This window comes from Agelaius tricolor, unplaced genomic scaffold, assembly GCF_023055355.1.
Source record: "Agelaius tricolor isolate 1412-34295 unplaced genomic scaffold, bAgeTri1.0.p SCAF_68, whole genome shotgun sequence".
NCBI classification, from domain to species: domain Eukaryota; kingdom Metazoa; phylum Chordata; class Aves; order Passeriformes; family Icteridae; genus Agelaius; species Agelaius tricolor.
Genome location: NW_027269328.1, coordinates 1,063,679 through 1,190,622, shown reverse-complemented (window position 1 = coordinate 1,190,622; position 126,944 = coordinate 1,063,679). Strand labels below are relative to the sequence as shown.

Sequence of the window (126,944 nt, the reverse complement as noted above, 5' to 3'; positions counted from 1 at the left end):
GAATATTCGGATTTGTGCTCCTCACGACTTCTCTGGTCCCGATCGATGGCGTTTATCCAGCGATGATCGCCCTCGGCTGTTCCCTGATGGCTCCGAGCCCGTCCTTTTGTTATTAAATGAGGAATTGTTCTCCTGCCGCCCCCGGGAATTCGGGAATTCCACTGCGGCAGTCTGTCCCTGGGCTGTCCGCGCTCAGAGGCCCGGTGGGTGTTAAATTTATTTTATAATTTTTATTTTATACATTTCCCGCCTTAGCATCGGTTACTTTACATCACGTATTACACTGGGATCCCCCAAATTCCTGGGGTTGCACATTCCTGGGGGAAACTGAGGCACACAATCCCCGCCCCCCTCATTATCCTGGGATCCCCCAAATTCCTCCTGGTTCCTGCGGGATTCCAGGGGGAAACTGAGGCACAGCCACGCCAACATCCCGGGACCTCTCCCCAAATTCCCGCTCCTTCCTGGAGGAGCCGCACATTGCCGGGGAAACTGAGGCACAACTCCACAATTACCACCCCCCCCCCCCATCCTTGGACCCCCCAAATTCCCGCTTCTTCCTGCGGTATTCCAGGGGAAACTGAGGCACAACTCCACAATTTTCCCCCCCCATCCTTGGACCCCCCAAATTCCCGCTTCTTCCTGCGGTATTCCTGGGGAAACTGAGGCACGGCTCCCCCAGCCCCCGGGTCCCGCCCGATCCGTCCGTCATTCCCGGAGAACGATGGGAACCGGGAACGCGGGACGGGGGCGGGGCCGGGGCGGCTCCGGGACCGCCCCCGGCCCGCGGGGACTCGGACCCGGCTCGGGGCCGGGATCGGGACCGGGATCAGGACCGGGATCGGGATCGGGGAGCCCCGGCCCGGCTGCGGACCCCGGAGCGGGTACGGGACACTCGGGGGGCTGCGGGATCCGGGAATGGGAACGGGAGTTCCGGGAATGTGGGGGGGATCCCGGGAATGGGAGCGGGACCCTCGGGGAGCTGCGGGACCCCGGGGATGCGGGAGGGACCCCGGGATAGGGGCGGGATCCTGGGAATGCGGAGGGGGGACCCCGGGAATGGGAGCGGGACCCCGGGAATGGGAGCGGGATCCGGGAATGGGAGCGGGATCCCGGGAATTTGGGAGGATGCCGGGAATGCGTGCGGGACACTCGGGAATGGGAACGGGACCCCGAGAGTGCGGGGGGATCCCGGGAATGCGTGCGGGACCCTCGGGGGCCTGCGGGATCCGGGAATAGGAGGGGGAATTCCGGGAATGGGAGCGGGATCCTGGGAATGGGAACGGGACCCCGGGAATGGGAACGGGATCCGGGAATGGGAGCGGGATCTGGGAATGGGAACGGGATCCGGGAATAGGAACGGGACCCCGGGAATGGGAACGGGATCCGGGAATGGGAACGGGATCCGGGAATGGGAACGGGACCCCAGGAATGGGAACGGGACCCGAGAATGGGAACAGGATCCGGGAATGGGAACGGGACCCCGGGAATGGGAACGGGACCCCGGGAATGGGAACGGGATCTGGGAATGGGAACGGGACCCCTGGAATGGGAACGGGATCCGGGAATGGGAACGGGATCCGGGAATGCGGGGGGGGGGGGGGGATCCCGGGTCGCGCTCCGCGGGGGCCATGTCGCGACACGTGTGTGGGGCCATGTCGGGACATGTCGGAACACGTCGGGCCGGGTTTCCCCGGCGTTTCGCGCCTTCTCCCGGGGGTTCCTTTTCCCTCCCCGCATCCCGGGGGTCGCTGCCCCCATTTTGGGGGGTCCCAGCCCCACAGGAAGGGGGGGGGGGGGGGGGGGGAAATTTGGGGTGCAGCGCGGGGATGGGGGAGGGGCGGCCGGGGGGGGGGGGGGGGTTTCACTGCCGGCTCTGCTGATTTATTAAAAATATAAAAAATATAAAAATATGGATATGGATATGGATCGAGTACCGATATCCAGCGGGGAGGGACTAAAACTGACAGTGTGGAGTTAGAAAATAATTTTATCCATATTTGGGTCTCGAATACCCAAAATACAAACATTCATAGCTTTGGTAATTAGTTCGAAAGCCATTAAGCACGGTAATTAGTTCAGAAGCCGTTAATTCCTTAAAATGGGTCTGCGATCCCTTCCATGGGGAGGGGTCCCAAAATGAGGAAGTGAGTGAGGTTTTCTTCGTTGTGGCCTTTTCAATGCAAATGGGACAAACGAACCCTTGGCAGGACTTGCCTTGTGTTCCTACAATTGTCTTACACTTATCAATTTACATTTATCAATATTTCTATTTATCAATTTCTATTTATCGATTTCTACTTATCAATTTCTACTTATCAATTCCTACTTATCAATCAAAAGCTATTTATCAATTTCTAAATCCTTCATTATGAACCCAGCCGACCAAACATCGTGCTGACAAACCATCAATCAATTATTAGTTAACTACCAACCCTTAACTTCATCAAGGCCTACCCATTTATTTATTTATTTATTTATTTTAATTAACTCCAGCAAAGCTTATCTGCGACTAAAAGCTCCTCTAAAACCTCGGAATTCATTGAAGTTTGTGTCTCGCTGCTCCCGCAGCTCCGGACGTTCCCTGGGATCGGGAATCCCGGCCGGGAATCAGCGGGGTGGGCGCGGTGACCTCGGTGGCCCCAGAAAGGGCGCGCACCTTCCTCCTCCTCCTCCTCCTCCTCCTCCTCCTCCTCCTCGTGCCCAACTTCCTCTTCCTGCCCCAGGCACGGAACCGTCGGGCCCACGCTGCGGCGACACCGCGGGGACATCCCGGCACCGACACAGAATTCCTGGGACATCCCGGCGCTCACGGAATTCCCGGGACACTCCTGGGACTGAGAAAATCCCCTGGACACCTTTGGGACTGAGAAGGTTCCCAGGACACCCCCGGGACGCTTTTGGGACCTCCCCGGGACTACCGGAATTCCTGGGACGCTCTTGGGACTGAGAAAATTCCTGGGACACTCTTGGGACATCCCTGGGACATCCCGGGACACTCTTGGGACTCAGAAAATTCCTGGGACACCCTTGGGACATCCCTGGGACATCCCGGGACGCTCTTGGGACTCAGAAAATTCCTGGGACACCCTTGGGACACTCTTGGCACTGAGAAAATTCCCTGGACACCCCCGGCACTGCCGGAATTCCCGGGCCGCATTTGGAATTTCCGGGGCAGTTTTGGCACCACCGGCAGCCCCAGCGAGGTGAGGAGGCCCCGTTCCTGTCCCGCTTTCCGGGGCCATGTTCCGCTGCCTGTCCCGCAGGAGGAGGCGCCCTGAGGATGCCCCTGGAGCCGGGGATCGTGGAGCTCTCCCGGAGGGTCCCCCCGGAGCCGGGAATCGCGGAGCTCTCCCGGAGGGTCCCCCCGGAGCCGGGAATCGCGGAGCTCTCCCGGAGGGTCCCCGCAGAGCCGCGGATCGCGGAGCTCTCCCGGAGGGTCCCTGCAGAGCCGCGGATCGCGGAGCTCTCCCAGAGGGTCCCCCCGGAGCTGGGGATCGTGGAGCTCTCCCGGAGGGTCCCCGCGGAGCCGGGGATCGCGGAGCTCTCCTGGAGGGTCCCCCCGGAGCCGGGGATCGTGGAGCTCTCCCGGAGGGTCCCCCCGGAGCTGGGGATCGTGGAGCTCTCCCGGAGGGTCCCCGCGGAGCCGGGGATCGCGGAGCTCTGGCGGAGGGTCCCCCCGGAGCCGGGGATCGTGGAGCTCTCCCGGAGGGTCCCCGCGGAGCCGGGGATCGCGGAGCTCTGCCGGAGGGTCCCCCCGGAGTCGGGGATCGCGGAGCTCTGCCGGAGGGTCCCCCCGGAGCTGGGGATCGTGGAGCTCCGCCGGAGGGTCCCCCCGGAGCCGGGGATCGCGGAGCTCTCCCGGAGGGTCCCCGCGGAGCCGGGGATCGTGGAGCTCCTCCAGAGGAGTTTTCCACCCAGTCCTGGCACCGGCAGCCCGGGCAGGGCCGGGCCTGGCTGTGGGGTCAGGATGGGACGTGGCATTCCCCAGGAGCCGGGCACACCGGGAGAAACGCCGGGATACCGGGAGAGGTGGGAGACGGGCCCGGGTGTGCGCAGGTGAATGGGAAAGAGCCGGGGGGCCACCAGAACGGTGGAGCCCAGCGGGAGCAAACGGAGGTGGGGAACAGCCCCAGAGGGATCCAAGCCCTCGGGAAGGAGTTTGGGGACAAGGCTGGTGTCCCACGGCAAGCCAGGAATGGGAATGTGCCCAGGGAAGGGACGGATCGGCCTCGGCGTCGGGCCCCGCTCCCACCCCGGGCTGGGAACAGGGAGGATGAGGAAGGAAAGGCCAGTGGCAATTCCCAGAGCAGGGACACTGCCACTGCCACCCGGAATGGGAATGTGCCCAGGGAAGGGACGGATCGGCCTCGGCGTCGGGCTCTGCTCCCACCCCCGCTCCCACCCCGGGCTGGCTGCAGGGAGGATGAGGAAGGAGAGCCCAGCAGCAATTCCCAGAGCCGGTGGAGGGACATGGACAAGGACACGGACAGTGCCACCTGGAATGGGAATGTGCCCAGGGAAGGGATGGATCAGCCCGTGCGCATTCCCACAGTCTGGGTTTGCAGTGGGGAGGATGAGGAGGGAAAGCCCAGCAGCAATTCCCAGAGGCAGGAGAGGGACACGGACAAGGACAAGGATAGTGCCACCTGGAATGGGAATGTGCCCAGGGAAGTGATGGATCGGCAGGTGCGGCTGCCCACGGTCAGGGTTGTCAGCGGGAAGGATGAGGAGGGAGAGGCCAGAGGCTATTCCCGGAGCCAGGACAAGGACAGTGCCACCCGGAATGGGAATGTGCCCAGGGACGGGATGGATCGGCCTCGGTGTCGGGTCCCACCCCCACTCCCGCCCTGGGCTGGGAGCAGGGAGGATGAGGAGGGAAAGCCCAGCAGCAATTCCCGGAGCCGGGGGAGGGACACGGCCGCTGCCGCCACCACCGCTCCCAGAAGGGACAGACGGACGGAGCCTCCGTCGGGAGCGGAGTGCAGGGAGTGGCTCTGGCAGAGGCTGCTCCAGCTGGGAGAGGACATGCAGAGCTGGCAGGGGAGGCCCACGGCGGAGCTGGCGGCCGGGCTGGCGCGGCGCATCGCGGGGACCCGGCCCCTCTGCAGCGCCCGGCAGCGGGAGCGGGGCTCCGGAGCCAGCCCGGACCGCGGCATTCCCAGCGGGAATTACCGGAACCTGCTCGGAATGCTGAGGGCCAGCGGGAGCACTGAGAACGTGGAGGACGACTCAGGCTCCAACTCCAGCTCAGGCTCAAGCTCGGAGCAGGAGCAGGGCTCTGGGGCCATCCCGGATGGCGACATTCCCAGTGGGAATTATGGGAGCCTCAGAATGCTGAGGGCCAGCAGGAGCACTGAGAACGTGGAGGAGGACTCGGGCTCAAGCTCAAGCTCCAGCTCAGGCTCAGGCTCGGACCAGGAGCAGGGCTCTGGGGCCAGCCCGAACCGCGGCATTCCCAGTGGGAATTACCGGAACCTGCTCGGAATGCTGAGGGCCAGCGGGAGCACTGAGAACGTGGAGGAGGACTCAGGCTCCAGCTCAGGCTCAAGCTCAGACCAGGAGCAGGGCTCTGGGGCCAGCCCAGATGGCGACATTCCCAGTGGGAATTATGGGAGCCTCCTCAGAATGCTGAGGGCCAGAGGGAGCACTGAGAACGTGGAGGAGGACTCGGGCTCAAGCTCAAGCTCCAGCTCAGGCTCAGGCTCAGACCAGGAGCAGGGCTCTGGGGCCAGCCCAGATGGCGACATTCCCAGCAGGATTTACGGGAGCCTCCTCAGAATGCTGAGGGCCAGTCAGAGCACTGAGAACGTGGAGGAGGACTCAGGCTCGGAGCAGGGCTCTGAGGCCAGCCCAGATGGCGACATTCCCAGCGGGAATTACGGGAGCTTCGTCGGAATGCTGAGGGCCAGCGGGAACGCCGAGAGCGCGGAGGAGGACTCGGGCTCGGAGCAGGAGCAGGAGCAGGAGCAGCCTCCCAGCCGCCTGGAGCTGCGGTTCCCGGAGGTGTGGGCGCGCTCCCGCATGGACTGCGGGCGGGTGGCCCAGGAGGAGGATCTGGACGGGGACCCGGTGCCCTTCCAGCGGCAGCGCCGGCTGCGCCCGCACGAGGAGAGGCAGATGGCGGAGCTGCTGCAGGAGTACCTGGAGCAGGGGATCGTGGTGGAGGGCACCTCCCAATCCAACAATCCCTTGATTCTCCACCCGAAACCGCACGGGCGCGGCGTCTACCTGAGCCTGGACTGCGCCGCCCTCAACGACGCCACCCCCGCGGTGCCCCGGGAGTCGCTGGACCGGGACGGGCTCCTGACCTCCATCAACCCCCGGAGCCGCTTCTTCTCCGTGCTGGATCTGTGCAGCGCCTGCTTCGCCATCCCGCTGGCCCCCAGCTGCCGGCACCGCTTCGCCTTCACCTTCCGGGGCCGGCAGTTCCTGTTCACGCGGCTGCCGCCGACGTTCCGCGGCGCCAGCTCCATCCTGCACCGCCGCGTGGCCGCCATGCTGGCCCAGCTGGACCCCGGCGTCGCCCGCGGCGTCTTCCACTACTACGACGACATCCTGGTCACCGGGAAGCGCCGGCGGCAGCTGCGGTTCCGGACCCGCCGCGTGCTGCGGCTGATCCAAAGCACCGGCTTCAAAGTGAACCGGCACAAGGCGCAGCTGGTGCAGCCCAAGGTGAATTACCTGGGCATGACCCTGAGCGCCGCGGGGCGCCGCGTGCCCCACGAGAAGCTGCTGCAGATCTGCCAGGAGTGCGACCCTGCCGGGCCCTGGGGTCCCGCCCGGCTCCGCTCCGTCCTCGGCAAGTTCAACCATTTGAGGGAATTCATCGCCGACTACTTGGAGCTGGCGCTGCCGCTGCAGAGCCTGGCGGTGCCGGAGAAGTGGGAAGGGCGGCGGGGACGGGAGTGGCAGCAGGAATGGGATCGGGAAGGCCGGGAGCGACTGCAGCGGCTGAAGGAGGCTCTGAGGACGGCACCCACCCTGCTCCTCCCATTTAAAACCCGGCCCTTCGTGATCCAGCTGTCGGTGCACGAGCGCTCGGTGGGAGCCGTGCTGCTGCAGGAGAAGGCGGGCGCGCTGCTCCCGGTGCGGCACGGCTCCTTCAGGCTCAGCGGCCAGAGCCAGACCCTGCAGGATGCCTCGTGCCTGGCGGCCGTCCGGGCTGTGCAGGCCTTCAGGAAACTCACGGGGCCGGCTCCCATCTTCATCCAGGGCCCCGCCGGGCGTTACCTGCTCCGGGGCGAGCAGGGGCTCGATGGCTACACCGGCAACACCGAGCTCCCGGAGCAATGGTGACCACCAAGGGCCCAGAGCTGCAGGAATTCCAAACCATGTCCATCCCAATGGCTGCAGGAATCCCAAACCGTGTCCATCCCACTGGTCCCCGCTGGCTGCAGGAATCCCAAACCGTGTCCATCCCAATGGCTGCAGGAATCCCAAACCGTGTCCATCCCGCTGGTCCCAGCGCTGCAGGAATCCCAAACCGTGTCCATCCCATTGGCCCCAGCGCTGCAGGAATCCCAAACTGTGTCCATCCCATTGGCCCTGGGGCTGCAGGAATCCCAAACCGTGTCCATCCCATTGGCCCTGGGGCTGCAGGAATCCCAAACCGTGTCCATCCCATTGGCTCCGGGGCAGCAGGAATCCCAAACCGTGTCGATCCCATTGGCTCCAGGGCTGCAGGAATCCCAAACCGTGTCCATCCCAATGGCCCTGGCGCTGCAGGAATCCCAAACCGTGTCCATCCCGCTGGCTGCAGGAATCCCAAACCATGTCCATCCCAATGGCTGCAGGAATCCCAAACCGTGTCCATCCCAATGGCTGCAGGAATCCCAAACCGTGGCCATCCCAATGGCTGCAGGAATCCCAAACCGTGGCCATCCCAATGGCTGCAGGAATCCCAAACCGTGTCCATCCCAATGGCCCCGGGGCTGCAGGAATCCCAAACTGTGTCCATCCCATTGGCCCCAGGGCTGCAGGAATCCCAAACTGTGTCCATCCCGCTGGCTGCAGGAATCCCAAACCGTGTCCATCCCGCTGGTCCCGGCGCTGCAGGAATCCCAAACCGTGTCCATCCCGCTGGCTCCAGGGCTGCAGGAATCCCAAACCGTGTCCATCCCAATGGCCCTGGCACTGCAGGAATCCCAAACCGTGTCGATCCCATTGGCTCCAGGGCTGCAGGAATCCCAAACCGTGTCCATCCCAATGGCTCCAGGGCTGCAGGAATCCCAAACCGTGTCCATCCCACTGGCCCTGGTGCTGCAGGAATCCCAAACCGTGTCCATCCCACTGGTCCCAGCGCTGCAGGAATCCCAAACCGTGTCCATCCCAATGGCCCTGGCACTGCAGGAATCCCAAACCGTGTCCATCCCAATGGCCCTGGCACTGCAGGAATCCCAAACCGTGTCCATCCCATTGGCTCCGGGGCAGCAGGAATCCCAAACCGTGTCCATCCCATTGGCTCCGGGGCAGCAGGAATCCCAAACCGTGTCGATCCCATTGGCTCCAGGGCTGCAGGAATCCCAAACCGTGTCCATCCCGCTGGCTGCAGGAATCCCAAACCGTGTCCATCCCACTGGTCCCAGCGCTGCAGGAATCCCAAACCGTGTCCATCCCACTGGCCCTGGCGCTGCAGGAATCCCAAACCGTGTCCATCCCACTGGCCCTGGCGCTGCAGGAATCCCAAACCGTGTCCATCCCGCTGGCCCCGGGGCTCCGGCAGCTGCCTGCCGACATTCCCAAAGCCAAGGTTTGGCCGTGGAGATGGGATCCTCTGGAAAACAGTCAGGCTGGAGGAGCGGTGGCGGCTGCAGGGGTTGCGGCGGGGCCCTGAGGAAGAGGAGGAGGAGGCGGCACCGGAGGCACTGCAGGAGCAGCCCCGGAGCTGCCGCCCGCTGCTCCTCTGCTCCAGCTGGAACGGGTGCAGAACGCGCTCCGGCAGGAGCTGGGATCGGGAACCAAGATCTGGGAGCTGGAATCGGGATCAGGATCTGGGGGCTAAGGATCGGGATCTGGGATTGGGATCAGGAACCAAGATCAGGGAGCTGGGATCGGGATCTGGGAGCTGGGATTGGGATCTGGGATTGGGATCAGGAACCAAGATCAGGGAGCTGGGATCTGTGATCAGGATCTGAGAGCTGGGACTAGGGAGCTTGGATTGGGATCCAAAGCCAGAACTGGGAGCTGGGATCTGGGATGAGGATCTGAGGTCAGGAGCCAGGACTGGGAGCTGGGATCAGGATCTGGAAGCCAGGACTGGGAGCTGGGAGCTGGGATTGGGAGCAGGGATCGGGATCTGATCTTGGGATCCAGGAGCCAGGATTGGGATCCAAAGCCAGGATCGGGAGCTGGGATCTGGGATTAGGAGCTGGGATCACAATCTGGGATTGAGATTCTGGATTCTGGATTGGGATATGGGAGCCAGGATTGGGATCAGGAACCAAGATCTGGGAGCTGGGATCAGGAGTGGGATCTGGGACTGATATTGGGATCTGGGATCCAGGATTGGGATCTGGTGTCCAGAGACGGGATTGGGATCTGGGATCCAGGATTGGGATTTGGGATCCGGGATTGGGATCTGGGATCCGGGATTGGGATGCGCCAGATCGGGGCCCCACTGTGAGGAGCTGGGGGAGGTTGGGCTGTGCCGGGGGATTAAGGTGGGACGGGGGCTGGGTTTAAGCAGGGCTAGGAGAGGTTTTAGGGCTGGTGAAGCTTTTAGGCGGGACCGAGAGGCTTTTGCGTGGGGCTGGGGCCTTTAGGGCAGGGCTGAGCAGAGCTTTGGGCCTGGGAGAGGTTTTAGGCAGGACCGGGGCTCTTTTAAACCAGACTGGGTGGGGTTTTTAGGTGGGGTTTGGGACCTTTTAGAACTGGTGAAGATTTAAGTCAGGACTGAGGGACTTTTAGGCCAGGGAGAGATTTTAGGTGGGACTGAGCAAGGTTTTGGGCCTGGGAGAGGCTTTAGGCTGGACTGAGGAGCTTTTAGGACTGCTGAAGCTTTTAGGCTGGACTGGGACAGGTTTTAGGCTGGATTTGGGACCTTTTAGGACTGATGAAGCTTTAAGCCAGGACTGGGGCACATTTAGGCCCGGGAGAGATTTCAGGCTGGACTAAGCCTGGCTCAGCCTCCTGCTCCGCTGGCAGGGAAATGTTTTTCCCCCAGGAATGTTTTTTATGGAATGTTTTCACTGGAATTTTTCCCATGGAATTTTTTTTTTTTTTTTTTTTTTTTTTTATGGAATGTATTTCCCCATGGAATGTTTTTACTGGAATTTTTCCCACAGAATGTGTTTTTTATGGAATGTTTTTTTATGGAATGTTTTCCCTCCTTTTTCTACCTCTCGTTGCTTTCATTAAAACCGAGTTTAAACTTCAGCCTTGACTTTTCCTGCATCTCCCGTCCTGTTCCCGTTGGCTCCGGGCAGGATGGGGTTAAATCCTTGGAGATGAGCGGGAATTCTTCGGGAATTCTTTGGGATATCTCCACAGCCCCAAGGTCCTTCCTCCCCTTCCTCCTCCTCACATTCCAGGGGGAGTTTTTAGTGAATCCATCCCCAGATCCAGGGAATTTTGGGGCCCAAATCCCAATCTGAATTCCAGTTAAAATCCCAATCTTAATTCCAGTTAAAATCCCAATTAAAAGTCCCAATTAAAACCCCAATCTTAATTCCAATTAAAATCCCAATTAAAGTCCCAATTAAAATCCCAATCTTAATTCCAATTAAAATCCCAATTAAAATCCCAATCTTAATTCCAGTTAAAATCCCAATTAAAGTCCCAATTAAAAACCCAATCTTAATTCCAATTAAAATCCCAATTAAAGTCCCAATACGAATCCCAATCTGAATTCCAATTAAAATTCCAATCTGATTTCAAATTAAAATCCCAATCTTAATTCCAATTAAAATCCCAATTAAAATCCCGATTTGAATTCCAATTAAAATCCCAGTTAAAATCCTGATTTGAGTTCCAATTAAAATCCCAGTTAAAGTCCCAGACTGAATCCCAATTAAAATCCCAGTTTGAATCCCAATTAAGATCCCGATTTGAATTTTTCCAGGGGCTTTTCCCGAGGCTCCTTCCGAAGGTTCCGGATCCTCCTTTCCCATTTTCCCCACCTCAGGCTCCTGAGCCCCTCTGACCCCTGAGACCCCGGAATTCTGGGAAAAAACTGGGGCGGGAAAAGAGCCCTGAGGGGTCAAAATCCCAGGAATCCCAAACCGGGATCCGCCAGCTGGGAAATCCCGGAGCGGGGATTTGGGATCAGCTCCAGGGAATTCCCAGGGATGGGGATGATGAGGAGGAAGATCCCGGGATCCCCAAAATGCGGGAATGAGCTGGGGACACAGCCCGAGGGGGGCTCTGCTCCTTCAGATTCCCGGGAATTTTAAATTCCCTGGGTGGGATGGGGGGGCTGAGGGACCCCGGGATGGCCCCGATCCCGTGGGAATCCCATCCCTGCCCTGGGATCACCGGAACCGCCCTGGGATCCGGGAGGGACCCGGCCCCAGCTCCAGGGAATGTTCCCAGGATCCCTGATCCAAGGCCCAGATCCCTGTCCCAGATCCAGGAATCCCAATCCCAAACCCAGGAATCCCATCCCAGATTCCTGTCCCAGATCCAGGAATCCCAATCCCAGTTCAGGGATCCAATCCCAAACCCAGGAATCCCATCCCAGATCCAGGAATCCCATCCCAGATCCCTGTTCCAGATCCAGGAATCTCATCCCAAACCCAGGAATCCCATCCCAGATCCAGGAATCCCATCCCAAACCCAGGAATCCCATCCCAGATCCAGGAATCCCATCCCAGGTCCAGGAATCCCAATCCCAGATCCAGGAATCCCAATCCCAAACCCAGGAATCCCATCCCAGTTTAGGAACCCCTCCCAAACCCAGGAATCCAATCCCAAACCCAGGAATCCCATCCCAGATCCAGGAATCCCATCCCAGATCCAGGAATCCCAATCCCAAACCCAGGAATCCCATCCCAGGTCCAGGAATCCCAATCCCAAACCCAGGAATCCCATCCCAGGTCCAGGAATCCCAATCCCAAACCCAGGAATCCCATCCCAGGTCCAGGAATCCCATCCCAGATCCAGGAATCCCATCCCAAACCCAGGAATCCCACCCCAGATCTGTTTCCCACATGGGATCCCAGGATCCACATTCCCAAATCCAGGGGTTCATTCTCAGCGTCCCCATTTTCCAACGCCTGCCCCAAACCCAGAGATCAGAGCGCGAATCCAGGGATCAGACCCCAAACCCATTCCCCATTCCCACCCCAAATCCAGGGATCAGATCCCGAACCCATCCCCTATTCCCACCCCAAATCCAGGGATCGGACCCCAAACCCATTCCCCATTCCCGCCCCAAATCCAGGGATCAGACCCCGAACCCTTCTTGGCCCCAAATCCAGGGATCATCCCCATTTTCCATGGCCCAAATCCAGGGATCAGACCCCAGTCCCATTCCCATTCCCGTTCCCAATCCCATTCCCGTTCCCAATCCCAATCCCATTCCCGTTCCCAATCCCATTCCCGATCCCGCCCCCAATCCCAGGCCCGTTCCCAATCCCATTCCCGGCCCCGTTCCCAATCCCATTCCCGGTCCCGCCCATTTCCCCTCCTTGGGGGCGGGCTCGGGCTCGGCCGCTCCTTTTCCAGCCCCGATCCCAAATCCCGGTTTTTGGTGGCCGCTGTCCAGCCCGGCCGGGCCGCGCTCCTCCTGCTTTTCCCACTTTCTCCTTTTTTCCTTCTTTTCCCTCTTTTCCAGCTTTCCCCGTTTTCCCCCTATTCCCACTTTCCCCCCTTTTTCCACTTTTCCCGTTATTCCCGCTATTCCCGTTTTTCTTTCCCGCTATTCCCGTTTTTTTTCCCCGTTTTTCCCCCTGTTCCTTTTTTTCCCGGATTTTCTCGCTATTCCCAGTTTTTCCCGGTTTTTCCCGCTCGATCCCGCCGGGAATTCCGCGGGTTTCGGGGCCGCGGGGCTGGAGCTGCTCCGGGCAGGGAATTCCGGGAATTGGGGGCGCTGAGCCCGGCCCGGGGGCCATGAGAGGTGAGCACCCGAAATCCCAGCCGGAGCGGATCCCAAAAATCCCACTCGGGAATCCCAAAACCGAGCCGGGAGAATCCCAAAAACCCGTCGGGAGGGGATCCCAAATACTCACTCGGGAATCCCAAAATCCCACCCGGGGAGAATCCCAAAATCCCAGTGGGAGGGGATCCCAAAATCCCACTGGGAAGGGATCCCAAAATCCCACTCGGGAATCCAAAAATCCCACTGCGGGACAATCCCAAAATCCCAGTGGGAGGGGATCCCAAAAATTCCACTTGGAAATCCCAAAACCCAGCGAGGAGAATCCCAAAATCCCACTCGGGAATCCCAAAATCCCACTCGGAAATCCCAAAACCTAGCGAGGAGAATCCCAAAATCCCACTCGGGAATCCCAAAATCCCACTGCGGGAGAATCCCAAAATCCCATTTGGAGGAGATCCCAAAATCCCCCAGGCGGAATGGGGGGAAGAATCCCAAAATCCCACAGGGAAGGGAATCCCAAAATCCCACCGGGGGAGAATCCCAAAATGCCAAGGAAGGGGAACCCAAACCCCAAAAACTTCCAGGAGGGAATCCCAAAATCCCACTCGGGAATCCCAAAATCCCACTTGGGAAATCCCAAAATCTCACTCGGGAATCCCAAAACCTAGCTGGGAGTATCCCAAAATTCCGCTGGGAGGGGATCCCAAAATCCCACTGGGGGGGGGAGAATCCCAAAATCCCACCAGGGAGAGTCCCAAAATCCCATCAGAGGGGATCCCAAAAACCCACCGGGGGAGAATCCTAAAATCCCACCCGAGAATCCCAAAACCTAGCCGGGAGAATCCCAAAATTCTGCTGGGAGGGGATCCCAAAAAGGCAATTGGGGGGGAGAATCCCAAAATCCCTTCAAAGGGGATCCCAAAAACTTCCAGGAGGGAATCCCAAAATCCCGCTCGGGAATCCCAAAAACCACACCTGGGGAGAATCCCAAAATCCCACCCGGGAGAATCCCAAAATCCACACCCGGGAGAGTCCCAAAATCCCACCGGGAAGGGATCCCAAAGTCCCGCTGGGGTGGGGTGGGAATCCTGAGCACGCGGGGAGCCCGGGGGACAGCGGGGACACAGCAGGGACAGTGGGGACAGTGGGGACAGCCGGGGGACAGAGGGGACAGTGGGGACACAGCAGGGACAGTGGGGACAGAGGGGACAGAGGGGACAGTGGGGACAGTGGGGACAGTGGGGACAGTGGGGACACAGTGGGGACAGCCGGGGACAATGGGGACCCAGCGGGGACAGCCAGGGGACAGCGGGGACATTGGGGACAGCCGGGACAGAGGGGACACAGCGGGACAGCCAGGGGACAGCCGGGGGGACAGAGGGGACAGCGGGGACATTGGGGACAGCGGGGACAGATGGGGGGACAGAGGGGACAGCGGGGACAGCGGGGACAGTGGGGGACACCGGGACAGTAGGGACAGAGGGGGGACAGACGGGGGGGGACAGAGGGGACAGCGGGGACAGAGGGGACACAGCGGGGACACAGTGGGGACATTGGGGACAGCGGGGACAGCCGGGGGACAGCGGGGACAGACGGGGGGACAGTGGGGACACTGGGGGACAGTGGGGGACACCAGGACAGCGGGGACAGAGGGGGGACAGACGGGGGGGGACAGAGGGGACAGCGGGGGGACAGAGGGGACAGTGGGGACAGTGAGGGGACAGCCGGGACAGACGGGGGGGGACAGAGGGGACAGCCGGGGGACAGCGGGGACACAGCGGGGACACAGCGGGGACAGACGGGGGGACAGAGGGGACACAGCGGGGACAGTGGGGACAGCGGGGACAGAGGGGACACAGCGGGGACACTGGGGACAGCCGGGACAGCGTGGGGACAGCGGGGACAGTGGGGACACAGCCGGGGACAGAGGGGACAGACGGGGGACAGCGGGGACACCGGGACCGCCCGGGCCACCGGGAACGCCGGGACTCTGACCGGGAAAGGGACAGGGGGACAGGGACAGGGGGGACAGCGGGGACAGGGACAGGGGGGACAGGGACAGGGGACAGCGGGGGAGCCCGGAGAGACGGGAGCGCCCAGGCCGCCGGGACTCTGACCGGGGACAGGGGACAGTGACAGGGACAGCGGGACTGCCCGGGCCACCGGGACCATCCGGGCCACCGGGACTCTGACTGGGGACAGGGGGACAGGGACAGGGACAGCCCGGAGAGAGAGAGGGGACACCGGGGACACCCGGGACAGCGATGGGGACAGGGGGACAGCAGCGCCACCCCGGGGACCCTGAGCGGGACAGGGACACGGAGAGGGGGACACGGACAGAGGGACAGCGACACGGACACGGACGGGGGGGACAGGAACGGGGACAGCAGCGCCACCCCCGGGACAGGGACAGAGGGACAGAGGGACACGGCCGTGTGTCACACAGGGTGGCAGGGACAGAGGGACAGGGACAGCAGGGTCCCAGTGCCACCCCCGCCGTGTCCCCGTCCCCTCCCAGCCGCTCCCCGCCCCCGGGAATTCCTTGGGAATTTTTTTGGGGAATTTTTCGGGAATCCGAGGGGGTCCCCGCAGGCCGGGGGGTCCCGGGTGGGCCTTGGGGTGTCCCCAAGGTGTCCCCAGGGTGTCCCAGGGTGTCCCCGGGGTGTTGCAGCTCAATAAAGGCCCCTGTGCCTCCTGAACTGGGAATCCTGGGAATTCCGGGAATTCCGGGAATACCGGGACAGCCCAGCGGGAACTGGGAACGCTGAGAGCCCCGGATCCCAAATCCCGGCTTGGGGGATCCCAAATCCCGGTTTTAGGGGATCCCAAATCCCGGCTTGGGGGATCCCAAATCCCAGTTTTGGGGATCCCAAATCCCGGCTTTAGGGGATCCCAAATCCCGGCTTTAGGGGATCCCAAATCCCGGCTTTGGGGGATCCCATCCCCTTTCCCGAATCCCAGTTTTAGGGAATCCGAAATCCCAGCTTTGGGAAATCCCATCCTGAATCCCAAATCCCACACCTTGGTTTTAGGGGATCCCGAATCCCAGCTTTAAGGGACCCCCCAATCCCGGTTTTGGGGGCTCCCAAATCCCGGTTTTAGGGGATCCCAAATCATCCTGGATCCCAAATCCCGGTTTTAGGGGATCCCAAATCCCAGCTTTGGATTCCCACTCCCCTTCGCTCATGCAGGATCCCAAATCCCAAATTTAGGGGCTCCCAAATCCCAAATTTAGGGGCTCCCAAATCCCGGCTTTGGGGGAATCCCATCCCCCCCCGTTCCCTTATCCCAAACCTGGGCAGGGATTCCCAAATCCCAAAATTCCAATGGAAGGAGCACAACAAGGCCCCAAATCCCGGCTTTAGGGGATCCCCAAATCCCGAATTTCGGGATTCCCGTTCCCCTTTCCCTCATCCCAACCCTGGATCCCAAATCCAGATTTTAGGGGATCCCCAATCCCAGCCACTGGGAAAACATCGGGAGGAGGAAATTTGGGAATTCTGGGGGAAAAATTTGGGGGATTTTTGAGGATTTGGGGGCCGGGATTTTCGGGGGTTTTGGGGGGGAGAATTTTGGAATCTTGGGGAGATTTTTTTGGGGTTTTTTGGGAACCTGGGGAGCGGTTTGGGAATTTTCAGGAATTTGGGGACATTTTTGGGAATTTGGGGGATTTTTGGGCATTGAAGGGGATGGGGGCATTTTCTGGGGGGGGATTTTTGGGAATTTGGGGTGGGATTTGAGGGGGGCTGAGACCGGGAACTCATTGCAGGGACGGGACCGGGTTGGGATCATCCCAGTGGGATTTGGGGGAATTTCGGGGGAATTTTGGGGAGCTGAGCCCCTGGGAAGGGTTGGGATCATCCCGATGGGATTTGGGGAGGATTTGGGGGAATTTTGGGGGGGCTGAGCCCTGGGAAGGGTTGGGATCATCCCGATGGGATTTGGGGGAATTTTGGGGGGGCTGAGCCCCGGGAAGGGTTGGGATCATCCCAATGGGATTTGGGGGAATTTTGGGTGAATTTGGGGGAGATTTTGGGTGAATTTTGGGGGAGCTGAGCCCTGGGAAGGGTTGGGATCATCCCGATGGGATTTTTGGGAATTTGGGGAGGATTTGGGGGAGCTGAGCCCCGGGAAGGGTTGGGATCATCCCAGTGGGATTTTTGGGAATTTGGGGAGGATTTGGGGGAATTTCAGGGGAATTTTGGGGGGACTGAGCCCCCGGGAAGGGTTGGGATCATCCCAATGGGATTTGGGGGGGAATTTTGGGGGAATTTTTGGGGGGGCTGAGCCCTGGGAAGTGCCGGGATCATCCTGATGGGATTTGGGGGAATTTGGGGAGGATTTGGGGGAGATTTTGGGGAACTGGGGGTGGGAGCTGAGCCCTGGGAAAGGTTGGGATCATCCCAATGGGATTTGGGGGAATTTTGGGTGAATTTTGGGGGGGCTGAGCCCCAGGAAGGGTTGGGATCATCCCAATGGGATTTTTGGGAATTTGGGGAGGATTTGGGGGAATTTCAGGGGAATTTTGGGGGGGCTGAGCCCCTGGGAAGGGTTGGGATCATCCCAGTGGGATTTGGGGGAATTTTGGGGGAATTTTGGGGGGGCTGAGCCCTTGGGAAGGGTTGGGATCATCCCAGTGGGATTTGGGGGAATTTCAGGTAAATTTTGGAGGGGCTGAGCCCTGGAAAGTGCCGGGATCATCCCAATGGGATTTGAGGTGATCCCAAAAGGGGACGTGGGGAGGGGAACCCCCCAAAATCCCCCCTGGGCTGGGCTGGGGACCCCAAAACCTTCCTGAGTTTGGGAATGGGGGAAAAGGAGACCCCGAATCTCCCGGATCTTTGGGAATGGGGGGAGCTTGGGACACCCCAAGGATCCCAGGAAAGGCCGGGAAAAATTCCGGGAATGCTCCCGGTCGGAGCCATGGACGGAGCGCTGGGAGGGCTCTTGCCCACATTCCCAGATATTCCCAAATATTCCCAGATATTCCCACATTCCCAAATCGCCTCCCATTCCCATGGGGAAGCAGCCCCGGTTTTCCCGCCCTTCCCAAATCCCAAAAATCCGGAGCCATCCCAGGCTCCGGAGCCGCTGCTGCTTCCCAGGGATCCAGGGCAGCTCCTGAACCCCATTCCCGATCCCATTCCCGGCCCCATTCCCGATCCCTGGGATCTCTGGGAATCCTCTTTTCCCAGGAATATTCCTGGATTTCTGCCAAGCCCACCAGGATCCCAGCCCTGGAGAGAACTCTTCCCTTTCCCAGGGTTTTTCCCTCTTTTTTTCCCAGTTTTCCCATTTTTCCCAGTTTTTCCTGGTTTTTTTTTTTTCCCAGTTTTTTTTTCCCACTTTTCCCAGGTTTGCTCCCAGTTTTCCCGGTTTTTCTTGGTTTTCCCCCGTTTTTCCCAGCTTTTTCCCCGTTCTTCCCATTTCCCCCATTTTCTCCTGGTTTTTCCCAGTTCTTCTGACTTTTTCCGTTTTCCCCATTTCTCCCCCATTTCCCCAGGTTTTTCCCTGTTTTCCCCCCTTTTTTCCCCATTTCTCCCCTCTTTTCCCAGGTTTTTCCCATTTTTTCCCAGTTTTTCCCTGTTCTTCCCATCCCCCCCATTTTCCCACATTTTTCCCATTTTTTCCCAGTTTTTCTCCGTTCTTCCCACCCCCCCTCCCCATTTTTCCAGGTTTTTCCCAGTTTCCCCATTTTTTCCCCCAATCCCCTCCCGCTCCGGGGATTCCCCCCCCCCTCGCCTTCGGGAATTCCGCGCGATCCCGAAGGAAAATTCCCAGAAATCCCAAAGCCCGGCCGGCTCCATTCCCGAATTTTCCCATTGGAAGAATTCCAGAGGCGGCCCCGGCCAATCCCAGCCTTTGTTGGCTCCGACATTCCCGGGAATTCCCCCCCCAAAGTCCGGGAGCGTTCCCGAGGTTCCCGCGGGGCCGGAGCCCGAGTTCCTTTTCCCGGGAATTCCGGTTTTCCTGGGAATTCCGGGAGGATCTTCCGGAGGGATCCTCACATGAAATCGTCGGAGTCGTTGCCGTCCTGCAGGGAACAGCGGGAATTCGGGAATGGGGGAATGCCGGGAATGCTGGGAATGGGGGAATTGGGGGATTTGGGATTTGGGGAATGTGGGATTTGGGGGAATTTGGGAACAGGAATGTGGGATCTGGGAATTGGGATTTGGGAACAGGAACTGGGAATGGAATGTGGGAATTCGGGAATGGGGGAATGCCGGGAATGGGGGAATTGGGAACTGGGAATGGGAATGTGGGAATTTGGGAACAGGAATTGGGAATGTGGGAATTGGGGGATTTGGGATTTGGGGAATGTGGGAATTGGGGGGAATTTGGGGAATTTGGGAATGGGAATGTGGGATCTGGGAATTGGGATTTGGGAATGCGGGAATTGGGGGATTTGGGATTTGGGGAATGTGGGAATTGGGAATTTGGGATTTTGGGAATTGGGGGGAATTTGGGGAATTTGGGAATGTGGGATCTGGGAATTGGGATTTGGGAACAGGAACTGGGAATGGGAATGTGGGAATTTGGGAATTGGGGGATTTGGGAATGTGGGATTTGGGGGAATTTGGGAACAGGAATGTGGGATCTGGGATTTTGGGATTGGGGAACAGGAACTGGGAATGGAATGTGGGAATTCGGGAATGGGGGAATGCCGGGAATGGGGGAATTGGGAACTGGGAATGGGGATGTGGGAATTTGGGAACAGGAATTGGGAATGTGGGAATTGGGGGATTTGGGATTTGGGGAATGTGGGAATTGGGGGGAATTTGGGGAATTTGGGAATGGGAATGTGGGATTTGGGAATTGGGATTTGGGAATGCGGGAATTGGGGGATTTGGGATTTGGGGAATGTGGGAATTGGGAATTTGGGATTTTGGGAATTGGGGGGAATTTGGGGAATTTGGGAATGTGGGATCTGGGAATTGGGATTTGGGAACAGGAACTGGGAATGGGAATGTGGGAATTTGGGAATGTGGGAATTGGGGGATTTGGGATTTGGGAATTTGGGATTTTGGGAATTGGGGGGAATTTGGGGAATTTGGGAATGGGAATGTGGGATCTGGGAATGTGGGAATTGGGAATGTGGGGATTGGGGGATTTGGAATGTGGGATTTGGGAACAGGAACTGGGAATGGAATGTGGGAATTCGGGAATGGGGGAATGCCGGGAATGGGGGAATTGAGAATTTGGGAATGGGGGATTTGGGAACTGGGAACGGGAATGTGGGAATTGGGGGATTTGGGATTTGGGGAATGTAGGACTTGGGAATTGGGGATTTTGGGAATTTGGGGGAATTTGGGAACGGGAATGTGGGATCTGGGAATGTGGGATTTGGGAACAGGAACTGGGAATGTGGGAATTTGGGAATGGAGGATGGGAATTGGGAATGTGGGAATTGGGGGATTTGGGGAATGTGGGACTTGGGAATGTGGGAATGTAGGAATTTGGGATTTTGGGAATGTGGGATTTGGGGGAATTGGGGATTTGGGGAATTTGGGAATGGAACGGGCATTGCTGGGAATTCCCGCGGGCCGGGGTTTCCTGGGAATTGCGGCGATTCCCGGGAAATCGGAGCCGCGGGAACGGGGGATGTGGGGGCGGTTTAGGGGGGGGGAGGGGATTTCGGGACGTTCCCGTTCCAATCCCAAAATTTCCCGGGATCCCGGGGGGCTCCGGCCCGGCCTTTCCCTCCTGGGCACCTCGGGGTCTGCAGCTCCGGGAATTCCCATCACTCCCATCATTCCCAATCCCATCATTCCCATCATTCCCATCGTTCCCAATCCCATCGTTCCCAATCCCATCATTCCCAATCCCATCATTCCCATCACTCCCATCATTCCCATCATTCCCATCGTTCCCAATCCCATCATTCCCAATCCCATCATTCCCATCACTCCCAATCCCATCATTCCCAATCCCATCACTCCCATCATTCCCATCATTCCCATCACTCCCAATCCCATCATTCCCATCATTCCCATCATTCCCATCATTCCCATCACTCCCAATCCCATCATTCCCATCATTCCCATCATTCCCATCACTCCCAATCCCATCATTCCCATCATTCCCATCATTCCCATCATTCCCATCACTCCCAATCCCATCATTCCCATCATTCCCATCATTCCCAATCCCATCATTCCCATCATTCCCATCATTCCCATCACTCCCAATCCTATTCCCATTATTCCAACTCTCATCATTCCCGTTCCCATTCCGTCCCCATTCCCAATCCCATCATCCCCATCTTTCCCATGATTCCCATTCCCATCATCCCCAATCTCATTATTCCCATTCCCATTAATGGCAGAATTCTCATAATTCCCATTCCAATTATTCCCAATCCCATTTATCCCATTATTCCCAATCCGATTCCCATGAATCTCGTTATTCCCCTTATTCCCATTCTTCCCAATCCCATCATTCCCATCATTTTCAATCCCATCATTCCCATTGATCCCATCATTTCCATCCCATTCCTGTTATTCCCATTATTCCAATCGCATTCCCATCATTCCCAATCCCGTTATTCCCATCCCCATTATTCCAAATCTCATAATTCCCATTATTCCCAATCCCATCATTCCCAATCCCATCATTCCCATTAATCTCATTATTCCCAGTTTTACCATTCCAATTATTCCCAATCCCATCATTCCCATCATTCCCAATATTCCCAATCCCATATTTACCATTATCCCCATTATCCCCATTCCTGTTAGTCCCAATCCCATCGTTCCCATTCCAATCATTCCCATCATTTTCAATCCCATCATTCCCATTAATCCCATCGTTCCCATCCCATTCCTATCATTCCCATTCCCGTTATTCCCATCCCCATTATTCCCATTCCAGTCCCAGTCCCATTCCCATCATTCCCAATCCCATCATTCCCAATCCCATTCCCATCATTCCCATTATTCCAAATCTCATTATTCCCATTTTTACCATTCCAATTATTCCCAATCCCGTCATTCCCATCATTCCCAATATTCCCAATCCCATATTTACCATTATCCCCATTATCCCCATTCCTGTTAGTCCCAATCCCATCATTCCCAATCCATTCCCATGTTCCCATTCCCATTATTCCAATCCCATTCCCATCGTTCCCATCATTTTCAATCCCATCATTCCCATGCCCATCATTCCCATCCCATTCCTGTCATTCCCATCTCTGTTATTCCCATCCCCATTATTCCCATTCCATTCCCAGTCCCATTCCCATCATTCCCATTCCCATCATTCCCAATCCCATCATTCCCAATCCCATTTTTACCATTCTAATTATTCCCAATCCCGTCATTCCCATCATTCCCAATATTCCCAATCCCATATTTACCATTATCCCCATTATCCCCATTATTCCCATTCCTGTTAGTCCCAATCCCATCATTCCCATGCCCATCATTCCCATCCCATTCCTGTCATTCCCAATTCCGTTATTCCCATCCCCATTATTCCCAGTCCCAGTCCCATTCCCATCATTCCCAATCCCATTTTTACCATTCCAATTATTCCCAATCCCATCATTCCCATCATTCCCAATATTCCCAATCCCATATTTACCATTATCCCCATTATCCCCATTCCTGTTAGTCCCAATCCCATCGTTCCCATTATTCCAATCCCATTCCCATTTATCCCAATTATTCCCGTTTTCCCGAGGAATTCCCGGAATTCCGCGTTCCCGCTCACCTGGTTGGAGGACATGTTCTCGGCCTTCATCAGGGACGAGTAGCTCCTGCAGGGACAATTCCCAGAATCATCCCGGAATTCCCAGGGAATTCCCACGGAAAACCGGGAGCGGATCCCAGAATTCCCGAGGATTTTCCCCCTCTGGAATTCCGCCCCTCCTGGATTATCCCGGAATTCCCTTTCCCCCCCCCCCCCCCCCCCCCCCTCCGAGGTTTTTCTCTGGGTTCTCCCAGCTGGAAAATCCCAGGATTTGGGATCCTGATCCCAGATTTCCCAGCCTGGATGCCAGGAAATTCCCAGATTTCCTTCGATCCCAGATTTTGTGATTTTGTGGAGCTCAGAGAGGCTCCCGAGGGAATCCTGGGAATCCCGAATTCCTTGGGCAATTCCAGAGGGAATTCCAGGGGTGATTCCAGAGGCAACTGGGGCAACTCCAAAGGGAATTCCAGAGGGAATTCCAGGGAAATTCCAAAGGGAATTCCAGGGATAATTGGGGCAATTCCAGAGGTAATTCCAGGATCAATTCCAGAGGCAATTCCAGAGGGAATTCCAAAACGAATTAGGGCAATTCCAGAGGGAATTCCAGAGGGAATTAGGGCAATTCCAAAGGGAATTCCAGAGGGAACTGGGGCAATTCCAGGGGCAGTTCCAGGCTCTCTCCCCCAGCATTCCCAGCCCCCATTCCCTGCCCGAGGCCGGGATTCTCCTTGGAAAACCCTCAGGAGTTCAGATCCCGGAAATCCCAAACATTCCAGGAATTCCCACCAAACATTCCAGGAATTCCCACCAAACATTCCCAACATTCCCACCAAACATTCCCACCCAACATTCCTGGCACTCCCAGCAAACATTCCCAACGTTGCCACCAAATATTCCAGGAATTCCCAATATTCCCAGAAATCTCGCCAAACATTCCCACCAAGCATTCCCACCAAACATTCCCAACATTCCAGCCAAACATTCCCAGAACTCTCACCGAACGTCCCCAATTAAACATTCCCGGCATTCCCAACAAACATTCCCAACGTTGCCACCAAACATTCCTGGGATTCCCAATATTCCCAGAAATCTCACCAAACATTCCCACCAACCATTCCCAACATTCCCACCAAATGTTCCCACCAAACATTCCCAACATTCCCACCGGACGCTCTCAGCGTTGTCGCCAAACATTCCTGGAATTCTCACCAAATGTTCCCAGAATTGCCAACAAATGTTCCGGGAATTCCCACCAAACATTCCCAACATTCCCACCAAACATTCCCAACATTGTCACCAAACATTCCCACCAAGCATTCCTGGCATTCCCAGCAAACATTCCCAGCAAACATTCCCAGCATTCCCACCAAACATTCCCAACATTCCCACCGGACACTCTCAGCGTTGTCGCCAAACATTCCTGGAATTCTCACCAGATGTTCCCAGAATTGCCAACAAATATTCTTGGAATTCCCACCAAACATTCCCAACCTTGCCACCAGACATTCCTGGCATTCCCAGGAAATATTCCCAACGTTGCCACCAAACGTTCCTCCCACCAAACATTCCTGGAATTCCCAATATTCCCAGAAATCTTGCCAACCATTCCCACCAACCGTTCCCACCATTCCCACCAACCATTCCCAACATTCCAGCCAAACATTCCCAGCATTCCCACCAAGCATTCCCAACATTCCAGCCAAACATTCCCAACGTTGCCACCAAGCATTCCCCCCACCAAACATTCCTGGAATTCCCAGTATTCCCAGAAATCTCGCCAAACATTCCCACCAACCGTTCCCACCATTCCCACCAAACGTTCCCACCAACCATTCCCTGCGTTCCAACCGAACGTTCCCAACGTCGTCACCGAACATTCCCAGAACTTTCACCAAATGTTCCCACCAACCATTCCCGCCATTCCCAATTGAACATTCCCGGCATTCCCAAATGAACATTCCCGGCATTCCCGCCATTCCCAATTGAACATTCCCAGCATTCCCAAATGAACATTCCCGGCATTCCCAATTGAACATTCCCAATTGAACATTCCCGGCATTCCCAATTGAACATTCCCGCCATTCCCAATTGAACATTCCCGGCATTCCCGGCATTCCCGCTCCCACCTGAGCTCCTCCATCTCCTTTTTCCGGCGCTGCTCCTCGCGCTGCTCCCGGCGCTGCTCCTGCAGCTCCATCCGGCGCCGCCCCCGCTCCTCCCGGTCCCGGCATTCCCGCTCGGCCGCCAGGTCCGGGAACCGCTCCACGCGCGTCCGCTCCAGCCGCCGCAGCTGCTCCGCCCCGCGCCGCTCCACCGTCACCGAGCGCACCTGGAACATGGGGTTAAACCGGGCTTAGACTGGGGTTAAACCGGGCTTGAACTGGGGATTGAACTGGGATTGAACCGGGGTTAAACTGGGGTTAAACTGGGATTGAACTGAGAGTGCGCTGCTCCGCCCCGCGCCGCTCCACCGTCACCGAGCGCACCTGGAACATGGGGTTAAACCGGGCTTAGACTGGGGTTAAACCAGGCTTGAACTGGGATTGAACCGGGGTTGAACCGGGGTTAAACAGGGATTGAACCGGGATTGAACTCAGAGTGCGCTGCTCCACCCCACGCCGCTCCACCGTCACCGAGTGCACCTAATGGAGGGTTAGGCTGGGCTTAGACTGGGGTTAAACTGGGGACTGAACCGGGGTTAAACTGGGGATGGAACTGGGGATTGAACCAGGATTGAACTGGGATGGAACTGGGGATTGAACCGGGATTGAACTGGGATAACGGGATTGCGCTGCTCCGCCCCGCGCCGCTCCACCGTCACCGAGCGCACCTGGAACATGAGGATAGGCTGGGCTTAAACTGGGGTTAAACCGGGCTTGAACTGGGATGGAACTGGAGATTGAACCGGGATTGAACCGGGATTGAACCGGGATTGAACCAGGGGTTAACAGGAGTTAAACTGGGATAATGGAGGAGTTAAACTGGGATAATGGAGGAGTTAAACTGGGATAATGGAGGAGTTAAACCGGGATAATGGGAGTGCGCTGCTCTGCCCCGTGCTGCTCCACCGTCACAAGAATGCACCTGGAATATGGGGTTAGGCTGCGCTTAAACTGGGGCTAAATCGGGGTTAAACTGGGATTGAACCGGGGTTAAACTGGGGATTAGTCTGGTGTTAAACTGGGAATGACACAGGGAATAACCGGGATTAAACTGGGATTAACGGGAGCGCGCTGCTCCACCCCCCCATGACCGGGAGCACCTGGAAACCAGGGAATGAACCGGGAGTGAAACCGGGAATTAAACTGGGAATTAAAGCAGGGATTGAATCGGGAATTAAAGCGGGGATTGAACCGGGAATTGAACCGGGAATTAAAGCGGGGATTGAACTGGGAATTAAACTGGGAATTAAAGCGGGGATTAAAGCGGGAATTGAACCGGGAATTGAACCGGGAATTAAAGCGGGAATGGGGCTGCTCCCAGCGGGAGACGCGTCCCGGTGCTGCTCTCTGCTGGCGGTGGCGGGAATTGCGGGAAAAGCGGGAATTGCGGGAAAAGCGGGAATGGGGGCTGCTCCCAACGGGAAAAACGTCCCAGTCCTGGTTTGTGTTGGGAATTGTGGGGAAACCGGGAATGCGGAATGTTCCTGCTGTTCCCATTCCCGGATTCCCGAGGTTCCCATTCCCAGATTTCCACTGTTCCCACTGTTCCCACATTCCCGCTGATCCCATTCCCACATTCCCACATTCCCATTGTTCCCACATTCCCGTTGTTCCCATTGTTCCCACATTCCCATTGTTCCCATTCCCACATTCCCGCTGTTCCCATTCCCACATTCCTGCTGTTCCCATTCCCACATTCCTGCTGTTCCCATTCCCACATTCCCGCTGTTCCCATTCCCAGCTCCCGCTGTTCCCATTGTTTCCACTGCCAGATTCCCAATGACCATTCCCAAATTCCTGAGGTTCCTATTCCCAAACTGATTCCCGACGTTCCCCCTTCCCAGTTCCCGCTGTTCCCATTCCCACATTCCCATTCCCATTCCCACTCCCACATTCCTCTGTTCCCAAATTCCCAGATTTATTCCCATTCCCACATCCCTCACATCTTTGTGCCGGTGGAAGCCGATCTGTTCCCAATCCCACATTCCCAGATTCATTCCCAAATTCCCAGATTTTATTCCCATTCCCTTATGTCCTTGCTGCAGTGGAAGCCGATCTGTTCCCATTCCCAAATTCCCAGATTTGATCCCACATTCCCAGATTCATTCCCAAATTCCCAGATTTATTCCCATTCCCATGTCCCTCACCTCCTTGCTGCGGTGGGAGCCGATCTGTTCCCATTCCCAAATTCCCAGATTTTATTCCCAAATTCCCATTCCCATCCCTTTACATCCTTGCTGCGGTGGGAGCCGATCTGCCCCCATTCCCAAATTCCCAGATTGATTCCCAAATTCCCATTCCCAGATTCCCAGATTTTATTCCCACATTCCCATTCCCACATTCCCACTCACGTCCTTGCTGCAGTGGAAGCTGATCTGCCCCAATTCCCAAATTCACAGATTTTATTCCCACATTCCCAGATTTTATTCCCAAATTCCCACTCACGTCCTTGCTGCGGTGGAAGCCGATCTGTTCCCATTCCCAAATTCCCAGATTCATTCCCAAATTCCCAGATTCATTCCCACATTCCCAAATTCCCAGATTCATTCCCATTCCCACTCACGTCCTTGCTGCGGTGGGAGCCGATCTGTTCCCATTCCCAAATTCCCAGATTCATTCCCAAATTCCCAGATTTCCCATTCCCTCCTCTCTCACTCACATCCTTGCTGCAGTGGAAGCTGATCTGTTCCCAATCCCATTCCCAAATTCCCATCCCCACATTCCCAGATTTATTCCCATCCCCACACTCCCATATCCATTCCCCATCTGTTCCCATCCCCATTCCTGCATTCCCATTCCCAGATTCATTCCCAAATTCCCAGATTCATTCCCAGATTTTCCATTCCCATCCCCTCATTCATGTCCTTTGCTGTGGTGGAAGCCGATCTGTTCCCATTCCCAAATTCCCTGATTTGATCCCAAATTCCCAAATTCCCAGATTTATTCCCATTCCCATGTCCCTCATGTCCTTGCTGCGGTGGAAGCCCATCTGTTCCCATTCCCACATTCCCAGATTTTATTCCCAAATTCCCACTCACGTCCTTACTGTGGTGGAAGCCGATTTGATTCCATTCCCAAATTCCCAGATTCATTCCCACATTCCCAGATTTTATTCCCACATTCCCTCACGTCCTTGCTGCGGTGGAAGCCGATCTGCCCCCATTCCCACATTCCCAGATTTCATTCCCACATTCCCAGATTCATTCCCACATTCCCAGATTTCATTCCCACATTCCCATATTATCCATTCCCACATTCCCAGATTTTATTCCCACATTCCCACTCACGTCCTTGCTGCGGTGGGAGCTGATCTGTTCCCATTCCCAGATTCATTCCCAGATTTCATTCCCAAATTCCCAGATTTCATTCCCACATTCCCAGATTCATTCCCACATTCCCATATTATCCATTCCCACATTCCCAGATTTCAGTCCCACATTCCCAGATTCCCATTCCCACATTCCCAGATTTTATTCCCACATTCCCAGATGTTATTCCTACATTCCCACTCACGTCCTTGCTGCGGTGGAAGCCGATCTGTTCCCATTCCCACATTCCCAGATTATCCATTCCCACATTCCCAGATTCATTCCCACATTCCCTCACATCCTTGCTGCGGTGGGAGCCGATCTGTTCCCATTCCTACATTCCCAGATTCATTCCCACATTCCCAGATTTTATTCCCACATTCCCAGATTCACTCCCACATTCCCAGATTTCATTCCCAAATCCCCTCACTCACGTCCTTGCTGCGGTGGGAGCCGATCTGTTCCCATTCCCACATTCCCAGATTTCATTCCCACATTCCCATATTATCCATTCCCAAATTCCCAGATGTTATTCCCACATTCCCAGATTCATTCCCAGATTCATTCCCAGATTTCATTCCCAAATCCCCTCACTCACATCCTTGCTGCGGTGGAAGCCGATCTGCCCCACGTCCATGTCGGGCGTTTTGCGCAGGTTGCTCCAGGGCGTGTAAACCACAGTGACCGAGCTCAGCTTGCAGCCTGCAGGGAACGGGGGAAATGGGGTGAAAATGGGGTAAAAACAGCCAAAAATGGGAAAAAATGGGGGGGAAACCACAGTGACCGAGCTCAGCTTGCAGCCTGCAGGGAACGGGGGAAAAACGGGGAAAAAATGGGGTGAAAACGGCAAAAAATGGGAAAAAATGGGGGGGAAACCATGGTGACCGAGCTCAGCTTGCAGCCTGCAGGGAGCGGGGGAAAACGGGGAGAAAATGGGTTAAAAACGGCCAAAAATGGGAAAAAATGGGAAAAAATGGGGTAAACCAAGGTCACTGAGCTCAGCTTGCAGCCTGCAGGGAATGGGGTGAAAATGGGGTAAAAACAGCAAAAAATGGGAAAAAATGGGGGGGAAACCATGGTCACTGAGCTCAGCTCGCAGCCTGCAGGGAATGGGGAAAAACGGGGAAAAATGGGGTAAAAACGGCCAAAAATGGGAAAAAATGGGGAGGAAACCACAGTGACCGAGCTCAGCTTGCAGCCTGCAGGGAATGGGGGAAAATGGGGTAAAAACAGCCAAAAATGGGAAAAATGGGGGGTAAACCACAGTCACTGAGCTCAGCTTGCAGCCTGCAGGGAATGGGGAAAAATGGGGAAAAAACAGCCAAAAATGGGAAAAAATGGGAAAAAATGGGATAAACCACGGTCACTGAGCTCAGCTTGCAGCCTGCAGGGAATGGGGGAAAATGGGGTAAAAACAGCCAAAAAAGGGAAAAAATGGGATAAAATGGGGTAAACCACAGTCACTGAGCTCAGCTTGCAGCCTGCAGGAAATGGAGTGAAAATGGGGTGAAAACAGCCAAAAATGGGAAAAAATGGGGTAAAATGGGGTAAAATCAGGTAAAGCATGGTAACCGAGCTCAGCTTGCAGCCTGCAGGAAATGGGGCAGAAACGGGGTAAAAACAGCAAAAAACGGGAAAAAATGGGGGGGAAACCATGGTCACTGAGCTCAGCTCGCAGCCTGCAGGAAATGGGGTGAAAATGGGGAAAAAATGGGTTAAAAACAGCTAAAAATGGGAAAAAATGGGATAAACCAAGGTCACCGAGCTCAGCTTGCAGCCTGCAGGAAATGGGGTGAAAATGGGAAAAAATGGGAAAAAATGGACAAAATGGAGTAAAATCAGGTAAAGCACGGTCATGGTCACTGAGCTCAGCTTGCAGCCTGCAGGGAACGAGGAAAAATGGGGTGAAAACAGGGAAAATGGGATAAAACCAGCTAAAAATGGGAAAAAATGGGGTAAAGTGTGGTCACTGAGCTCAGCTTGCAGCATAAGAATGGGGTGAAAACAGGGGAAAATGGGAAAAATGGGAAAAAATGGGGTAAAATGGGGTAAAATGGGGTAAAGCAGGGTCACCGAGCTCAGCTTGCAGCCTGCAGGAAACGGGGTGAAAATGGGGTAAAAACAGGGGAAAATGGCAAAAAATGGGGAAAAAATGGAGTAAAGTGTGGTCCCCAAGCTCAGCTTGCAGTGTAAGAATGGGGTGAAAACAGGGGAAAATGGGAAAAAATGGGAAAAAATGGGAAAAATGGGAACAAATGGGGTAAAATGGGGTAAAGCAGGGTCACCGAGCTCAGCTTGCAGCCTGCAGGAAATGGGGTGAAAATGGGGAAAAATGGTAAAAAAACAGCCAAAAATGGGATAAAATGGGGTAAAATGGGGTAAACCACGGTCACTGAGCTCAGCTCACAGCCTGCAGGAAATGGGGTGAAAATGGGGTAAAAACAGCCAAAAAAGGGAAAAAATGGGATAAAATGGGGTAAACCACAGTCACTGAGCTCAGCTTGCAGCCTGCAGGAAATGGAGTGAAAATGGGGTGAAAACAGCCAAAAATGGGAAAAAATGGGGTAAAATGGGGTAAAATCAGGTAAACCATGGTAACCGAGCTCAGCTTGCAGCCTGCAGGAAATGGGGCAGAAACGGGGTAAAAACAGCAAAAAACGGGAAAAAATGGGGGGGAAACCATGGTCACTGAGCTCAGCTCGCAGCCTGCAGGAAATGGGGTGAAAATGGGGAAAAAATGGGGTAAAAACAGCTAAAAATGGGAAAAAATGGGATAAACCAAGGTCACCGAGCTCAGCTTGCAGCCTGCAGGAAACGGGGTGAAAATGGGAAAAAATGGGAAAAAATGGACAAAATGGAGTAAAATCAGGTAAAGCACGGTCATGGTCACTGAGCTCAGCTTGCAGCCTGCAGGAAACGGGGAAAAATGGGGTGAAAACAGGGAAAATGGGATAAAACCAGCTAAAAATGGGATAAAATGGGGTAAAATGTGGTCACTGAGCTCAGCTTGCAGCCTAAGAATGGGGTGAAAACAGGGGAAAATGGGAAAAATGGGAAAAAATGGGGTAAAATGGGGTAAAGCAGGGTCACTGAGCTCAGCTTGCAGCCTGCAGGAAACGGGGTGAAAATGGGGTAAAAACAGGGGAAAATGGGAAAAAATGGGAAAAAAATGGAGTAAAGTGTGGTCCCCAAGCTCAGCTTGCAGTGTAAGAATGGGGTGAAAACAGGGGAAAATGGGAAAAAATGGGAAAAAATGGGAAAAATGGGAACAAATGGGGTAAAATGGGGTAAAGCAGGGTCACCGAGCTCAGCTTGCAGCCTGCAGGAAATGGGGTGAAAATGGGGAAAAATGGTAAAAAACCAGCCAAAAATGGGATAAAATGGGGTAAAATGGGGTAAACCACGGTCACTGAGCTCAGCTCACAGCCTGCAGGAAATGGGGTGAAAATGGGGTAAAAACAGCCAAAAAAGGGAAAAAATGGGATAAAATGGGGTAAACCACAGTCACTGAGCTCAGCTCGCAGCCTGCAGGAAATGGAGTGAAAATGGGGTGAAAACAGCTAAAAATGGGAAAAAATGGGGTAAAATGGGGTAAAATCAGGTAAACCATGGTAACCGAGCTCAGCTTGCAGCCTGCAGGAAATGGGGCAGAAACGGGGTAAAACCAGCAAAAAACGGGAAAAAATGGGGGGGAAACCATGGTCACTGAGCTCAGCTTGCAGCCTGCAGGGAACGGGGAAAAAACGGGGAAAAAATGGGGTAAAAACAGCCAAAAATGGGAAAAAATGGGATAAAATGGGGGGTAAACCACAGTGACTGAGCTCAGCTTGCAGCCTGCAGGGAACGGGGAAAATGGGGTGAAAACAGGGGAAAACGGGAAAAATGGGGGATAAACCACAGTGACCGAGCTCAGCTTGCAGCCTGCAGGGAATGGGGAAAAATGGGGAAAAAACGGGGTAAAAACAGCCAAAAATGGGAAAAAATGGGATAAAACGGGGTAAAGCATGGTCATGGTCACTGAGCTCAGCTTGCAGCCTGCAGGAAACTGGGAAAAATGGGGTAAAAACAGGGAAAAATGGACAAAATGGGGTAAAATGGGGTAAAATCAGGTAAACCACGGTCACCAAGCTGAGCCTGCAGCCTGCAAGAAACGGGGAAAAATGGGGTAAAAACAGCTAAAAATGGGAAAAAATGGGATAAACCACGGTGACCGAGCTCAGCTTGCAGCCTGCAGGGAACAGGGCGAAAAATGGGGTAAAAACAGCCAAAAATGGGAAAAAATGGGATAAAAACAGCTAAAAATGGGGTAAAATCAGGTAAAGCAGGGTCACCAAGCTCAGCTTGCAGCCTGCAGGAAATGGGGTGAAAACGGGGGAAAATGGGAAAAAATGGGAAAAAATGGGGTAAAATCAGGTAAAGCACAGTGACTGAGCTCAGCTTGCAGCCTGCAGGGAACGGGGAAAAATGGGGAAAAAACAGCCAAAAATGGGAAAAAATGGGAAAAAATGGGAAAAAATGGGGTAAAGCACAGTCACGGTCACTGAGCTCAGCTTGCAGCCTGCAGGGAACGGGGAAAAAACAGGAAAAAATGGGAAAAAATGGACAAAATGGGGTAAAATCAGGTAAAAATGGGGTAAAATGGGGTAAACCACAGTCACTGAGCTCAGCTTGCAGCCTGCAGGAAATGGAGTGAAAATGGGGTGAAAACAGCTAAAAATGGGAAAAAATGGGGTAAAATGGGGTAAAATCAGGTAAACCATGGTAACCGAGCTCAGCTTGCAGCCTGCAGGAAATGGGGCAGAAACGGGGTAAAAACAGCAAAAAACGGGAAAAAATGGGGGGGAAACCATGGTCACTGAGCTCAGCTCGCAGCCTGCAGGGAATGGGGTGAAAATGGGGAAAAAATGGGGTAAAAACAGCTAAAAATGGGAAAAAATGGGATAAACCAAGGTCACCGAGCTCAGCTTGCAGCCTGCAGGAAACGGGGTGAAAATGGGAAAAAATGGGAAAAAATGGACAAAATGGAGTAAAATCAGGTAAAGCACGGTCATGGTCACTGAGCTCAGCTTGCAGCCTGCAGGAAATGGGGAAAAATGGGGTGAAAACAGGGAAAATGGGATAAAACCAGCTAAAAATGGGAAAAAATGGGGTAAAGTGTGGTCACCGAGCTCAGCTTGCAGCCTAAGAATGGGGTGAAAACAGGGGAAAATGGGAAAAATGGGATAAAATGGGAAAAATGGGGTAAAGCAGGGTCACTGAGCTCAGCTTGCAGCCTGCAGGAAACGGGGTGAAAATGGGGTAAAAACAGGGGAAAATGGGAAAAAATGGGAAAAAAATGGAGTAAAGTGTGGTCCCCAAGCTCAGCTTGCAGTGTAAGAATGGGGTGAAAAGAGGGGAAAATGGGAAAAAATGGGAAAAAATGGGAAAAATGGGAACAAATGGGGTAAAATGGGGTAAAGCAGGGTCACCGAGCTCAGCTTGCAGCCTGCAGGAAATGGGGTGAAAATGGGGAAAAATGGTAAAAAAACAGCCAAAAATGGGATAAAATGGGGTAAAATGGGGTAAACCACGGTCACTGAGCTCAGCTCACAGCCTGCAGGAAATGGGGTGAAAATGGGGTAAAAACAGCCAAAAAAGGGAAAAAATGGGATAAAATGGGGTAAACCACAGTCACTGAGCTCAGCTTGCAGCCTGCAGGAAATGGAGTGAAAATGGGGTGAAAACAGCTAAAAATGGGAAAAAATGGGGTAAAATGGGGTAAAATCAGGTAAACCATGGTAACCGAGCTCAGCTTGCAGCCTGCAGGAAATGGGGCAGAAACGGGGTAAAAACAGCAAAAAACGGGAAAAAATGGGGGGGAAACCATGGTCACTGAGCTCAGCTCGCAGCCTGCAGGAAATGGGGTGAAAATGGGGAAAAAATGGGGTAAAAACAGCTAAAAATGGGAAAAAATGGGATAAACCAAGGTCACCGAGCTCAGCTTGCAGCCTGCAGGAAACGGGGTGAAAATGGGAAAAAATGGGAAAAAATGGACAAAATGGAGTAAAATCAGGTAAAGCACGGTCATGGTCACTGAGCTCAGCTTGCAGCCTGCAGGAAACGGGGAAAAATGGGGTAAAAACAGGGAAAATGGGATAAAACCAGCTAAAAATGGGATAAAATGGGGTAAAGTGTGGTCACTGAGCTCAGCTTGCAGCCTAAGAATGGGGTGAAAACAGGGGAAAATGGGAAAAATGGGAAAAAATGGGGTAAAATGGGGTAAAATGGGGTAAAGCAGGGTCACCGAGCTCAGCTTGCAGCCTGCAGGAAACGGGGTGAAAACAGGGGAAAATGGGAAAAAATGGGGAAAATAAATGGAAAAAACAGGGAAAATAAATGGAGGAAAGCGGTAAAATGAGGAGAAAATAAGGGAAAAGTAGGGAAAAACAGGAAAAACCTGGGTTTTTCTGGGGTTTTCCCAGGATTTTCTGGCATTTCCAGGGGATTTCCCAGAAAATTCCCAACATTTTCCGGGATTTTCTGGGGCAGATCCCAACCCTTTTCCTGGGCATTTCCTGTGGTTTTTCCTGCTTTATTTTTTTTCCCCTCAGAATTTCCTGTTTTTTTCCAGAATTTCCCATTTGACTTCTTGGATTTCCCATTTTTTTTCCTGGAATTTCCCTTTTTTTTTTTTTTTTTTTTTCCTTTTTCCATGATTTCCTCCCTTTTTTTTTTTTCCCTGAGATTTCCCAGAATTTCCCTTTTTTCCCCCCAGAATTCCTCAGGCTTTTCCCCAAGAATTCCCAGTTTTTTTCCGGGATTTCCCAGGAAATTCCCCAGGTTTTTTTCTGGGATTTCCCAGAATCTCCCATTTTTCTTCTTCTAGAATTTCCCATTTTCTTCCTGGGATTTCTCCTTTTTTCCCCCAGGATTTCCCAGAATTTTCCATGGGTTTTTTGGGGTTTTTTTTTGTATTTCCCATTTTTCCCATTTTTTCCCATTTTTTCCCATTTTTTCCCATTTTCCCCATTTTCCCCATTTTCTCCCATTTTTTCCCATTTTTCCCCATTTTTTCCTATTTTCCCCCATTTTTCCCCATTTTTTCCCATTTTCCCCCCATTTTTTCCCATTTTCCCCCCATTTTCTCCCATTTTTCCCCATTTTCTCCCATTTTTCCCCCATTTTTCCCCACTTTTCCCCATTTTTTCCCATTTTCCCCCATTTTTTCCCATTTTCCCCATTTTCCCCATTTTCTCCCATTTTTCCCCATTTTCTCCCATTTTTCCCCATTTTTCCCCATTTTTCCCCATTTTTTCCTATTTTCCCCCATTTTTCCCCATTTTTTCCCATTTTCCCCCCATTTTTTCCCATTTCCCCCCCATTTTCTCCCATTTTTCCCCATTTTCTCCCATTTTTCCCCCATTTTCTCCATTTTCCCCCATTTTCTCCCATTTTCCCCATTTTTTCCCCATTTTTTCCCATTTTCCCCCATTTTTTCCCATTTTCCCCATTTTCTCCCATTTTTCCCCATTTTTCCCCATTTTTTCCCATTTTTCCCCATTTTTTCCTATTTTCCCCCATTTTTCCCCATTTTTTCCCATTTTCCCCCCATTTTTTCCCATTTCCCCCCCATTTTCTCCCATTTTTCCCCATTTTCTCCCATTTTTCCCCCATTTTTCCCCACTTTTCCCCATTTTTCCCCATTTTTTCCCATTTTTCCCCATTTTCCCCATTTTTTCCCATTTTTCCCCATTTTTTCCCATTTTTCCCCATTTTTTCCCCATTTCCCCCCATTTTCTCCCATTTTTTCCCCATTTTTCCCCCATTTTTCCCCCATTTTCTCCCATTTTTCCCCATTTTCTCCATTTTCCCCCATTTTCTCCCATTTTTCCCCATTTTTTCCCCATTTTTTCCCATTTTCCCCCATTTTTTCCCATTTTCCCCATTTTCTCCCATTTTTCCCCATTTTTTCCCATTTTTCCCCATTTTTTCCTATTTTCCCCCATTTTTCCCCATTTTTTCCCATTTTCCCCCCATTTTTTCCCATTTTCCCCCCATTTTCTCCCATTTTTCCCCATTTTCTCCCATTTTCCCCCATTTTTCCCCATTTTCCCCCATTTTTTCCCATTTTTCCCCATTTTTCCCCATTTTCTCCCATTTTCCCCCATTTTCTCCCATTTTTCCCCATTTTTTCCCCATTTTCTCCCATTTTTCCCCATTTTTTCCCTTTTCTCCCATTTTTCCCCATTTTTTCCCTTTTCTCCCATTTTTTCCCATTTTTTCCCCATTTTTTCCCATTTTTCCCCATTTTCTCCCATTTTTCCCCATTTTTTCCCATTTTTCCCCCATTTTTCCCCATTTTCCCCCATTTTTATCCCATTTTTTCCCCATTTTTTCCCATTTTCCCGGGTACCTTGGATGCTGTTGGCCTTCACCAGGTGGGCGCAGTCGCTCAGCACCTCCTTGGGGATGTCATCCATGCTCTGGCCCTGCAGGGAATTCCCAAATTCCCACCTCAGCCCACATTCACACCCCCTTTTCCCAACCTGCCCGAGCGTTTTCCTCATTTTCCTAATTTTTCCTCATGAAAATCCCAATTTTACCTCATGAAAATGCCAATTTTCCCAACTTTTCCTCATGAATATCCCAACTTTTCCTCATGAAAATCCCAATTTTTCCCGATTTTCCCAACTTTTCCTCATGATAAATCCCAAATTTTCCTCATGAATATCCCGATTTTTCCTGATTTTCCCAACTTTTCCTCGTGAATATTCCGATTTTCCCTCATGAAAGTCCTAATTCTTTCCTGATTTTAACAATTGTTCCTCATGAAAATCCCAATTGTTCCTCATGAAAATCCCAATTTTTCCTGATTTTCCCAATTTTCCCTCATGAAAATCCCAATTTTTCCAGATTTTCCCAACTTTTCCTCATGAATATCCCAATTTTTCCTCATGAATATCCCTATTTTTCCTCATGAATATCCCTATTTTTCCTCATCAAAATCCCAATTTTACCTCATGAAAGTCCCAAATTTCCTGATTTTCCCAACTTTTCCTCATGAATATCCCGATTTTTCCTCATCAAAATCCCAATTATTCCTGATTTTCCCAACTTTCCCTCATGATAAATCCCAATTTTCCTCATGAAAATGCCAATTTTGCCTGATTTTCCCAATTTTTCCTCATGAAAATCCCAATTTTCCCTCATGAAAATCCCAATTTTTCCAGATTTTCCCAACTCTTCCTCATGAAAATCCCAATTTTTCCTGATTTTCCAAACTTTCCCTCATGATAAATCCCAAATTTTACCTCATGAAAGTCCCAATTTTTCCTCATGAAAATCCCAATTTTTCCTCATGAAAATCCCAATTTTCCCTCATGAAAGTCCCAATTATTCCTGATTTTCCCAATTTTTCCTCATGAAAATCCCAATTTTTCCTCATGAAAATCCCAATTTTTCCTCATGAATATCCCAATTTTTCCTCATGAAAATCCCAACTCCTCCTCATGAAAATCCCAATTTTTCCAGATTTTCCCAATTTTCCCTTATGAAAATCCCAACTTTTCCCCATGAAAATCCCAATTTCCCCTGGTTTTCCCAAGGTTTTTCCCGAGGTTATCCCCATTTTCCTGCTGGTTTTCCTGAGATTTTTCCCAAAGTTTTTCCTGAGTTTTTCCCAAGGTTTTTCCTGATTTTCTTGAGTTTTTTCCCTGCGTTTTTCCCAAGGTTTTCCCCACAGTTTCCCAGGGCATATCCACATTTCCCTGGGGTTTTTCCTGAGGTTTTTCCTGAGGTTTTTCCCAAATTTTCCTGGATTTTTTTTCCTGAGATTTTTCCCAAATTTTCCTGGGGTTTTTCCAGAGGTTTTTCCCTGAGATTTTTCCCAAATTTTCCTGGGGTTTTTCCTGAGGTTTTTCCTGAGATTTTTCCCCAATTTTCCTGAGGTTTTTCCCTGAGATTTTCCCCAAATTTTCCTGGGGTTTTTCCCAAATTTTCCTGGGGTTTTTCCTGGGGTTTTTCCCAAATTTTCCTGGGGTTTTTTTCCTGAGATTTTTCCCAAATTTTCCTGGGGTTTTTTTCCTGAGATTTTTCCCAAATTTTCCTGGGTTTTTTCCTGAGGTTTTTCCTGATGTTTTTCCCAAATTTTCCTGGGGTTTTTCCTGAGATTTTTCCCAAATTTTCCTGGGGTTTTTTTCCTGAGATTTTTCCTGAGGTTTTTCCTGATATTTTTCCCAAATTTTCCTGGCGTTTTTCCTGAGATTTTTCCCAAATTTTCTTGGGGTTTTTTTTCCTGAGATTTTTCCCAAATTTTCCTGGGGTTTTTCCTGAGGTTTTTCCTGACATTTTTCCTGATATTTTTCCCAAATTTTCCTGGGTTTTTTTCCGGAGATTTTCCCCAAATTTTCCTGAGGTTTTTCCCGAGATTTTCCCCAAGCTTTCCCCAAGGTTTTTCCTGTGGTTTTCCCAGGGCATATCCCGAATTTTTCCTGCTGTTTTTCCCGAGATTTTCCCGAGGTTTTCCCCGAGGTTTTCCCAAGATTTCCCTGAATTTTTTCCCAGGATTTTCCCGAATTTTCCCCCATGTTTTTCCCTTGGAATCACCTGGTGCAGCCGCAGGTAGACGTGGGCCGAGGAGAGTTTATCCACATGGAACCTGCGGGGACGGCGGGAATGGCGCTGGGAATCCCGGGAATCCCGGGAATTCCGGGAATTCCAACCCAGAGCCCAGCCCTGGGAATTCCCGATCCCGAATCCATGGGAATGGCGCTGGGAATCCCGGGAATCCCGGGAATTCCGGGAATTCCAACCCAGAGCCCAGCCCTGGGAATTCCCGATCCCGAATCCGTGGGAATCCGGGATAATCCCAGACCCTTTCCCACAGGGGAGGAGAATTCCTGGGAATCCTGAGGGGAGATGGGGGGGATTGGGGAAAATGGGAAAAAAGTTGGGAATAAAGCGGGAAACAGGGAAAGGAATGGAGGAGTCGGGGGGGAAATGGGATCCAGAGGGATCCAGGGGAAGAAATGGGATCCAAAGGGGATCCAGGGAAAAACGGGATCAGGGAAAACAAAAAAACCCCAAAATGGGATCGGGGAACAAAGGGGATCCAGGGAAATCCAATGGGATCCAAATGGGATCAGGGAAACCAATGGGATCCAAATGGGATCCAGGGGAATCCAATGGGATCCAGGGAACAAAGAGGATCAGGGGGAAATGGGATCAAGGGGAACAAAGGGGATCAGGGAAAACAAACGGGATCCAGGGAATCCAATGGGATCCAGGGGAACAAAGGGGATCAGGGGAAAAGGGGATCCATGGGAATCCAATGGGATCCAGGGGGAAATGGGATCCAAATGGGATCCAGAGGAACAAATGGGATCAGGGGAAATGGGATCCAGATGGGATCAAGGGAATCCAATGGGATCCAGGGAAACCCAATGGGATCCAGGGGGACAAACACGATCCAGGGAAAAATGGGATCCAGATGGGATCAGGGAAACCAACGGGATCCAGGGGGAAATGGGATCAGGGAAAGAAAAACCAAATGGGATCAGGGGAACAAAGGGGATCCAAGGAAATATGGGGTCCAAACAGGAGCAGGGAAACAAAATGGGATCTGAATGGGATCCGGGGGGAAATGGGATCAAGGGGAACAAATGGGATCAGGGAAAACAAATGGGATCCAGAGGAACCCAATGGGATCCAGGGGGACCAACAGGATCCAAATGGGATCAGAGGACAAAGGGAATCCAGGGGAATCCAATGGGATCCAAATGGGACCCATGGGAACAAATGGGATGTGGGGAAACAAACGGGATCCAGGGGAATCTGGGATCCAGGGGAATCCAATGGGATGCAGGGGGACCAACAGGATCCAAATGGGATCAGGGGAAAAAAGGGGATCCATGGGAATCCAATGGGATCCAGGGGGAAATGGGATCCAAATGGGATCCAGGGGAACAAAGAGGATCAGAGGGAAATGGGATCCAGATGGGATCAAGGGAATCCAATGGGATCCAGGGGGACAAACACGATCCAGGGAAAAATGGGATCCAGATGGGATCAGGGAAACAAACGGGATCCAGGGAAAGGAATGGAGTCAAGGGGGAAATGGGATCCAGAGGGATCCAGGGGAAGAAATGGGATCCAAAGGGGACCCAGGGAAAAACGGGATCAGGGAAAGAAAAACCCAAAATGGGATCAGGGGAACAAAGGGGATCCAGGGGAATCCAATGGGATGAGGGAAAAATGGGATCCAGGGAAACAAACGGGATCCAGGGGGACCCAATGGGATCAGGGAAAACAAATGGGATCCAGGGGAACAAAGGGGATCAGGGGAAGCCAATGGGATCCCAATGGGATCCAGGGGGATCCAGGATCCCTGCCCCCACCCCACTGCAGCCCCCCCGGGTCCCCATTCCCGTTTCCCGTTGGAATTCCGGGATCCCGGCGCTCACCACACGTCCTCGGGCCACCCGTACTTGATCAGGTCCTCGTCTGCGGGAACGGGCGCGGGGTCAGACCCAAATCCCGGGAATCCATCCCAAATCCAGCCCAAATCCCATGATTCCCACCCCAAATCCCAGAATTCCCACCCCAAATCCAACCCTAAATCCCACAATTCCCACCCCAAATCCAGCCCCACACCCCAGAATTCCCACCCCAAGTCCAAGCCTAAATCCCAGAATTCCCACCCCAAATTCAACCCAAATCCCACAATTCCCGCCCTAAATCCCAGAATACCCGCCCCAAATCCAACCCCAAATCCCAGAATTCCCACCCCAAATCCAACCCCAAATCCCAGAATTCCTGCCCTAAATCCCAGAATACCCGCCCCAAATCCAACCCCAAATCCCACAATTCCCACCCCAAATCAAGCCCCAAATCCTGCCCCAAAGCCCAGATTCCAGCCTCAAATCCAGCCCCAAAATCCTGGAATTCCCACCCCAAATCCAACCCAATTCCCACCCCAAATCCAACCCCAAATCCCACAATTCCCACCCCAAATCCAACCCCAAATCCCAGAATTCCCACCCCAAATCCAGCCCTAAATCCCACAATTCCCACCCCAAATCCAACCCCAAATCCCAGAATTCCCACCCCAAATCCAACCCCAAATCCCACAATTCCCACCCCAAATCCAGCCCCAAATCCCACAATTCCCGCCCCAAATCCAGCCCTAAATCCAGCCCCAAAGCCCAGATTCCAGCCCCAAATCCAGCCCCAAAATCCTGGAATTCCCACCCCAAAATCCTGGAATTCCAACACCAAATCCCTAAATTCCCACCCCAAATCCAACCCATTTCCCACCCCAAATCCAGCCCCACACCCCAGAATTCCCACCCCAAATCCAGCCCCAAATCCCACAATTCCCACCCCAAATCCAGCCCCAAATCCCAGAATTCCCACCCCAAATCCAGCCCTAAATCCAGCCCTAAAGCCCAGATTCCAGCCCCAAATCCATCCCTAAATCCCAGAATTCCCACCCCAAATCCAACCCCAAATCCCAGAATTCCTGCCCTAAACCCCACAATTCCCATCCCAAATCCAGCCCTAAATCCCAGAAATCCCACCCCAAATCCAACCCCAAATCCCACAATTCCCACCCCAAAGCCCAGGATTCAAGCCTCAAATCCATCCTCTAAATCCTGGATTCCAGCCCCAAATCCAGCCCTAAAATCCCAGATCCCAGCCCAGAATTCCTACCCCAAATCCAGCCCTAAATCCAGCCCCAAAGCCCAGATTCCAGCCCCAAATCCAGCCCCAAAATCCTGGGATTCCAACACCAAATCCCACAATTCCCACCCCAAATTCAACCCAAATCCCACAATTCCCACCCCAAATTCAACCCAAATCCCAGAATTCCCACCCCAAATCCAACCCCAAATCCCAGAATTCCTGCCCTAAATCCCAGAATACCCGCCCCAAATCCGGCCCGAAAATCCCACCCTAAATCCCAGAATTCCCACCTCAAACCCAGCCACAAAATTCCCCCCAAAAATCCCTGAAATTCTGAAAAGAGTCCTTGAAATTCCCATAACAATTCCCGCAATTCCCCAAAAAACCCAGAAATTCCAAAAAACCCCTCCCAAACAATTCCCAAAATAAATCCCAAAATTCTCAAAACATCTCCATAGTTCCCAAAAAAAATTTCCCCTAAAATCCCCAAAATTAAGAAAATTAAGAAATTTCCCCAAATTCCTGCAATTACCAAAATAATTTCCAAACATTCCAAAATATTCCCAGAATTCCCAGAATTCCCAGCGGTCACTCACTCTCGTACTTGTCCTTGCCCATGTAGATGGTGTAGACAGCGGCAGCGGCTGCAGGGAAAACCAGGAATGGATCCATGAAAAACCGGGGGAAAAACCCGGGAATGGATCCATGGAAAACCCAGGAATGGATCCATGGAAACCCAGGAGTGGATCCATGGAAACCCAGGGAAAACCCAGGAATGGATCCATGAAAAACCGGGGGAAAAACCCGGGAATGGATCCATGGAAAACCCGGGGAAAACCCGGGAATGGATCCATGGAAAACTGAGAGTGGATCCATGGAAAACCCGGGGAAAATCCGGGAATGAATCCATGGGAAACCCGGGGAAAACCCAGGAATGGATCCATGAAAAACCGGGGAAAACCCGGGAATGGGTCCATGGAAAACCTGGGGAAAACCCAGGAATGGATCCATGAAAACCCAAGAATGGATCCATGGAAAACCTGGGGAAAACCCGGGAATGGATCCATGGAAAACCGGGAATGGATCCATGGAAAACCGGGAATGGATCCATGGAAAACCTGGGGAAAACTTGGGAATGGATCCATGGAAAACCCAGGGAAAACCCAGGGAAAACTTGGGAAATGGATCCATGAAAAACTCAGGACTGGATCCATGCAAAACCCGGAATAGAGCCAGGAGAACTGGGAATGGATCCATGGAAAACCCGGGAAAAACCTGGAAATGGATCCATGGAAAACCCGGGATTGGATCCATGGAAAAGCCAGGACTGGATCCATGGGAAACCCAGGGAAAACCCAGGAATGGATGCATGGAAACACCCCAGGAATGGATGCATGGAAACCCAGGAATGGATCCATGGCAAAACCAGAAATGGATCCACAGAAAACCCGGGAATGGATCCACGGAAAACCCAGGGAAAACCCAGGAATAGGTCCATGGAAAACTGGGAGTGGATCCATGGAAAACCCGGGGGAAAAAACAGGAATGGATCCATGGAAAACCCAGGGAAAACCTGGGAACGGATCCATGGAAACCCAGGAATGGATCCATGGAAAACCCGGGGAAAACCCAGGAACGGATCCATGGAAAACTGGGAGTGGATCCATGGAAAATCTGGGGAAAACTTGGGAATGGATCCATGGGAAACTGGGATTGGATCCATGGAAAACCCAGAGTGGATCTGTAGAAAACCCGGGAATGGATCCATGGAAAAACTGGAAATGGATTCACAGAAAACCCGGGAATGGATCCATGGAAAACCCGGGAAAATCCGGGAATGGATCTATGCAAAACCTGGGATTAGATCCATGGAAAACCCGGAATGGATCCATGCAAACACCTTGGGAATGCATCCATGGAAATCCTGGGAAAAACCCAGGAATGGATCCATGGAAAACCCGGGAAAAAGCCCAAAATCCCCCAGAATTTCAGGAATTCTCAGCCCCAAATTCCCAGAAATTCTCTCCTGGAAACTTTTTCCCAGGTTTTTTGGAGAGCCCAAATTCCCTCCCTGGGCTTTTCAAGGGAAATCCGGGAATTCCCATGGGCTTGAATTCCCGGGAATTCTGGCACATTCCAGCTGGAATTCCCCAAATTCCCAAATTCCTCCCAAAATTCCCAAAATCCACCTTGCTCCTGCCTTTTAATTTGGAATGTTTGCATCATAAAATGCCCAAAATCCCGAAAAAAAGTCCTCATGGGAAAGTGGGAATTGCAAATAGTCCCGGACTGGGTGAGAAAATGCAGGAAAAATCCAGGAAAAATGAAGGAAAAGTCCTGGAAAATTCCAGGAAAAGTCGGAAGAATTCAAGGAGAATTCCCGGATTTTGTGGAGCCATTCCCGCTTTTTGCCGGGAACATTCTCTGGATTTGTTTTCCCGCGGGAATTCCGAAGACTCGCGGGAAAAATCCCGAAGGAAAACCTCGGGAAAAGGAGAAATCCCGGGAATTCGTAGATTCCAGGGGGGGATGCGGGAAAAGGGCGGGAACTTGGGAGAAGGGCGGGAATTGCAGCGGGAATTCGCGGGAAAAGGGGATTTGGGCGGGAATTCCCCGAGAATTCCCGGGAATTCCCTCTCTCACCGTTGGAGGTGAAGTAGAACACCATGGCTGCGGCGGCGCGGGCGCTGCGCTGATCCCGCTGCTCCCGGCGCTCCCGGTTAGCCCGGGTTTATCCCGGGTTTATCCCGTTTTCCCCTTTTTTTCCCGTTTTTATCCCGCGTTTTCCCGGGACCGTCCCAGGGCTCCGCCGCCTCTTCCGCAGGGAAGGCCCGGCCGCGAAGGGGCCGTGCGTGATGACGTCAGGGCTGCGTGCGGAGAAGGCGCATGCGCAGAGCAGCTATGGAGCGGTGGGTAACGGCAGCGGCGCGTGTGCGGGCGGCCATGACATTGTACGGAAATCTCAGTGCGCATGCGCGATGGCCGTCATGCTGCGCATAAACGTCACTGCGCATGCTCAGAGCCGCCATGACAGCGTACGGATCACAGGACTGCGTTCGTGAGGGCGGCCATGATAGCGTACGGAAAATAGAACTGCGCGTGCGCGGAGCGGCCATGATGGCGTACGGAAAATAGAACTGCGGATGAGAGGGCGGCCATGATATCGTACGGAAAATAGAACTGCGTATGAGAGGGCGGCCATGATAGCGTACGGAAATCGTGTTGCGCATGCGCAGTCTTGTCATGACACTACGGCAAAGTGTATTGCGCATGCGCGGTGCGGTGGTGATGTATAATTTTGGTTTTTCCGTTTCTTTCTTTTTTTTCTCCCCTTGGCTTTTCCCCTCTTTCATTCACTGTCTCCCCTTTTTTTCCTTACCTTTTCCTCTTCCCCTTTTTCCCCCTATTCCTTTTGCTTTGTTTCCCTTTCCCCTTTTCTTTCTCCTTCCCTCTTTTTTCGCCTCCTTCCCTTTCCCTCTTTTCCCTCTCATCTCTTTCCCTTTTTCCTTTTCCTTTTTCACCCCTTCCCTTTCCACCTCCCCCTCCCCTTTTTTCCCTCTTTTTAGCCCCAAAACTGTAGGAAAACCAGAGGAACGATTAGAACCGAATGAACATCCCAGGCAAGGGATCGATCACCAACAGGGAACCAAACCGTCCCAGCTGGGCCATTTCAGAGCAATAAAGGAGAATTTGCTTTGGTTTTTTGGTGGATAAAATGTGAAAGATCCTCTCAAGAGACGCCTTTTCTCCTTTTACCCGTTTTTTTTCCTTTTCCCAGGCTGGCCATTGGTGCTTGGAGCACCCCGGGGCAGTGGAAGGGATCTCCGCCCACAGCAGCTCCCCGGTGCCCTAATTAACACAAGAATCCTTAATTAGCACCTCGTTACCCGCCCATTAACTCCAACCCCTCTGCATTCTTTCCCTTCCCTCAGAATCTCCCGCGCCCGCCCGGGACGCGCGGAGGCGAGACTACAACTCCCATCAGCCCCCGCGCGCCGCAGAGCTCATAACTGGCTCTGTGTTCTCGCACAGCACGCTGGGAGTTGTAGTTTAATGGCGGACCCGCGCGGAAAGGCGCGCTCTCTGATTGGCTGCAAAGCAGCGGAGGCGGGTACAACCCGGAGCCGCGCGCTGTTCAACCAATGGCAAGGGAGCACAGCTGGATGACGCGGAGCTCAGCCAATGGGAGCGCAGGGCGGGCGGTTCGAAGGCGCGAGGCTGAAGGCGGGAAGCAGCCATGGCGGAGGCGGCGCTGAGGTGAGGAAGCGGCTCTGAGGGGGCTCTGAGGGGGCTGTGAGAGGCTCTGAGGAGGCTGTGAGGGGGGCTCTGCTGGAGTTCTGAGGGGGCTGTGAGGAGGCTCTGAGGGGAGCTCTGCTGGAGTTCTGAGGGGGCTCAGAGGAGGCTCTGAGTGGATTCTGGTGGAGCTCTGAGGGGGCTCCGAGGGACCTCCAAGGGGACTCTCTGCGGGAGCTCTAAGGAGGCTGCGAAGGAGCTCTGAGGCGGGAGCTATGTGGAGGCTCTGAAGGAGATCTGGAGGAGCTCTGCGGGGGCTCAGAGGGGGCTCTGATGGAGCTCTGCGGAGGCTCTGAGGGGGGCTCCGAGGAGACATTGAGGGGATTCTGAGGGAGCTCTGAGGGGGCTCAGAGGAGGCTCTGAGTGGATTCTGGTGGAGCTCTGAGGAGGCTCCGAGGGACCTCCAAGGGGGCTTTCTGAGGGAGCTCTGAGGAGGCTGCGAAGGAGCTCTGAGGCGGGAGCTATGTGGAGGCTCTGAAGGAGATCTGGAGGAGCTCTGCGGGGACTCTGAGGGAGCTCCAAGGGGGCTCTGATGGAGCTCTGAGCGGGCTCAGAGGGAGCTCTGATGGAGCTCTGCGGAGGCTCCGATGGAGCTCTGAGGGGGGCTCCGAGGAGGCTTTGAGGGGATTCTGAGGGAGCTCTGAGGGGGCTCAGAGGAGGCTCTGAGTGGATTCTGGTGGAGCTCTGAGGAGGCTCCGAGGGACCTCCAAGGGGGCTTTCTGAGGGAGCTCTGAGGAGGCTGCGAAGGAGCTCTGAGGCGGGAGCTATGTGGAGGCTCTGAAGGAGATCTGGAGGAGCTCTGCGGGGACTCTGAGGGAGCTCCAAGGGGGCTCTGATGGAGCTCTGAGCGGGCTCAGAGGGAGCTCTGATGGAGCTCTGCGGAGGCTCCGATGGAGCTCTGAGGGGGGCTCCGAGGAGGCTTTGAGGGGATTCTGAGGGAGCTCTGAGGGGGCTCAGAGGAGGCTCTGAGTGGATTCTGGTGGAGCTCTGAGGAGGCTTCGAGGGACCTCCAAGGGGGCTTTCTGAAGGAGCTCTGAGGAGGCTGCGAAGGAGCTCTGAGGCGGGAGCTATGTGGAGGCTCTGAAGGAGATCTGGATGAGCTCTGCGGGGACTCTGAGGGAGCTCCAAGGGGGCTCTGATGGAGCTCTGAGGAGGCTCCGATGGAGCTCTGAGGGGGGCTCCGAGGAGGCTTTGAGGGGACTCTGAGGGAGCTCCAAGGGACTTTGAGGGGCTCTGAGGGAACTCCGAGAGGGTTTTGCGGGAACTCCGAGCAGCTCTGATGGGGACTTTGAGGAGGATCCGAGGCAGCTCAGAGAGAGAGCCCCGAGTGAGCTCCAAGGGGCTCTGCTGGAGCACTGAGGAGCTCCGAGGGGGCTCTGACGGAGCTGTTGTTTTGCGGGGACAAACAAAATTCCACAACTTTTGTGAAAGTTGCAAAGCCGGGGTGTTTATTATGATTTGTAAAGCCGGGATGTTTATTATTACAGCGCTGGGCGCATGCGGAGATTACTCTCCTTAAAAGACACGCGTACCTCTGGGAACTCCAGATCCTTTTTTATCCCCCTCTTAAATACATATGCACGCAATTTCACAATAGGTTCATGCATATTCATTTTTGCAAATTTCGCGTGACATTTGCCGCGCTCGCTCTTCTTTATCAGAAACAATTCCTAGCTCAGGCTGGCCTGCTCTCACTGCACTTTCTCTGTCTCTCTCTGATTCCCCCCCTTATCTCTGGCCTTCGGCTGAGGCAGTTTCTCCGAGCCTGGGCTTTTGACGAGAACAGGCGGTCAGACTAAAGACAGACTGAAAACAGACTCAGGCTGTGTTCAAACTGCAGCCTTAGCTCAAAGATTTCACCTGAGTTCACCTGCATTTCACCTGAATCCAAAGGGATTTCTACTCTGGAGAATTTCTGCTCTGTCTCACTGGGAGGGAACTCCGAGGAGGCTCTGAGTGAGCTCTGTGTGGCTCCGAGGGGGCTCAGAGAGGGCTCCGAGGGAGCTTTGAGGAAGCTCTGAGGGGATCTGACTGGGCTCCAAGGGGCTCTGAGAGAGCTCTGATGGAGCTCCGAGGGGGGCTCTGATGGAGCTCTGAGGGCTCTGAGCTGGGATTTGGGGCTCTGGTGGAGCCCTGAGGGGGGCTCTGGTGGAGCTCTGAGGGCTCTGGGCTGGGATTTGGGGCTTTGATGGAGCTCCGAGGGCTCTGAGCTGGGATTTGGGGCTCTGATGGAGCTCCGAGGGGGGCTCTGGTGGAGCTCTGAGGCGGGCTCTGATGGAGCTCCGAGGGCTCTGGGCTGGGATCTGGGGCTCTGATGGAGCTCCGAGGGTGCTCTGGGGGAGCTCCGAGGGGGGCTCTGATGGAGGAGCTCCGAGGGGGGCTCTGATGGATGGAGCTCCGAGGGGGGCTCTGATGGATGGAGCTCCGAGGGGGGCTCTGATGGATGGAGCTCCGAGGGGGCTCTGATGGAGGAGCTCCGAGGGGGGCTCTGATGGAGCTCCAAGGGCTCTGAGCTGGGATTTGGGGCTCTGATGGAGCTCCGAGTGGGGCTCTGGTGGAGCTCCGAGTGGAGCTCTGGTGGAGCTCCGAGGGCTCTGAGCTGCGATTTGGGGCTCTAATGGAGCTCTGAGGGCTCTGAACTTGGATTTGGGTCTGTGATGGAGCTCCGAGGGGGGCTCTGATGGCGCTCCGAGGGGGCTCTGGTGGAGCTCCGAGTGGGGCTCTGGTGGAGCTCCGAGGGCTCCATGCTGGGATTTGGGGCTCTGAGGATGGAGCTCCGAGGGGGGCTCTGATGGAGGAGCTCCGAGGGGGGCTCTGAGCTGGGATTTGGGGCTCTGGTGGAGCTCCGAGGGGGCTCTGATGGAGGAGCTCCGAGTGGGGCTCTGATGGAGCTCCGAGGCCTCCGGGCTGGGGTTTGGGGCTCTGTGGGGAACCGGAACCCCCAGCTGGGGATTTGGGATTTTGGGGGGTTTTTGGGGGTTTTTGGGGTTCGGGTTTTTTTGGGGGTGTTTGGGGATTTTTGGGGGTTTGGGGTTTTTTGGGGGGATTTTTGGGGGTTTGGGGTTTGGGTTCCCTGGAATTCCCTCCCAAGCCCTGAACTCCCTCCTGGATTTGCAGCAGCCCCGGAACGCCCCGGAAACGGAGCCGGGAGCCCGACAGGTGAGAGCCCAAAAAATCCCCTAAAAATCCACCCAGAAGCCCAAATATCCCAAAATCTCAATGACCTGAAACCCAAAAACCCCAAAATTCCCAAATCCCCGACAAATCCCCCCAAATCCCAAAAATCCCCCCCAAAATCCAAAAACTCCCAAAATCTTCCCCGAAACCTCAAAAACCTCCAAAAATCCCCCCCCAAAAATCCAAAATTCCAACAAAAAAAACCCCAAAAAATCACAAAAATCCCCCCTAAATTCCATAAAGTCCCCAAAGAAATCCTTAAAAAAACCCCCCAAAATCCCAAAAAAACCCCCACAAATTCCAATAGGATCAAAATCCCAAAAACTCAGGAAAATGCCCCAAAAAAATCCTTGGAATTCCCAAAAATCCCCAAAAATCTCCAAAGCCCCGAGTCCGGAATTCCCGGAATTCCACCCCCCCCTCATTCCCGGTTTTATTTTTCCAGCTCCTGCTCGGAATTCCGGACCCCGCTGCGCAAACGGCCCCGAGCTGCTCCGGGATCTGCATCCCAGAATTCCCAACATTCCCAAAATTCCCGGAATTCTCACAGTCCCGAGCTGGAAATCCGGGAGAAAGCGGCGCCATCCCGGAAACTGCGGCTCCCAGAGGGAAATTCGGGAATTCCAGCAGGAAATTCGGGAATTCCCAGGAATTCCCACTTTTCCGTGGGGGTTTTCTATGGGCAGAGGAATTACCTGGATCCCCTGGAGAGGAAACGGCTGCGGGAGCTGCTGGGGGGGGAGGGGAAAATCCCGGAAAAATCCGGGAATTCCGGGAATTCTGGATCTGGGAATTCCAGGAATTCGGGATCTGGGAGGTTTGGTGGGAAATCCAGCAAAAAATCCGGGAATTCTGGGGGGAAATCCGGGAATTCCAAGAAGAATTCCAAAGGCAATGCCAAGGGGAAAAGCAGCGGGAATTCCTGGAATTCCAAGGTTGGGAATTCCCAGAAATCCGGGAATTCCCGGAAATCTGAGCTCAGGAATTCCCAGATTTTCAATGGTGGGAATTCCCAGGATTCCAAGCTCAGGAATTCCCTGATTTCTGAAGTTGGGAATTCTGAGCTCAAGAATTCCCAGATTTCCAACATTGGGAATTCCCAGAATTCTGGGCTGGAGAATTCCCAGAATTCCAGGGACTCCGAGCTTGGGATTTCCCAGAATTCTGGGATTTCCGGGAATGGGAATTCCCAAATTTCTGAGCATGGAAATTCCCAAATTTCCAATGTTGAGAATTCCCAGAATTCCAGGGACTCCAAGCTTGGGATTTCCCAGAATTCTGGGGTTTCTGGGAATGGGAATTCCCAGATTTCCAAGGCTGAGAATTCCCAGAATGCCAAGATTGGCGTCAATTCCCAGATTTCCGGGATTGTTGGGAATTGCGGGAATTCCCGGCCGGGCCCGTTCCGGGTGCTCCTGGCCGGGGTTCGGCCGCGCCTGCGCCTCCCCCGGGGCTGCGCCTTCTTCAGCAGAGCCCGGAAAAAAACGGGAAAATCCCAAAAAATCCCCGGGGAGGAGCCCCAGGAAACGGCGGGAACGGAGAGGAAACTTCCGGGAATGGAGAAGGAACTTCCGGAAATGGGGAGGGAACTTCCGGAAATGGAGAGGAAACTTCCGGGAATGGGCAGGAAACTTCTGGAAATGGAGAGGGAACTTCCGGAAATGGAGAGGAGACTTCCGGAAATGGAGAGGGAACTTCCGGAAATGGAGAGGAGACTTCCGGAAATGGAGAGGAAACGTCCGGAAATGAAGAGGAAACTTCCGGAAATGGAGAGGAAACGTCCGGAAATGGAGAGGGAACTTCCGGAAATGGAGAGGAGACTTCCGGAAATGGAGAGGGAACTTCCGGAAATGGAGAGGAAACTTCCGGAAATGGAGAGGGAACTTCCGGAAATGAAGCAGGAACTTCCGGAAATGGAGCGGAAACTTCCGGAAATGGAGAGGAAACTTCCGGAAATGGAGAGGAAACTTCCGGAAACGGCGGGAAATGAAGAGGGGAAGGAAAACCGGGAATGCTTCAAGGGATGGGAGCAGGGAAAAAACGGGAAAAAAACCCAGGAATGCAACGGGAATGAGGTGAGGAAATGGGGGATTTCTTTGGGAATTTTGGGAAATTTTCTTGGGAATTTTGGGGTTTTTTTTGGAATTTTTTGGGAAATTTCCCCAGGAATTTCCTGGGGATTTTCTGGGAATTTCCTCAGAATTTTAGGGAAATTCCAGGGGATTTTGGGGAATTTCTTTGGAATTTCCTTGGAATTTCGGGGAATTTCTGGGAATTTTTCTTGGGAATTTTTGGGGAATTTCTTTGGGAATTTCAGGGAATTTCCAGGGGATTTTGAGGAATTGCTGGGAACTTCTTTGGGAATTTTGGGGGATTTCTGGGAATTTCTTTTGGAATTTTAGGGAATTTCTTAGGGAATTTCCTTGGGAATTTTTCTTGGGAATTTCCTGGGGAATTTCAGAGAATTTCCTGGGGAATTTCTGGGAACTTCAGGGAATTTTCTTGGGAATTTCCCTGGGGATTTCAGGAAATTGTGGAGAATTTCAATGGATTTCTGGGAATTTCATGGACTTTTGGGAAAATATCAGGGGGAATTTGGGAATTTCTGGGAATTTCTGGGAATTCCCAGGACACCCCGCAATGGTTCCCATTTTCCCCCAGGCCCCCTCTGCTCCGTGCCCGCATTCCCCGGATGCCCCGGCCCAGCAGGACTTGGGTGAGTTGGGAAAACCTCGGGAATTCCCTGGGAATTCCTGGAATTTTCCTGCTGGGAATCCCTGAGCTCCCAATTCCGGGATTTTTCTGGGATTTTCCAGGATTTTTCCGGAATTTTTCCGGGATTTTCCGCCATTTTCCCGTTGTTTTCCAGGCTCTCCGTGCCCGGCCGGGCTCTTCCCCATTTTCCTGCCCAGCAGGAGGAGGTGAGGTCCCAGTGCTGCTCCTCCCCCTTTTCCCACTTTTTCCCCATTTTCCCCCTTTTTTCCCCCATTTTTTCCCTTTGTCCCCATTTTCCCATGTTCCCCCCATTTTTCCCTATTTTTCCTGATTTTTTTTCTACTTTTGCCTTATTTTTTCCCATTTTTTTCCCCCTTTTCCACCCTTTTTTCCCCTTGTTTTCCCCATTTTTTCCCAATCTTTTCCCCCATTTTTTCCCTTTTCCCCCTTTTTTCCTTTTATCTTTCCATCTTTCCCCACTTTTTCCCATTTTCCCCCTTTTCTATTTTCCCCCTTTTCCCCCCATTTTTTCCCATATTTTCCCCACTTGTTCAATTTTTCCCCTTTTTCCCCATTTTTCCCACTTTTCCTCTATTTTTTCCCATTTTTCCCCCATTTCCTCCCCCTTTTCCCCCACTTTTCCCCAATTTTTTCCCGCACTTTTTTCTCTTTTTCTCGCACTTTTTTTCCATTTTCCCTTTGTCCCCATTTTTCCCATGGTTCCCCCATTTTTTCCTGATTTTTTCCCTACTTTTTCCCCTTTTTTTTCCCATTTTTTCCCCATTTTTCCCCCTTTTCCACCTTTTTTTCCCCCTTGTTTTCCCCATTTTTTTCCCAATCTTTTCCCCCATTTTTTCCCTTTTCCCCTTTTTTCTATCCATCTTTCCCCACTTTTTCCTATTTTCCCCCTTTTTGCCCCCCATTTGTTCAATTTTTCCATTTTTTTCCCTTTCCCCCCTATTTTTTCCCATTTTTCCCTTTTTTCCCCCCACGTTTTCCCCATTTTCCCCCAATTTTTCCCCTTTCCCCCATTTTTTCCATTTTTCTCCATTTTTCCCATTTCCCCCAATTTTTTTCCCATTTTTTTCCATTTTTCCTTCCACTTTTTCCCCATGTTTTCCCCATTTTCCCAATTCTTTCCCCAATTTTTCCCATTTTTCCCATATTTTTCCCCCATTTTTCCCAATTTTTTCCCTTTCTGCCCCATTTTTCCCTTTTTTCCATTTTCCCCCTTTTTCTCCCTATTTTTTGCCATTTTTCCCATTTTCCCCACTTTTTCACTTTTTTCCCATTTTGCCCCATTTTCCCCCTTTGTCCCCCATTTTTCACCAATTTTTCCCAATTTTTCCCTTTTCCCCCATTTTTTCAATTTCCCTTTTTGTTTCCCATTTTCCCTGATATTTCCCATTTTTCCCTGATTTTTCCCCCGTTTTTCCCCTGATTTTCCCTTATTTTTCCAATTTTTTCCAATTTTTCCCCTGATTTTTCCCAGTTTTTTCTCCATTTTTTTCCCACCTTTTCCTCAATTTTTCCCCATGTTTTTCCCAGTTTTTACCCCTGATTTTCCCAGTTTTTCTCCTGATTTTTTCCATTTTTTCCCTGCTTTTTCTCAATTTTCCCCTGTTTTTTCCCTGATTTTTCCCAGTTTTTTCCCTATTTTTTCCCAGTTTTTACCCCTGATTTTCCCAGTTTTTCTCCTGATTTTTTCCATTTTTTCCCTGCTTTTTCTCGATTTTCCCCTGTTTTTTCCCTGATTTTTCCCAGTTTTTTCCCTATTTTTTCCCAGTTTTTCCCCTGATTTTTTCCATTTTCCATGATTTTTCCCAGTTTTTTCTCCATTTCTTTTCCAGTTTTTCCCCAGTTTTTTCTCTGATTTTCCCTATTTTTTCCCAGTGTTTTCCCAGGTTTTTCCCCTGATTTTTCCCAGTTTTTTCCCCATTTTTCCATTGATTTTTCCCATGTTTTCCCCTGATTTTTCCCAGTTTTTTTCTCTTATTTTTATTTTTCCCCTGATTTTTCCCAGTTTTTCCCCATTTTTTGCCCAGTTTTCCCCCTGATTTTTCCCTTATTTTTCCCCAGTTTTTTTTCCCTGTTTTTTCGCAATTTTTCCCCTGATTTTTCCCACTTTTTCTTAATTTTTTTCCCCATGGTTTTCCCATTTTCCCCCTGATTCTTCCCAGTTTTCCCCCTGATTTTTCCCTTATTTTTCCCCAGTTTTTTCGCAATTTTTTCCCCTGATTTTTCCCACTTTTTCTTCATTGTTTTCCCCATGGTTTTCCCATTTTCCCCCTGATTCTTCCCAGTTTTCCCCCTGATTTTTCCCTTATTTTTCCCCCTTATTTTTCCCCCTGATTTTTCTCCCCCATTATTTTCCCCCCATTCCAGGCCCCTGGAGCAGCTCCCAGGTCCCTTTGGCCCCTCTGGAAAAGCCCCCAGGGGCTGCCGGGAGCAACAACAACAACAACAACAACAACAGCAGCAGGAGCAGCTGATCATTGTGAGCGGGAACAGCGGGAACAGCGGGATTCCGGAACGTTCCGTGGGGAACGGGAATGGGAAACGGGGGAATGGGATACGGGGGGGTTCTCCGGAACGTTCCATGGGAAACAGGGAATGGGAAATGGGGGAGTTCCAGATCGTTCCATGGGAAATGGGGAATGGGAAATGGGGGAATGGGATACGGGGGGGTTCCGGATCGTTCCATGGGAAATGGGGGAGTTCCGGAACATTCCATGGGAAATGGGGAATGGGGGAGCTTCAGATCGTTCAATGGGAAACGGGAATGGGAAATGGGGCAGGTCCAGAACATTCCATGGGATACGGGGGAGTTCTCCAGAACATTCCACAGGGAACGGGAAACAGGGCAGTTCTGGAACATTCCATGGGAAACGGGGAATGGGGGAGGTCCGGAATGTTCCGTGGGAAATGGGAAATGGGGGAATTCCAGAACATTCCATGGGGAACGGGGGAGCTCCAGAACGTTCCATGAGGAACAGGGAACGGGGGAGCTCCGGAATGTTCCATGGGAAACAGGGAATGGGAAATGGGGGAGTTCCAGATCGTTCCATGGGGAACGGGGAATGGGGGAGCTCCGGAACGTTCCATGGGAAACGGGGGAATGGGAAATGGGGGAGTTCTCCGGAATGTTCCATGGGGAACAGGGAACGGGGGAGCTCCGGAACGTTCCATGGGAAATGGGAAATGGGGGAGCTCCGGAACATTCAATGGGAAACAGGGAATGGGGGAGCTCCGGAACGTTCCATGGGAAACGGGGAACGGGGAACTCCAGAACATTGAATGGGGAATGGGGGAGCTCCGGAACGTTCCATGGGAAATGGGGGAAATCCAGAACATTCCATGGGAAATGTGAACGGGGGCATTCCGGAACATTCCATGGGAAATAGGGAATGGGAAATGGGGGAGTTCTGGAACATTCCATGGGATATGGGGGAGCTCCAGAGATCGTTCCATGGGGAATGGGGATGGGAAATGGGGCAGATCTGGAACATTCCATGGGAAATGGGGAATGGGGGAGCTCCAGAACATTCCATGGGAAATGGGGGAATTCTGGAACATTCCATGGGAAATGGGAAATGGGGAGTTCCAGAACATTCCATGGGGAACGGGGGAATGCAGGAATTCTGGAACATTCCATGGGAAACAGGGGACTTCTGGAACATTCCATGGGAAATGGGGGAATGGGGCAATTCCAGAACATTCCATGGGAAACGGGGGAGTTCCAGAGCATTCCATGGGGAACAGGAATGGGAAACAGGGGAACTCTGGAACATTCCATGGGAAATGGAGGAATTCTGGAACATTCCATGGGGAATGGGAAATGGGGGAATTCCGGAACATTCCATGGGAAATGGGAATGGAACCTGGGATGGGAACCCTGGGATGGGAAATGGGGGAATTCTGGAACATTCCATGGGAAACGGGGAATGCGGGAATTCCAGAACATTCCATGGGAAATGGGGGAATTCTGGAACATTCCATGGGAAACGGGGACGGGGGAATTCCAGAACATTCCATGGGAAATGGGGGAATTCCAGAACATTCCATGGGAAACGGGGACGGGGGAATTCCAGAACATTCCATGGGAAATGGGGGAATTCTGGAACATTCCATGGGAAACGGGGACGGGGGAATTCCAGAACATTCCATGGGCTGGGAGTGGGAGATGGGATGGGAAATGGGGGAATTCTGGAACATTCCATGGGAAATGGGGAATGCGGGAATTCCAGAACATTCCATGGGGAATGGGGAATGGGAAATGGGAAATGGGGGAATTCTGGAACATTCCATGGGCTAGGGGACGGGAAATGGGGAACGGGAAACGGGGGCGTTCCAGAACATTCCACGGGCTCTTGGCTTCTCCCATTCCCGGCATTCCCTGTGTTCGTTCCCAGCATTCCCATTTTTCCCGTTTTTCCCCCCTGATCAGGACGCGGGGCAGCATTCCCTGTTTCCCCGGCAGTGCGGATCCTGCGGGATGCTCTTCCCAGAATTCCCATTTTTCCCATTTTTCCGATCAGGACGCGGGGCAGCATTCCCTGTTTCCCCGGCAGTGCGGATCCTGCGGGATGCTCTTCCCAGCATTCCCAGAATTCCCATTTTTCCCCCATAGGACGCGGGGCAGCATTCCCTGTTTCCGCGGCAGTGCGGATCCTGCGGGATGCTCTTCGCTCCCGGCGTTCCCGAGGATCGGCTCCAGCACCTGCGGCACCACCGGAGAATGCGGCAGAGCCTGAGACACGCGGTGAGCGGGAAAACGGGAATGGGAATAGGAACAGTGGGAATGGGAACGGTGGGAATGGGAATGGTGGGAATGGGAGCGGGAATTCCAGGGGAATGGGAATGGTGGGAACGGGAGCAGGAGTTCCATGGGAAATTCCATGGGAATGGTGGGAATGGGAGCGGGGATTCCAGGGAATATTCCAAGGGAATGGTGGGAATGGAAGCTGGAATTCCATGGGAAAATTCCGTGGGAATGGTGGGAATGATGGGAGTGGGGATTCCATGGGAAATGGGAATGGGAATGATGGGAATGGGAGCAGGAATTCCAAGGGAATGGGAATGATGGGAATGATGGGAATGGGAGCGGGGATTCCGTGGGAGTATTCCATGGGAATGGTGGGAATGGAAGCTGGAATTCCATGGGGAATATTCCATGGGAATGGAAGCAATGGGAGCGGGGATTCAATGGGAATATTCCATGGGAATGGTGGGAATGGGAGCAGGGATTCCAGGGGAATATTCCATGGGAATGATGGGAGTGGGGATTCCATGGGAGTGGGAATGGGAATGGTGGGAATGGGAGCTGGAATTCCAGGGGAAATAGGAATGGTGGGAATGGGAATGGAAGCTGGAATTTCATGGGAAAATTCCATGGGAATGGTGGGAATGGGAGCAGGGATTCCAGGAGAATGGGAATTCTGGGAATGGTGGGAATGGGAGCGGGAATTCCAGGGGAAAATTGCGTGGGAATGGTGGGAATGGAAGTGGGAATTCTATGGGAAATTCCATGGGAATGGTGGGAATGGGAGCAGGGATTCCAGAGAAGTGGGAATGGGAATGATGGGAATGGGAATGGGAAGGATGGGAATGGAAGTGGGAATTCCAGGGGAAAGTTCCATGGCAATAGTGGGAATGGAAGTGGGGATTCCATGGGAATGGTGGGAGTGGGAATTCCATGGGAAATGGGAATGGGAATGGTGGGAATGGGAGCTGGAATTCCATGGGAATGATGGGAGTGGGAATTCCAGGGGAATGGGAATGGTGGGAATGGAGGCTGGAATTCCATGGGAATATTCCAGGGGAATGGTGGGAACGGGAATTCCAGGGGAGTGGAAATGGGAATGATGGGAATGGGATCAGGAATTCCATGGGGAATATTCCATGGGAATGGTGGCAATGGGAGCAGGGATTCCATGGGAAATTCCATGGGAATGGTGGGAATGGGAATGATGGGAATGGGAATGGGAATTCCATGGGAATATTCCATGGGAATGGTGGGAATGGAAGCTGGAATTCCATGGAAAAATTCCGTGGGAATGGTGGGAATGGGATCGGGAATTCCAGGGGAATGGGAATTCTGGGAATGGTGGGAATGGGACTGCGGCACCCAGGGAAGGGAGAGAGGGAATTCCAGAGGAATTATGGGAATGTGGGAATGGGGGAATTGCAGGAGTTCTGGGAATGGGGGAATCTGGGAATAAGGGAATGGAGGGTGTGGGAATTCTGGGAATGGGGAAATGGGGGAATGATGGGAAGAGCGGGAATGGGAATATGGGAATGGGAACGGGAAATTGGGATGGAAAACTGGAAATGGGGAATGCAGGAATGCAGATGGGGAATGGGAATGTGGGAATTGGGAATGTGGGAATGCTGGGAATTGCCGGATAAATTCCTGCCCTGGACTCGTTTCTGGGATTCCCACCTGCAATTCCTGCCCGGGATTCCCTCTTGGGATTCTTCCCTGGGATTCCCCCCTGGAATTCCAGCCCTGGCCGGGCTCTCTGGGAAGAGCTGGGATTGATCCCAGTCCCCAGACCCGGAGCCCTGAGATTCCCCAAATCCTGGGATCCCCAATCCCCCAATCCTGGGATCTCCCAATCCCAGAATCCCTGAGATTCCCCAAATCCCCCAATCCTGGGATCCCCCAATCCCAGAATCCTGGGATCCCCAATCCTGGATCCTCCAATACCAAAATCCTGGATCCCAATCCTGGAATCCCAGGATCCCGAGCTCCCCCAGTCCTGGAATCCCATAATTCCCCACTCCTGGAATCCCATAATTCCTCACTCCTGGAATCCCATAGTTCCCCCAATCCCAGGATCCCCCAATCCCGGGATCCCGGCTCCCCCAATCCCGCGGTGATTCCCGGCATTCCCTCGGCAGGGCTGGAAGCAGGAGCGCGTGGTGGCGGAATTCTGGGATGGGAAAATCCTCCTGATCCTCCCCCAGGATCCCAAATACGCCCTCAGGAAGGTACCGGCAGTTCCTGGGCTTTCCTGCGGGAATGGGAGCTGGAATCCCAAATCCCAATGGGATCTGATCCCGAAATCCCAGCGGGATCGGATCCTGAAATCCCAAATCCCAATGGGATCTGATCCCGAAATCCCAGCGGGATCTGATCCTGAAATCCCAACGGGGTCTAATCCCAAATCCCACTGGGAGCCAATCCCAAAATCCCAAATCCCAATGGGATCTGATCCCGAAATCCCAGGAGGAGCTGATCCCCAAAATCCCAATGGGATCTGATCCCCAAACCCCAGTGGGATCTGACCCCGAAATCCCAGTGGGATCTCATTCTGAAATCCCAAATCCCAGCAAGATCTGATCCTGAAATCCCAACGGGGTCTAATCCCAAATCCCACTGGGAGCCAATCCCTAAATCCCAAATCCCAATGGGATCTGACCCCGAAACCCCAGCGGGATCTGATCCCAAAATCCCAAATCCCAGTGGGATCTGATCCCGAAATCCCAGGAGGATCTCATCCTGAAATCCCAAATCTGAATGGGATCTGATCCCGAAATCCCAATGGGATCTGATCCTGAAATCCCAAATCCCAGTGGGATCTGATCCTGAAATCCCAACCCTAAATCCCAAATCCCAATGGGATCTGATCCCGAAATCCCAAATCCCAATGGGATCTGATCCCGAAACCCCAGCGGGAGCTGATCCCCGGAATCCCACCCCAATCCCTAAATCCCAATGGGATCTGATCCCCAAATCCTGAATCCCAGCAGGATCCGATCCCTGATTCCCACCCCGGTCCCTAAATCCCGATTCCCCGTGCAAACCCAGCCTTTCTTGGGAACAAATCCTCTTTTCCTGGGAATTCCCACCCCATTTCTCTGAGAATTCCCACCCCATTTCCCCAGCAATTCCCACCCCATTTTTCCCAGAATTTTCCCCCTGTTTCTCCCGGAATTCCCACCCCGTTTTGCCATCATTCCCACCCCATTTCCCCAGCAATTCCCACCCCATTTTCCCGGAATTCCCACCCCATTTTCCCTGGAATTCCCACTCCATTTTCCTGGAATTCCCACCCCATTTCTCGGGGAATTCCCACCCCATTTTTCCCACCAATTCCCACCCATTTTTCCCACCAATTCCCACCCCGTTTCTCCTGGAATTCCCACCCCGTTTTCCCAGAAATTCCCACCCCATTTCTTCCAGAATTCCCACCCCGTGTCTCCTGGAAGTTCCCCCCTGTTTCTCGTGAAATTCCCACCCCATTTCCCCAGCAATTCCCACCCTGTTTCCCCAGGAATTTCCATCCCATTTTTCCCAGAATTCCCTCCCTGTTTCTCCTGGAATTCCCACCCCATTTTCCTGGAATTCCCCCCCTGTTTCCCCTGGAATTCCCATCCCATTTTTCCCGAATTCCCACCCCCTTTCTCCTGGAATTCCCACCCTGTTTTTCCCAACATTTCCCACCATGTTTTTCCCGAAATTCCCACCCCATTTTCCCAGGAATTCCCACCCATTTTTCCCAGCAATTCCCACCCATTTTTCCCACCAATTCCCACCCCGTTTCTCCTGGAATTCCCCCCCTGTTTCTCCTGAAATTCCCACCCCATTTTTCCCTGCAATTCCCACCTCATTTTCCCAAAATCCCCACCCCAATTTTTCCCAGCAATTCCCACCCATTTCCCCGCAATTCCCACCCCGTTTCCCCGGAATTCCCACCCATTTTCCCGGAATTCCCACCCCATTTTCCCGCAATTCCCACCCCGTTTTCCCGCAGGCCGAGGAGGTTTTGGCCGTGGTGGATTCCGAGCTGGGTTTCCCGGAGCATTCCCGCGGTTTCCCGGAGCAGCGTTCCCGGATTTTCCCGGCGCATTCCCGGGTGTACCTGTTCGTCAGCCCCGGGCAGGGCGTGCTCGGCTGCCTGGTGGCGCAGCCCATCAGCCAGGTGGGAGATCCTCGGGGATTGGGGGGCATTCCCGCTCTCCCGTTCCCACTTTTCCATCCCCAGTTCCCCCTTTTCCCACTCCCATCCCCATTTTCCTATTCCCATCCCCATTCCCCATCCCCAAATTCCCAGTTCCCCATTCCCATCCCCGTTTCCCATTCCCATCCCCCATCCCCATTTCCACTTTTCCATTCCCATTCCCATTTTCCCATCCCCATTCCCAGTTCCCCATCCCCAGTTCCCCATTCCCGTTCCCATTCTCAGTTCCCAATTTCCGTTCCCATCCCCATTTCCCAGTTCCTGATTCTCATTCCCCATTCCCAGTTCCCATTCTCAGTTTCCCATTCCCAGTTCTCATCCCCATTCCCAGTTCACAGTTCCCATCCCCATTCCCCATCCCCAAATTCCCAGTTCCCCATTCCCATCCCCATTTCCCATTCCTATCCCCCATCCCAGGTTTCTCATCCCCATTCCCAGTTCCCCATTCCCGGTTCCCCATTCCCAGTTCCCCATTCCCATCCCCATTTCCCATTCCCATCCCCATTCCCAGTTCCCCATCCCCATTCCCATCCCAGTTCCCAGTCCCCATTCCCAGTTTTCCATTCCCACGTTTCCATCCCCATTCCCGTCCCCGTTCTCATTCTCAGTTCCCAATTTCCGTTCCCATCCCCATTCCCAGTTCCCCATTCCCATCCCCCATTCCCAGTTCCCCATTCCCATCCCCATTTTCCCATTCCCATCCCCCATTCCCAGTTCCCCATTCCCATCCCCCGTTCCCAGTTCCCCATCCCCATTCCCAGTTCCCCATTCCCATCCCCCGTTCCCAGTTCCCCATCCCCATTCCCAGTCCCCATTCCCAGTTTTCCATTCCCAGTTTCCCGTTCCCACGTTTCCATCCCCATTCCCGTCCCAGTTCCCATTCTCAGTTCCCAACTTCCGTTCCCATCCCCATTCCCAGTTCCCATTCTCAGTTCCCAACTTCCGTTCCCATCCCCATTCCCAGTTCCTGATTCTCATTCCCCATTCCCAGTTCCCCTTCCTCATTCCCAGTCCCCATTCCCAGTTCCCATTCCCAGTCCCCATTCCCAGTTCCCATTCCCAGTTCCCATTCCCAGTTCCCATCCCCAGTTCCCCATTCCCAGTTCCCCATTCCCATTCCCAGTTCTCCATTCCCATCCCCATTTCCCATTCCTATCCCCCATTCCCACTTCCCCATCCCAGTTCCCCGTTCCCATCCCCAGTTTCCCACCCCCATTCCCATTCCCAGTTCCCCATTCCCAGTTCCCCATTCCCAGTTCCCCATTCCCGTCCCCATTTCCCGTTCCCATCCCCCATCCCCATTTCCACTTTTCCATTCCCATTCCCATTTTCCCATCCCCATTCCCAGTTCCCCATTCCCGTTCCCATTCTCAGTTCCCAATTTCCGTTCCCATCCCCATTTCCCAGTTCCTGATTCTCATTCCCCATTCCCAGTTCCCATTCTCAGTTTCCCATTCCCAGTTCTCATCCCCATTCCCAGTTCACAGTTCCCATCCCCATTCCCCATCCCCAAATTCCCAGTTCCCCATTCCCATCCCCATTTCCCATTCCCATCCCCATTCCCAGTTCCCCATCCCCATTCCCATCCCAGTTCCCAGTCCCCATTCCCAGTTTTCCATTCCCACGTTTCCATCCCCATTCCCGTCCCCGTTCTCATTCTCAGTTCCCAATTTCCGTTCCCATCCCCATTCCCAGTTCCCCATTCCCATCCCCCATTCCCAGTTCCCCATTCCCATCCCAGTTCCCATCCCAGTTCCCATTCCCACATTCCCATCCCCATTCCCAGTTCTCCACTCCCAGTTCCCATTCCCAGTTCCCAGTTCCCCATTCATTCCCAGTTCCCAGTTCTCCATTCCCAGTTCCCAGTTTCCCATTCCCAGTTCCCCACTCCCCGTTTCCCATTCCCATCCCTATTCCCTGTTCCCATTCCTAGTTTCCTATTCCCAGTTCCCATTCCCACATTCCCATCCCCACTCCCAGTTCCCATTCCCAGTTCCCAGTTTCCATTCCATCCCCCATTCCCATTCCCAGTTCCCCATTCCCAGTTCCCTTTCCCAGTTCCCCACTCCCAGTTTCCTGTTCCCATTCCCAGTTTCCCATTCCCATCCCCATTCTCAGTTGCCATTCCCAGTTCCCAGTTTCCATTCCATCCCCCATTCCCAGTTCCCCATTCCCCCGTTCCCAGTTCCCCATTCCCACGTTCCCATTCCCCGTTTCCCACTCACAGTTCCCCACTCCCAGTTCCCATTCCCATGTTCCCAGTTCCCCACTCCCACATTCCCAGTTCCCCACTCCCACATTCCCAGTTCCCCATTCCCAGTTCCCCACTCCCACATTCCCAGTTCCCCATTCCCACATTCCCAGTCCCCCATTCCCAGTCCCCCATTCCCACATTCCCAGCTCCCCATTCCCACAGGCATTCCGGGTGCTGCCGGAGCCGGGCTTGGCACCGTTACCAGAGCCCCAGGACCCCCGGCATTCCCGGGACCCCCGGCATTCCCGAGATCCCGTTGACCCCTTCGATCCCGCCGTTCCCGCCGTTCCCGCTGTTCCCGCCGTTCCCGGTGATCCGTCGCTGCGTGCCTGGCGCTGTTCCCTGGAGCCGGAGCCGGCGGTGTGCGGGATCAGCCGGCTCTGGGTGCTGGGGTCGCGCCGGCGCCGCGGCATCGCCCGCAGGATGCTGGACGCGCTCAGGTGGGAAACCGGGAATGGGAAAAGGGGGGGGAAACGGGATTGGGAACAGGGAGGAAACGGGATTGGGGATGGGGAACTGGGATTGGGGATGGGGAAATGGGATTGGGGAAACAGAAATGGGATGTGGGATGGGATAACAGGAAAAGTGGGATTCGGTTTGGGAAATGATGGAAAACTGGGATTGCCAGGTGTGGGAATGCTGGATGTGCTCAGGTGGGAAACTGGGAATGGCCGGGAATGGCGGGGGGAAAATGGGGAATGGGGATGGGGGGAAAATAGGATTGGGGATGGGGAACTGGGATTGGGGAAACAGAAATGGGATTTGGGAATGGGGAACTGGGATTGGGGACGGGGAACTGGGATTTGGGATGGGGAAATGGGGTTTGGGATGGGGAAATGGGGTTTGGGATGGGATAACAGGAAAACTGGGATTCGGTTTGGGAAATGATGGAAAACTGGGATTGCCAGGTCTGGGAGTGCTGGATGTGCTCAGGTGGGAAACCGGGAATGCTGGGGGAAAATGGGGAATGGGGAAATGGGATTGGGGATGGGGGAACTGGGATTTGGGATGGGATACCAGGAAAACTGGGATTCAGGGAGGAATGGTTTTCCAGGGTTTTCCATTTCCTGTGGTTTTCCCAGTGTTTTCTGTTTCCCGTGGTTTTTCCTGGTGTGTTCCCAGTGTCTTTCCCCGGTGTTTTCCCATTTCCTGGTGTTTATTTTTCCCATAATTTTTCCTGTTGTTTTCCCGGTGTTTCTTTTTCCTTGTGTTTTCCATTTCCTGCTGTTTATTTTTCCTGGCATTTCCCATATTCCCATTATTTTTCCTGGCGTTTTCCATTCCCCATTGTTTTTCCCATTGTTTTTCCCGGTGTTTTCCATTCCTCATTGTTTTTCCTGTTATTTTTTCCATTGTTTTCCTGGTATTTTCTATTTCATGGTATTTTTCCCACTGTTTCCTGGTGTTCATTTTTCCCAGTGTTGATGTTTCCTGGTGTTTTCCATTTCCTGTGATTTTTCCTGGTGTTTTCCCAGTGTTTTCCATTTCCCATAATTTCTCGTGCTGTTTCCCATTTCCCTGATTTTTCCCAGTGTTTTTCCCAGTGTTTTCCCAGTGTTTCCCAATTTCCCATTATTTACTTTTCCCAGTGTTATCCATTTTCCCCTTGTTTATTTTTCCTGGTGTTTAGTATTTTCCCCATTGTTTTTCCATTATTTTCCCCATTGTTTTCCCATTTCCCAGTGTTTATTTCTCCTGGTGTTCCCCATTCCTGGTGCTTCACTTTCCCCATTATTTTTCCTGGCGTTTATTTTTCCCGGTGTTTTCCATGTCCCGTTATTTTTCCCGGTGTTTATTTTCCCCGGTGTTTCCCATTTCCCATTGTTTCCCATTTCCCGGTGTTTATTTTTCCTGGTGTTTCCCTTTTCCCAGTGTTTCCCATTGCCTGGTTTTTCCCGTTGTTTCCCATTTCCCGGTGTTTATTTTTCCTGTTGTTTCCCTTTTCCCGGTGTTTCCCGTTTCCCATTGTTTCCCATTTCCTGTTGTTCCCCATTGTTTCCCGTTGTTCTCCGGTGTTTCCCGGTGTTTCCTGGTGTTTCCCATTTCCCGGTGTTCCCTGTTGGTTCCCATTGTTCCCTGTTGTTTCCTGTTGTTTCCCGTTGTTCCCCATTTCCCAGTGTTTATTTTTCCCATTGTTCCCAATTGTTCCCCGGTGTTTACCCTTGTTTATTTTTCCCAGTGTTCCCCATTGTTCCCCATTCTTCCCCCGTTGGTTCCCATTGTTTATTTTCCCTGCTGTTGATTTCCCGTTGTTTATTTTTCCCATTGTTGATTTTCCCCATTGTTTATTTTCCCCGTTGTTGATTTTCCCCATTGTTTATTTTCCCCGGTGCTGATTTCCCGTTGTTTATTTTCCCCATTGTTTATTTCCCCGTTGTTTATTTTCCCTGTTGTTTATTTTCCCCGTTGTTTATTTTTCCCATTGTTTATTTTCCCTGTTGTTTATTATTTCCCCCGGTGTTTATTTTCCCTGCTGTTGATTTCCCGTTGTTTATTTTTCCCATTGTTTATTTTTCCCGTTGTTTATTTTCCCCGGTGCTGATTTCCCGTTGTTTATTTTCCCCGGTGCTGATTTCCCGTTGTTTATTTCCCCCATTGTTTATTTTCCCCGTTGTTTATTTTCCCTGCCGCTGATTCCCCGTTGTTGATTTTCCCCATTGTTTATTTTCCCCATTGGTTATTTTTCCCCATTGTTTATTATTTTCCCTGCTGTTGTTTATTATTTTCCCTGCTGTTGTTTATTCCCCGTGCCGCGGTTGCTGCGGTGCCGTTCCAGGCGCACGTTCGTGTTCGGGGCGGTGCTGAGTTCCCGGGATTTGGCCTTTTCCGACCCCACCGCCGACGGCAGAGGCTTCGCCGCCCGCTACTGCGGCCGCCACGACTTCCTCGTCTACAGCCCCCTCGCGCCGGCGGGGTGGAAACCGCGATCCAAACCGGGATCCAAACCGGGATCCACAGCACCGGGATCCAAACCGGGATCAGCACCAGGAGCCACAACGGGAACCAAACCGGGATCCACAGCACCGGGATCGGCACCAGGAGCCACAATGGGATCGGCACCAGGATCCACAGCACCGGGATCCAAACTGGGATGGAAACTGGGATCCACACCGGGATCTGCACTGGGATCGGCACCAGGAGCCACAACGGGATCCAAACCGGGATCCACAGCACCGGGATCCAAACTGGGATGGAAACCGGGATCAACACTGGGATTAACAGCACCGGAATCCATAGCACCGGGATCAACACCGGGATCAGCACCGGGATCAGCACTGGGAGCCGCAACAGGATCCACACCGGGATCCAAACTGGGATGGAAACCAGGATCAGCACCGGGATCTGCACCGGAATCCACACCAGGATCAACAGCACCGGGATCCAAACTGGGATGGAAACCAGGAGCCACAATGGGATCCACACCGGGATCCACAGCACCGGGACCCAAACTGGGATGGAAACCGGGATCCAAACCGGGAGCCACAACAGGATCAGCAGGATCCAAACCAGGATCGGCACCGGGATCGGCACCGGGATCAGCACCGGGAGCTGCACTGGGATCCACACCAAGATCATTGGGATCTGCACCAGGATCAACACCGGGAATTGCAGCAGGATCGGCACCGGGATCATCGGGATCAGCAGGATCCGCACCAGGATCTGCACTGGGATCCACAACACCGGGAGCCACACCAGGATCAGCAGGAGCTGCACTGGGATCGGCACCAGGATCCAGACCGGGATCAGCACCAGGATCACCGGGATCTGCAGCAGGAGCTGCACCGGGGTCCGGACTGGGATTGGCACCGGGATCTGCACCAGGATCAACACCGGGATCAGCAGGATCAACACCGGGATCTGCAGCAGGATCCGGACTGGGATCAGCACCGGGATCCGGACTGGGATCAGCACCGGGATCTGCACCAGGATCCACACTGGGATCAGCAGCAGGATCCGGACTGGGATCAGCACTGGGATCACCAGGATCAACACCGGGATCAGCAGGATCTACACCTGGATCTGCACCAGGATCGGCACCGGGATCAGCAGGATCAACACCGGGATCTGCAGCAGGATCCGGACTGGGATCAGCACTGGGATCCGGACTGGGATCGGCACCAGGATCTGCACCAGGATCCGCACTGGGATCTGCAGCAGGATCCGGACTGGGATCAGCACGGGGACCTGCAGGATCTGCACTGGGATCCGCACCAGGATCGGCACCGGGATCACCAGGATTGGCACCAGGATTGGCACCGGGATCCACACTGGGATCACCGGGATCAGGATCATTGGCATCATCGGGATTGGGATCAGGATCGGGATCACTGGGACCAGCAGGACCAGGAATCCTTCCCTAAATCCCTTCCTTCCCAAGTCCTTCATTCCCTTGGGAATCCTTCCCTTCCCGTCTGGGAATCTTTCCCTCTCTCCCTTGGGAATTCTTCCTTTCGTGGAAAACTTCCCTCGATCCCTCCCCTCTGGAATCCCTCATTCCCTTCCCTTCCCTTGGGAATCCTTCCCTCGATCCCTCCCCTCTGGAATCCCTCATTCCCTTCCTTCCCTTGGGAATCCTTCCCTCGATCCCTCCCCTCTGGAATCCCTCATTCCCTTCCCTTCCCTTGGGAATCCTTCCCTTCCCTTCCCTTTGGGATTCCATCCTTTCCTGGCGTCCTTCCCTTCCTTTCCTTGGGAATGCTGAGCTCCCTTGGGAATCCTTCATTCCCTCCCTCCTTCCCTTGGGAATCCTTCCCTCCTCTTCCCTCCGGAATCTCTCATTCCCTTGGGAATCCCTCCCTGAATCCCTCCCCTCACCCACCCTTCCTTCCCTTGGGAATCTCTCATTCCCTTCCTTCCTTTGGGAATCTTTCCCTTCTCTTCCCATGGGAATCCTTCCCTGAATCCCTCCCAAATCCTTCATTCCCTTGGGAAAGTTTCCCTTCCTTGGGAATCTTGAGCTCCCTTGGGAATCCTTCCCCGGATCCCTTCCCAGTCTTTCCAAATCCTTCGTTCCCTTTGGAATCCCTCGTTCCCTTCCTTTCCCTCGGGAATTCTTCCCTTCCCAGAATCCTTCCATCCCCTTCCCTTGGGAATCCTTCCCCAAATCCCATCCCTTCCAAATCCACCATTTCTGGGGAATCTTTCCCTTCTTTTCCCTTGGGAATCCCTCCCTAAATCCTTCATTCCCTTGGGAAAGTTTCCCTTGGGAATCCCTCCCTTCCCTTCCCTTCCCTTTGGAATCCCTCATTCCCTTGGGAATTCTCCTTTCCCTTGGGAATCCCTCCCTTCCCTTCCCTTCCCTTTGGAATCCCTCATTCCCTTGGGAATCCCTGATTCCTTTGGGTTCCCTCATTCCCTTGGGAATTCTCCTTTCCCTCTGGAACCCCTCATTCCCTTTGGGATCCCTCATTCCCTTGGGAATCCCTCCCTTCATTCCCTTCCCTTTGGGATCCCTCATTCCCTTTGGAATCCCTCATTCCCTTGGGAATTCTCCTTTCCCTTGGGAATGTCCCTGCCAGCCCCTCCCCTCTCCCTTCCTGCCCAGCTGCTGCTGAATTCCACTGGAATTCCTGGAATTCTCCAGGATCCCCCGCAATTCCTGCTTTTTCCCCAGGCGTTTTTTGGGATTTAAGTTAATTGGGGTTGGGGCTTCGTTAATGGGAATCGGTTTTTCCCCATTCCCTTGGAATTCTGGGAATTCTGCCCGAGGGTTTTCCCACCTGGAGCCTCCCAGGCAGGGAATTCCAGGGCTTTGTGGGAATATCCCAAAGTTTTCTGAGGATATTCCATAAATTCCTGACAATATCCCAAGTTTCTATGATGATATCCCATAAATTGCAGTCAATATCCCAAGGTTTTCCAGGGCTTTGTGGGAATATTCCAAGATTTTCTGTGGATATTCCATAAATTTCTGAAATATCCCAAGTTTCTATGAAGATATTCCATAAATTTCTGTCACTATTCCAAGGTTTTGTGATGCTGTTCCAAGGTTTTCTGATATTCCATAAATTTCTGAAAATACTCCAAAGTTTTCTGTTCTCTCATTTTTTTAAATGGGAATATTCCAAGGTTTTATGAGAATATTCCAAGGTTTCTATGGGAATATTCCAGGGTTTTTTGGGGGGGTATTCTGGGTTTTTATGGAGATATTTGGGTTTTTTTTAGGAATATTCCAGGGTTTTTTTGGGAATTTTCCCCCCTCAGAGAACCCAAATCCCATCCAAGCTCCGGCGCCTCTGGAAAATCCAAATCCCAAGGAAAAATCCAGCAATCCCAGCAAGAGGAACAGATTTATTTATTGGGAACATTTCTGAGGGAAAACTTGGGAAAATCCAACTCCAAAACTTGGGAAAATCCAATGGGAAAACTCGGGAAATTCCAGCCCCAAAAAGGAGGGAAAATCCAAAGAAAAAGGAGGGAAAATCTGACCTAAAAGAAGGAAAATCCAGCAAAAATCTTGGGAAAATCCAAACCCCAAAAAGAAGGAAAATGAGGGAAATTCCAGCCCAAAAATGAGGGAAAATCCAGCCCTAAAAACTTGGGAAAATCCAAACCTGAAACTTGGGAAATCCGACCCCAAATTGGGAAAATCCAACTTCAAAGGGAGAATCCATCCCAAAGTTTGGGAAAATCCAAACCCCAAAAAGAGGGAAAATCTGACCTAAAAGAGGGGAAAAATCCAGGAAAAATCTTGGGAAAATCCAAACCAAATAAATGGAAAATGAGGGAAATTCCAGCCCAAAAACTTGGGAAAATCCAAACCTGAAATTTAGGAGAATCCAACCTGAAAACTTGGGAAAATCTGACCTAAAATCGAGGGAAAATCCAAACTCCAAAGAGTGGGAAAATGAGGGAAATCCAACATAAAAGTGGGAAAATCCAATGGGAAAACTCGGGGAATTCCAGCCCAAAAAAAGAGGGAAAATCCGACCAAAAAAAGGGAGAATCCAACCTAAAATGAGGGAAAACCAGATTGAAAAAAATGAGGGAAATTCCAACCCCAAAGAGGGGGAAAATTGGGAAATCCAACTGAAAATGAGGGAAAATCCAACCTAAACTTGGGAATTCCAGCCCAGAAAAGGGGGGAAATCCAGCTGAAAAAAAGAGGGAAAAACTGACCTAAAAGAGGGAAAAAAAATCCAGGAAAAAGCTTGGGAATAATCCAAACCCCAAAAAGAGGGAAAATGAGGGAAATTCCAGCCCAAAAATGAGGGAAAATCCAACCTAAATTTGGGAATTCCAGCCCCAAAATGAGGGAAAATCCAACTGAAAAAAAAGAGGGAAAATCCAAACAAAAAGAAGGAAAATCCAGCCTGAAAAAGGGGGAAAATCCAACCCCCAAAAAAGGGAAAACGAGGGAAAATCTGACCTGAAAAGTGGGAAAATCCAATGGGAAAACTTGGGAATTCCAGCCCAAAAAAAGGGAAAATCCGACCTCCAACCTGAGAGGATTCAGCCTGAAAAATTGGGAAAATCTGATTGGAAAATGAGGGAAAATGAGGGAAAATCCAACTGAATAAAGAGAGGAAATGCAACTGGAAAAGGAGGGAAAAGTGGACCTGGAAGAGGAAAACTCCAGCAAAAAAAAGTTGGGATAATCCCAACCCCAGAGGGAAAACCCAGCCCTGAAAATTTGGGAAAAATCCAACCTCAAAGAGAGAATCCGACCCAAAATCCAGGGAAAATCCAAAGCCCAGAAAAGTGGGGAAAAGGAAGGAAATCCAGCCTAAAAGGAGGGAAAATCCGACCCCAAATTTGGGAAATCCACCCTAAAATCCCGGGAATGGGATGAGCCCGGCTCTGGAGCACAGCCCAAGGAAAGCTGGGAATGGGCAGGGATCTGGAATTCTGGGAATTGTTGGGTTCTGGAAATGTGGGAATGGGCAGGGATCTGGAATTCCAGGAGTTTCAGGCTCTGGAAATGTGGGAATGTCAGGGCTCTGGGAATGTTAAACTCCATAATCCCAGAATCTGAGGAATTCCAGCTCCAGAATCCTGGGAATTCCAAGCTCTGGAATCCAGGGCTTTCAGGGCTGTTATCCCAGGAATCCCAGCTCTGTTATCCCAGGAATCCCAGCTCCATAATCCCAGGAATTTGGGGCTCTGGAATCGCAGGAATCCCAGCCCTGTAACCCTGGGAATGCCAGCTCCATTATCCTGGGTTCTCAGGGCTTTGGAATTCCAGGAATCCCAGCTCCATAACCCCAGAATTCCCACTCTGTTATCCCAGAATTCCCACTCCATTATCCCGGAATTCCCACTCTGTAATCCTGGGAATGCCAACTCCATTACCCTGGGCTCTCAGGGCTTTGGAATTCCCACTCCATTATCCCAGAATTCCTGTTCTGTTATCCCACAATTCCCACTCATTTATCCTGGTTACTCAGGGCTTTGTTATCCCAGAATTCCCACTCCGTTATCCCAGAATTCCTGTTCTGTTATCCAGGTCTCTCAGGGCTGTGTTATCCCAGAATTCCCACTCTGTTATCCCAGAATTCCCGCTGTCCCCTCAGGGCTGTGTTATCCCAGGATTCCTGTTCTGTTATCCCTCATCCCCATTCTCCCTCATCATTCCTGCTCTGTTATCCTGGCATTCCCATTCACTTATCCCGGCATTCCCGCTCCATGGTTATCCCGCCGTTATTCCCGATATCCCATCCCTCATTCCCGATATCCCATCCCTCATTCCCGTTATCCCACCCCTCATTCCCGTTATCCCGCCCCTCATTCCCGATATCCCATCCCTCATTCCCGATATCCCACCCCTCATTCCCGTTATCCCACCCCTCATTCCCGATATCCCATCCCTCATTCCCGATATCCCACCCCTCATTCCCGATATCCCGTCCCTCATTCCCGATATCCCATCCCTCATTCCCGCTCCGTGGTTATCCAGCCGTTATTCCCGATATCCCATCCCTCATTCCCGATATCCCACCCCTCATTCCCGATATCCCATCCCTCATTCCCGTTATCCCGCCCCTCATTCCCGCAGCCGCAGCGCTGCAGTGACCATGGCGGCCGCCAGGGGGCGCCGCCGCGGGGGCCGGCGTGCGGCGCATGCGCAGAAGAGCTCCCGCACGGGCCCCTGCGAGGGCATTCCCGCCCTGTTATCCCAGCTATTCCCGCTGCCCCCTTTGGGCTGTGCTATCCCGGCACTCCTCTGTCCCTCATTCCCGCTCCGTTATCCCGTCATTATTCCCGTTATCCCGCTTCATTCCCGCTCTCCCCCCGGCTGTTGTTCCCGTTCCCGGCATTATTCCCGGCTCCAGCTGCAGCAGGGCAGTGACCACGGTGGCCCCTGCGTGGCTGGAGGGCGGCGCATGCGCAGAAGAGCACGGGCTGCTGTGAGGGCATTCCCGCCCTGTTATCCCTCACCATTCCCATCCCTCATTCCCGCTGTCCCTCAGGGCTGTGTTATCCCGTCATTATTCCCGTTACCCCGCCTCATTCCCGCTCTCCCCCCGGCTGTTGTTCCCGGCTCCAGCTGCAGCAGGGCAGTGACCATGGCGGCCGCCAGGGGGCTGGCGGGCGGCGCATGCGCACAGGAGCTCCCGCACGGGCCCCTGCGAGGGCATTCCCGTCCTGTTATCCCTCACCATTCCCATCCCTCATTCCCTCAGGGCTGTGTTATCCCGTCATTATTCCCGTTATCCCTCACCATTCCCGCCGTCCCCCATCCCTCAGGGCTGTGTTATCCCATCATTATTCCCGTTATCCCTCACCATTCCCGCCGTCCCCCATCCCTCATTCCCGCTGTCCCTCAGGGCTGTTATCCCGTCATTATTCCCGTTATCCCGTCATTATTCCCGGCTCCAGCTGCAGCAGGGCAGTGACCACGACGGCCGCCGAGGGGCTGGCGGGCGGCGCATGCGCAGAAGAGCACGGGCTGCTGTGAGGGCATTCCCGCCCTGTTATCCCTCACCATTCCCACCCCTCATTCCCGCTGTCCCTCAGGGCTGTGTAATCCCGCCATTATTCCCGCTATCCCGCCTCATTCCCGCTCTCCCCCCGGCTGTTGTTCCCGCAGTTCCCGGCATTCCGGCAGCTGCAGCAGGGCAGTGACGATGGTGGCCGCCGGGGGGCGCCGCGGGGCCTCGCGGGCGGTGCATGCGCAGAAGAGCTCCCGCACGGGGCCCTGTGAGGGCTCCCGCGCCGCCTCCGGGGGCAGCGGCGGCCGCGACCCCAGCGCGGCCTGGTACGCGGCCTCGTCCAGGGAATCCTCCGAGCACGAATCCTCTGGAATTACGGCAGGGACAGAGGGAGAGAGGGGCAGAGAGAGAGTGCGGCCGTTGGGAGCGGGTCCTGGGAATCCCGGCCCCGATACCAGCCTGGCGCTTCCTGATGTGCCCAGGGTGATCCCGACACCGCCAGGGATCCTCTGGGAATTGCAGCCCTCCACGCCCTCACAGACAGGAATTCCTTCCCAAAATCCCGAAACCCCAATATCCCAGCCCTCTGGAACGGCAGGAGAGTGTGGCCATTGGAAGCAGATCCTGGGAATTCTGCCCTGATCCCAGGGTGATCCCAGCCTTTCCTTGGGCACTCTCAGCAATTCTCTGGAAATTCCAGCCCAGCCCCTCCTCACCCTCCCAGCCGGGAATTCCTTCCCAAAATTGCAAAACCCCAATATCCCAAAATCCCAAAACCCCAAGATCCCGACCCTCTGGAATGGCAGAGGAGTGTGGCCGTTGGCAGCGGATCCCAGGAATCCCAGCCACATTCCAGCCCAGCGCTTCCTGATCTTGCCAGGGATCCTCTGGGAATTCCAGCCCAGCCCCTCCCCAGACAGGAACTCCTTCCTGAGATCCCAAGATCCCAAAACCCCAAAACCTAAGATCCCAAAACCCCGATATCCCAAAATCCCAACCCTCTGGAATGGCGGCAGGGCGCAGCTGTTGGAAGCGGATCCCGGGAATTCTGATCCCAGCCCGGCGCTTCCTGATCTTCCCAGGGTGATCCCAGCTTTCCCTTGGGCACTCCCAGGGATTCTCCGGGAATTCCAGCCCAGCCAGGAATTCCTTCCCAAAACCCCACAATCCCAAGCTCCCCTTTCCCAGCGGGAATCCCATTCCACTCCCCTGTCCCTCCACCCCTGTTCCCCAAATCCTGGATCCCTTCCCGGCACCCGTTCCCCGTCAGGAACTCCCGTAATTCTCGGAATTCCCGTTGTTTTCCCGGTACCGTCAGATCCGTCGCGGGGCGGGGGCAGGTGGGGCACGCTCAGGGCCAGCATCTCCCAGAGCGTGAGGCCGAAGGCGAAGACGTCGGAGCGGTCCGAGATGGCCCCGTCCGGCTCCAGCGCCTCGGGCGGCGACCACGGCTCCGTGCCCACGTAGCACAGGGACGGGTCACTCACTGCCATGGGATAACAACGGGATATCGGGATCAATGGGATCAATGGGGCTCCGTGCCCACGTAGCACAGGGACGGATTGCTCACTGTGGGGGGAATAACAGGAATAAATTGGGAATAATGGGATCAACGGGATCAATGGGATCAATGGGGCTCCGTGCCCACGTAGCACAGGGACGGGTCACTCACTGCCATGGGATAACAACGGGATAACGGGATCAATGGGATCAACGGGATCAATGGGATCAACGGGGCTCTGTGCCCATGTAGCACAGGGATGGGTCACTCACTGTGGGGGGAATAACGGGAATAAATTGGGAATAATGGGATCAATGGGATGAATGGGATCAATGGAATATGGGGCTCTGTGCCCACGTAGCACAGGGACGGGTCACTCACTGTGGGTGGAATAACGGGAATAAATCGGGAATAATGGGATCAACGGGATCAATGGGATATGGGGCTCCGTGCCCACGTGGCACAGGGACGGGTCACTCACTGCCATGGGATAACAACGGGATAACGGGATCAGTGGGATCAATGGGGCTCCGTGCCCACGTAGCACAGGGACGGGTCACTCACTGTGGGGGGAATAACAGGATAACGGGATCAATGGGATCAATGGGATCAATGGGATATGGGGCTCCGTGCCCACGTAGCACAGGGACAGGTCGCTCACTGTGGGGGGAATAATGGGAATAAATTGGGAATAACGGGATCAACGGGATCAGTGGGATATGGGGCTCCATGCCCACATAGCACAGGGACGGGTCACTCACTGCCATGGGAATAACAGGATATCGGGATCAGTGGGATCAGTGGGATCAATGGGATATGGGGCTCTGTGCCCACGTAGCACAGAGAGTGGTCACTCACTGCACAGGGAACAAATCAGGAATAATGGGATCAACAGGATATGGGGCTCTGTGCCCATGTAGCACAGGGACGGGTCGCTCACTGTGGGGGGAATAATGGGATAACGGGATCAATGGGATCAACGGGATCAACGGGATCAATGGGATATGGGGCTCCGTGCCCACGTAGCACAGGGACGGGTCACTCACTGCCATGGGATAACAAGGGGATAATGGGATCAACGGGATCAATGGGATCAACGGGGCTCCGTGCCCACATAGCACAGGGACGGGTCGCTCACTGTGGGCGGAATAACGGGAATAAATTGGGAATAACGGGATCAATGGGATCAATGGGATATGGGGCTCCGTGCCCACGTAGCACAGGGATGGGTCACTCACTGTGGGGGGAATAACGGGAATAAATTGGGAATAACGGGATCAATGGGATCAATGGGATATGGGGCTCCGTGCCCACGTAGCACAGGGATGGGTCACTCACTGTGGGGGGAATAACGGGAATAAATTGGGAATAACGGGATCAATGGGATCAATGGGATATGGGGCTCCGTGCCCACGTAGCACAGGGACGGGTCACTCACTGCCATGGGATAACAATGGGATCAACGGGATCAATGGGATCAATGGGGCTCCGTGCCCACGTAGCACAGGGATGGGTCACTCACTGTGGGGGGAATAACGGGAATAAATTGGGAATAACGGGATCAACAGGATCAACGGGATCAATGGGATATGGGGCTCCGTGCCCACGTAGCACAGGGACGGGTCGCTCACTGTGGGGGGAATAAAGGGAATAAATTGGGAATAACGGGATCAACGGGATCAGTGGGATATGGGGCTCCATGCCCACGTAGCACAGGGACGGGTCACTCACTGCCATGGGAATAACGGGATATCGGGATCAGTGGGATCAGTGGGATCAATGGGATATGGGGCTCTGTGCCCACGTAGCACAGAGAGTGGTCACTCACTGCACAGGGAACAAATCAGGAATAATGGGATCAACGGGATCAACAGGATCAACGGGATATGGGGCTCTGTGCCCATGTAGCACAGGGACGGGTCGCTCGCTGTGGGGGGAATAATGGGATAACGGGATCAATGGGATCAATGGGATCAACGGGATCAATGGGATATGGGGCTCCGTGCCCACGTAGCACAGGGACAGGTCGCTCACTGTGGGGGGAATAACGGGAATAAATCGGGAATAATGGGATCAACGGGATCAATGGGATATAGGGCTCCATGCCCACGTAGCACAGGGACGGGTCATTCACTGCCATGGGATAACAACAGGATAACGGGATCAATGGGATATGGGGCTCCGTGCCCACGTAGCACAGGGACGGGTCGCTCACTGTGGGGGGAATAACGGGAATAAATTGGGAATAATGGGATCAATGGGGCTCCATGCCCACGTAGCACAGGGATGGATCACTCACTGCCATGGGAAAACGGGATAATGGGATCAATGGGATATGGGGCTCCGTGCCCACGTAGCACAGAGAGGGGTCACTCACTGCCATGGGATAATGGGATAACGGGATCAGTGGGTTCAATGGGATCAATGGGATATGGGGCTCCGTGCCCACGTAGCGCAGGGACGGGTCACTCACTGCCATGGGATAACGGGGAAAAATCGGGAATAATGGGATATTGGGATTGGGATTAATCTCATGTAGCGCAGGGACGGGTCACTCACTGCCATGGGGGGATAATGGGACAAAGCGGGATCAATGGGCTCAATGGGATAGTGGGATCGGGAGTGGGAATGGGATCACTCACTGCAGCAGGAGCACAGGGATAGCGGGATCCATGGGATCAAAGGGATGTTGGGATTGGGATCGCTCACTGCAGCGGGAGCACAGTGATATTGGGAATGGGATCGGGAGTGGGATAGGGAGTGGGATCGAGATCGCTCACTGCAATGGGATCAGGATTGGGATCACTCACTGCAGCGGGAGCACAGTGATATTGGGAATGGGATCGGGAGTGGGATCGAGATCGCTCACTGCAATGGGATCAGGATCAGGACTGGGATCGCTCACTGCAGCGGGAGCTGGGGGGGGCAAATCAGGAATGGGATCGGGAATGGGATCGGGAGTGGGATCGCTCACTGCAGCAGCAGAAGAGGGATCGGGAATGGGATCGGAAATGGCAATGGGAATGGGATTGGGAATGGCAATGGGAATGGATCAGGAATGGGATGGCTCACTGCAGTGGAATCGAAGGGATCAAAGGGATATCGGGAATGGGATCGGGAATGGGATCACTCACTGCAGCGAGAGCAACAAGAGCAACGGGAATGGGATCGGGATATTGGGAATGGGATTGCTCAATGCAGCGGGAGCAACGGGACCAGAGGGATATTGGGAATGGGATCAGAATATGGGGAACGGGATCAGGAATGGGATCACTCACTGCAACAGGATCAACAGGATAAAAGGGATAGCAGGAATGGGATTGGAATTGGGATTGGGAATGGGATCACTCACTGTAATCCATGGGAATAGGATGAGATGCCATGTTTCTGGGAATCCCACATTTCCAGTAACCCCACATTATTGGAATGGGAATCAGGATGGGATCCATTGGAATAGGAATGGGATCCACGACAGTGGGAATGGGATCCATGGGAATGGGATCGCTCACTTCAACGGGACCAAGGGATATCGGGAATGGGATTGGGGATCAGAATTAATTGGGAATGGGATCGCTCACTGCAGTGGGATGGTGGGATCAAAGGGATATTGGGAATGGGATCCACGGGATGGGAATCCCCCATTCCCAGGGGACGGTTCCCGGTACCCCACCTGTCAGGTTCTCATCCAGGGGCAGGGAGACGCCGACATCGCAGATCTTGACGGCCTCGAAGGCGCCGCGGACGACGACGTTGGGGGATTTGATGTCGCCGTGGAGCAGCCGCTGCTCCGTGTGCAGGTACTGCCGGGAACGCCGGGAACGCCGGGAATGCCGGGAATGGAGAGCCGTGGGATCGGGGAGGGGAACCGAGGGGAAACCCCAGATCCAGCCAGGAAACCTCCAGGCGTGGCTCGGAACCCACGGACGGAGGGATCCCATGGATCAGCCCGATCCTGCGGCCGCGCCTTGGGCACTGCCAGGGATCCTCTGGGAACTCCAGCCCAGCCGGGAATTCCTTCCCAAATCCCACAATCCCAAGCTCCCCCTTTGCCGGGTATTCCCTACATTCCCAGCTCTCCCAGCCTGGCATTGCATCCAGCCCCATCCCTCCTTGGGAAGGAATTTTGGGATCCAGGGGCTTCTCTGGGAATTCGGGACTCCAGGAAGGGTCTCCCTTCCCTTTTCCATCTCTGAATTCCATAAAAATCCCTCGGGATGGATCCTGAGTGTCTCTGATCCCAGAATCCCGGAATGGTTTGGGATGGGATCCAGGGACCTTCAATCCCATCCCATCCCAATCCCGGATCCTGGGCCGCTCCAACCTTTCCTGGGACTCTCCCCGGGATTCTCTGGGAATTCCAGCCCCACTGGGAATTGACCTTCCCAAGCTCCCCCCCATCCCCATCCCTATCCCAACCCGCCCAGCAGCTGGAAAGCTCCCTTGGCTCCCCTTTATCCTGGGAGATATCCCAGAATCCTGGGATTTTCCCGGAATCCCAGGGTTTTTTTCTCCCAGAATCCCAGTTTTTTTTTCCCCCAGAATCCCAGGGTTTTTTCCCCAGAATCCCAGGGTTTTTTCCCCAGAATCCCAGGGTATTTTCCCCCAGAATCCCAGGGTTTTTTCCCCCAGAATCCCAGGGTTTTTTTCTCCAGAATCCCAGTTTTTTTTTCCCCCAGAATCCCAGGGTTTTTTTCCCGGAATTCCCGGGATTTCCCCGGTACCTGGAGGCCCCTGGCCATGCTGAGGGCCACGTGCAGGATGGTGGCAGCCGGGAACATTCCCAGGCCCTGCTCCCGGCGCTCCTCGATGAGGTCGTTCAGGGATTTCTCCCCCCCGAATTCCATGGCCAGGCAGAGGCTCCCGTCCGGAGCCTTCGTCAGCGCCCGGTACCCTGGAATGGGAACGGGATCCATGGGATAAACGGGAACGGGATCCATGGGATAAATGGGAACGGGAGCCGTGGGATCAATGGGAACGGGAGCCGTGGGATAAACGGGAACGGGAGCCGTGGGATCAATGGGAACGGGAGCCATGGGATAAACGGGAATGGGAGCCGTGGGATAAACGGGAACGGGAGCCGTGGGATAAACGGGAATGAGAGCCGTGGGATCAATGGGAACGGGAGCTGTGGGATCAATGGGAATGGGAGCCATGGGATCAATGGGAACGGGAGCCGTGGGATAAATGGGAACGGGAGCCGTGGGATCAATGGGAACGGGAGCCGTGGGATCAATGGGAACGGGAGCCGTGGGATCAATGGGAACGGGAGCTGTGGGATAAATGGGAATGGGAGCCGTGGGATCAATGGGAACGGGAGCCGTGGGATCAATGGAAATGGGAATGGGATGGGAGCCTTGGGAATGGGAGCCATGGGATCAATGGGAACGGGAGCCATGGGATCAATGGGAACGGGAGCCATGGGATCAATGGAAATGGGAATGGGATGGGAGCCATGGGAATGGGAGCCATGGGAATGGGGTCCAGAGGATCTGGGGGAATGGGAGCCATGAGAATGGGATCCATGGGATCCGTGAGAATTGGAATGGGATGGGAATGGGATCCGTGGGAATGGGAGCCATGGCATCCGTGAGAATGGGATCTGTGGGAATGGGAGCCATGGGAATAGGAATGGGATCCATTGGATCCATGGGGAATACGGGCTGTGGGAATGGGATCCGTAGGAATGGGATCCACAGGAATGGGAATGGCAGCCATGGGATCTGTGGGAATGGCAGCCATGGGATGGGAATGGGATCCATGGGAATGGGAGCTGTGGGAATGGGATCCGTGGGAATGGGATACGTGTGAATGAGATCCATGGGATGGGAATAGGATCCATGGGAATAGGATCCGCAGGAATGGGAGCCATGGGATCCATGGAAATGGGATACATGTGAATAAGATCCATGGGATGGGAATAGGATCCATGGGAATAGGATCCGCAGGAATGGGAGCCATGGGATCCATGGGAACAGGATCCGTGGGAATGAAATGGGAATGAAATGTGGGAAAGGGATGGGATCCATTCAGATGGGATCTATGGGAATTGAATCCCTGACAATGGGAATGGGGATGGGATCCATGACAATGGGAATGGGATCGATGGGAATGGGACAGGAATGGCATCCGTGGGATGGGATCAATGGGAATGGGTCCATAGGAATGGGATCCGTGGGATGGGAATGGGACAGCAGCAACAATCATGGAATGTTCTGGATGGGATTCATGGATTCCAATCCCATCCCAGTCCAACCCTGACCCCTCCCACCATCCCAGGGAGCTCCAGATCCATCCTTGGATACTCCCAGGGATCCGGGGGCTTCCCTGGGAACTCCAGAGGCACTGGGAGGTCTGGAATTCCCCAGTCCCAGATCCCCCTCATCTCTCTCTGGAACTGGCTCCACCCCCTCCATTCCCATGGATCCATCCCTTCCATTCCCAACAAATCCAACCCAATCCCCAGCAGATCCAACCCCATTCCCAATGGATCCATCCCTCCATTCCCACGGATCCAAACTCTCCATTCCCAATGGATCCAACCCCTCCATTCCCACTGATCCATCCCCATTCCTGTCAGATCCAACCCCTCCATTCCTGTCGGATCCAACTCCATTCCCAATGGATCCACCCCCATTCCCAATGGATCCAACCCCTCCATTCCCATTCATCCATCCCCATTCCTGTCGGATCCAACCCCTCCATTCCCGAGGATCCAACTCCATTCCCAATGGATCCAACCCCATTCCCATTGATCCAACCCCATTCCCATCACATCCAACCCCTCCATTCCCAATGGGTCCAACCCCTCCATTCCTAAGGATCCAACCCCATTCCCAATGGTTTCAACCCCTCCATTCCCATTGATCCATCCCCATTCCTGTCGGACCCAACCCCTCCATTCCCGAGGATCCAACTCCATTCCAAATGGATCCAACCCCATTCCCATTGATCCATCCCCATTCCCATCACATCCAACCCCATTCCCAATGGATCCAACCCCATTCCCAATGGTTTCAACCCCTCCATTGCCATTGATCCATCCCCATTCCTGTCGGATCCAACCCCTCCATTCCTGTCGGATCCAACTCCATTCCCAATGGATCCAACCCCATTCCCAATGGTTCCAACCCCTCCGTTCCCACTGGATCCACCCCCATTCCCATCACATCCAACCCCATTCCCAATGGATCCAACCCTATTCCCAATGGATCCAACCCCTCCATTCCCATTGATCCACCCCCATTCCCGTCACATCTGCCCCCTGGCCGTTCCCGCGGGATCCAGCCCCGCGCGTTCCCGTGGGATCCGCACCGACGATGTTGGGGTGCCGCAGGTTCCGCAGGGTCCGGGCCTCCTCCCGGAGCCTCCTCTGGAAGAGGCTGCGCTGGCTCTGGGAGCAGCCGGGGTTGATTTTCTTCACGGCCCAGGGGGAGCGGGGCAGCCCCCGCGGGGACCTGGCCCGGGAAAAACGCCGGAATTCCCACGGAATTCCCACGGGGAAAGGATCCCACCCCCCCCGCCACAGGACGGGGATGCTGCGAACTCCTCCGGGGGAATTTCCAGGGAAAGGGAATTTTTATCCGACCCCGTTCCCCGATGGAGCTGGTCCATGGGGATGGAGCCCAAATCCCTGGAATTCCAGCTGGGAAAGGGTTATCCCGAAATAATGAAACCCAAAATCCCGGAATTCCAGCTGGGAAAGGGTTATCCCAAAATAATGGAGCCCAAAACCTTGGGATTCCCAAGAATGGAGCCCGAATCCCAGAATTCCGGCTGGGACAAAGTTATCCCAAAATAATGAAACCCAGAATCCCAGAATTCCAGCCAGGGAAGGGTTATCCCAAAATAACAGAGCCCAAAATCCTGGATTCCTGGGAAGGGAGCCCAAATCCCAGAATTCCAGCTGGGACAAGGTTATCCCATAATAGTGGAGCCCCAAATCCCTGGAATTCCAGCCAGGTTTTATCCCAGGAATGGCCCCAAATCCCTGAATTCCATCCAAGGAAAGACCAGTGGGGTACTCCCAAAATGATGGAGCCCAAAATCCTGGAATTCCAGCCAGGGAAGGGTTATCCCAAAATAGTGGAGCCCAGATCCTGGAATTCCCAGGAATGGAGCCCAAACCTCTGGATTCCTGCTGGGAAAAGGTTATCCCAAAATGATGGAGCCCAAAATCCTGGAATTCCATCTGGGAAAAGGTTATCCCAAAATGATGGAGCCCAAATCCCTGGCATTCCAGCTGGGACAAGGTTATCCTGGAATAATGGATCCCAAATCCCAGAATTCGCAAGAATGGAGCCCAAAATCCTGGAATTCCAGCCAGGGAAAGGGTTATCCCAAAATGATGGAGCCCAAATCCCGGAATTTTCAGGAATGGAGCCCAAATCCCAGAATTCCAGCCAGGACAGGGTTATCCCACAGCACTGCACTCCTTCCTGGCTCCACAATTCCCAAATCCCTCCCTCGGCTCCGTGTCCACGGGGAGGAAAACCGGGATCACCTCCGGGGTTTCCCGGGATGATTCCCGGGGCCATTCCCAACCTTTTCATCAGGTAGACGCTGACTCCGGTGCCGAATCCCAACTTCTGCATGAAGGGAGAGGCCGGGATGGTCACGGACACGGGGCCGGGCTCTGCAGGGGGAATTCCCGGTAATCCCAGGGAAATCCCGCTGGGATCGGGATCTGCTCATCCCAGGGAAATCCCTGCTGGGATCGGGATCTGCTGATCCCATGGGAAATCCCATTGGGATCGGGATCTGCTGATCCCATGGGAATCCTGCTGGGATCGGGATCTGCTGACCCCAGGGAAATCCTGCTGGGATCGGGATCTGCTGATCCCATGGGAAAATCCAACTGGGACTGGGATCTGCTGATCCCATGGAAATCCCACTGGGATCGGGATCTGCTGATCCCATGGGAAATCCCGCTGGGATTGGGATCTGCTGATCCCATGGAAATCCCACTGGGATCAGGATCTGCTGACCCCAGGGAAATCCTGCTGGGATCGGGATCTGCTGATCCCACAGGAAATCCCGGATCTGCTCCTCAGGAATCACCCACGGGACGGGAGGGAACGGCCTCGAGCTTCCAGGGGAAGTTCAGTTGGATTTTGGGAACAGTTCCTGCCTGGAATTCCCAGCCCTGGAGTCCCCATTCCCAATGGGATTTAAATCCCGGGGGATTTCGAGGTCACGGATCCTCGGCAGAGCCGGGAACGGCCGGAATTGAATTCCTGGCCCGAAATATTCCCCGATTCCCACGGGATGCTCCGAGCCCACTCCTGACCCGGATTTTTAGGGAAGCTCCTTCCAACCCCCCCCAATGTTTTCCCAAATTCCGGCTCCGTTCCCTGGAGGGATTTGTTCCCTAAAAATCGGAGACCCCGCAGATCCAGCCCCAATTCCAGAGGGGAATTCTGGGCGGCGCAAGGAGCTGGCATGGGAAATGGGAATGGGAAAACAGGGATGGGAAATGGAGATGGAAACGGGAATGGGGATTGGGAATGGGGACAGGGATTGGGAATGGGGATGGAAAACCAATCCCAGCTGATCCCAGGGATTTCCCATCTGGATGTGCTCCGGGATAAAACTGGGAGGAAGAGGAGGAAGGGGGAGGGACTGGCAGGGTTTTCCTGGGAATCTGTGGGATTGTCCCAGGAAAGGTTGGGCAGGGCTCGGAGCAGCCTCTGGAATTCATCCCGGGATCCTTCCAAGGCCTTTCCCGTTCGTGATCCCGGATTTGGGATGAGGGCGTTCCCCTGGAGCAGCCTCTGGGGCCTGGCAACCCCTTTGGGAACGCTCCCACCCCTTTGGGAATATTCCCACCCCCTTTGGGAACACCCCGATCCTTCTGGGAACATCCTGATCCCTTTAGGATCATCCTGGGATCAAACATCCCAATACCTTTGGGACCATCTCGATCCCTCTGGGAACATCCCGACCCCTTTAGGAACATCCCAATCCCCTTGGGAACATCCCGACCCCTTTTGGAACATCCCCATCCTTTTGGGAACACTCTCATCCCTATGGGACCATCCCGACCCCTTTGGGAGCATCCCAAACCCTTTGGGAACATTCCCATCCCTTTGCGAGCATTCTGGGACCAAACATCCTGATCCCTTTGGGAACATCCCAAACCCCTTGGGAACATCCCAGTCCCTTTTGGGAACATCCCCATCCTTTTGGGAACGCTCTCATCCCCTCGGGACCATCCCAATCCCTTTGGGACCATCCCGATCCCTTTGGGACTATCCCGATCCCTTTGGGACTATCCCCACCCTTTCGGGAACATTCCGGGATCAAACATCCCCATCCCTTTGGGACCATCTTGACCCCTTTGGGACCATCTCGATCCCTTTGGGAGCATCCTGATCCCTTTGGAAACATCCCAATCCCTTTGAGAACATCCCAATCCCTTTGGGACCATCCTGATCCCTTTGGAAACATTCCAAACCCTTTTGGGAGCATCCCCATCCCTTTTGGGAACATCCCCATCCTTTTGGGAACACTCTCATCCCCTTGGGACCATCCCCACCCCTTCGGGAACATTCCAGGATCAAACATCCCGATTCCCTTTGGGACCATCTCGATCCCTCTGGGACCATCCCGACCCCTTTGGGAACATCCCAATCCCTTTGGGATCATTCCCATCCCTTTGGGATCATTCCGGGACCAAACATCCGGATCCCTTTGGGACCATCCCAACCCTTTTGGGAACACTCTCATCCCCTCAGGACCATCCCGATTCCCTTTGGGACCATCTCGATCCCTCTGGGAACATCCCAATCCCTTTGGGATCATTCCGGGACCAAACATCCCGATCCCTTTGGGAGCATCCCCATCCCTTTGGGACCATCCCCATCCCTTTGGGAACACTCTCATCCCCTCGGGACCACCCCGATCCCTTTGGGATCGTTCCAGGCCCGTCCCGCTGTTCCTCACCCGCTTTGTCCCGGCGCGCCGAGGGCGTGGGGGACTGGAAAGTGTCCATGGAGCCGATCCCGATCCCGATCCCGATCCCGATCCTGCGGGGCACGAGGGGACGTGGAGGGACCCCGAGGGCACTGGGGGGCGGGTTGGGAATTGGGGGAAATCCAGGATTTGGGAATTGTTGGGGCCTGGATTTGGGAATTGGGAGGGCAGATTTGGGAACTGGGGGGAATTTTGGGAATTGGGGAAATCCTGGATTTGGGAATTGTTGGGGCCTGGATTTGGGGAATGGGAAATGCTGGATTTGGGAACTGGAGGAAATTTGGGGGACTGGGGAGGCCTGGATTTGGGAACTGGGGAGAGCTGGATTTGGGAATTGGAGAAATCCTGGATTTGGGAACTGGGTGGTCCCACATTTGGGAATTTGGGGAGTCCCATGATTTGGGAGGTCCCAGATTTGGGAATTTGGGGGTTCCAGGCTGAAAAGATCCCAAACTGGAGGATGGAGGAGATCCCAAGAGATTCCAGCATGGACGGGGGGGAGGAAATCCCAAACCAGGGAATGGGGGAGTCCCGGACCCGGGAATTGAGAGGATCCCCGAAATCCCGGCCCCGGGAACTGGGATGGTGCCAGGCTGGGGGATCCCAGATTGGGGAATTGTGGAGCGGGGAGGATCCCAGCCCAGGGATGGGGACCCAGGGTTGGGATTCGGGAACTGGGGGGCGGGGGGGGGGATCCCAAGATTTTGGGGCCGATCCCAGCTCCGCGGATTCCCAGCAAGAGCCGCCGGTCCCACCTCGGTCCGGGGTTCGCTGGATGCGGCCGCCGATCCCGGGGAGCTCCGGGAGCCTTTTCCAGGGGCCGATCCCCGGCAATTCCGGGATCCTCTTCCCGCTCCCGGTGCCGATCCCTGGGAGCTCCGGGGTCCTTTTCCCGCTCCCGATCCCAGGGAATTCCCGGGGAATTCCTGGATTCTTTTCCCGCCTTTTCCGGCCGTTTTCGGGGCGCCGCGTTCGAATCGCGCGCGCGCGCTGGCGCCGGCCCCGCCCCTTCCCGGGGCGTGGCCAAACACCAAATATGGCGAGAGGGGGCGGGTGGGGTGTGGGCGTGGCCAAAGCCGCGCGCGGGCAGGCGCGGGGCGCGGTCAGAGCGAGGGGGCGTGGCCGAGCCGGGCCGGCGGGGTGACGTAAGCGGCGCGCGCAGTGCGGGGGCGTGGCCAGCGCTGAGTGGGCGTGGCTCGGGCAGTGCCGAGGGGTTTTGGGGCGACCCCAAAAGCAGCGGGGGCGGGGGGGGGAAATTGGGGGCGCTCCGGGGGCTCCGTGGGGCTGGGAAGGATCAAGGAGGAGAGGGGGGGGTCCGTGGAGACAAATAAAGGCCCGAAAACCCCATAAAAACCCCTAAAATGTCCATCAAACCACATAAATGCCCTAAAACCCCATAAAAACCCCAAAAATGTCCATAAAACCACATAAACCCCCATACAACCCCATACATCCCTCAAACTCCAATAAAACCCCAAAAATCCCCCTAAACCCCCATAAATCCCTCAAACCCCGTAAAACCCCATAAACCCCCCAAAAAACCTCTAAACGCCATAGACCCCGTAAATGTAAACGCCCTAAATCCCATAAACCGCTTTAAACCCCATAAAATTCCCCCATAACCCCATAAAACCCCATAAATCCCCTAAACCCCCATGAAACCTCACTAAACCCCATAAAATCCCCCCAAACCCCACAAACCCTGTAAATCCCTCAACCGCCCCCCATAAAACCCCACAAATCCCCCTAAATTTCCATAAATCCCCATAAACCCCATAAGCCCCCATAAATGCCATAAACCCTATAAAAACCCCATAAACGCCCCATTAAACCCCATAAACCCCATAAAACCCCATAAACTCAATAAAATCCCATTAAACCCTATAAACCCCAATAAACCCCATAAAACCCAGAAATTGCCATAAAACTCATAAACTCCCATAAACCCCCATAAAAACCCCATAACCTCATAAACCCCAAAACCCCATAAAACCCCATAAAATCCCATAAATCCCCATAAACCCCCCTAAAACCCTATAAACCCCATAAACTCCATAAACCCCATAAGCCCAAAAAAACCCATAAACCCCATAAACTCCCATGAACCCTATAAAAACCTCATAAACCCCATAAACCCTGTAAAACCCCATAAACCCCATGAACCCCATAAACCCTGTAAAACCCCAAAAATCCCATTAAACCTCATAAACCCCATAAAACCCCATAAGCCCCAAAAACCCTATAAAACCCCATAAATCCCACAAACCCCACTGGGAGAAGCACAAATCCTTTATTTCTCTGGGAACGATCCCATTCCCTGGGATCCAGGCTGGGGATGGGGATTTGGGGTGGGTTTGGGGTCGTCCTTTTTGGGATCTTGCCCGGCCCCTTTGGGATGGGTTTGGGGTTTTCCCCTTTGGGGCAGGTTTGGGGTCATTCTGTTATGGGATGGATTTGGGGTCAGTCCCTTTGGGATGGGTTTGTGGTTTCCCTTTGGGGCAGGTTTGGGGTTTCCTTTTGGGGCGGGTTTGGGGTCATTCCCTTTTGGGATGGGTTTGGGGTCATTCCGTAGCCCTTTAAGATGGATTTGGGGTCAGTCCCTCATGGGGTGGATTTTGGGGTCAGTCCGTTATGGGATGGGTTTGGGGTCAGTCCCTCGGGGTGGGTTTGGGGTCATTCTGTTATGGGATGGATTTGGGGTCAGTCCCTCATGGGGTGGATTTTGGGGTCCGTCCGTTATGGGGTGGATTTGGGGTCATTCCCTTTTGGGATGGGTTTGGGGTCAGTCCCTTGGGGCGGGTTTGGGGTTTCCCTTTGGGGCAGGTTTGGGGTCATTCCTTTATGGGATGGATTTTGGGGTCATTCCCTCTGGGACAGATTTGGGGTCAGTCCCTTTTGGGGAGGGTTTGGGGTCATTCCCTGGCCCTTTAGGATGGGTTTGGGGTCAGTCCCTCATGGGGTGGATTTTGGGGTCAGTCTGTCCGGTCGGTGTCAGTCTGTCCGGCAGTGCATTCCGGTGTCCTCGGCGTGGCCGCAGTTCCCGGCCCTTTTGGGGTGGATTTGGGGTCATTCCCTATGGGATGGGGTGGATTTTGGGGTCAGTCTGTCCGGCCGGTGTCAGTCTGTCCGTTCAGTGTCAGTCTGTTATGGGTGTGTTTCGGTGTCAGTCTGTCTGTCCATTCGGTGTCAGTCTGTCCATTTGGTGTCTGTCTGTCCGGTCGGTGTCAGTCTGTCTGTCCGCTCAGTGTCAGTCTGTCCGCTCGGTGTCAGTCTGTCCAGTCGGTGTCGGTCTGTCTGTCCGTTCGGTGTCAGTCAGTCTGTCTGTTCGGTGTCAGTCTGTCCGGTCGGTGTCAGTCTGTCCGTCTGTTCAGTGTCAGTCTGTCTGTCTGTTCGGTGTCAGTCTGTCTGTCCGGTCGGTGTCAGTCTGTCCGTTCGGTGTCAGTCTGTCCGTTTGGTGTCAGTCTGTTATGGGTGTGTTTCGGTGTCAGTCTGTCTGTCCGTTCGGTGTCAGTCTGTCCGTTCGGTGTCAGTCTGTCCGCTCGGTGTCAGTCTGTCTGTCCGGTCGGTGTCAGTCTGTCCGTTCGGTGTCAGTCTGTCCGTTCGGTGTCAGTCTGTTATGGGTGTGTTTCGGTGTCAGTCTGTCTGTCCGTTCGGTGTCAGTCTGTCCGCTCGGTGTCAGTCAGTCTGTCTGTTCGGTGTCAGTCTGTCTGTCCGTTCGGTGTCAGTCTGTCTGTCCGGTCGGTGTCAGTCTGTCCGTTCGGTGTCAGTCAGTCTGTCTGTTCGGTGTCAGTCTGTCTGTCCGCTCGGTGTCAGTCTGTCTGTCCGGTCGGTGTCAGTCTGTCCGTTCGGTGTCAGTCAGTCTGTCTGTTCGGTGTCAGTCTGTCTGTCCGTTCGGTGTCAGTCTGTCCGTTCGGTGTCAGTCAGTCTGTCCACTCGGTGTCAGTCTGTCTGTCCGGTCGGTGTCAGTCTGTCCGTTCGGTGTCAGTCTGTTATGGGTGTGTTTCGGTGTCTGTCAGTCTGTCTGTCCGCTCTCTGTCAGTCTGTCCGGCAGCGCACTCCGGCGTCCTCGGCGTGGCCGCAGTTGGTGCGGCCCCAGCCCGAGAAGCTGCAGAGCTCCAGGGACTCCTCGGTGCCCGTGCAGGAGACGTCGTCCATCCAGATCTTCCCGGAGCCTGCGGACAGACACACGGACACCGGAACTACCGGGGATCCCACAGGAGCCATTCCCAAAACCCCAGGAACCGATCCCTGGGATCCCGATGACCCATTCCTGAATCCCAAAGAGCCATTCCCAAATCCCAAAGAGCCATTCCCAAATCCCAAGGAGCCATTCCCAAATCCCACAGGAGCCGTTCCCGAATCCCACAGGAGCCATTCCCAAATCCCACAGGAGCTGTTCCCAATCTCACAGGAGCCATTCCCAATCCCACAGGAGCCGTTCCCAATCCCACAGGAGCTGTTCCCAATCTCACAGGAGCTGTTCCCAAATCCCACAGGAGCCATTCCCAAATCCCACAGGAGCTGTTCCCGAATCCCACAGGAGCTGTTCCCAATCCTAAATCCTGTTTCCGAGTCCCATGGAGCCATTCCCCATCCCGAATCCCATTCCCGATCCCAAATCCCGTTCCCCATCCCAAATCCTGTTTCCGAGTCCCACAGGAGCTGTTCCCCATCCTGAATCCTGTTCCCACTCCTGAATCCCGTTCCCGATACCAAATCCCATTCCTGAATCCCACAGGAGCCATTCCCCATCCTGAATCCTGTTCCCAATCCCGAATCCCGTTCCCAAATCCCACAGGAGCCGTTCCCCATCCCAAATTCCATTCCCAATCCCGAATCCCGTTCCCAAATCCCAGAGGAGCCATTCCCCATATCAAATCCCATTCCCAATCCCAAATCCTGTTTCCAAGTCCCACAGGAGCCGTTCCCCATCCCGAATCCCATTCCCCATCCCAAATCCTGTTCCCAATCTCAAGGAGCCTTTCCCTGGGATCCCAAGGAGCTGTTCCCAAATCCCAAGGAGCCGTTCCCCATCCTGAATCCTGTTCCTGATCCCAAATCCTGTTTCCGAGTCCCACAGGAGCCGTTCCCCATCCTGAATCCTGTTCCCAATCCCAAATCCTGTTCCCAATCCCGAATCCCGTTCCCAAATCCCACAGGAGCTGTTCCCCATCCTGAATCCTGTCCCCCATCCTGAATCCCATTCCCAATCCCGAATCCCACAGGAGCCATTCCCCATCCTGAATCCCGTTTCGAATCCTGAATCCTGTTCCCAATCCCAAATCCTGTTTCCGAGTCCCACAGGAGCCGTTCCCCATCCTGAATCCTGTTCCCAATCTTGAATCCCGTTCCTGAATCCCACAGGAGCCGTTCCCCATCCCGAATCCCATTCCCCATCCCAAATCCCATTCTCGAATCCCACAGGAGCCGTTCCCCATCCCGAATCCCGTTTCCAAATCCCACAGGAGCCATTCCCCATCCCGAATCCCGTTCCCAATCCCGAATCCCGTTCCCGCTGCCATTCCCGTATCCCGTTCCCACGGAGCCATTCCCGATCCCACAGAGCCGTTCCCGCTGCCGTTCCCGAATCCCGTTCCCGTTCCCCATCCCGAATCCTATTCCCGGATCCCGTTCCCGAATCCCATTCCCAAAATCCGTTCCCGAATCCCATTCCCGAATCCCGTTCCCCATCCCGAATCCCGTTCCCAATCCCAAATCCTGTTTCTGAGTCCCACAGGAGCCGTTCCCCATCCCGTTCCCGTTCCCGAATCCCGTTCCCGAATCCCTCTGCCGTTCCCGCTGTTTGGCGCACCTTGTCCGAAGCGCGCCATGCGGAAGACGTCGGCGGCGCCGGGGTAGCCCAGCATGCGGCACGCCACGTCCCCGTCCCGCCCGTCCCAGCCGTCGTCGCACACCGAGCCCCAGCGCCGCTCGTGGAAAATCTCCAGGCGCCCCTCGTGGGCCCCGGAGCCGTTCACCAGCCGCACCGAGCCCTCCGAGGGAACTGGGGACAGCAGGAGGGACATGGGGACACCAGGATGGACATGGGGACATTAAACATGGGGACAGGAGGCGTTCACCAGCCGCACCGAGCCCTCCGAGGGAACTGGGATGGACATGGGGACAGCAGGATGGACATGGGGACAGCAGGAGGGACGTGGGGACAGCAGGATGGACATGGGGACACCAGGATGGACGTGGGGACACCAGGAGGGACATGGGGACACCAGCAGGGACATGGGGACAGTAAACGTGGGGACAGGAGCCGTTCACCAGCCGCACCGAGCCCTCGGATGGAGCTGAGGGACACCATGAGGGACATGGGGACGCCAGGAGGGACATCAGGACGCCAGGAGGGACATGGGGACACCAGGATGGACGTGGGGACAGCAGGATGGACATGGGGGACACCAGGATGGTCGTGGGGACACCAGGATGGACGTGGGGACACCAGGATGGACGTGGGGACAGCAGGAGGGACATGGGGACACAGCCAGGGGGATGGGGGCAGCAGCCGCACTGAGCCCTCTGAGGGAACTGCGGGGTGGCAGGAGGGACATGGGGACAGCGGCCAGGGGGACAGCATCGGTGGGGACAGCGGCCATGGGGATGTCAGCCATGGGGACACCATCCATGGGGACACCATCCGTGGGCACACCATCCATGGGGACAGCAGCCATGGGGATGGGGACAGCAGCCGTGGGGGCAGCAGCCATGGTGGCATGACCCATGGTGACGTCATCCACAGTGACATCATCCACGGTGACGTCATCCATGGTGACATCATCCATGGTGGAATAATCCAGGGTGACATCCCCAGGGATTGTGGCATCTCAGGGGGATGGGAACCTCCCACATGGTGACATCATCCAAGCTGACACCATCCATGGTGGAATCTCCAGGGATGCTGTCCCCAGGCTGTCCCTGGGATTCCATGGACAACGTCCCCAGGCCGGGATGTCCCTGGGATTCCCTGGACAACGTCCCCAGGCCGGGACGTCCCTGGGATTCCATGGACAATGTCCCCAGGATGTCCCTGGGATTCCATGGACAATGTCCCCAGGATGTCCCTGGGATTCCCTGGACAATGTCCCCAGGCCGGGATGTCCCTGGGATCGCAGGAGAACCCCGGGATGGTTTTCCCAGCGTCAGGAATTCCTCTTTCCCTCAGGAATTTCCCCTCCCCGGGCTCCCAGTTCCCAAAGCTCTCCCCAGGCTCCGCGCCGGGATCTCCGTGGGGAGCGCCCGGGACTCACCGGTGCCAGCCGCGGCTCCTCGGTCCCCCCGGTCCCCCTTGTCCCCCTTGGGGCCGCGCTCGCCTGCGAAGAGAGGAGACGGAATCCTGGGGCTGCACTGACCCCCCACAGAAATCCACAGGAATTCCCAGGAATTCCCGGAAATTCACAGAAATCCCCAGAAATTCCCAGAAATCCAGAGAAATACACAGGAATTCACAGAAATTCCAGAAATTCACAGAAATTCACAGAAATTCTCAGAAATTCACAGAAATCCCCAGAAATCCCCAGAAATTCACAGAAATTCACAGAAATCCCCAGAAATCCACAGAAATCCCCAGAAATCCCCATCCCTCTTTGATGCCCCTGGACCCCCAGAAATTCCCAGAAATCCCCAGAAATCCATAGAAATCCCCAGAAATCCTCAGAAATTCACAGAAATCCCCAGAAATTCACAGAAATCCCCAGAAATTCCCAGAAGTTCCCATCCCTCTTTGATACCCCTGGACCCCCAGAAATTCCCAGAAATCCCCAGAAATCCATAGAAATTTCCAGAAATCCCCAGAAATTCCCAGAAGTTCACAGAAATTCCCAGAAATTCCCATCCCTCTGTGACCCCCCCGGACCCCATAAATCCCGCCAAACCCCCATCACTCCCAATATCCCATTTCCCATCCCTACTCCCAAAAATGGCAATTCCCAAAAATCCTCTGGGAAGGCGCCTACGGCGGAGGGAAGACAAAGGCCCGGAGCTCCTGGAATTCCTGACTGCAGATCCCAAAAAGGGCAGCAAACCCCGGGATTTGGGGATGAAATTCCCCCCGTGGAGGTGGAAAAGCCCCTTTGGGGCTAAAAACGCCTCATTTGGGGCCAGGGGTGGGGATTCCCAAATCCCTGAGGGAGCACCAGGAAATCATGGAATGGTATCCATGGGAAAGGGCAATGCCAGGGGGTCGGGGGCAGCTGGATAAACATTCCTGCCTGTTTGATATCCCGGGAATGATTCCATATCCCAGCCATGGTTTGATATCCTGGGAATGATTCCATATCCTGGGAATGATTCCATATCCCAGGAATGATTCCATATCCCAGCCATGGTTTGATATCCCAGGAATGATTCCATATCTCTGTCATGGTTCTGTATCCCAGGAATTATTCAATATCCCAATCATGGTTTGACATCCCAAGAATGATTCCATATCCCAATCATGGTTTAATATCATGGGAATGATTGCATATCCCAATATTGGCTTAGTATCCTGGGAATGATTCCATATCCCGGGAATGATTCCATACCCCAATCATGGTTTGACATCCCAGGAATGATTCCATATCTCTGTCATGGTTCTGTATCCCAGGAATGATTCCATATCCCAATCATGGTTTAATATCCCGGGAATGATTCCATATCCCAATCATGATTCCATATCCTGGGAATGATTCCATATCCCAATCATGGTTCAATATCCCGGGAATGATTCCATATCTCTGTCATGGTTCTGTATTCCAGGAATGATTCCATATCCCAATCATGGTTTAATATCCCAGGAATGATTACATATCCCAATATTGGCTTAGTATCCCGGGAATGATTCCATATCCCAATCATGGTTCAATATCCCTGGAATTATTCCATATCCCGGGAATTATTCAGTACCGAAATCATGTTTAATATCCTGGGAATGATTCAATATCCCAGGAATGATTCCATATCCCAATCATGGTTCGATATCCTGGGCATTATTCAATATCCCAATCATGGTTTAATATCCTGGGAATGATTCCATATCCCGGGAATGATTCCATACCCCAATCATGGTTTGATATCCCGGGAATTATTCCATATCCTGGGAATTATTCAGTACCGAAATCATGGTTTAATATCCTGGGAATGACTCCATATCCCAATCATGGTTTAATATCCTGGGAATTATTCCATAACCCAATCATGGTTTAATATCCTGGGAATTATTCAATATCTCAATCATGGTTTGATATCCTGGGAATGATTCCACATCCCAGCCATGGTTTAATATCCTGGGAATTATTCCATATGCCAATCATGGTTTGATATCCTGGGAATGATTCAATATCCCAGGAATTATTCAGTATCGAAATCATGGTTTGATATCCCGGGCATTATTCAATATCCCAGTCATGGTTTAATATCCCGGGAATGATTCCATATCCCGGGAATGATTCCATATCCCAGTCATGGTTTGATATCCCAGGAATGATTCCATATCCCGGGAATGATTCCATATCCCAATCATGGTTTGATATCCCGGGAATGATTCCATATCCCGGGAATGATTCCATATCCCAGTCATGGTTCAACATCCCGTTAATGACCTCACTAACGAGCTCGGACATTCCTTGGCTCTCCGGCGCCTCCTCCTCCCTCATTCCCAGCTTTTCCAGGCCCTGATTTGCCGATCCCGGCTTGGCCAAGCCGGGCCCGATCCCAAGGAAAGGCTCAGGGATGCTCCAGGAACAACAAACAACACCCGAAAACCCGGGAGAAAGGAAAACACGGGATGGGAAACGATCCCAAAAAGGCCGAGCCGGGCAGGAAATTCCCGCCCTTTCCCTGGGAGAGCGGGATTGCTCCCGCGGGCTGCGTGGGACGGGGGAAAGGGATGGAGCTGATGGGATCCAGATGGAAACTCCCGGGAATGGGGCCAGGGATGCGGCTCCCGCCTCGGGATGGGGTCGGGATCCTGGAGCGGCCCCGGCTCCTCACATCCAGAAATCCCCAGGGATTGGGAAGAGACAGGGCCGGGATCGGGGGGTTCGTCCCCAAAATGGGGTGGGGGAGAGGGTGGAGCGGTGCCGGGAATTCCGGGATCAAGGGTGCACAGGATCCATCCCGAGGGATTTCTATGGAATTCGGGACTCACAGTGAAGCCCCTGGATCCTGAAATTCCTTCTCAAGGAGGGGTCGGGATGGGGCTGGATCCAACGCCAGGCTGGGAGAGCAGCTGGGAATGTGCAGCCGGATCAGGGGAGGATCCAGGGAATCCTTGGAGCCGCTTCCCCATCCCAAAGGGGCTCCAGGAGAGCTGGGATTGGGGCAAGGGCTGGAGGGGCAGGAGCCAGGGAATGGCTTCCAGTGGGAAAGGGGAGCTTGGGATGCTGGGATCCTGGGAAGGGATTCCTGGCTGGGCTGGGATTCCCAGAGAATCCCTGGGAGCGTCCCAGGGTGGATTGGGATCACCCTGGGATCGTGGAAGTGTCTCTGGGATCAGGGATTTGAAGGTCCATGGATCTCATCCCAAATCATTCTGGGATCAAGGACACTCGGGATCCATCCCAAGGGATTTTTATGGAATTCAGGGATGGAAAAGGGAAGGGAGACCCTTCCTGGAGTCCCCAGTTCCCAGTGAATTCCCAAAATCCCTTGTGAAGGAGGAGTCGGGATGGGGATGAATCCAACCCCAGCCTGGGAGAGCTGGGAATGGAGGGAATTCCTTGGGAAAGGGAAGCTTGTGATGGTGGGATCTTGGGAAGAGATTCCTGGCTGGGCTGGGATTCCCAGAGAATCCCTGGGTCCCTGGCAGTGTCCAGGGAAAGGCTGGATCACCCTGGGATCATGGAATGTGGAGGAGGATTCCCATCCTGAAATCCCAAATCCCCAACTTGTCCCGGTTTCCGCCGCCGCCCCGAGAGCAGCAGCAGCGGGAATCCCGGGAATCCCGGGAATCCCGGGATGGGTTGGGTGGGAAGGGACCCTCAATCCCATCCCATTCCAACCCCGGCACCCCCCGCTATTCCCGGGCTGCTCCAGCCTTTCCTGGGACACTCCTGGGGATCCAGGAGCAGCCGCAGCTTCTCCGTTTCCCTCTTTTCCCCCCCTTTTTCCCATCTCTCCTCTCTTCCCTGGAATTCTCTGGTGGGAATAACTCAGCGACTGCAGCTCCTGAGGAGTTTGGGCTGGGGAAGATCCCAAAAATGGGATCCAATTCCCGGAGGGAGCCTCGGGGCTGGGACAGAGCCCGGGAATTTGGGAGAGGCTTCTCCTGCTCCATCCTGCCCGGCGCCTTCCCCCAGACACCACCAGAGCATTCCAGGCCCTTCTCCCATTTTTTTCTTTTTGTTTTTTTGGGATTGGGCACAGAATGCAGGCCCAGGCACAGTGACAGAGACCCTCAGCTCCTCCCACGGATCTGCAGGGATGGGTGGATCCCAAAATCCTGGGAAAAGCCTCAGGAGAATCCACCGATCCCATCTTTCCGGGTGGAATCAGGTTCTGCCTCCAGGAACATTCCCAAAAAACTCCACCCTGGGGATGTTCCTGAAGGAATCTTCTCTTTCCCCCCTGAATTTATCCCCGAATTCCGACCCCAGGTTGGATTTTTCCTGCTCTTTCCTCCTGAGCGTATTCCCTGCGTGACCTTTTCCATGGAAAAGTGGGGAGGGTGGATCTGTCCTCACTTCCCAGGATAATTTTTCCCATTTGGAAATGAGGAAAAAAATTCCCCACTGGGGTCATTTTGAGGAAAAACCCATCAAAAGTGGGAAAATACCAGCGAGGAAAAGGATTTGGGAATCTGCTGTTCCTCTGCCAGGCCGGAGCCCCTCCGGGAGAGGTTTGAACCTGGAAATTTCCACGAGGAGGCTCCTCTACACCTAAAACCCCATCCCAGGATTCCTGGGATGCGATTCCCGAGGAACCGAGGGCTCCTGTGCTCGGCAGGGAGTCCTTGGAGAAGGGTCCAGCAGAAATCTGGGATTTAAGGCAAAGCCTGGCTCTGGATCCGTGCCCGGGCCCGGGTCTGTTTCCCGTAAATTCCAGAGAATCCCATGAAACTGCCCGGGCGCAGCCAGAGGGGCTGGAATTCCATTGGAAAAGGGGTGGGATGAACCCCTGGATCCGACATTCCCGATCTCCGGGGTGGGGGGGACACATTGGAGCGGGGACAGCAGGGATCCCTGGGATGGGGGTGGGATCCGGGAATGGCTTTGGGGTTTTCATGGAATTGCCGAGGTTGGAAAAGCCCTGAGAGACCATGGAGAGCAGAGGTGGAGCTGCCATTCCCAAGGGATCCGGATCCGTGGGAATGTGGCTCATGGAGATGCGGACTGGGGTGGGAATGGTTGGGCTCCGAGAACTTTTCCAGCCCCAACAATTCCAGGATTCCCCGGCGAGCAGATCCAGCATCGGGGCCGGCAAATCCCAACCCGACCAGCCGGGGATTTTTGGGATCATTTTCTGGATTTAAGGGGCTCTTGACAAGAGCCAGTGAGGAAACCCCGACATTCCTGGTGCTCCAGGGATGTATCCAGGGGTTTTCCAACCTCCTGGAGCAACCTGGGATACTGGAAGATGTGGAAGGGCGTGGAATTCAAGGATCTTTAAGGTTCCTTCCCAGCCAGTCCCAATCCCAATCCCAATCCCAATCCCAATCCCAGTCCCAATCCCAATCCCAATCCCAATCCCAATCCCAATCCCAATCCCAGTCCCAATCCCAATCCCAATCCCAATCCCAATCCCAATCCCAGTCCCAATCCCAATTCCAATTCCAATCCCAATCCCAATCCTGATCCCAAACACCTCCAGGTTTCTACTCCCTACAATTCCCAGCTCTTCCTGGGATGTTTTCCCTTCCAGCCTCCCCAGCAGGAATTTTGAGGCACAAAGGGCATTTTTTTGGGGTTTTCAATCCTGCACAAAGGGCATTTTTTGGGGTTTTTTGGTTGCAGCTGGGAATTTCCCATCCCAGGTGTCCGGGGGCAGCCGTGTCCCGCTAAATCCCGACTCCCTACTCCCACAGCTTTCCTGGGAAGATGGGAAACCGCAGCCAGCCGGGAACACCCCAGGAAACACCAGGAGATCATTCCCGAATCCCTGCCAGAGCCCTGTGGAGTGGGAGGACATCCCAAATCCATCCGTTTTGTTGGGATTCCCGTTCCTCCAGGAGGTCTGGGTGGTTCCCGAGCCAGCGGATCCCCCGGCCCCCCTCATCCCGGGATCTCCGGAGCCCGTGTGATCCCGGATTCCCGCCGGGATCCGCCTCCCTACCTTTGAGCCCCCGCGTTCCCGCGGGGCCGCGCGGGCCCAGCTCCCCCTGGTCCCCCTTCAGCCCCCGCGGGCCGGGCGGGCCCCGCTCCCCGGGGAGGCCTGGAATGAGGAGCAGGGACACAAAATGAGGCGGCTCCAGCAGAATTCCACAACCCCGATGCACCTGGGAACGCCGGGAGAGCCCGGAGAGTCCGTCCCGTGCTGGGGAGGGCGAAAGTTTGACAAGGAAGGGTCACAGGTGTGGGAGCTCGGCAGAAGGATTTGTGAATGTGGAGTCTGATGAAGGAATAGAGATGGAAGCAAGTTTTGATATGGAAGAAAAGAATTGCTGAGCCAGTCTGACTGGATAACCAAGGAGGCAAAGGGTGTGTGAGTTAGAAGGGGTTTTTATGGCTTAGAGCAAAGGATAAACCCACCCCAAACAAGAAGATGCTTTTACCAAGCAGAAAGAGAGCACAGGCAACGAAGTAAAAAAAAGGTCTCAGAGTTTTCCATGCAAGAAAACTGAGAAACAACTTCTGGCTTAAACTGCAATGCACTGACTTTTAGTGACTGGAGAACAGTGACATGAATATGGTAATTACAGTAGTTATGATAGGCTATAGGTAAAATTAAGGTGTAGATTGGTTCTACTGTGTGAAGATGCTCTGCAAAGAAAAGTCTAGAATGCAATGTGACCAAAAGAAAAGAATAGAATGCATTTGTAACCAAAAGAAAAGTATAGAATGCAGTGTAACCAAAAGGAAAGTATAGAATTCAATGTAACCAAAAGAAAAGAATATAATGCATTGTAACCCAAAGAAAAGAATATAATGCATTGTAACCAAAAGAAAATTATAGAATTCAATGTAACCAATCCCAGGTTTTATCCCTCATCCTGCAGAGGCTCAAATCCCAAAAGCTGAAAATAATCAGGAGCCAAAACAATGGGAACAAGGAATTTGAAGAGAAAAATAATGGGGGGGGGGGGGGGGGGGAAATGCCTGGGGGCCTGCATCTCTCATTTCAGCTCTTACAGCCCCATCCTTCTCTCTGGGATCCAGGATGGATTTACCCGGGTGCTAAGGAATTCCTGAGCACCCTTAGGCTGGGATGGAGCCGGCCTAGATTGGGTTCCAAAGCTGGGGATCAAGGAAGGAGAACCAGGATCTGTCCTGAGGAGTTGGGATGTGTCCCCCCGAGCCCCAGGTCTCCAGGATCCACGCTGTCCAAGGGGCTGGAGGTTTGCTGGAGAAGGAGGGGGATGGAACCCCCTGGTGTGGGCATTCCCCGCCTCCAGGAGGTGGGAATTGGGCTGGAGTTTGGGAATTCCTTCACAGGGGACACATCCCAACCTTGGAGGTGACCTCCATCCGTGTGGGACCTGGACCTGGACATGGATCTGCTCCTGGACCTGGACTGGACCCAGATCTGGATCTGCTCCTGGACCTGGACCTGGTCCTGCTCCTGGTCCTAGTCCTGGTTCTGGATCTGCTCCTGGACCTGGACCTGGTCCTGCTCCTGGACCTGGACCTGGTTCTGGATCTGCTCCTGATCCTGGTCCTGGACCCAGATCTGGATCTGCTCCTGGTCCTGGACCCGGGCCTGGACCCAGATCTGGTCCTGGCTCTGGAACTGGATTTTGACTTGAACCTGGATCTGGTCCTGGATCTGGATCTGCTCCTGATCTTGGACCTGCACCTGGACCTGGATCCAGCTGTGAATCTGGTCCTGGGCTTGATCCTGGTCCTGAAACTGAACCTGGATCTGGGTCTGCATCTGGACTCGGATCTGGACCTGGATCCAGTTGTGGATCTGATCCTGGACCTGATCCTGGTCCTGAATGTGGGTCTGGACCTGGTCCTGAATGTGGGTCTGGACCTGGATCTGCATCTGGTCCTGGCCCCCAGCTTGGTCCTGGACCTGGATCCAGGTCTGGCCCCGGGCTGGAGGGAGGGACCCTGTGCTGGAGACGGGATCTGCTGGGACCTTGGGATGGTCCCACGGGATCGATCCAGGCGGGGCTCAGCCCAAGCCTGGGCCGGGCTCGGGTCCAAAGCTCCGCCAGGGTTTAAGCCCGGCTCTGTCCGTGTGGAGGGAGCCCTTCCTGGGCCGGGCTTTTCCAAACTGAGCCCCGATTTTCCTCCGGTTTACAAGGAAAAAAATCCTCCAGGAGGAATTCCAGCCCCAGCTCCAGCAGGGATTATCCCCAGCTCCAATCTTTCCCTGCTGTGTCCATCCCCAGGAGGGATCAAGGCCTGGATTTCTGCAGGGTGGGGGCAGGAGGGTGGATTTTCCATGGAAAAGGGAATTTTCCTTAGGAAAGGGGATTTTCCAGGGATACACCTGAACCCAACCTTCTCAGATCCAAAGGGTGGTGCCTGCATCCCAAAAAACTCCAGGAAAAGACCTAAAAATCGTGGCTCTTCCTGAAGGTGAACCCTCCTGGGATTGCTTTGTTTTTCTGTTTGAACAAGAAAAAAAAATGGGGGAAAAAAAAGGAAAACTGAGGAAAACGGCCAATATAATTCTGAGGGTTGTTACACCCAAGAAAAACAGCCACGAATCCGTCAGTGCCAGAAATTCCAGCTGGAGGGAGAAGGAACACGGGCAGCTGGAGGGCCTGGCCGAGGGAGATCGGATTCCAGGCTGGCTCTGCCTCCATGGGCTGGGCCGGGGAGGCAGCGATCCCAAAATCCCAGGGTTTGAGCCCAAAGCAGCCCCAGCAAGGTCGTGGTGCCTCGGAATCCTTGGAGCAGAGGATTCCAGGCATGGATCTGGAGCTGGGGCTGGAGCTGGGTCTGAGTGTGGGTCTGGATCTGGGTCTGGATCTCAACTTAGGTCTGCATCTGGGTCTGGGTCTGGGTCTGGATGTGGATGTGAATCTGGGTCTGGACCTAGACCTGGATCTGGGTCTAGATCTCATTATGGGTCTGGGTCTGAGTCTAGGTCTGGATTTGGGTCTGAGTCTGGGTCTGGATCTGGGTTTGGATCTGGATCTGAGTCTGGGTCTGGATCTGGGTCTGGGTCTGGATCTGGATCTGGATCTGAGTCTGGGTCTGGATCTGGGTCTGGATCTGGATCTGAGTCTGGGTCTGGATCTGGATCTGGGTCTGGGTCTGAGTCTGGATCTGGATCTGGGTCTGGGTGTGGATGTGGATGTGGGTCTGGACCTAGACCTGGATCTGGGTCTAGATCTCATTATGGGTCTGGGTCTCGGTCTGAGTCTGGACCTAGACCTGGATCTGGGTTTGGGTCCAGGTCTGGGTCTGGGTCTGGGTCTGGGTCTGGGTCCGGACCTGGACCTGGACCTGCCTCTGACATCCAGAGTCCTGTGAGGTGAGTTTGGAGCAGGGGATAACAGGGATTGGTCTGGACCTGGTCCTGGGCCTTGACCTGGACCTGAATCTGGAGCTGATCCTGAATCTGGTCCTGGTCCTGGATCTGGACTTGGTCTTGAATCTGGATGTGGATCCAGATCTGAATTGGGACCTGAATCTGGTCCTGGAGCTGGTGCTGGACCTTGACCAGGCCTTGGACATTGAACTGGACACGGATCGGGGTCAACATCTGGGCCTGGACCTGGACCTGGACCTGGACCTGGACCTGGACTTGGACCTGGACCTGGACTTGGATCTGGACCTGGACCCAAACTTTGACCTGGATATGAGTCCAAAGCTGGATCTGGATCTGGATCTGGGTCTGGATCCGGTCCTGGGCCTTGATCTGAATCTGGATCCACATCTGGGCCTGGACTTGGACCTGGACCTGGACTTGGATCTGGACCTGAATCTGGACCCAAACTTTGACCTGGATATGAGTCCAAAGCTGGATCTGGATCTGGGTCTGGATCTGGGTCTGGATCTGGATCTGGATCTGGACCTGTTCCTGGACCTGCTCCTGGACCTGGACCTGGACCTGGACCTGGACCTGGACCTGGACCTGGACCTGGATCTGGATCCGGGTCTGGACCTGCTCCTGGACCTGGATGTGGATCCAGGCCTGGCTCTGCTCCTGGCCCTGGGGCTCCATGCCGGGGGATCCCAGCGGATCCCTGCTCCCGGCAGGATGGATCCCGTCACCTCCACGGGACAAAGCTGTCCCCAGGGGGATCCTGCCCCCGGCTCCGCGCCATTCCCAGCCCTTGGAAGCAGAGCCGGAATTCCCAGGTTTCCTTCAGATCAGAAACAGCTGGAGCCAAGCCTTCCTCAGGGTGGGAATGTCCTCTGGTGGCTTCCCATGGAATTCCTCCCCAAAACAATGGAATTAAGAAGAGGCGGTGGGAAAATTGGCACTATTTGCATTGGAAAAAGAAAATTCTGGAAAAATTCCAGAGCCAAGTCCCCTCTGTCGGGTTCCTGGGATCTGCCAGATCCAGGGATCCAGCAGCAATTCCAGCCCTGGTGCCTGGGAAGGCTCTGTCTGGGAATGGGGTGGCCAATTCCTGCTCCAGCCTGGCTGGGACACCCTGGAAATCTGGGAATATCAGCATGGATTTCCTGGAGATCCTGGGACACCCTGGAAATCTGGGAATATCAGCATGGATTTCCTGGATCCAGGCAGGCCAGGAGGTTTTTCCCACCCTGGATGGGTGCTCCAGGATCCGGGAGAGCAGATCCATCCCCGTGTCCCTCGGGAGCCGGGACATCCCAAGGGAAGGGTGGGGAAGCACTGGGGTTGTCCCGCTGGGTTTGGATTTGGATTCCCATTTCAGGATGGGATCTGGGAGGGGTTTCATGGACACCGGGAATGTTTTCCTTACCTCGGAGCCCGGGCAGGCCGGGCAGGCCGGGCTCTCCCTCCATCCCTTCCGTGCCTCGGTCTCCTTTGGGTCCCGGCGGCCCTGGAACACAACGGGAGGGCGGGAATCACATCCCGGAGCTGGGAATGTGCTCCAGGAGATCCAGGGGATCCAGGATCACATCCCGGAGCTGGGAATGAGCAGCGGGAGCTCCAGGATCACATCCCAGAGTCAGGAATGTGCTCCAGGAGATCCAGGATCACATCCCGGAGCTGGGAATGAGCAGCGGGAGCTCCAGGGGATCCAGGATCACATCCCGGGGTTGGGAATGAGCAGCGGGAGCTCCAGGGGATCCAGGATCACATCCCGGAGCTGGGAATGAGCAGCAGGAGCTCCAGGGGATCCAGGATCACATCCCGGGGTTGGGAATGAGCAGCGGGAGCTCCAGGGGATCCAGGATCACATCCCGGAGCTGGGAATGAGCAGCAGGAGCTCCAGGGGATCCAGGATCACATTCCAGGGTTGGGAATGTGCTCCAGGGGATCCAGGAGCACATCCCGGAGCTGGGAATGAGCAGCGGGAGCTCCAGGAGCTCCAGGATCACCAAGAAACGTGGGAACAAAGCCGGGACAAAGCAGTTTTCCATGATTTTAAACCTCCGGGATTTGTGGATCTGAAATTCCAAGCTGGATCCCACCAACCCGCTCCAAGTGCCAGGAAAATTCACCTGGAAGCTCCACCTTGAGGGCGACTCCGGGAATTTTCCTTTGGACCAGAAGCCGGGACATTCCCAATGAAATCATTGCAAGAAATCAGGGAAAATAGGCACTTTGGGAATGTTCATAGGATCCTGGAATTTTGGGGGTTGGAAAGGATTTTAAGGATCATCCAGGGGCAGGGACTTCTGGAGATGATCCTCGAGGAGAGGACCGACAGCAGGATTTTGGTAAAATCCCAGGAACATGCGGAAAATCCCAATCCCAGGTTTTATCCCTCATCCTGCAAAGGCTCAAATCCCGAAAGCTGAGAATAATCGGGACACAAAACACTGGGAAGAAGGAGCTGGAAGAGAAAAACAACAGGGAAGAAAAAAATATTCCTGGGATGAGAACAAACAGGGCAGGGAGAGGCTGGGAAGGGTCATTCCCACCCATCCAGGGGGAAGTTTGGGAACTGTTTTCCGAGAAATCCTAAAAGCCGGGAACTCGGGAAGCTGAGATCCAGGCCGGGCTCTGGGAGCTGGAAAAGGGGCAGGAGGAGCAGGGATGTGTTTTAATGGATCTGAGAATGCTCAGTAGGAATCCATGGGATCTGGAGTGGGATCCGCAGTGGGATCCTGACCCACGCAAAGGTTGGGAAACATCCCAAGCTGGAGACGGTTTGGGATAGGAAAGGATGATGGGAAACATGGAATTACTGGCCCTGGCTGTCTCTTCCCCAGGGAATGAGCAGCTCCAGGGGCTGAGGGGATAAGGGATGGACCCCGGATCCCAGGGATGGACCCCGGATCCCAGGGATGGACCCCAGATCCCAGGGATGGACCCCAGATCTCAGGGATGGACTCCAGATCCTGGGAATGGACCCTGGATCCCAGGGATGGACCCCGGATCCCAGGGATGGACTCCAGATCCCAGGGATGGACCCTGGATCCCAGGGATAGACCCCAGACCCTTGGGATGGACTCTGGATCCTGGGAATGAACCCCAGATCCCAGGGATGGACACCCGATCTCTAGGATAGACTCCAGATCCTGGGAATCAACCCCAGATCCCAGGGATGGACACCAGACCTTGGGATGGACCCCGGATCCTGGGAATGGACCCCAGACCCTTGGGATGGATCCCAGACTTTGGGATGGACCCCAGATCCTGGGAATGGACCCCAGATCCCTGGGATGGACCTCAGATCCCGAGGATGGACCCTGGATCCTGGGAATGGACTCCGGATCCCAGGGATAGACCCCAGACCCTTGGGATGGATCCCAGACCCTTAGGATGGATCCCAGACCCTTGGGATGGATCCCAGACCCTTGGGATGGGCACTTCCAGGGATGGGGCAGCCGCAGATTTTCTGGAATGCTCCCATTGGATGCCAGTCCCAGGAACAGCTCCTGGGACGCAGGGAGCAGCTGGGCTGGAGGAAAACCGGGAATGGCGGCTGGGAGAGGCTCCGGAGCATTCCCAGCTCTTCCCGCCCCGCAGCTCCTGAGGGTCACACCTGGGAAACGCCGTTCCTGCTTCCCACCCTGCAATCCCAGCGGGATGAGGCGCTTCCTGAGGGATGGGACCGTCCTGTCACCTTTGGGATCTGATCCCACCCAGGGATCCACGGAGCAGATCCCGGGAATTCTCCCTCGTGGTGGCTCCCAAAACTCCCAAAACTGCTCTGGGAGGTGCTCGGAGCGATCCCTGGATGCTGGAGAGGAGCCTGGGGACCTTCCCAAGCTGCCACCGCCCAATTCCAGGATCCAGGATGCGGAGCTGGGGACAGCCGAGGATTTGGGGAGAAGGAAAAGGCCCCCCCAGGCAGGCAGGCAGGGAATGGCTCGGCCAAATCCAGCCGGGAACAGGACGGACTCACCCAAGGACATCTGGAGCTGGGATGGATCCAGCTGGGCACGGGGCCCCAGGAATTGTCCATGGGATGGGAGGAGAGGGAAGTTTGGGACGCCAGGAATGTGTCAGGGCTGATGAATCCGGTGCCGGCCCTTGGGGAGGGGTTGGTTTTGGGATAACGCAATTCCAGGGCTCCGGGACGGGTCCCACCCTCGGTGGCTTCATCCCAGAGCAGGTGACGTCATCCCCACGGATGGGGAGGGAAAAGCGGGATCCGAGGAGTGGGGAAATAGGGAAATATCAAAGCGACTGGGGCAGGGTGATCCCAGCATCCCAAAAACGTCCCAAGAACCGGGATCGGGAGCCAAGGTCCCCTAGGGATGAGGGAGAGCACCCCAGGAGCTGTCGGTATTCCAGGGGGATGGATCTCCTGGATCTCCTGGGGATCCACCACATCCATCCCCTCTGGATCAGCAGCTGGAACAGGGGAACAAGTGCCTTGGCACCAGCCCTGGCCTTGGAATTCCAGCTGGAATTCCAGCAAAATACATCCCTCATCCTGCAAAGGCTCAAATCCCAAAAGCTGAGAATAATCGGGACACAAAAGAATGGGAAGAAGGAGTTGGAAGAGAAAAATAACAGGGAAGAAAAAAAATATTCCTGGGATAAGAACAAACAGGGCAGGGAGAGGCTGGGAAGGGTCATTCCCACCCATCCAGGGCGAGGATTGGGAACTGTTTTCCGAGAAATCCTAAAAGCCGGGAACTCGGGAAGCTGAGATCCAGGCCGGGCTCTGGGAGCTGGAAAAGGGGCAGGAGGAGCAGGGATGTGTTTTAACGGATCGGGAATCGGGATCTGGGAATGCTCTGTAGGAATCTGTGGGATCCAGAGAGGGATCCAGAGAGGGATCTGGATTGGGATCTGGAGGGGGATCCTGGAATTCCAGCTGGAAGCACCAGGAGTGAGGGACAGCCCCTGGGGTCTCCGCAGGTGCAGCCGGTGGAAAATGGGGCAGGAGCTGCTCCCAGCCTCCTGCTCCGCCCTGGAGCTCCCACTGGGACCTCCTGGGTTTCTCCATGGATTTCCTCCTTCCTGGCACAGCATTCCCAGAGCAGCTGGGGCTGCCCCTGGATCCCTGGAAGTGCCCAAGGCCAGGCTGGACAGGGCTGGGGGCAGCCTGGGACAGTGGGAGGGGTTGGAGTTGGAACAGGATGGGATTTCAGGGCCCTTCCCACCCAAACAATTCCGGGATTTGGGAAGAGCTGAGGGTGGGAAAGGAGGAGAAGATGGGACGGGGGAGGTTGGTTTTTCCTGGCAGCTTTGAGGGAACCTTGGGAGCTTCCTTCCAAACCCTGGATGGGGAATATTTGGAGAATCCAAGGGGATGGAGACACCTGAGCGGGGACGGATGGGAGCAGATCCAACCGGAGAGACCTGGAGGGGCTGGAGCGTGTCCAGGGCAGGGAACGGAGCTGGGAAAGGGAATGGAGCCCCAGGAGGGGCTGAGGGAGCTGGGCAGGGAATGGAGCCCCAGCAGGGGCTGAGGGAGCTGGGCAGGGGCTCAGCCTGGAGCAAAGGAGGCTCAGGGGGGACCTTTTCCCTCTCCACAACTCCATGAGCAGTTGGAGCCGGTTGGGAATTGGGCCCTGCTCCCGAGAAACACGAAACAGGATGAGGAAAGGTCCTGAGGCTGCGCCAGGGAAGGTTTTGTTGGATATTGGGAACAATTCCTTGATGGAAAGGGCTGTGAAGGGTTGGAACAGGCCCGGGGCGGTTTGGGGAGAGGTCCCCATCCTTGGTGGGGTTAAAATCCACGTGGATTTGGGGGGACATGGATCAGTGCTGGTGACCGGCCGGACTCCACCACCTTGGAGAGCTTTTCCAACCTCCACAACTCCACTGGAGTTATTCTCCAACTGGAGAATCCAGGGATTCTCCAACCCCTGATGGCCTGACCCCCGCCACAGACCCATCCCACAGGAGCGCGGGGACCATTCCCCATCCCACCACTGATCCCGGATCACGGAGATGTTCCAGAACATTCCCACCACTCGCCTCGGATCACAGAGATGTTCCAGAACATTCCCACCACTCGCCCGGGATCACGGAGACGTTCCGGAACATTCCCGCCACTCACCCCAGATCATGGAGATGTTCCAGAACATTCCCACCACTCACCCCGGATCACGGAGCCGTTCCAGAACATTCCCACCACTCACCTCGGATCACAGAGATGTTCCAGAACATTCCCGCCACTCACCCCGGATCATGGAGATGTTCTGGAGCATTCCCACCACTCACCCTGGATCATGGAGACGTTCCAGAATATTCCTACCACTTTCCCCGGATCATGGAGATGTTCCAGAGCGTTCCCACCACTCACCCCGGATCAAGGAGCCGTTACAGAACATTCCCACCACTCACCCCGGATCATGGTGGGGTTCCAGAACATTCCCACCACTCACCCCGGATCATGGAGACGTTCCAGAACATTCCCACCACTCACCCTGGATCACGGAGATGTTCTGGAACGTTCCCACCACTCACCCTGGATCATGGTGGGGTTCCAGAACATTCCCACCGCTCACCCCAGATCGTGGAGACATTCCAGAATGTTCCCCCCACTGACCCTGGATCACGGAGACGTTCCGGAGCGTTCCCACCACTTACCCCAGATCATGGTGGGGTTCCAGAGCATTCCCACCACTGACCCTGGATCACGGAGACGTTCCAGAACATTCCCACCACTGACCCTGGATCATGGTGGGGTTCCAGAGCATTCCCACCACTCGCCCTGGATCATGGAGATGTTCTGGAGCATTCCCACCACTCACTCCGGATCACGGAGATGTTCTGGAACGTTCCCACCGCTCACCCCGGATCACAGAGACGTTCCCCATCCCACCACTCACCCCAGATCACGGAGATGTTTCAGAGCATTCCCACCACTCACCCCGGATCATGGAGATGTTCTGGAGCATTCCCACCACTCACCCCGGATCACAGAGACGTTCCAGAACATTCCCACCACTCACCCCAGATCATGGAGACATTCTGGAATGTTTCCCCCACTGACCCTGGATCACGGAGACGTTCCGGAGCGTTCCCACCACTTACCCCAGATCACGGTGGGGTTCCAGAGCATTCCCACCACTCACCCCGGATCACGGAGACGTTCCCCATCCCACCGCTCACCCCGGATCACGGAGACGTTCCAGATCATTCCCACCACTCACCCCGGATGACGGAGATGTTCCTCAGCGCCACGGAATGCTCCCAGTCCTTCATGCGCAGCTCCTCGGTGACGTTGTTGAGCAGGGCCAGCTCCAGCCTCAGCTGCCTCTCCATGGCCCCGTGCGCCGCCCGCATCCTGCGCCCGTCCGCGCTGGCGTTGCCCAGGAGCCCCTGCAGGTCGCGGAGCCGGGAGCTCTGCAGGCGGAGCTCGTAGGAGAAGCTGCGGTTCATGGCCTCCACCGCCGCGCCCAGCGCCGCCGCCTGCTCGCCCAGCGCCTCCAGCCGCCCGCCCAGGTGCGCCAGGAGGTGCTGCTGGTGCTCCAGGAGCAGCCGGCTGCCGTTGGCCTCCACCGAGAGCCGCGACAGCTCCAGCTGGGCCGCGTCGCTCTGCTGGCCCAGCGAGTCCCGCAGCCTCTGCAGCGAGCTGTCCGTCTGTCCGGCCTGGCTCTGCAGCGCCCACAGGAGCCCCTGCAGCCGCTGGAGCGAGCCCGAGAGCAGGAGCAGCGAGTCCGAGTGGTTCTGCAGGAGGTCCTGGAGCCTCCAGACGTGCTCCAGGAGGTCGGCCTGGGGCGGGGGGCGCTGCAGCAGCCGCAGCTGCAGGTCCCGGAAGGTCCCGTTGAGGCGCTGGACGTCGCCCAGCAGCGCCCGCAGCTCCTCGGGGGACGCCTGGGGCCGGGACGCTGCGGTGGAGCAGGGAGCGAGGTCAGGAGGAGCCCCGGGGTGGCCTCCCGAGGACGTTCCCGGCTCCTCGGTGCCTGCAGGGGAAGGTCCCGGCCCGGAGGGTTCCCCCCATGCGAGGAACCCAAGGCTGGAGAAGGAGGGCGGGTGCTGGAGAAGGGCGGGAGGGCCCTGGGAGGGGGTGGGTGGGGAGGAACCGTGAAGCTCAACCCGTTCCACCTCATCCTATGATCCCAGCGTGCTCCAACATTTCCTGAGAACGCCCAGGGATCCAGGGATTCTCTGGGAATCCCAGCCCAGCCAGGAATCCCTTCCCAGGATCCCAGCATCCCAAGCTCCCCTTTCCCACTGGAAGCCATTCCCTGGCTCCTGCCCCTCCAGCCCTTGCCCCAATCCCAGCTCTCCTGGAGCCCCTTTGGGATGGGGAAGCGGCTCCAAGGATTCCCTGGATCCTCCCCTGATCCAGCTGCACATTCCCAGCTGCTCTCCCAGCCTGGCGTTGGATCCAGCCCCATCCCGACCCCTCCTTGAGAAGGAATTTTGGGATCCAGGGGCTTCCCTGGGAATTGGGGACTCCAGGAAGGGTCTCCCTTCCCTTTTTCATCCCTGGATTCCATAAAAATCCCTCGGGATGGATCCTGAGTGTCCTTGATCCCAGAATCCCAGAATGGTTTGGGATGGGATCCATGGACCTTCAATCCCATCCCAGGGACAATTCCCACCATCCCAGGGTGCTCCAAAACCACCCCTGGACACTGCCAGGGATCCAGGGATTCTCTGGGAATCCCAGCCCAGCCAGGAATCCCTTCCCAGGATCCCACCATCCCAAGCTCCCCTTTCCCACTGGAAGCCATTCCCTGGCTCCTGCCCCTCCAGCCCTTGCCCCAATCCCAGCTCTCCTGGAGCCCCTTGAGGCTTGGGAAGCAGCTCCAAGGATTCCCTGGAGCTCAGAACCCCAGCCTGGATCCATCCCGGCAGCTCCAGAGGATCCTGGAATGGTTTGGGTGGGAAGGGACCTTCAGCCCCACCCCATCCCAACCCCGACACCTCTCCCTGTCCCTCCAAGCCCTGTCCAAGCTGGAACCAGGTTCCTCCAGGCACCTTCCCAGTCCCTGCTCCCGAATCCCACAGTTTGTCCCGGAATTCCGGCCGGGATTCTCCTCCTGGGACGGCGCCGGGTCCGGTTCCCTCTGCTCATCCCCGGGATCCCTGGGAGGGATCTGAGGGATTGGAGGGGGCTCAGGTGGAGCAGATCCCGGGGGAAGGATGGGAAACTACGGGGAAAAGCATTCCCGGGGGGAAAACGTCGGGATATTTGGGATTTTGTTGTGATTCACGGAATTCAGAACAATTCCCTCAGGGAAAACGTCGTGCAGGGGCTGGGTGGGAATTCCGGGCATTCCCAAGGGATCCTTTGCCATCCCTGCACTCAGCAAAATTTGGGAAAGGGGAGGCAGGAGCCCTGGAATGTGCCAGGATAATTCCTGCAGGGATTTCCATTTTTTTTTTATGGGTTTTAATGGTTTTTTCTAATGGGGTTTTGGGGTTTTTCTGAGGGGATTTTTTTTTTTAATTCTTTGGGGTTTCTTATGGGTTTTTAGGGTTTTTTGGGGTTTTGGGGGGATTTTTTTTTTAATTCAATTCCTTGGAGTTTTTTATGAGGTTTTGGGGTGTTTTGTGTTTTTTTGGGGGGGATCCTTTTAAGAATTCTTTGGGTTTTTTTATGTATTTTTGGGATGTTTTAGGATTTTTGAGGGGATGTTTTTGTAATTCTTTGGGGTTTTTTAATGGGGTTTTTATGGGTTTTGGGGGGGGGTTCTTAGATTTTTTGGGGTTTTTACTTCTTTGGTGGTTTTTTATGGGTTTTTGGGCTTTTTTTGGGATTATTTGGGGGATTTTTTTGGAGGTTTTCTAGGGAAATTTTTTTAAAATTCTTCGCGGTTTTTTATGGGTTTTTGGGTGTTTTGGGGATTTGGGGGGGATTTTTTTCGAATTCTTTGGGGGTTTTTTAATGGGTTTTTAATGGGTTTTGGTGGTTTTTTGTTTTGTTTCAGTTTGATTTTTTTCCTGCTGGATCCCAAGGTGTTTCCCAGGATTCGTGCCGCTGACCCTTTTCCCAACCTCTTTTCCAAGGAAAATCATGGTGGCCCAGCTGGATCCCAAACAATTCCCGCCCCAAAACATTCCAGGACACTTTGGACCGGGCTCGGAGCAGCCCGGGGCAGCGGGAATTGTCCCTGTGGAATTCGGGACCCTTCCCACCGGAGCCATTCCATGATTCCATGCATCTCTCCACTCCCTCTCCCCTCAGGCGGGAGATGGAGCTGGGGAGGAATTCCTGTCTCCAGGAGCCCAGGCAGGGATTTTCCCATGGGAAATCCGAGCCGTCCAGCGTGAGCGGTGTCCGTGAGCATTCCCGGTTTTCCAAGGACCAGCGGCTCCAGCCCCCGGAGCTGGGGCTGTCTCCCCGTGGCCGGATGTGACCCCTGTGTCCCACCCCATCCCTGTGGTTTTCCAGCTGGGATAAATCCCTCTGGACACCCCCAGCTCAAAATTCCAGCACTTGGCCGCATCCAGATCCAGAGGCTTGGCTTAAAATCCCAAAATCCTAAAATTCTGAAAGAAATTTGAAACTGGAATTGGAAAGCCACATCCACGGAGATGATTTCCCTGATTTCCCCCCCCCCCCGCTCCCCTTTTCCAGGATTCCGGGTGAAAACCTGGAATGGTTTTCTCGGGGTTTTCCCGGAATTCTGCCAATCCCGCCGCTCCAGGAGATGGGAATTGGGAGATTCCCAGTGCCAGAGGTTGATGCTGATGTTGTTGTTGTTTATCCTGGAGCGGAGCTTGTCCCGGATCCGACGCATCCCTCGCTCCAGGATCCGCCGGCCAACAACAACATCCAAACAATGCCCGGCGGGAGAGGCCCCAGAATTCCAGGAAAAATCCCCTCCGGCCTTTCCCAGCCCTTGGAGAGCATCTGGGGGGATTGGGGGATGGAAAAGGGGGAACTCACACCGTGAAAAACGGGATAAACTCCGGGAAGGAGGGATGGATCCATGGAGGCGGTGTTTCCGACCCATCGAGGGAGATCCCGGGATTGGGGATCAAAGCGGGAAATTCCCAAATTTCTTCCAGGAGGACAAGGGGGAAAGAGGCCTGGGATCCCATGGAATGCGTGTGCCGAGGGGCTTTGCCACCCCGGAGCTCAGCAAAATTTGGGAAAGGGGAGGCAGGGCCTCTGGAATGTGCCAGGATAACGCCCTGCCTGCATCCCATCGTCCTTATCCCAGGAAAACCCAGCTGGGCGGGAGCGATGGGGTTTTGGGGAGTTTTTTTTGGTTTTTGGGTTTTTTTGGGGGGATTTTTTTCAAATTCTTTGGGGTTTGAAATGGGTTTTTGGAGGTTTTTTGGAGGATTTTTTGGGGATTTTAAAAAATTCTTTGGGGTTTTGCTACGGTTTTTTGGGTTTTTTTTGAGGGTTTGGGGGGATTTTTTTTGTAGAATTCTTTAGGGCTTTTCATGGGTTTTTATGGATTTTTGGGGTTTTTTGGGGGGATTTTTTTTTAGAATTCTTTGGGGGTTTTTATGGGGTTTTGGGATTTTTTGGGGGGGATTTTTTTGGAGTTCTTTGGGGTTTTTTTATGGTTTTTTTTATAGGTTTTGGAGGGGTTTTGTTTTGTGTTTTGTTATTTTTTTTCCTGCTGCATCCCGACTTTCCCTCCCCTGAATGACGCGGAAAACCCTCCCGGGCAGGGATCCCATGGAAACTCCTGGAAGTCCTGGGAGCATCCCCGGCCCAGGCTCACCTGCCAGGATGAAGATTCCCACCAGGATGAGGAGCACCAGGAGGTAAAGTCCCACCACGGAATATTTCAGCACCGCCACGGAGCCCATCCGGCCACGGCACCCCCAGGGCCTCATCCTCCGGCCAGGATCTGCGGGATGGAGGGAGCGGGACACGGGATCACGGAGGCCCCGGAATGCCGAGGGAGCGGCCGGGATCATCCCCGGGGAGCAGCGAGGGGCTCCGCCCTTGGAATGGCCGAGGAAAGGTGGGATGGGGTTGGAGCCGCCCGGGATGGTGGGAGGTGTTGGGATGGGATTGGAGCTGCCTTCCCACCCAAACCATTCCGGGATCCTCTGGAGCTGCTGGGGGGGATCCAGGATGGAGGGAGCCAGGGAATGGCTTCCAGTGGGAAAGGGGAGCTTGGGATGGTGGGATCCTGGGAAGGGATTCCTGGCTGGGCTGGGATTCCCAGAGAATCCCTGGATCCCTGGCAGTGTCCAAGGAAAGGTTGGATCACCCTGGGATGATGGGAGGTGACTCAGGGATGGGATTGAAGGTCCATGGATCCCATCCCAAACCATTCCGGGATTCTGGGATCCAGGACACTCAGGATCCATCTCGAGGGATTTTTATGGAATTTGGGGATGGAAAAGGGAAGGGAGATGCTTCCTGGAGTCCCCAATTCCCAGAGAAACCCCTGGATCCCTGGGAACGGTGGATTCTGTGGTGGGAGCAGCACTGGGAGGTGTCTTGGCCCTGGCCCGGGTTTCCCAGGGATTCTGTGGCTCCCTGGATCCCTGGCAGTGTCCAGGGAAAGGTTGGACAGGGCTTGGAGCACCCTGGGATGGTGGGAGGTGTCCCTGGGATGGGATTTGAGGTCCCTTCCCACCCAAACCATTCCGGGATTCTGGGATCAGGGACACTCAGGATCCATCCCGAGGGATTTTTATGGAATTTGGGGATGGAAAAGGGAAGGGAGACCCTTCCTGGAGTCCTGAGATTCCCAGGGAAGCCCCTGGATCCTGAAATTCCTTCTCAAGGAGGAATCGGGATGGGGCTGGATCCAATGCCAGGCTGGGAGAGCAGCTGGGAATGTGCAGCTGGATCGGGGGAGGATCCAGGGAATCCTTGGAGCCGCTTCCCCATCCCAAAGGGGCTCCAGGAGAGCTGGGATTGGGGCAAGGGCTGGAGGGGCAGGAGCCAGGGAATGGCTTCCAGTGGGAAAGGGGAGCTTGGGATGGTGGGATCCTGGGAAGGGATTCCTGGCTGGGCTGGGATTCCCAGAGAATCCCTGGGGGTATCCAAGGAAAGGTTGGGTGGGCTTGGAGCACCCTGGGATCGTGGGAAGTGTCCCTGCCCATGGAATGGGATGAGTCTGAAGGTCTCCTCCCACCCAAAGCATTCCCTGTTGGATCCCGGCAGGAACACCGGATTTCTGGGAACGGATTTTCCCAGCGCTCCCATTCCAGCTCCGGCAGCACCACCTGGATCCATCCTTGCCCAGATCTGAGTTTCCCCGAGGAGGCACCCACGGAAGATGGAGGAAAAGCCCAGGATTCCCACCTGGAGCCTCCATCCGGGTGTTTTGTGCCCCTCAGAGCTCCAAGGCTCCGATCCAGAGCCCCTCATCCCACAGGAGACGGGAATCCCAAATCCAAACCTCCCGGATGGAGACAGCGCTGATCCATGGCCGGATCCAGCCTGGCCCATCCCTGCTGGGATTTGGGATCCCATCCCACGGCAATTCCCAGCTCCAGCCTTGAGGATTCCCACTGGGATTTGGGATCCCATCCCATGGCAATTCCCAGCTCCAGCCTGGGCCATTCCCACTGGGATTTGGGATCCCATCCCACAGCAATTCCCAGCTCCAGCCTCGAGCATTCCCTGCTGGGATTTGGGATCCCATGCCATGGCAATTCCCAGCTCCAGCCTGGCCCATCCCTGCTGGGATTTGGGATCTCATTCCCTGTCCAGGAGCAGTTCCCACTTCCAGCCTGGCCCATTCCCACTGGGATTTGGGATCCCATTCCCACGGCAATTCCCAGCTCCAGCCTCGAGCATTCCCGCTGGGATTTGGGATCCCATCCCACGGCAATTCCCAGCTCCAGCCTGGCCCATTCCCACTGGGATTTGGGATCCCATTCCCACGGCAATTCCCAGCTCCAGCCTGGCCCATCCCTGCCGGGCAATGCCTCACTGCTCCCTGGAATTCCGGCGATGGAACCCCTGGATGGTGGGGGAATCCCAGAATTCCAGGGACGCTCTCCCACGCCATCCCTGTCCCTGTCCCCGCGTGTCCATCCCGGGATGGCTGGAAAAGGCTCCAGCCGGGAAGGGGTTACGGTGGGTGGATCCCGAAACCCATCCCGGCTTTGGGAGCCCGGCGCTGAGCTCCGGGCTGGACCCGGGGGCCGATCCCGCGGGAATGCGGCTCAGGTGGGATCCGGGATGCTCCAGCTGGATACCGTCCCCCCGCTCCCCGCCCACGATTCCCGGGATGGAGCCGCGGGATGGGGAGGGCGCCGATGTTTTCCTGACTTTTCGCACTTCCAGCGGCTCCCGGGACACCCCGGGAGGAGCTGGCGGCGCGCCCCGATCCACCCACTCCCATTCCCGGCCCTTGGAAGCGTTTGCCCGTGCAGAGGGCCGGGATCCAAGGAAAAGCGAACATTTCCTGCCCCTGCCCAGGCTCCAGGGAGCGGGAGGAGGAAAACAACCGGGATTCGGGGATCTGGGGTCCCTGAAAGCCTGGAAAAGGTGCGGGAACGGCGTTCCCGGGCCAGCAGAAGGTTTGGGTCGCGCTCCCGATGGATCCTCGGCGGGATCCGGGCGGTGCCACCCTCAGGGGTGACCTCGCTCCTGCCCCTTCCCAGAAATCCCGCTCCAGAAATCCCGCTCCCGTGGGAATGGGGCTCCCTGGAGGGTCAGCCCCGCCTTGGGATGGGCCCCGAGAATTCCAGGCGGGATTCCATCGAAACCACCCCAAAGCCTGGGAGGCGCCTCCAGCCTTTCCCAGGGATTTGCTGGGAATTCCGGGATCGGTCCCGGGGGGCTCCTGCTCTTCCCTCACGGCTTTTCCAGCTGTTTCCCAGTGGGAAGGGATGGGAACAGCCGGATCGGGAAGCTGGGAGGAGGCAGGAGCAGGGATTTTGGGAATGGGATCAACACTCAGGGATCTCCTGGATGGGGAATTCTCCCTCCGGATCCAGAGCTGTCCCTCTCCCCACGAGTCCCCTTGGAATCACCTCCATGAGCCCCTTGCAGCATTCCCAGGGGGAATTTATCCGGAGCTGGATGTTCCCAGCTCAGCCAGCCCCTCCCCACCCTTCCAGCCAGGAATCCCTTCCCAGGATCCCAGCATCCCAAGCTCCCCTTTCCCACTGGAAGCCATTCCCTGGCTCCTGCCCCTCCAGCCCTTGCCCCAATCCCAGCTCTCCTGGAGCCCCTTTGGGATGGGGAAGCGGCTCCAAGGATTCCCTGGATCCTCCCCTGATCCAGCTGCACATTCCCAGCTGCTCTCCCAGCCTGGCGTTGCATCCAGCCCCATCCCGATTCCTCCTTGAGAAGGAATTTCGGGATCCAGGGGCTTCACTGGGAATCTCAGGACTCCAGGAAGGGTCTCCCTTCCCTTTTCCATCCCCAAATTCCATAAAAATCCCTTGGGATGGATCCTGAGTGTCCTGGATCCCAGAATCCTGGAATGGTTTGGGTGGGAAGGGACCTCAAATCCCATCCCAGGGACACCTCCCACCATCCCAGGGTGATCCAAGCCCTGTCCAACCTTTCCCTGGACACTGCCAGGGATCCAGGGAGCCACAGAATCCCTGGAAAACCCGGGCCAGGGCCAAGACACCTCCCGGTGCTGCTCCCACCACGGAATCCACCATTCCCAGGGCCGGGAATCCCAGCTGGAACGCGGAGCTGAGCGCGGAGATCATCCCTGCACGAGAGGAGCCACGTCCGGAGCTCCTTCCCGGGAGATCTGAGTGCTCCCACCCCTGCCATGGATCCAGGGATGGATCCTGAGGGGAGATCCAGGGGGGATCTGGAGGCAGATCCAGACGTGGATCCAGGGATGGATCCTGAGGTGGATCCATGGGGGATCTGGAGGTGGATCCAAAGGTGGATCCCAAGGTGGATCCAAGGGTGGATCCTTGGGTGGATATGGGGTGGATCCAGAGGTGGATCCGGAGGTGGATCCTGGGGTAGATCTGGTGGGGGGGGGGGAGGATCTGGAGGCAGATCCAGAGGTGGATCCAGGGATGGATCCTGGGGTGGATCCCAAAGCAGATCCAGAGGTGGATCCTGAAGTGGATCCAGGGATGGATTCCAAGGCAGAACCAGGGGTGGATCTGGAGGTAGATCCTGGGGTGGATCCAGAGGTGGATCCGGAGGTGGATCTGGAAGTAGATCTGGAGGTGGATGCCAAGGCAGATCCCAAGGCGGATCCCAAGTGGATCCAGAGGTGGATCTGGAGGTGGACCCAGGGATGGATCCGGAAGTGGATCCAGGGGTGGATCTGGGGGCAGATCCCGAGTGGATCCCGAGTGGGTCGGGGGCGGATCCGCCCTCACCGTGCTCGCAGAGGTTCAGCTTGGAAAGGCTCCGACCCTCGAAGGGCTCCTCCAGGACGGATCCGTTCTCCCGCTCGGAGAGGGTGTGGAGATCCACGGCCTTGTTCTCCATCCTGCTGCAGAAAAACGGGAATGTCCCACGGGGCTGGGCCTCGGCGCATCCCAACCCCAATCCCGAATCCCAATCCCGAATCCCAATCCCAATCCTGGCATCAGGATGGGGCAGGTGAGAGCCCACCTGGAATGGGGTTCCCGAAATCAGCGGGACACGGAGTGGAGAGGAGAGCACGGAGCTGCTCCGGGGCTGGGAGAGCAGCTGGGAATGTGCAGCTGGATCAGGGGAGGATCCAGGGAATCCTTGGAGCCGCTTCCCCATCCCAAAGGGGCTCCAGGAGAGCTGGGATTGGGGCAAGGGCTGGAGGGGCCGGAGCCAGGGAATGGCTTCCAGTGGGAAAGGGGAGCTTGGGATGGTGGGATCCTGGGAAGGGATTCCTGGCTGGGCTGGGATTCCCAGAGAATCCCTGGATCCCTGGCAGTGTCCCAGGAAAGGCTGGACAGGATTTGGGGCAGGCACAGATCCATGGATTTTGTTTTCCCTGGGAATTTGGTGCCGCTGGAGTTTTGTCAGCCCCACCCCAGTTACACCAGCAGCACTCCCAGCTCCGGTCCCACTTCCAAGGGGGAAAATCATCCGGGAATTCCAGAGGGGTCTCTGAAATCCCCCGCAGGAATGGGGATGGGGAATGGGGGCAGGAACATCCCAGGGGGAGCGGGACAGGGAGAAACTCTGGGTGGAGATTGACCCGGGACAGCGGGACAGGGGATCTGGGACAGGAACCGGGATAGGGGATCTGGGATAGGAAATGAGACTGGGGGAACTGGGATAAGAATAGGGATAGGAACCAGGATAGGGAGAACTGGGACAGGAACCGGGACAGGGGATCTGGGATAGGAACTGGGATTGGGAGAACCGGGACAGGAAGTGGGGTAGGAACTGGGACAGGAATGGGGATAGGAACCAGGATAGGGAGAACCAGGATGGGATCCAGGACAGGAACTGGGATAGGGGATCTGGGATAGGAACCAGGATAGGAACTGTGATAGGAACCGGGATAGGGGATCTGGGATAGGAACCAGGATAGGAACCGGGACAGGGGATCTGGGATAGGAACCAGGATAGGAACTGGGATAGGAACCGGGATAGGGGATCTGGGATAGGAACCGGGATAGAGGATCTGGGATAGGAACTGGGATAGGGGATCTGGGATAGGAACTGGGATAGGGTGAACTGAGACAGGAGCAATCCCTGGGAGTGCTGGCACAAAAATCCCCCTCAGGGATTTGGGGCAGGAACTTCCCCCGGGGAAACGGGGACGGGGAGAACCGGGATAGGAACCGGGACAGGAGCCGGGGCCACTGGGAGAGGGGGAACCAGGACAGGAATTCGGGACTGGAGCATCCCGGGAGAACCAGGACAGGAATTCGGGACTGGAGCATCCCGGGAGAACCAGGACAGGAATTCGGGACTGGAGCATCCCGGGAGAACCGGGACTGGAGCATCCCCCGGGAGAACCGGGACAGAGGAATTTGGGACTGGAGCATCCCGGGAGAACCGGGACAGGAGCAACCCGGGAGAACCGGGACAGGAATTTGGGACTGGAATATCCCCCGGGAGAACCGGGACAGGAATTCGGGACTGGAATATCCCCCGGGAGAACCGGGACAGGAATTCGGGACTGGAGCATCCCCGGGAGAACCGGGACAGGAATTCGGGACTGGAGCATCCCGGGAGAACCGGGACAGGAATTCGGGACTGGAGCATCCCGGGAGAACCGGGACAGGAATTCGGGACAGGAGCATCCCGGGAGAACCGGGACAGGAATTTGGGACAGGAGCATCCCGGGAGAACCGGAGCCTCTCCCTCTCCGCCCATCCCGCTCCGCTCCCGGCGCTCCGCGTCCCCCCCGTTCCCCGCTCACCCTTCGGGATTTCCCGAGCTTCCCGTGGCCTCTTCCCGGGATTCCCCTCAGTCCCCGGGCTGCGCCCCGCCGGCGTTGGCCGGAACCGGGGGCCGGGCACGGCGAGGAGCCGCCCCGGGCCGCGGCGGGGCCCGGCAGCCGCCCATGGGCGCGGGGTCCCGGGGCTGTGAGCGGGGCCCGCCCGGCCGGAGCCCTTTGTAGGCGGAACCGGAGCGGGGCCGGGCTGCCCGCGCCCCCTCCCGCCCACCGGGGCCGCCCCCGCCGCTGCGAGCCCGCCCCGGGCCGGGAGAGGGGCAGGGATAGGGGGGAACCGGGAACGGAGCGGGCTCCGGGAAAAACGGGGCTGGGACGAGTCCCGGTGGGACCGGGATAGGGGGAACCGGGACAGGGGAACCGGGACAGGAGAAACTCGCGGTGGGACCGGGATAGGGAGAACGGGACAGGGGAACCGGGAACGGAGCGGGCTCCGGGAAAAACGGGGCTGGAACAACCCCCGGTGGGACCGGGATAGGGGGAACCGGGACAGGGGAACCGGGACAGGAGAAACTCGCGGTGGGACCGGGATAGGGAGAACGGGACAGGGGAACCGGGAACGGAGCGGGCTCCGGGAAAAACGGGGCTGGAACAACCCCCGGTGGGACCGGGATAGGGGAAACCGGGACAGGGGAACCGGGACAGGGGAAACCGGGATAGGGGAACGGGGACAGGGGGACCGGGACAGGAGAAACTCCCGGGAATACCCGGGCAGGAGGGACCGGGACAAGAGAGTCTTCCGGTGGGACCGGGATAGGGGGAACCGGATTGGGAGCATCTCCCGGGAAAAACGGGGCGGGAAAATCTCCCGGGGAAAACGGGATAAGGGAAAACGGGACTGGAGCATCTCCCGGGAAAACGGGACAGGGGGAACCGGGATAGGGGCAACCTCCGGGAAATCCGGTCATGGACAGGCGGGATCGGGGCTGGAATATTCCCGGGGAATGGAAATGGGGAATCGGGGCTGGAATATTCCCGGGAAATGGAAAGAGGGGGAATCGGGGCTGGAATATTCCCGGGAAATGGAAAGAGGGGGAATCGGGGCTGGAATATTCCCGGGAAATGGAGAGAGGGGGAATCGGGGCTGGAATATTCCCGGGAAATGGAACCGGGACAGGAGAAATCGGGGCTGGAACATTCCCGAGGGAAGCCGGGGCTGGAACATCCCCCGGAGCATCCCCCCAAGGTTGGAAAAGGGCGGAGTTTTCCTTGGAAAAGGGCGGAGTTTTCCCTGGAATTCCCGCCCGGAGGGAAGGAGGCGGATCCGTGTCCCAGCTCCAGGCGGTTTCCATCCCAGCTCCCCTCCCGATTCCCGGCCAGCGGGAGAACCCGCGGGGAAACTGAGGCACGGAGCGCCAGAGGGGAATGCCTGGGATGATCCCAAGGCCCTCGGCCCTGGCTCTGCGGGAGCAGGGAATGGGAATCCGGGATGGAGGGAAGGAAAGGGCCTGGAGTTGTCTTTTCTCCAGGAAAGGCGGAATCTGGGAATATTTTCCTGGATTTCGGGAGATTCGGGCGGAATTTTGTTGCTTTTCCTCCTCCTCCTCGGTTTCCATCCGTGGATTTGTTCTGTGGTGGGTCCGGGCTGGATTCCAGCCTGGCTCCTCTGGATTCCACTGGGAAAGCGGGAAAAGGGAGGGGGAAAAAAAAGGGATTTAAAATGATTAAAAGGGAACAAGAAGTGCTCCGGAGCCAGGAATGACTTTCGGGCGTCACCGCAGCTCAAACCCATCCCATGGAATGTTCTGGAACTGCCGAGGCGGGAAAAGCCCTGGGAGGTGAGGAAATCCGGGTGGGAGCAGCGGTGGATCCGAGCCCTTTATTTGGGAATGAGGGGTGGGAAAAGACCCCCGGAGCCCCAAAGCCGATCCCAAACCTCCGGATCCCGGCTGGGAGAAGCCGGATCTGACCTGGGAGGAAAATCCCAAAATCCCTGGGAGGCGCCGTGGGCTGGATCGCCCTGGGATCGGGGAAGGATCCCAGCCCTTGGAATGGGGTTGGGTTTCCTCCTTCCCACCCATGGACGCCGTTCCATGAGGAATTTCCGGGAGGAATTTCCCTTCCCAAGGTTTTTCCCGGTGATGTTTTCCCTCGGGAATCTCTCTCTCCTCTCCCCCTGAGGTCCATCCTGGCTCCGAGCTGGAATTTTTTTATGGAAAGCCTCCAGGGCAGGCGCTGCCCCGGCATTCCCAGGGATTTCCGGGTGGAATCTGGACCCCGGCTGTTGCACTGGGGGAGGTCTGGTTGGATTTTTGGGAACAATTCCCGCCTGGAAACGTTTTCCAGCCCTTCCCCTCGGCCCGGGCAGGGTGGAGCTCCCGTTCCTGGAGGGATTGGGATCCCTTGGATTTGGGGGAGCGGGGATCAGGGCTGGGAAGGGTTGGATCCGAGGGCTCCGAGGGCTTTTCCAGGCTCCGCAATTCCATGATTTTACGGACAACGGGACTCTCCCAGCTGGCGCTGCTTTCCCAGGAACGGGAGGATCCCGGGAACAGGGATGGGGGGAACTTCCCGGTTCCTTCCGGGGTGATCCCGGGGGGATCTTTGGATTCTGGGGTGGTTTCTGTGGGGAGAGGATTCCAGGGTCTTCCACCCCCATTCCCAGCCCTGGGGACACCTCCCACCATCCCAGGCTGCTCCAATTTTTCCATGGACACCCCCAGGGATCCTCTGGGAATTCCAGCCCAGCCAGGAATTCCTTCCCAAAATCCCAAACTTTTCCGTTTAAAACACTTCCTTCCCATGATTTCTCCCTCACCATCCCCGCTCCATCCCAGCATTCCAGCTTTGCCCTTTTCCCAGGATCTCCAATCCCACCTGGACAGGGAATCCTGGAATGCCGGGACACCGGGAATGTGGATCCTCCCTGAGGACATTTCCATCCTGGAGGGCCAAAAGCTGGGATTTGGAAATTTCGTGGAATTCTGGAATGGGTTGGGTGGGAAGGGACCTTCAATCCCACCCCATTCCAACCCCGACGCTTCCACCAGCCCAGGGTGCTCCAAGTTTTCCATGGACACCCGCAGGGATTCTCTGGGAATTCCAGCCAGAGGATTCCATTCCTTCCATTCCTTGGGAAGGGAATGGAATCCTCTGGCTGGAATTCCCAGAGAAAATTCCGTTCCTTCCCAAAAATCCCAAACTTTTCCGTTTAAAACACTTCCTTTCCGTGATTTCCCCCACCATCCCCGCTCCATCCCGACATTCCAGCTTTTCCCTTTTCCCGGGATCTCCAATCCCACCCGGACAGGGAATCCTGGAATGCCGGGACACCGGGAATGGACCCGCCCGGTGCCATTGGGATTTAGGGCAGGAATTCCTCCCCCGGGAGCTCCCAGGGATGCAATTCCCGAGCTCTTGCTGCCCTCTAAAGGGCCGGATCGGGAGGAGCGGCGGAGCGATCCCGGCAGGGGGGGGAAAAATAAATCCATGGAAAAGCCGGAAAATTCCTCCCCTTGGAATCTCGGGTTTGAGCTGGGAGCGGCTCCAGACCCAAAGGGGGATTCGGGATCGCCCGATCCAGGTGGGAACATCCGGAAAGGAACTGCGGGATCAGATCCCGGTCCAGGGAGGGCCCTGAGGTTCTGCCCTTCCCATTAAAGATCCCAAAGAATTCCCGGATCCATCCTGGGTTTTCCTTCGTTTTTCTCCTCCCTCCCGCTTTTCCCCAATTTTTTTTTTAAATTTTCATTTTCCATTTTTTCTCCCATTTTTTGGCCTTTTTTCCCCCACCTTTCCCTTCTCTTCTCCCTCTTCTCCCCTTCTCCCTCTCTCTTCCCAATTTTCCTGCTTTCCCCCCACCCATTTTTCCCCCCTTTCCCTCAATTTTCCCTTTTTTCCTCATTTTTCCCCGGTGTTTCCCAGAATATCCGGGGGGCTTTGGCTGGACCCCAAACTGGGGGCGGTTTTGGGGTGAATTACCCTGATTTTGGGGCTTTTTTTGGGGGCATTTGACTTCATTTTTGGGGGACTCGTCCTGGTCCTTAAAATGATCCCAAAAAAAATCGCTGGAATTTGGGAGCCAGCGAAGCCAAGAGGGAAAAATTCGGATTTTATGGAAATGGGAATGTGGGAGAGAGGGAGGGGAAAGGAACGGGAATGGGGCTGGGGAGGGGAAAATCCCTGGGTGGGGATTCCCAAAAAAAGGCACAAATCCCATGGATGCACAGGTGGGAATGTGGGGTGGGGAGAAATTCCCAAAAAATCCCAAATCCCATGGATTCACAGCTGGGAATGCGGGATGGGGTGGGATTCCCAAACAGTCCCAGATCCCATGGATTTAGAGGTGGGGATGCTCAGGGATTCCCAAAAAATCCCAAATCCTATGGATTCACAGGTGAGAATGTGGGATGGGGCAGAATTCCCCACCAAAATTTCCAAACCCCATGGATTTACAGGTGGGAATGCCCAGGTGTGTCCCAGAATTCCCAAAAAATCCCAATTCCCATGGATTCACAGGTGGAATATGGGATGGGACAGAATTCCCCCCAAAAAAGCCCAGATCCCATGGATTCACAGCTGGGAATGTGGGATGGGGAGAGAATTCCCAAAAAATCCCAAATCCCATGGATTCCCAGGTGGGAATACCCAGGTGTGTCCCGGGATGTGCGGGATTCCCAAAATTCCCAAATCCAAATCCCAAATGGGGCAGGATAAATCTGGCCCCGTTCCCTGGGATTGGGCTGGAAAATCCATCAAAGGCTCAGGGAGAGGGAAAGGGAATCCTGGGAATCCTGGGAATTTGGGAATTTGGGAATCCTGGGAATCCTGGAATCCGGGAATCCTGGGAATCTGGGAATCCTGGAAATCTGGGAATCCTGGGAATCTGGGAATCTGCTCTTGTGCCTGGCAGGTTTTACTGGGAAAGAAGCAAATCCCTCGGGAATTCTAACGCTGCTCTGGCTTTCCTTGGAAACTCCCTGGGAAATTATAATTTATGGTAATTAGAGATTATTGCATATTCATGAGCTTTTATGGGAATCCCGCCCCGTCCAAGGGAGGGACATTCCCACCCGTGAATCCATTTGGGATTTGGGATTTTTTGGGAATTCTACCCCATCCTGCATTCCCACCTGTGAATCCCTGGGATTTGGGATTTTTTTTTGGGAATCCCAGGGCATTCCCAGCAGTGAATCCACGGGATTTGTGGTTTTTTGGGAATTCTGCCCCATCCCACATTCCCACCTGTGAATCCACGGGATCTGGGAATTTTTGGGGAATCTCTCCCCACCCAGGACACACCTGGGCATTCCCAGCTGTGAATCCAAGGGATTTGTGGTTTTTTGGGAATTCTGCCCCACCCCAGGACACACCTGAGCATTCCATCTCTGAATCCATGAGGTCTGGGATTTTTTGGGAACCCCGGGACACACCTGGAAATTCTCAACTGTGAATCCCTGGGATTTGGGATTTTTTTTGGGGGGGGAATTCAGCCCCGCCCCACCCCGGGACTGTGAATTCCCTCGGGAATTCCCGGCGGGAATCCGGGCAGGCTGGAGCCGGGCGGGGTCGGGATCTGCTCCCAGGGAATGAGGGATGGGATGAGGGAACGGCCTCCGGCTGTGCCGGGGGAGATCCCTGGGATTTCGGGAACAATTCCTGCCCGGAATGGGTTTAAATCCCCGTTCCCGGGGAGATTTCCAATCCCTGTGGATTCGGGGGGGGAGGACCTGGATCAGGTCCAGGCTCCGAGGGCTTTTCCTGCCCCAAGAATTCCAGGATTCCCGGAGGTTTCCTTCCCTCTCACTCCTCTCCCCGAACCGGGGCTGGGTCCGGCTTCGGCTTCTCCCGGGATTTTTTTTTGGGAAGGGCGGGGGCTGTGGATCCCATGGAGCTGTGCCTCAGTTTCCCCTTTCCCAACTTCCTGCAGCTGGGAAGGGAAAAGGGGAAAAGGAGGAAAAGGCAAAAAGGGGAAAGGGAGGAAAAAGGGAAAAGGGGAAAAGGAAAAAGGGGGAAAAGGGGGGAAAAAAGGTGGAAAATGGAGGAAAAAGGGAAGGGAAGGGAAGGGAAGGGAAGGGAAGGGAAGGGAAGGGAAGGGAAGGAAAGGAAAGGAAAGGAAAGGAAAGGAAAGGAAAGGAAAGGAAAGGAAAGGAAAGGAAAGGAAAGGAAAGGAAAGGAAAGGAAAGGAAAGGAAAGGAAAGGAAAGGAAAGGAAAGGAAAGGAAAGGAAAGGAAAGGAAAGGAAAGGAAAGGAAAGGAAAGGAAAGGGGGAGGAGAAGAAAGGGGAGGGAGGGAGGAAGGAGGGAGGGGCGGCCCCGCTGCTGAATAATTCAGCGCCGGGAGCGGGGGAAGCTCCGCACCGAGCCCGCCCCGAGCCGAGCTCCGGAGCGCGGCACCGGCACCGCGTCAGGCTCCGGGCTCCGCATCGGGCACCGGGACCTCACCGAGCACCGGGACCGCGTCGAGCACCGGGAGCGCGTCGGGCTCCGCACCGGGACCGCCCCGGGCTCAGCACCGGGACCGCACCAGGTCACGGACACTGCACCGGACCACACCGAGTCCCTCGGTCCGCA

At 54.7% G+C, this 126,944-nt stretch overlaps 6 protein-coding genes and 3 long non-coding RNA genes across 28 annotated transcripts in view; 5 read left to right on the top strand and 4 right to left on the bottom strand.

Moving 5' to 3' along the window:
• Positions 1–752: 752 nt before the first annotated feature.
• Positions 753–7,309, top strand: LOC139584850 (hornerin-like). The gene is made up of 2 exons (XM_071417153.1): positions 753–884; positions 2,727–7,309. Exon 2 carries the CDS (start codon positions 3,244–3,246, stop codon positions 7,297–7,299), a length of 4,056 nt encoding a protein of 1,351 aa, XP_071273254.1. The 5' UTR covers positions 753–884; positions 2,727–3,243; the 3' UTR covers positions 7,300–7,309.
• An 11,574-nt stretch (positions 7,310–18,883) lies between these two features.
• Positions 18,884–44,740, bottom strand: CCDC25 (coiled-coil domain containing 25). Of its 15 annotated transcripts, XM_071417265.1 has the most exons (9): positions 44,508–44,733; positions 42,461–42,508; positions 40,643–40,682; positions 38,787–38,838; positions 36,595–36,670; positions 28,801–28,904; positions 24,859–25,061; positions 22,754–22,799; positions 18,884–19,073 (listed from the first exon to the last, which is right to left on the bottom strand). In XM_071417265.1, exons 1-9 carry the CDS (start codon positions 44,530–44,532, stop codon positions 19,044–19,046), a joined length of 624 nt encoding a protein of 207 aa, XP_071273366.1. In that variant the 5' UTR covers positions 44,533–44,733; the 3' UTR covers positions 18,884–19,043. The 15 variants fall into 15 exon arrangements, with proteins under 15 accessions (XP_071273366.1, XP_071273368.1, XP_071273374.1 ...); XM_071417267.1 differs by lacking the exons at positions 18,884–19,073; positions 22,754–22,799 and adding an exon at positions 25,437–25,562 and having other exon boundaries at positions 25,060–25,146; positions 44,508–44,736; XM_071417273.1 differs by lacking the exons at positions 18,884–19,073; positions 22,754–22,799; positions 24,859–25,061 and adding exons at positions 25,082–25,124; positions 25,483–25,562 and having other exon boundaries at positions 44,508–44,735.
• On the top strand, positions 25,036–25,569 carry LOC139584916 (uncharacterized). Its single transcript, XR_011676871.1, has 3 exons — positions 25,036–25,140; positions 25,174–25,285; positions 25,464–25,569. It is a non-coding gene; the product is annotated as an uncharacterized lncRNA (long non-coding RNA).
• On the top strand, positions 37,785–38,560 carry LOC139584915 (uncharacterized). 2 transcript variants are annotated; one of them, XR_011676869.1, is made up of 4 exons: positions 37,785–37,865; positions 37,911–38,094; positions 38,234–38,303; positions 38,481–38,560. It is a non-coding gene; the product is annotated as an uncharacterized lncRNA (long non-coding RNA). The 2 variants fall into 2 exon arrangements; XR_011676870.1 differs by lacking the exon at positions 38,481–38,560 and adding an exon at positions 38,350–38,377.
• Positions 44,741–49,411: 4,671 nt separating the features above from the next.
• Positions 49,412–66,488, top strand: ESCO2 (establishment of sister chromatid cohesion N-acetyltransferase 2). Its single transcript, XM_071417253.1, has 11 exons — positions 49,412–51,409; positions 51,996–52,050; positions 52,204–52,255; positions 54,435–54,736; positions 56,497–56,528; positions 56,680–56,811; positions 58,953–59,042; positions 60,809–60,976; positions 63,432–63,709; positions 66,046–66,301; positions 66,441–66,488. Exons 1-11 carry the CDS (start codon positions 50,891–50,893, stop codon positions 66,486–66,488), a joined length of 1,932 nt encoding a protein of 643 aa, XP_071273354.1. The 5' UTR covers positions 49,412–50,890.
• A 3,059-nt stretch (positions 66,489–69,547) lies between these two features.
• LOC139584905 (uncharacterized) lies at positions 69,548–71,897 on the bottom strand. Its single transcript, XR_011676867.1, has 2 exons — positions 70,016–71,897; positions 69,548–69,829 (listed from the first exon to the last, which is right to left on the bottom strand). It is a non-coding gene; the product is annotated as an uncharacterized lncRNA (long non-coding RNA).
• A 1,149-nt stretch (positions 71,898–73,046) lies between these two features.
• On the bottom strand, positions 73,047–86,614 carry PBK (PDZ binding kinase). Its single transcript, XM_071417258.1, has 8 exons — positions 86,369–86,614; positions 85,584–85,666; positions 83,184–83,274; positions 81,954–82,096; positions 79,364–79,533; positions 78,313–78,442; positions 74,454–74,627; positions 73,047–73,508 (listed from the first exon to the last, which is right to left on the bottom strand). The coding sequence occupies exons 2-8, from the start codon at positions 85,630–85,632 to the stop codon at positions 73,264–73,266; spliced, it is 1,002 nt and encodes a 333-aa protein (XP_071273359.1). The 5' UTR covers positions 85,633–85,666; positions 86,369–86,614; the 3' UTR covers positions 73,047–73,263.
• A 1,125-nt stretch (positions 86,615–87,739) lies between these two features.
• SCARA5 (scavenger receptor class A member 5) lies at positions 87,740–120,564 on the bottom strand. The gene is made up of 9 exons (XM_071417256.1): positions 120,401–120,564; positions 118,422–118,537; positions 113,867–113,995; positions 109,382–110,059; positions 103,612–103,692; positions 98,871–98,969; positions 92,870–92,932; positions 91,426–91,617; positions 87,740–89,785 (listed from the first exon to the last, which is right to left on the bottom strand). The coding sequence occupies exons 2-9, from the start codon at positions 118,531–118,533 to the stop codon at positions 89,649–89,651; spliced, it is 1,491 nt and encodes a 496-aa protein (XP_071273357.1). The 5' UTR covers positions 118,534–118,537; positions 120,401–120,564; the 3' UTR covers positions 87,740–89,648.
• A 6,158-nt stretch (positions 120,565–126,722) lies between these two features.
• The window catches only part of OTOF (otoferlin), a 117,597-nt gene continuing 117,375 nt past the window's right edge, over positions 126,723–126,944 (top strand). For 3 of the 5 annotated variants that reach the window (XR_011676851.1, XM_071417159.1, XM_071417158.1), the window contains exon 1: positions 126,730–126,944. This exon is cut by the window's right edge and continues 333 nt beyond it. The gene's annotated coding sequence lies outside the window, so the exon portion shown is untranslated. The other 2 variants (XM_071417161.1, XM_071417160.1) reach the window with 2 other exon arrangements.

Bases quoted from the DNA above. Each gene is read 5' to 3' on its own strand.
- CCDC25 (XM_071417264.1), bottom strand. From the start codon at position 44,532: ATGGTGTTCTACTTCACCTCCAACG. The intron at 40,683-42,460 runs GTGAGTGACCGC...CCGTTCCCGCAG, and splicing joins GGGCAAGGACAAGTACGAGA to ACGAGGACCTGATCAAGTAC. The intron at 38,839-40,642 runs GTGAGCGCCGGG...CCGTCCCCGCAG, and splicing joins GGGTGGCCCGAGGACGTGTG to GTTCCATGTGGATAAACTCT.
- SCARA5 (XM_071417256.1), bottom strand. From the start codon at position 118,533: ATGGAGAACAAGGCCGTGGATCTCCACACCCTCTCCGAGCGGGAGAAC. The intron at 113,996-118,421 runs GTGAGGGCGGAT...TCCATCCCGCAG, and splicing joins GCTGAACCTCTGCGAGCACG to ATCCTGGCCGGAGGATGAGG. The intron at 92,933-98,870 runs GTAGGGAGGCGG...CTCTCTTCGCAG, and splicing joins GGGAACGCGGGGGCTCAAAG to GCGAGCGCGGCCCCAAGGGG.
- LOC139584850 (XM_071417153.1), top strand. From the start codon at position 3,244: ATGTTCCGCTGCCTGTCCCGCAGGAGGAGGCGCCCTGAGGATGCCCCT.
- PBK (XM_071417258.1), bottom strand. From the start codon at position 85,632: ATGGACACTTTCCAGTCCCCCACGCCCTCGGCGCGCCGGGACAAAGCG. The intron at 83,275-85,583 runs GTGAGGAACAGC...TTCCCCCTGCAG, and splicing joins GGCGCGCCGGGACAAAGCGG to AGCCCGGCCCCGTGTCCGTG. The intron at 74,628-78,312 runs GTGGGGTACCGG...ATCCCATGGCAG, and splicing joins CCTGGATGAGAACCTGACAG to TGAGTGACCCGTCCCTGTGC.
- ESCO2 (XM_071417253.1), top strand. From the start codon at position 50,891: ATGGAGAAGGAACTTCCGGAAATGGGGAGGGAACTTCCGGAAATGGAG. The intron at 52,256-54,434 runs GTGAGGTCCCAG...CCCCCATTCCAG, and splicing joins TTCCTGCCCAGCAGGAGGAG to GCCCCTGGAGCAGCTCCCAG. The intron at 63,710-66,045 runs GTGGGAAACCGG...GTGCCGTTCCAG, and splicing joins AGGATGCTGGACGCGCTCAG to GCGCACGTTCGTGTTCGGGG.